The sequence below is a fragment of the Nelumbo nucifera genome, chromosome 2 (genome assembly GCF_055504915.1).
Source record: "Nelumbo nucifera cultivar China Antique chromosome 2, China Antique-T2T, whole genome shotgun sequence".
NCBI lineage: Eukaryota > Viridiplantae > Streptophyta > Magnoliopsida > Proteales > Nelumbonaceae > Nelumbo > Nelumbo nucifera.
Genome location: NC_142650.1, coordinates 41,849,375 through 41,993,553, shown reverse-complemented (window position 1 = coordinate 41,993,553; position 144,179 = coordinate 41,849,375). Strand labels below are relative to the sequence as shown.

General features: G+C 39.6%; 5 protein-coding genes and 1 pseudogene across 11 annotated transcripts; 2 read left to right on the top strand and 4 right to left on the bottom strand.

Annotated features, from left to right (window-relative positions):
* The first annotated feature begins 31,341 nt into the window (after positions 1-31,341).
* On the top strand, positions 31,342-33,854 carry LOC104599278 (uncharacterized). The gene is made up of 2 exons (XM_010261750.3): positions 31,342-31,556; positions 32,807-33,854. Exons 1-2 carry the CDS (start codon positions 31,521-31,523, stop codon positions 33,737-33,739), a joined length of 969 nt encoding a protein of 322 aa, XP_010260052.1. The 5' UTR covers positions 31,342-31,520; the 3' UTR covers positions 33,740-33,854.
* Positions 33,855-34,228: 374 nt separating this feature from the next.
* On the bottom strand, positions 34,229-37,435 carry LOC104599277 (receptor-like protein kinase THESEUS 1 pseudogene; annotated as a pseudogene). The gene has a single exon (XR_016083093.1). The product of XR_016083093.1 is annotated as a receptor-like protein kinase THESEUS 1 pseudogene (transcript).
* Positions 37,436-37,854: 419 nt separating this feature from the next.
* LOC104599276 (pentatricopeptide repeat-containing protein At5g42450, mitochondrial-like) lies at positions 37,855-39,729 on the top strand. The gene has a single exon (XM_010261748.3). The coding sequence runs from the start codon at positions 38,048-38,050 to the stop codon at positions 39,647-39,649; it is 1,602 nt and encodes a 533-aa protein (XP_010260050.1). The 5' UTR covers positions 37,855-38,047; the 3' UTR covers positions 39,650-39,729.
* A 3,591-nt stretch (positions 39,730-43,320) lies between these two features.
* On the bottom strand, positions 43,321-95,656 carry LOC104599275 (SAND family protein). Of its 5 annotated transcripts, none has more exons than XM_010261744.3 (15): positions 94,570-95,643; positions 94,381-94,470; positions 90,462-90,541; positions 90,278-90,349; positions 90,137-90,176; positions 73,642-73,752; positions 72,844-72,965; positions 71,471-71,603; positions 70,221-70,312; positions 65,525-65,606; positions 65,119-65,183; positions 46,742-47,044; positions 46,526-46,617; positions 45,985-46,049; positions 43,401-43,621 (listed from the first exon to the last, which is right to left on the bottom strand). In XM_010261744.3, exons 1-15 carry the CDS (start codon positions 95,413-95,415, stop codon positions 43,526-43,528), a joined length of 2,289 nt encoding a protein of 762 aa, XP_010260046.1. In that variant the 5' UTR covers positions 95,416-95,643; the 3' UTR covers positions 43,401-43,525. The 5 variants fall into 5 exon arrangements, with proteins under 5 accessions (XP_010260049.1, XP_010260046.1, XP_010260047.1 ...); XM_010261745.3 differs by having other exon boundaries at positions 73,651-73,752; XM_010261747.3 differs by lacking the exon at positions 94,381-94,470 and having other exon boundaries at positions 43,321-43,621; positions 73,651-73,752; positions 94,570-95,656.
* Positions 95,657-106,620: 10,964 nt separating this feature from the next.
* On the bottom strand, positions 106,621-128,565 carry LOC104599274 (ABC transporter B family member 20). Its single transcript, XM_010261743.3, has 11 exons — positions 127,633-128,565; positions 118,926-118,980; positions 118,639-118,814; positions 118,296-118,496; positions 115,414-115,673; positions 115,010-115,320; positions 114,651-114,874; positions 114,208-114,548; positions 113,229-114,022; positions 112,867-113,108; positions 106,621-108,336 (listed from the first exon to the last, which is right to left on the bottom strand). Exons 1-11 carry the CDS (start codon positions 128,002-128,004, stop codon positions 107,107-107,109), a joined length of 4,206 nt encoding a protein of 1,401 aa, XP_010260045.1. The 5' UTR covers positions 128,005-128,565; the 3' UTR covers positions 106,621-107,106.
* An 11,635-nt stretch (positions 128,566-140,200) lies between these two features.
* Positions 140,201-143,556, bottom strand: LOC104599273 (large ribosomal subunit protein uL23). Of its 2 annotated transcripts, none has more exons than XM_010261740.2 (4): positions 143,460-143,556; positions 142,682-142,740; positions 141,040-141,406; positions 140,201-140,513 (listed from the first exon to the last, which is right to left on the bottom strand). In XM_010261740.2, the coding sequence occupies exons 2-4, from the start codon at positions 142,698-142,700 to the stop codon at positions 140,429-140,431; spliced, it is 471 nt and encodes a 156-aa protein (XP_010260042.1). In that variant the 5' UTR covers positions 142,701-142,740; positions 143,460-143,556; the 3' UTR covers positions 140,201-140,428. The 2 variants fall into 2 exon arrangements, with proteins under 2 accessions (XP_010260042.1, XP_010260043.1); XM_010261741.3 differs by lacking the exon at positions 143,460-143,556 and adding an exon at positions 143,370-143,458.
* Positions 143,557-144,179: the final 623 nt, after the last annotated feature.

Genomic DNA, 144,179 nt, shown 5'->3' with positions numbered 1-144,179 from the left:
TCAGTACAAACAGTTCCCTGCCTAATAATGTCTATATCCCGAATATTATCTTAAAGGTCTGTTTGGTGGCTGGTGTGGTATAAGACGTCGAGAGAGAGCTTTCAATGAGAGTGAATACACTCACATGATTGCAAATTTGTTTTCAAAAAAAATGATGCAAATCTTGTTCAGTTTTGCATTGATTTTGATGGATACAAACATAAATCTCAAGGCTAGAAACAAACTTTTTATATTGTTCAATTTTGAGAAAGAAATTGCTTCCATTTTGAATGTAGAAGATGATTTACAAGCAAATTTATTTTAGGGAGAAGTACAAATCAGCCCAGCTCAGAATTTACTAGGCCTAAAGTACAGGGGGAATGCATCCTGACCGTGAATTGATGTCAAATTCACGGGCAGGATGTGGTTTATAAGGGGGGACAGGGCTAGTTGTAGGGGGGGGGGGCTGGAATTCAGAATTCTGCATCGTGTGTCTCCGTACTTTTCCCTTTATTTTATCTCCTATGAGAGGAGAGGTAAGGCTAGAGTTGAGGCTTACATGATGATCGAAGGATTGGGTGAGGATATAATGGCAAGGGCTATAGCTAGAAGTGATGTTGTCCGATCCATGGTGTTTCAAATTGAGGACACTGTCAAATGATTCTGCCGAGGTGGAAGGATGAAGCTGTACACCAAGATCTACAACCACAATAAGATTCAAAGCCCGAGGAGTTGTTCCTTGGGTAGGCACTCCGATGCTCAAGTTAGTAAGGTAATGGGATTGGTTGAAAGGAGCAAATCAGAGTGATGCTGGTTCTGAGCCAAGGAGGTGATGTGAAGGGGTACTGAATGAGTGGAGAGTCAAAAGTCCTTTACCTCGAGTGGGGAATACCTATTTATAGCCAAGCATTTGTGCCCTAGTTGGATTGGGCTTCCAAGGTTGTCGTGTTGAGGTTACCACCAAAGTCTTTGAAGGGTTCCCCTTTCCTCGGCAAAGTTAGTTTCCTTTGTTCATGTGAAACACTCCTTTTGATTGTGCTCTTCTGTCATGCGGTTTCAGATGACAATGCTGATGTGGTTCGAAGAAGACAACCACAAATCCACCACGTGGCATCCTCGGCCAGCTCGGATACCACCTAAACAAGAAGCATGAGGTTGAATTACTATGGTTCAGAGAGAGAGAGAGAGAGGTGCAGCTATAAGAGGTAATGGGGAAGATGACAAAGGGAAACTTTCTTGTCTCGGAGAGGCGGTTAAAATTCGTTAAACATAAAACAGATAAGTAGCTTAGGGTTTCGTCACGTGTCCATGAGAATCTCTTTGGGTTAGGAATTCCTGTCTTTAGAGTTCGCATATGAGTATGTTTGTAGCTACAACCCTTCATGGAAGCTCACCTATGGTCATGTGGGACAATACCTCTTATGGAAAACATCCAAGTATTTACACATGGCATCATAGTGAACCAATATCAGTGTTACATTAGGCATTGCTGTACTTCATGGCTTCATGCGATGTCGGATTAGGCAATGAAATGGATGTGACGGCGGATGAACTCTATTACAAACGTAGTATTGGATATCTTTTGTGATATCACATGATTCATTAATCACAATATAATGTTTATTGTTGTTATCACAGTGTCTCTTTTAGCAATCTTGTGTTTTGAATAACATCATTGCTAATGAAAGGATCAACATGATTTCACAAGTGTCATCACATGTTTTCTAGAGTTTTGGGAGTCATGTAGTTTTTCTATTTCGATTCCTAGTTATGTGATTTGCACCAATTGTGATGTTTATCTTTGCATCAATGTTTTAAAAAACAATTCGAAAACAGAACCATTATGGCCACCGGTTTGACTGTTCGGTTCTAATAGATGACCTGTTCAAACAAAACAAAAAAATAAAAAAATAAAAAATGGCCAAAAATAATTTAACGAATCAAATAGGTCAACAATTAGATCACTCTGGTCAATGGGTTGTTGACCGATTGAATAATTTTTTACCAAGGATTGGATTTGGGGTAAAACATAACCGGTTGCCTAGATGGTGCCTAGGCCAAATGGTCTAACCATTCGGGTCGAAAATATTGTTTTGCATCATTATGGTCTTTACTAGACTTGTTGATGTGCCGGACCGGGCTTTCACTCTGTATTAACAGATTTTTTTAAGGCCCGAGCTCGAGCCCGGCTCGACCATCGGGCCTACAACTTGGGCCCGAGCCCGAAATTTAGTCCATACTGTTACTATTACTACTACTGAAGCGACTGAATAAAGAGAGAGAGAGAGAGAGAGAGAGAGAGAGAGAGAGAGAAATTATAAAGAAAAGAATAAAATATATATATATATATATATATATTAAATTATAAATATATATTTTAATAAATATTATATTATTTATATAATATATAAAATACATATTATATATTTTATAAAATATATAATGTTGAGTCGGGCCGGGCCGGGCTCGGGCCAAGCTTTTTTGACAAATCCCAAGCCCGGCCCGAAACACAATCGGGCTTACTGTATTAGGCCCGAGGGCCTAATTACATGACCAAGCCCGACCGGGGTGCGGGCCGGGCCATCGGGCTACCCGGCCCATGAACAGGTCTAGTCTTTACCATAGGTTGTGTGATAATTGTTTACATGTACTTACATTTAAGTACGAAAATGCATTCTTACCGAACACAAATAAAACCAAAATGTGAACAAATTTGCTTCCATTTTCCATTTGCACCCTCATAAAACGCAGTTTTCCATCAACATTTTTATTTGTTTCCTATTATGAAACCAAACACGGCCTTACTTTCTTCTTGTCTTGTAAATTTGTAATTTGGGTGGATAGAGAGTGTGAGGCCCCAAGGCCCAAGCGGGCCCGTTTACTTCATTTTCAAATTGAGCCAGGTGCTACTTTGGATTTTGGATTCCCATATGTTCTGCCTGCGGTTGCTTTCTTTTCTTTGGAATACAAGGCTACCTTCGGCCTAAGGAGAGCCTAGCCCACTTCTCTCTGCAAGGACTGCAGCCATGTCAACCAGCTAAGGTTGCTTTCCATTTGGGTGATTGATGGCAACTATTCTTCATATCTGAATGAAGGAAGAAGCTACTTGTCTCTATCGCATTTACGGATCTCGGTAACACGAGCCCGAGACTCAACTATTCATTTATCATCACAAATATTAATGATTCACACCTGAGATCGGATTTTGTTTATACACAGTCCTCACAACACTGCAGTCATGCATCTGGAACATCTCCCGTATTTATGTTTTTATTCATAGAAAATAGAAAATGGGTGGAAGGCATATTTTTAAGTAATTTTTTTTTTCTTTTATTAATTTTTTGGGGGTGAAATTTACTTATAAAAAATAAAAAATACAGATATGACCAATGTAGATTTTTAATTTCCACTGCAGAGTTAAAAAAATCATGAGTGCACATATGTCTCTTCATAACTGCCACATTCACATGGATTGAATTGTTCTTTAGTGGTCAAATGACTCAAATCCAGCGCATGTGGCTTATCTTTCATTCTGTACTAGATAATGACCACCCCATTGGTAAGTACGTGATCACTATTCTAAACTATTTTCTTTTCAACACCCATTGTCATTTTGTAAATTTAAGTTAGATGAACGAATGTTTTTGGGTTTCTAAAAAAAGAAAGAAATGATTATTTTTGGGGAGAATGACGGATCAGCCCAAGGTCAGAATTTATAGGCTGAAAATACTGTCGGGGTAGGTGTCAGCTTAGAATTGATGTTAATTCACCGGAGGCGTTGATGTATAGAGTGTAGATTGTGGTCCTTTTGAATGTTTATATCTCTGCAGTGTAAATCAGAAATTTGCATTAGACAAATCCGTACTTCTCCTTTATTTTTGTTTGAGAGTGGAGGCAATTATCATTAATCTTTTTGAGGGTGGTGGTAAACTGGTAATCACTTTTGTGTAGAATTAGAACTTGAACGGATTCAACCTGAGCCTAACCTAACCTAACATAATGCAACTTTTTTTATAAATTGGGCCTGAGTTTTGGGAATTAAAATTGGGCTTGGGCCAGAAAATTTGAATTTGGCCTACACTCGAGATCGATTTGGATTGAGGTCTTAAATAGCCTAAACCCATATTAGAAAAAGCAGTGTTTTCAAAAGTGAACTAGACCGAAAAAATCGAAAACTATTTTACCCTAAAGCTGCTTTTTGGCCAAAAATTGTTGATTTAGTCAGCAAACCATTGACCCAGACAGTCAAGCTATTGACTCGAGCAATGGTTTTTGGCTATATTTTTTTTATTATTTTTATTATTTTTGTCAAAGTGGATCATCCGTTTGGACTGGATGACCGGACCATTCAACCTAAAAACCAGACCCAGAACGATTTCCTGTCTAATTCAATTTTCAAAACCTTGGGAAAAAAAAAAGAAATATGAGGGCTACACTTTAATATGCTAGAAAAATATTATATACATAGATACCCTAATTTTAAGATCCATTTTTTTTTTAAATGAGCTAAAAGTAGCTTGTTAGACCTGATCGACTGTAGTATCCCAGAAATATATATCTCGAATATAATTCTCAGCTTTAGTGAATTAGGGTTTTAACTAATCTTTAAGGAGTTGCTAGATAGTATCATTGTATGCTTTCTAAATGAAAACTTTATTTTATGTCAAATAGAACATATTAGCATTCGTCATTCTACACTTCGAAGTTCGAAGTCATTAAACGGGTCCAAACCACTTTTTTCTACGACGTTGTATCATGCGCTAAAACTTTGAATTCAAGTGCAATCGTGGTGGGTCAACAGATATACATCCAACGCCATGATTCTCCGGGTAAAACGTTATTTCATACAGTCATGTCTTAGCATTGGTTTCAAGGAAATTCTCAAAAATTCGTCATGAGTTTTCAGCATTTCTCTTAAATTCATCATAACTTTTTAAAATGTTTAAAACTCATCGTGTTATTAACTTGATGTTAAAGAGACTAAGGGCTGTTAATATATTATCATTTTAAACTTCATAGAAAAATATAAAATATATACATATATTTTAATATTTAGACATGAAAAAATGGAAAAGTTCAAAAAATATTTTCAAATATAAAATACATATAAAAACATAGATATTACAAAAAATATAAAAAATTATAGAAATTACACACAATAAAAAAATATTTTTAAATTATAGAAACTATAGAAATTGAAAAACAAAATCAGAAAATAAAAATTGTTGAAAAAACACAAAAAAAATTATAGAAAAAAACAGAAATTGCAAATAAATAACAAAAAAATACAGGAAATTTTATAGATGGTAGAAAATAGAAAAATGTAAAAAACAACAGAAATTATAAAAGCATTAGAAATTATAACAAAACACTAAAAATGTAAGAAAAATAACAATTGTTATTTATGCTGATGTGGACACCTCTGTTGAGAAACATTAACGGTGCACTAGCGGAAGGTGAGTTTTGGAAAATAAAAACTTACTGACATGGTGAAATTTAGACATTTTAAAACGTTGTGGTGAGTTTAAGAAAAATGCTGAAAATTCATGATGAGTTTTAGACAATTTTCCTTGTTTTTATTTCATGCATTACATAAACTTCATGTCTTCATACTTCATATAGATCGACCAGCATGGAAATTGGCGAGAAGGAGCTAGATTTCTTATTAATTTTACTTCCATCCCTTTCTTTGCTAAATTCAAAATTAACTTTATTTGTTTGATAAGGTTGCGCTTGTTTATTTGTAAAATTTTTATCATTGGTTTGGTATTGTTGGCGTTTGCTTATAGAATAAATCAAGATTGATGTAAAATGTCACCATGGGCTCAGAATTGTGTCCGGCTGGATTCCATTGCTGAATACTGCATATATGTACAGAATTGTGAACAACAACAGAGCCACAATCTTCCTCACCAGTCACCATTATCTATCCTTGCTGTGACCTTATGTATGATGTGCCATAGCAATTAAGGTCCACTGATTTCCACAACACGACAAATTCTTTTTCAGCAGTACTACAACCGTGGTCATAGCTCGCAATTGTGACCCTTAATGAAACATATATAGACATTTCAGCGGATCAGCCATCGAATAAAAAACAGATCGCTCTGGTTTTCAGCGCTGCGGGACTTGCACCGATTGAATCCATCTCTGCAAGGCTATGATCAGTGGATTTATTAGGATGGGAGCTGATGATGCGCAATCCAGTCGGTCTTAGTTGTCAACAACCTTGTCTCTGAACTGAGTAGCAGGGAACCTGAAACGGAGAAGATGAGGAAGCTCCGGGGGGTCTCCGGTGTAAAGGCTCCGAAGCTCAAGTTAGAATCCTTCAAAGGCAAGATAAAACCAGATAGCACAAAGTTTGCATACCCTCTTCTTTGGGGGTAGAGAGACTCTTATAACCACCTTGCATACTCACTCCTAGGCTTCTGTCAGGTCGGGTATGATTACTTCCGTGCTTCTGCCAGTTCGGGTGTCATCACCTCTGCTGGGGAAAAACTGCCACTGTTCTTTTTGTCGGAGCCATCTCTGTAACTGGAGATGGCGGTGGCAGGTGGCCGTTGAAGTGCGGCTGTCAAGCGTCAGATCCCAAGTCAGTCAGGTGCGCCGCCCCTGGATACGGACTCCTTCAGTGTCAGGTACGGTGTGGTTTGTCTAGTTCGATGTTCTGGAGGCGAAGTGCTGGAGCGGTGTGCGAGGCGAAGTCTTGAGTTCGGATAGGGGAGTGTCCCGAACTGCCATGAGGCGGGCTAGTTCGGGTCACTGCTTTGTGTGGCTCGGGGCCAAAGGGAGAGTTCGGGCTCCTCGTAGGGAGTTCGAGCTCTTAGTAGGGAGGTCGGGCTCCTCGTAGGGAGTTCGGGCTCCTCGAAGGGAGTTCGATCTCCTCGAGGGGAGTTCGGACTGCTGGTTTCTTCCCTTTGGTGTTTGCACCCTGGGTACGCTGCTTTAAGTGTCGAGCTACTTGTTTTTTGCCATGTGGCGTGATTGCGAGGTCGGACCAAATCTTCCTTCATCAATTGCCCCCCATTCCTCGCGCTAAGGATCTTGCCCTGGCGCAGGGAGTTCGCAAGGTGTCAGGTAGATTTGCCCTGATGAAGTGTGATTGGAAGTTGAGTAGAGCCTCTTTTACTTTTGCCAAGTATGCAATCATAGCGAGCTCGTGTGCTTCGTATTCGCCTGTAACTTGGTTGACCACGAACTGGGAATCATTGCAGATAACTACGTGCTTTGCTCCGACCTTGTGCGCTAGGTTCAGCCCGGCTATCAGTGCATCGTACTCCGCCTCGTTGTTGGATGCCGCGAACTCAAAGCGTAGAGCGTATTCCAATTTTGTTCCGCTCAGGCCGCGTAGCACTATTCCAGCCCCGCTGCCCTGCTGGTTCGAGGAGCCATCTACGTGAAGGATCCAGGGCTCCTCATCTCAGTTCGCGTTTGGCCTAACCAGGAGAGATGCTACACTGGTTGCTACTTCACGGGGTTCGGACTCTATTGGCTTGGGAGCTCCGAGCTCGCCCGAACTGGGGATCTCGAGCTCGACCGGCCCAGGGGTTTCGAGGCTAAACGTGCACTCGGCGATAAAATCAGCCAAGACTTGGGCCTTAATAGCAGTTCTTGGCTTGTACTGGAGGTCGTACTTGCTGAGTTCGATGGCCCATTTCGTCAGTCTACCGGAAACCTCGGGTTTGAATAAAACTTGCCTCAGAGGTTTGTCAGTCAGGATGATGACGGTGTGAGCCTAGAAGTACGGGCGGAGTTTCCGAGCTACTATCACCAGTGCGTATGCTAGCTTTTCTATCTGCGAGTACCTTGATTCTGCTCCCTGCAAAATTTTACTAACATAGTAGATGGGTCGCTGGACCTGGTCTGCTTCTTTTATTAATACCGAACTGACCACCTTGTCGCTTGCCGAGAGGTACAGTTCTAAGACCTCGCCCTCCTCGGGCCGGGCTAAGGTTGGCACACTAGCGAGGTAACTTTTTAGCTCGTCAAACGCGAGCTGGCAGTCTTGGGTCCATTCAAACCCTTTGCCTTTGATTGCTTTGAAGAAAGGTAGGCAGCGGTTTGCTGATTTGGACATGAAGCCGCTTAGAGCGGCTATGCGGCCGTTTAGCCTCTGGACTTCTTTTACTTTTCGGGGTGGTTTCATATCTAGGATGGCTTTTATCTTGTTTGGGTTGGCCTCAATACCGCACCGGTTGACAATGTACCCTAGGAACTTACCCGAGGTGACGCCGAAGACACATTTGTTAGGGTTCAACTTCATACTAAATTGACGCAGGATTTGGAAGACAGAATCTAAGTCTTGTATTAATTCCTGTGAAAACTGTCTTGACGACCATGTCGTCTACATAACATTTTATCTTCGTGCCAATCAAGGGCCGAAACAGCCTATTTACAAGTCTTTGGAAGGTTGCCCCGACATTTTTTAATCCGAAGGGCATGACCTTGTAGCAGTACAGGCCAAACTCGGTTATGAAGCTGGTTTTTTCCTCATCGGACTAGTCCATCCTGATTTGGTTGTAGCCCAAGTAGGAGCCTAGGAAGCTTAGCAACTCATGTCCCGAGGTCGCGTCCACTAGGCGATCGATTCTAGGGAGGGGGAAGCAATCTTTCGGGCAAGCTCGGTTTAGGTCGATGTAGTCGACGCACATGCGCCACTTGCCGTTTGCCTTTTTCAGTAGCACTGGGTTGGCCACCCAGCTCGGGTAATGGACTTCCCTTATGAAGTCTGCTACGAGGAGCTTCTCGACCTCCTCGTCGACCGCCCTCCAACGCTCTAGGGCTAAGTTGCGTTTCTTCTGTCTAACGGGTCTGACTACAGGGTCAGTATTAAGTTTGTGAGTTATCAGGCCGGGGCTAATACCAGGCATGTCGGCCGCGGACCAGACAAAAATATCTAAATTTTGAAGTAAAAAACTCACCAGTTCGGTTCGTAGGGGTTCCTCGACGGAAGCACCGATCTGTAGTGTGCGAGCTGGGTCTGTAGCCGAAGTCGGGACTGCGACCGTTTCCTCTGTGGGCGAGGCTCGTTCCTCGCCTTGCTCCGCAGGCCACTCCAGTTCAAGGTCGTCGGCCACCTTGGTTTTTCCCTTCAGGGTGGCAACATAACACTTGCGGGACTCGAGCTGGTCGCCCCGCGCTACCCCCACACCGAAGTCTGTAGGGAACTTCATGGCCAAATAGTAGGTGGAGACCACCGCCCGCAAGATATGCGTGATTGGCCGCCCTATTATGGCATTGTATGGGGAGGGGGTCGCGACCACCAGAAAATCATGGTTGAGTCTGACTGCACAAGGCCATGTGCCGACTTCCACAGGTACTATTATTTTTTCGAGGGGCCTGACTTCCTCTCCGCTGAAACCCACCAGAGGAGTGTTCGTGGGCTTCAGCTCGCTCCTCTGTAACTGTAGCTGGTCAAATGCTGATTTGAAGAGGATGTCCGCTGAGCTGCCCGAATCTACGAGTACGTGTCTGACCTCGAAGTCGTTGATCCTTAGTTTTATGACAAGCGCGTCGTCGTGGGGGTAGTGGACTCCTCGCGCGTCCTCTTCCTTGAAGAAGATTGGTTCTTCGGTCTTCGGTCTTTTTGGGGGGTTCCTTTTCTCGAGGGTCGCTTCGCGAACTGAAGTCCGGGCTGCTGCCGAGGTACACCTTGCTACCACCGAACCTCCCACAATTACATGGATGGTTCCCCGAACTGGCCTCTCTTCTGAAGGCTGTCGCTGCAATGGTTCGGCTAGTCTGCTACTAGATTCGGGGGCATCCTTTTCGTGCTCCCCTTGCCGACCTGCTGTACAAAATTTCTTAAGTATCCGCGACGGATGAGTCCCTCTATCTTGTCCCGGAGATTATTACACTGTTCGGTACTATGACTGTGGTCTCTATGGAAACTACAATACAAATTTTTGTTTCTCTCGTTCGGATTTCCCTTTAGGCGAGGTGACCGCTTTACGTATGCGGTGTCCTTGATCGTCATTAAGATCTCGGTCCACCTCGTGTTTAATGGCGTGTAATCCGTCCGAATTGCTAGGGGAGCTCGGAACGACTGGTTCGGCTTCGTCTCTCGGGCCGGGTTTTTTCTGTCGACTGGGTTGGAGGGCTCGCCTTCCCTCTTTCTTTTCTCGTTCCCGCTTTCGGTTCGTTGGTTGATTTCTTCCTCAGTCCTCATGAACTTGTCTGCAAGCTTGAGGAATTCGGCCACGGTTGCGGGCTGGTTAGCTACCATGTGCCATTTGAACTCTTTGTGCGTTACTCCTCTCTTGGCCGCCGCGAGCTGCACCGCGGTATCTGTAAGCATGCTTCATTGAATCGCTTGTTGCAGCCTCGGATGGATTCTCCTTCCCTCTGGACTACTCCGAAGATGCTTTCCTCTGTTCTGGGGCACCGTTTGCTGGTGACAAAGTGTGCGGTGAAGACCTGCACGAACTGGGCCCAGCACTTTATTGACCCGGGGGCCAGATTCCTGTACCAAGTGCGGGCTACCGCCCTGAAGGTGGTGGTGAAGGCCACGCACATGCACGATTCACTGGCCCTGGTGAGGTGCATTTGGGACTGGAAAGCGTCAACGTGGTCGTTGGGGTTAAAGGACCCATCATACTTGTCCAAAGGTGGGAGCTTGAAATCTCTGGGCAAGGGGACCGCCAGGAGTTCTGATGCGTGGGGGGAAGGAACTGAGAGAATCGGGGCAGCTCCTACCTCGTCCGAGCTCGTCTCTTCCTTGCCTCTGAGCTCTGATAGGACGCGGGTGGCTGTTTGATGACTTCGCCGACGCCTTCGTTGTTGAGTGGGCCTGGTACTGGCGCTGCTGGCCTCTGTGTTGCCGAGCTCGATGGGCCCGGAATGCTGGTAGTCTGCTGCCAGGATGCCGAATCGGTTTTCCGTGAGCGGGAACTCGGGCTTGGAGCACCGAGGTGCTGACCTTGCGGGCGAAGTTCCTGACCCGCCTGCAAGCTGCGAGGCGGGGATGATTTTTCTCTCTCTTCGGCCTGGGGACAAGGCCTGGCTGTTAGGGGGGTTCTGGGGCTGGGAGGCCTTTCCCTGGTGGGGGCGTCCATCCTATGGGGAGGCTTTAACCGGCCTCGGAGTAGGGTGGCGAGGTGGAAGTAGTGGTTGGTTCAGCAGCAGTTGGGGGAACTGCTGTTGATAGTGATACTGGGAGATGTTGTGCAGTACTTGGTGCTGATGAAGCTGGTGTTGCTGGAACTGTTGCATTTGGGCTTGCATTGCCCGCATGCACTGCATCAGGTCGTCCAACCGGTTTTGGCTGGCTGCCAGGGGGACGGCAGTTGGTTCTGTAAAGGTTGTCTCCATAGGGGGAGGAAAGGGGATGCTCATGGCAGGAAGGTTTATGGGCGCCACTGCTTGTGGCGCATTCAAGTTGGGGATTCCATCCACCGAAAGGGGGATGGTGAATTGTCCAACGCACACCACGGGGACTTGAAGTTGTTCCCCGGTGGTGTTTGTCTTCGTGCCACGTTCGGCGTTGCTGGAAGAAGCCATTAGTGTTGGGTTTTTTGAAGAAAAGAGGTTATGAGAGTTTGGAGGGAGGCTTTTTGAAGTGTTCCCACAAACGACGCCAATTGATGATGCGCAATTCGGCTGGTCTTAGCTGTCAACGACCTTGCCTCTGAACTGAGTAGCAGGGAACCTGAAACGGAGAAGATGAGGAAGCTCCGGGGGGACCCCGGTGTAAAGGCTCCGAAGCTCAAGTTAGAATCCTTCAAAGGCAAGATAAAACCAGATAGTGCAAAGTTTGCATACCCTCTTCTTTGGGGGGTAGAGAGCCTCTTATAACCACCTCGCGCACTCACTCCTAGGCTTCTGTCAGGTCGGGTATGATTACTTCCGTGCTTCTGCCAGTTCGGGTGTCATCACCTCTACTGGGGCAGAACCGCCACTGCTCTTTTTGTCGGAGCCGTCTCTGTAATTAGAGATGGCGGTGGCAAGTGACGGTGGCAGGTGGCCGTTGAAGTGCGACTGTCAAGCGTCAGATCCCAAGTCAGTCAGGTGCGCCGCCCCTGGATACGGACTCCTTCGGTGTTAGGTACGGTGTGGTTTGTCTAGTTCGGTGTTCTGGAGGCGAAGTGCTGGAGCGGTGTGCGAGGCGAAGTCTTGAGTTCGGATAGGGGAGTGTCCCGAACTGCCATGAGGCGGGCCAGTTCGGGTCACTGCTTTGTGTGGCTCGGGGCCAATGGGAGAGTTCGGGCTCCTTGTAGGGAGTTCGAGCTCTTAGTAGGGAGGTCGGGCTCCTCGAAGGGAGTTCGGTCTCCTCGAGGGGAGTTCGGACTGCTGGTTTCTTCCCTTTGGTGTTTGCACCCTGGGTACGCTGCTTTAAGTGCCGAGCTACTTGTTTTTTGCCACGTGGCGTGATTGCGAGGTCGGGCCAAATCTTTCTTCATCAGGAGCTATGAACATTAGAGGAGAAGTCGAGATGTAGTTATTTATTTGGTCCCATGGTAGCCGAGAGGATCTGCTGTTCCTTGGCTTCTTTAGATGAGGAATGAAGAAGAATGATCATGATCAACCGAGGCATCATCCGTACATAGACATAGAGCTTCCATAACCCCAGTATAATACAAGACTGTAGAAATTTAATGACAGCACTCTTATTACTTCTCTTCTTTGGCTTCATTATTATCAGTATTGGAACCCAAATCTGCGTCCAGATCTAGACCGATATGGGATGTCATCAAGAGTCTCTTCCACCTAGCAGAAAAAATGCTGGTTCTTGCAGCCGAATTTATGGGGAGTAAGCAGATGATGCGGTGGAGGATCTCGTCAAGTAAGGGGGTGTTCTGTAGTGTGGATGAGAAATTGGTGATTGTGAATTGTAAGGACCAATCTATACTATACCACAGTGCACAGTTGTTCTAAACTATAAATAGATTATGTAGATCGGACCAATCCACACCCACTCCACCAAGAACCACACTCTACGTGCTTCTTATAACATTTTCAAGCCTGCCCTTTTTGCATTCCTCTTAACCAGAATTAGATTTCTTAGATTCCTTGCCAAGGTAGAGTGTAATTTGGCTTGTCTGGGGGCTGTAGCTGTTTTCAGACGGTCCCAAATTGTTGAAACCAGGACTAGACACCCTCAGACCCTGAACTTCCACTCTTCTCAACCAGAACATCGGCTACCACCAAACATGGGCCTGAGAGCTCCTTCCCCCGGTTCCTAATCTTAGCTTCGTGAGGCCCAACCATACCTACATTTTCAAACTCAGCCGCCCAAGAAAAAAGCGGCCCATGGGCCCATGAAATTAGTGGAAGTACATATCGACCCAGGCCGTCACCCAGACGGAAGAGCCATGGAACGTTGAAAACTCTACCTTCGTCTTGAGAAACGTTCAATTGAAGGCTAACTCTGACTTTTACGAAAGAAGAAGAAGAGTACCTTTTGCTCTCCTCGATTAATTAGGGATGTGATGTGCCTCTTTAGATTAGTTAGTAACTCGACTCGCGACTGCTATACTAATATTAACTTCGTTAGTTCTCTACGAGTCTAGGACGACTGTGACTGTGAGAAAGAACTACGCGTTTCCCACATTAACTCACATTCACGTCATGTGGCAATTTCTGAATGCCTCTAGTTCAAATCTCCATCATTTTCTATCCTCAACATACTCCGATCGAACAGATGTGATTTCCAAGCTCTGGGGTCTCTGTTGAAGGATTCTGACTTTCATTTGTTAGCGAATTTTCGTTGACACCAATTGCAGAGGTCTTGCTTGATAACACTCTTGGTGCTCAGCTGTTCCAAATTGTTTTTTTTTTTTTTTTATGTTTGTGGTGGTGTCTAGTGGGAATTGATTTGTTTTGATTGCTTTTATAGGTTTGAGTCTCAAGTTCTTTGTTCTGTGTCTGTTTTCTTGTAAATGAAGAGTTGCCTTTTGGCGAAAAAAAAAACATATGTGATTTCCAAGCTTGAAAAGAAGTTCTCCTTCTCAAGGTTTTGTACGATTTAACTCTGTTTAAAATTTTGGAACTAAGTAATAAATCAGTAGTGTGATTAGTAGAGTGTGAAATGGATTGACGACCACGTCGTCCCTCCTCCGAATGGCAAAACTTGAGCGGCCAAAGATCATCACAAGAGGTAAGACGGGGGTCTAAAATTTCTCCTCCTCTCTGTTTGCAATTTGCATCCAACCATATACGATGGAGTTGCTTTCAAGACATGCGTCTTGATGCATGGCGAGATCAAAATTAGAGGGGGTTGACATGTCCTGCCCGTGCCGTCTATTTTTTAATTTTCTGGTTCCTCTCAATTCTCAAGAAATTAATTAAAGTTTATGGTAGAATATAAAAACTTCCCCTGAATTTTCTGACAATCATAAAAATTTTTCCTATAGTTTCATTTTAACAATTACCTCCCCTGAACTTTTCAGAAACTCAACAAAAATCTCTCTTCCGTCATCATCCTAGATGAAAAATGTTAGATTGATGCATCATTTTTTTTCTAAATACCTATTCTACCCTTTTATAAATTATTTTACATACAAAATTACTGAAATAATCTCATTTTAACTCAACAAAAATATATATTTCAATAATTTTGTATGTAAAATTACTGAGATGATCATTAAAGGAGGTTTTTGTTGAGTTAAAACTCAACAAAAAGCCAAAGGGAGAACCGAAAGGGGGGGGGCTTGAGATGTGTTTCTTTTTAAAGAGGGGGGTAGAATAGAGGGAAGGGAAACGGTCTTTTTAGGGGTTGAGTGCCCACCCAAATATCTTCTCAAAAAAGAATTGAGTTTCCAACTTTCCAGAGCAAGCATCATACTTTACAAACTTGAGGAATTTGGGGAGAATGCCAAAAATTTCCTTCCAAAGTACTTTGAGAAAAGCCCTTCAAGAGACCCCAACATCCCAACCTGATTCAGAATAGCCATGGATACTCTTCACCACTTCATGCCATAACCTCTCTCTCTCTCTCTCTCTCTCTCTCTCTCTCTCCAGGGGCCACCTCTAAAGCCACTTACCTAAAAGAGCTTCATTCTTACTTACTACATTCCCTAACCCTAGACCTTCTTTTTTGCTTCGACTTATTACCTCCTACCTAATTTAGTGATCTTTTTTCTCTTTTCCAGGCTCTTGTAAGAAATCCCTCATCAAATTTTCCAACCCCCTTGCCTCTCTTTTTGGAATTCTAAAGACTGATAGGAAGTAGATTGGCAAGTTGGCTAGAGTTGCCTTAATTAGAATTACTCTACACCCCAAGGATATATAGTTTCTCTTCCAAGATGCCAATCGTTTTTCAAAATTTTCCATCATAGGGTTCTAAAACTTATTTTCCTTTGGATTAGCACCTAGGGGAAGTCCTAAGTAGGATAAAGGCCATTGTGACCAAGTGCATTCTAAACAAGCTGCTATAGACTCCATCTCCCCTCTATTCAGATTTATCCCAACTACACAATTCTTCTCAAAATTTATTTTTAGATTTTAGGCCCTCTTGAAATGAATTGTTAAATCCTTTATATTTCTCACCTCCGTCAAATCACAACCCTCACAAAAGATTATATTATATCATCTACAAATTGAAGATGGGTAGTTGGAACTTTGTCTTACCTATTCTCCACCCTCTTAATAACCCAACCCTATCCACTTCTGATAGGAGTCTACTAAAAGCATCAACAATTAGAGTGAATAAGAAATGTGACAAGGGATCGCCTTGTCTTAGGCCCCTACTAGCTGGGAAAAAATCATTAACTATCTCATTGACTAAGATGGAATAATGGCAAGAGATTAGACAACCATTTATCCATTTGCACCATCTATCCCCGAACCCACACTTCCTTAGCATAAGTAACAAAAAACCCCAATCCACTAGATTGTAGGCCTTTTCAAGATCTAGATTACAGACAAAACCTTGATTACCCAATCTCCTCCTCACATTCATTTGCTATTAGAGTTTGATTAACTATCTGTCTCCCCTGAACAAAAAGCACCTTGGGCTTAGCTGATAAGGCATGGAAGCACCTTTTTGATCCTCAGAGAAAAGACATTAGCCACAATCTTATACACACTAGTCACCAAACTAATAGGTCTAAAATCCTTTGGGTGCGTGGCCTCTTTCTTCTTGGAAATCAAGACTAAAAAAGTAGCATTGACTCTGTGACTTATCACTAAATTATCCTCAAATTCTTTGAAAACTTCAAGCAAGTCTTCTTTGAATATGTTCCATCAATCTTGAAAGAAGGTCATAGTAAACCCATCCGACCCTAGTGCTTTAGATATGTTCATTGAGAAAACAAAATTTCTAATTTCCTCCTCAAAGTTCCTTTCCAACCAACTTTTACTCTCTTCTAGAAGCCTCTACCAAGTCACACCTTCCAATTCCGCTCTAGTTCCTAGGGGCCTCATCAAAATGATATGCTGTTATGATAGTATGCATGTTATGTGTACTAAGATAATCATGAGAGCCATAAGGAAGTTCCTTTTGGAAAGAATAATTATTCCCCCATCTTTAGACTTTCAAAGGAAGGACCACAAGAAGATCCAAGAAGAACATGGAATTTGATACAGAAAAGGATATGGAGGGATTATAAGATATACCTTTCTCAACTTTATTCACCCACCTAATTATATTCCTTGAATCCCATTCAATAGCAGTTGAAGAGATTTGGAGTGAAAAAGCAGCCCTTAGGGAAGTAGACCATTCAATTTGAAGTGAAGCTCAAAAAATATGGAGGGATGTTGTGAAAGGAACATTCAATGAGCTTTGTGCCTCTTTCTTTCTTTCTTTTTTTTTTATTCATAATATTCCTTTGCCTCTTTCTTTGAAAAGATGATAAGAGGGAAAACAATGACTTGTGGGGAAGTGAAGCTTGGGTGGACTTCCATTCTTTTAAGGGTGCTCTCATAGCTAGTGGTAATGTGGTATTGGACAATATCCTAACCAAGGATAAAATCAAAAGGTAGTAAAGGACAAAAAAGGGGGAGGCAAGACTCAAGATGGCAGGCAATTGTGTTTTTTTGTGGGGAGGCAGGGGAAAACATGTAAACTGTGTTTGGTTGTGTAAAAAATGCAGAAGAAATGAATGACTTCTTGGTTTAACCTGGAAACAAACTTGAATGGTTGAGAAATATATTGGTGCCACATGATATGAGCCAAGATGACCAATTTCTAAGGTTTCCAATTTTTGGAAAGATGTTTTCCATGACCATTTTTGTGCAACCATATGGATTGGATCAACATTAGTTACCAAATAAACCTAGAAATTATGTTACAATTTTTTGTTGTAAACAAGACAAATGGTATAACAAGTTTGAAGACAAATGATTCCCCCCACAAAAAAAAAAAAATCTGGTTAAGTAGCTATGAAATGGAAACAAAATAAACAAGAGTAACATACCTTCTTTGAGTTGTACCAGGTTGTTAGGTTGTTAATGGCGGATATGCAAAACAAGGCATTAGTGCAGCAAGTAAAATAAAAAATAAAGAAGAAGAAGAGGGGAAGCAAGAAGAAAGGAGAGGGGAGGAAGAACAAAGCTTTGTTAATACCGACTACTGGCGGTATTAGCAGCGGTAGTGGTGATAGAGAGGAGGAAGAGGGAGAGAAAGAATAGGGAGCGAAAGAAAGAGGAAGAGGGGAAAAAGAAAAAGAAAAAGAGGATGACTAGCTGACGGTCGGTCTTACCTTGCTGGAGGACTGCCTGTGAAATGGTGAAGATTTCCGAGATTATGACTATAGTTCAAAGTTCAAACATGTTTTTCTGGTAAAAAAAGGGAAAATTCCCTGTATTTTGAGCCTAGTGCCATTTTGGTCCCTGAACTTTAAAATGCGACAATTCAGTACCCAAACTTTTGAAATGTGACAATCTAGTACCTACTGTTAACTAGATGTTAATAAGCCGTTAAGTGGCATTTGAAAAAGACACAAATGTCCTTTGAGTGTCATCTAATTTTCTTTATCAACCATCCAAACGTTGACAAAAAATTAACAGTCCAAAATCCTTACCTTTTCCATTCAAGAAAGTTGGGGTGTTAATTTTTTGTCATATAATTTTCTTGAATGGAAGAGGCAAGGACTTAGAACTATTAATTATAGTAGAGACCGGATGGTGTTTTATAGACTTGGAAATCATCCGGCATTACATAGTCCGGATGGTTGCTTACAATTTTGAATCATTAATTATAGTTACAATAATTAATTACATAGGTGATCTAACACACTTAAATTCCTTTAAAACCAAACAAACCATTTGGTTGTATATGATTCTAATTGGTACACAAACCATCTGGTATGGGGAAGATTGGATAATGTACTAGGCTTAAAACCCATCCGAAATTGAAAATACTAGATGTTTGCTTGCAATTTTGGAACATCATTTATAACTGCAAACATCTATCCCCCAAATGATCTGGTTGTAGTTACACTATCAAATGCACCTAGGACCTAATAAACCACAAGGGTCTATATGATTTTCACAAGTGTATAGACCATCCGGTATAGTGGAAACTGGATGGTGTTTTACAAATTTACAAACCATCCCACATTACACAAGGTGGATGGTGTTTCCCAATATTAGTCTAGTGAGCGAGGAAGCTCTATCTTCCTCAATCGTTTGAGATGATTAGCGTGCGCCTTCACGAACTTATGAGGCGAAACATCCATCACCATTCTAGTAGCCTCTATGACTACAACATGTAGAGTTGTGAGACAATGATGGATTTCTAGGGTTTTTACTCTCTACGAAGTGTAGATGGCATTTTTGTAGGAGATTTTACTCTTAAATACTTGACAAATCTAGTGAAAATCAAGCTCATTTTTCTTCTTCGAAATAAATCAACTTCAAACTCAAGCCAACCACAATTCCAAATATTTGTGGTCTGACTACACAAATCTTATCTCCCCATTGTAAAGAGCTCAAGCCATGCTTTCTGCAAAGATAGATGCCTCCAACTTCATTTCAACATACAAGAAAAATAGAAAAGAAAATAGAGAAATAAATGGATGGCCTAACAAAGTGAGAAGAGGGAGACACAAAGAAAGAGAGATAAACACGAAATATGGAGACAATGAAAGAGTGAAAGTAAAGTTATAATGCCTAATGGGTGGGATTTTAGAAAGGGGCAATTTGGTTAAAAATAATAAGCTTTTTGTATAGTTCGTTGCTTTTGCATTTTTGTTTTTCAAAATGTATTTGATTTTGTCAATAGTTGTAACTTTACTAATTTTTATGCAAAAAGTCCTAAGTTTTAGGGGTTTTATTTGGGCTTTCAAATTGGGTAAGTCCAATATAATCATAAAATGGTCCGAAGTCTCCAAATTGTATTAGAAACCAATACACCAAACTATAATAATTAGGTTTGGTTTGGAAATTTCTCAAACGGTAATTTACTGGTTTGATTTGAGATACTCTCCGAACTGCACCAGGTGAGACCATGAACACCAAAATTGCCATTCCTCCGTATGGGGGAATCCCATTCTCCCTAGGATGGTTCCTAGGATCAGCCAAAGGGTTGGAATCATTCCAATTCCGACTCTAGGTGCCTATTCCTGTGAACCAAATGGATGGAGTGCAACTTTAGTGTCACATTCTGTATGCCTTAATTAGATTTCTATACTTTAGAAAAGCTATCTAATTATTCCTTCCATTTTAATGATGGGGATTCAAATGATTTTTTACCAGGCATCATATTCATGTGTCGTTGATGAAAACTTTAGTCTCACATTTTATTCTTTTATCAAGAATTTTTAATTAAAAAGTGTAACTATTGATACTAAATAGTTTAATGTAATGTTTTAATACACTGGGCCTAATCCCATCTAAGCCTGATTGACAAACTCAAGCCTAGCCCAGGCCTGGGCGCAACCTGATTTCAGTTCAAGCAGGCCCGGGTTAAATAGATTGGGCTTGACCTCAAGTTTGATATAGGCTTGTTTAAGTCCAATGATTAGGGTTGGGCCTGGATTGACCTTAAACCCGGTCCAGTCTCCCGAACCTTAACTCTAGTAGCAACATTGAAGGATAGCAATTTGAAATTGGACTAGGGTAATTGGTAAAAGCCAATCCACATTCATCAATCCCGAACAAAGCAATGGGATCTCCAGCAAATAAAAACTCTGTACACACTTTGAAATCACAATGTTTATTGATTAAACGTTTTAATGTTTTGTATTTGATTTATTTAAAAAATCGAAAAAATAACGATGAATCTATTTATTAACGCTTAGGTATCATTAGACACCACATCAACAAAACAGTAAATAAATAATATATATATATATATATATATATATATATATATATAAAGATCGACTTTTGTCAAAATTTTAATGAACCTAACCTAAATCTAAACCCAAAACAGTGAAAACTATTATATCAAGCCAATCCGACTTGTTTGGAAAAGATGTGCTTGACCTTTTGGTGACCAGAGGAATTCCTTTCCTACAATTATATTGGAAGACTAGACAGCTCTCCCATCACTACTATTATTAGGTCTGATGCTTTATTCAGCATCAGACTTAGTCATTCTGTGGTCTATCTAGTGGAGTCCAGAGAAAATCGTTCCTCTATATTCAGCAGACTTAGTCACACGAAGAACTCTTGTTCAAATTCGCTGCCACTCTGTGGTTTCTTGCTATGCAATAATTTAATGATGTTTTAATTTTCACACCTCAATCAATCAAACATGCAAAAGTTTTAATTTTCTTCGAGGTTTAGTCGACCTACCTCGATGACAAATGATATTCGACCAATCCTTGGGACTATCACGTCTATTCAAACTATTGATGGCCAAAGTTGGTAATGCTTTACACCAACAACTCTAGTTCCTAGCTACTTGCTTAATTATAGCTAGATTAGTCAAATCTCCATTGACACATTAAGTCTTCCTAAAGCCTAGCTAGCATTTCATATATTGTAGATGATAGATATCCGTAAAGGAACCCGGCCGGGTCAAATTTATCCATGTGAGACTTGAGTTGAGGCATCTGGTTGAGTGCCCGCTTGCGCTTGGGAGAAGCGCACAGACAACCTACAATTTATAATTTATGTTTGGTGAAAAATCTTAAGAGCCTAAATCGGTTCAATTGAAAGGCTAACTGTCTGTCCGCTTCAACATTGAACAGGTGGCGAGTTATAGAGGTTTAGACCCTATTAAGAATATATCTCACTGGAGATTAATGAAGTTTCATGTTTTTATTATTTTATTGATTGACTACACAGTCGGACTTCTACTTTTATTTCTCTTTCCTGATTGTAATAGCTCGAGGACTATTACCTGGTCTTCTCCTCCTGATTTCCTCACGCCTATATCGGATTGTGATCAGTTGAAATGATAATGCCTCTTAGCTTTTCAAAAAAAATGAAAAATTATGAAAATTCCAATTTCTCTTTATAATTCTTAGTTTCTTCTTTTTTTTTTTTCAAGTCTCACGTGGATAAATTATAGTACCTATCAAAAATAAATACGTGGATAAATTATAAGTATTATCTCTAGGTTTATTTATATAAGTTAACTTGTTTACATCTTTTTGGCACGACTCTGGACTCTTCTCACTTAATAAGTGTACAAAAGCTTTGATTGGGGGATTTCTAATGGAATGGGCCGGCTAGAAACAAAGTGGGCTAGGCAGCTGGCTTATCAAGAATGAACATTCCAGTGTTTGGAATGCATGCATGGCCTACAATGGGATCCACACTTTATGCGAAGTCTTGATTCCTTGCCTAACCCACTTAGTTTCTTATTCATACTGGGGTCTCAATTTTGTTTCCAAGTTTCAAACAGATGCATACAAGTCAATGTGCTCTTACATTCCAGCTTACATCTACACAGTAGACACAAAAATGAAATGCCCAACTAAAAATGATTTGGCTTTTGACAATCAATCTCCTATGATGTTGGAGATAAAAAGATGGCTTGGGCCCATTTGAGTACAAGTTCTCAAATTCCTCGAGTTTATATACCAGCATGAATGGAATGCCTTCTACAAGGACATTTTTTTTTCTGAACAAATTAATAGCAAGATAGGATTGGGAGTGAGTACAGTAGATAAAGAATGTTAAGCAGTTTGAAGATCGTGATATTTTAGCATGTGTTTTATTTCGTAGATATTTTGTGATAGGCGTTCATCAAAATTTTGTCATATATATCATCCTTAAATCAATATTTTTTCTCATTTTATTCATCAATATGAATTAATATTCATAAAAGTGGGTTTCGATTTATGTATATATTAACCATTAGAATAAGCTTTATATCTAGATATGCCTTTGTAGTCGTTTGGGTGATTGTCTTGCTACGATCATATGGTAAGATAATCATCTTGGTTGAATAAAGTAGTGATGAGGCCTATTTGTGGGGCCCAGTTTCAAGCTGACGCGTGTCTCTAAACAGAGAACTCATTGAATATTCATTGGTGACCTGGATCAGCCTGATCGATTGAGTGGACCAGTGGGTTTGCCCAAACAACTCTAGCAATGCGTCGAGACAAGTTCACCGATAAGCTTGGGCCAAGCGCGATATGGCGATGGTCATCTCCCAACAAGACAAACATAACGTTTCTCTTATAAATAGATAAGACGCGTTTGGAGAAAGGTACGTGCACCGTCCCCTCTTTTTGCCTTCACTTTGCTCCCTTTGCTTTCATTGTTGACCAACAACAAGCCTTCTCTGCTCGGTCCGACGACTTTTTGCCCACACTTAACCATCGGAGAATTCTCCTTGGTAACACACTTTGGGACTCTCTCTTGCCTAAAAAACAGTTCGGCTCGTCCAGTCACCTCGACTCGTCCGATTTTCAATTCTGTTGTATCCTTTCATTTGGCGTTCGATTTGAAACTGTAACACACATCTTTTTATATAAAAGTGTTTATGTATGTGATCGTCTAATCCCTTCAGTTGTTACGATAAACCAATGAAGACAAACTTATTCCCCACTTCGAATTATCTCTTAAAATAGGAAAGAGACAATAGGTAAAACAAACCCAAGTTTATTGACATGAATAATTGCAAAGTGCAGATAAATGATGAGATAAGATAGACAAACCAAGTGAATGTAATGTCTAATAATGCGTCAAATCCATTTCATCCATTTGGTAAAGAAATGAGATAATTAGGCCACCAACAAGGAATTGGGTTGCACTTAACTCATAATTCGAGATATGGTGTATTTGATGTATTTACTATTTAGAAGAGATACAAGAATTTAATTTTACATCCTGAAGGTCAAAAACGGCCACATTTACTTTACGGAGTTCACATCTCCGCCCCACAATTCCCCTACAGTATATTCCTGCCATCTATTGGGAATATCTCCCGATGATAGTACTAGTCTTAATGAATTAATCATCGGGAGATATTTTTAATACATGGTGGAGATGTGTTGTGGGGCGGAGATGTGATCTCTACTTTACCTGCTCAATGGTGCCAGGCTTGGATTGAATATATAAAACCACTTTGATGGGTGAATCGTGGGTAGGGCTGTCCATGTTTTTAATAGCCCAAAATCCAATAACTTTGGATGTGGATATCTTTGGAGTCTTGGTAGATCAAAAATGACTTTTTTTACCTATCATTCCTTTGCAGTTCTGCCCCAAATAATGTGCTTTTCTTCATGTTACATAAAAGAGATATAATGTGGTTTGGCCATATCAAATTAAATCACTCATGATTATTCACATCAAATTAATCCACAACTCCTCGTCCCAAAGGCTTAATTTGGAAAAAGTACTAATACAAAATACAAGATTTTGCACACTATATATTTGCATTTGTACTCACTCCTTCCAAACTGAGTAAAAAGAAAAAAGCCTTTTGGGCTGGCATATGAATACCCTAATTAATTAATAGTAATTCCTTTTAACATATGGAGCTTTGTTTGCAAAGAGTGCAAATACAAATATACACAATTCGTGCATAATCACCATTTGTATTTGCATTAAAGGCTCAGCTTGGAAGGAGAACAAATACAAATATATAGAGTGTAAAACTTTGTATTTTGCATGTGTTTATACTGTATATATTTGTATTTCGTACTCTTTCGAAACTGAACCAAAATATTCGTATTTGCACTCTTCTCAAATGGGGCATAATAAACTACCCCAAAGGTGGATTTATGTTTCAGGGCTGAATAATACTCCACCAGAATTTTACTAAATCCTCTTTCGCTAGCAAGTTGAGCAGCTTTGCACCAAACCCCTTTTCCATCACTAGAAAATGTACAAAAAGCTGATATTCATTGGATTCAATTTGTTTGCAGTGCAAATTTCATTTGGCCGTAAATGCACGGGAATCAAATAGTTAGGCTGAGTGTAAATTCTAATTTACTTTTGCTTGAGGTTTGATTGTGTTATTTATTTGTAAAAAATAAAATGATGTGATCCCCACCTTATACGAAGGAGAATGGAAGTAAGAAGAAAGTTATTTGTTTGGGAATGAAATATGGAACAATTTGATATGGTCCCACTTTATATAATAATGAATTAAAGTAAGAAGAAAGTGGTGCAAATTTTGCATCAGAGTGCAAATCATAATTACAAATATATGGATGCATAATTGAAGTGGGTGCAAAATTTATTTCCGGTTCAGATTTGCACTGCAAACAAACAGAGCCTTAATTGCAATAAAACCAGTCTAGATTAAATTAAAACAACCAAACGAAGCAAGAGAATTTGATTAGCTAGCCCCGCATCACAATGCACTAACTATATTTAAAGGAAAAATAAATAACATATTCTTTTGAGGCCAAAGCCAAATTCCATTAAGAATCAACAGCAAAGAAAGTTCGCAATACTCTCAGGGGAGTTGGGATCACATAGGCACAGACGGTGAGCATACTGAGTGAGCACTCAGCTTGCAATTTTTTAACACCTACCCTTGAAATTATTTAAATAGAATTCTAAGAAAACTGTCAAAAAATATTTAATATTTATTGTTTTTACAATATGATTGATTTTATTTTTAAATACAAAAAGAAGTGCTACGTCAGCAAAAATAAATATAATTTTGCTGATTTAGTAATTATTTTTGTTTTAAAAAACAAAAACAATCTAAGTGTCTGATAAGGGTATGTCCATTGAATCTGGTTTCGGAGGATCCGATTACCAAAAGATAAAAAAAGTAATAGAATCAAGTGAGAAACGAGCTTAGAATATGTGCTACCTACCATATTGGCATTCTGACGGAGTGCTCTATTCAGACGTCTTCCAACTGATTAGATAGGTTCCTGCACGAGTCAAGCATCATGTAAATACGCCAATGAGGATGAGTGGACCCATCCAACCGGAATCTTTGACCTATTTTGAAAAATCAACAAACTTCTTACATTCCAAACATGGTAAAACTTAGATTGGCAGCCACTGCAAAAAAAAAAAAAAAAAATTCTCTACTTCCACAACAATCCAAATAACGATTTATCACCTCCACTATAAAGTTATTCAACGAAAATGTCTGACCAACGGAACACCTTAATAAGGAGATTTACAAAGTAAAGAAACACGCATAAAGCATAACCAAAATGTATGTAGATAGATAGATAGATAGATCGATCTAGAATTATTAGCAGAAATCTCACATTCCCAATTATTACTTGGAGCTCTATATATGTTGAGCAAAGAGATGGTTCCCAAGAGGTAGCTAGAAGTGGTAATATAATTAAGAAGACCCACTTAATTTAGTGGAAAGAAAACTCTATAATTACATTTACACATCAGGTCATTATAATTATAAATCTAAGCATCATTAATCTATACAAGTTGTACACACTTGCCAACCTACATTGTTCCCAATCCAATTGACTGCCCCTGCAAAAATGCCATATTTATTTATTAAGTACTAAGCTCTTGTTGCCAAAGATTATTGGATAAGTTAAAAAAACCTCCAACATATACAGCTAAGAACAATAATTAATAAATAGTACGAGCTATTAAACCATTTCAGCTACTGCTTTCTGAATTCTGGTACATAGTCCGTGTGTCACTGTTTTCGTCGCAGGGAGCAATGTCGGCCATATTTGTGAGTATTTATGATGCAAGTCCAAAGAAAAAAAAGTTGGCTGTAGCTTCGTGGAGGGAGAGAAAACGGCTCCTTCTGACATCTGAGTTGTTACAATATGGACAACAAAAGCTAAGCCATGCATATAAACTCATATTTAAGATCTACAATCTAAAACATTTGTTTTGAGTGTAAGCCCCCCAATAATGTGGTGGTGAACATAAGACAAGACCTATTATTAGTGGTGAACATAGGATGGGGACGCATGAGGCCCATTAGTCATAAGTAAGTCCGCACAGCCTATAATTCCTTTATTCCGTAGGTCCAGTCCTTCATGCCTCCTTCCTACGAGGAAAGGGACTGAGCCTGTAAACTCTAAGTTTTTCCTTGCCTATCAAAATTTAAGTCCACATTTTGTTTTCCAACCATATTGACTCTGCCTTTTAAAGACCGACCTCTTCTATTTTCCTCTCTTCTACACACACCCCCCAAAAAAAATGAGAGTTTATGGTTAAGCCAACAAAGACTATAATCTTGGATTTGTACTCACACCATTCTTACATCCTCTTCATCCCTGCATTAAAAATATTTTTCATACTTTATGTTATTATTCAAAGGCCTGTGAGATTGAGATGGTAAGTACCAAATCTGATTTCCGCGTAATGATATATATATATTCTTTTAACTCGTTTCATGAAATTACACCCAAACCCATAAGAGCTAACTTGTTGCAGCGCATGGCTAAAACAGAAAATCATGACCTTTGGTTTATTGCAGTGGCCTCATCAAGAAATAGATCCATTTAATTCAAGGTGGGGCCATGACGGCAAATCAAAGGCTTTGGTTTTACTTGTTTGGGGATTTTGGGCTATGGCAATGTCATAACCAACGCCTTTGAATCGTTGTTGATTTGGACAGTTGGACCGTTTGGCCCGGGAATCGTTCATACAACCGGTTCTGTTTTACTCAAAACTCGGAATCTAGTAAAAAACTATTGAAAAAGTTAACAAATCGTTGATCTGGGCAATTAAACTATCGATCCATTCAATGATTTTTGACTTTTTTTAGTTTTTTTAATTTTATTGTTAGAACGAACCATCTATTCGAATCAGACGATCGGGTCATCAACCCAAAAACCAATGACAAGAACGGTTCCATTTCCAAATTGTTTTATAAAACGTTGTTCATTAAGAAATGTGGGTTGAACACTTGAACCCATAAATCCCCTAACACAAGTACAGGAGGGACTTGGGCGGAGGACTGATGAGGGCAGGTGAGCAGTGAGCGTAGAAATGAGAGAATGTGAATATTGTAATGTGCCTCAGGATGTTGCGGGGTTCGCGCGCCACACAGTGTCTTATAGTGAAGATCACGCATAGAACGTGATTGACTATTGAGACTCGGAGTGTGGAGACGTGTGAGTAATAGAATGACCGCTACCTAAACTCCCATGTGCATTGTGCAATGCGCGCTATAAGACAACCGCCCGGGCTGCTGCTGATACTTCCCATCTACACCACGACAAACTTCCTAAAACAAAAGTCTCAACTCTTTCTCACTCCGCTTCTTCTCCGTCTCTTAAGTCTTATCTCATGCAATAATAGGGACGCCTCATACTCCATGAATAAATAAAACATCCCATAACATAAATTTTCTTAATTGTTAGACCTGGTCTAGATTCCCTGGGTGGGAGGGACCCTGAGGGATGTATGCACTCGTGCCACCCCACCGCCCAATGACGACTCACAATTCATTATGATAAGATATTACGATTTTTTTTCTTCTCTTCTCTGTATTTGTTTTTAGTAATCAATTAATCATGGTCTTATTTACTTTTGTCTGTAATTTGTTTATCATCCAAATAATATGCTTACTCTTATGATTAGGTATTATGTATCTACTCAACTTATTTTAACTTTTTTGAGCAACATCGATCTTTGATCTTTCTATTGGATTTTGGAGTGAAGCGATCGAGAAGAGTTTCGCCTTTTCTGGACCATTTCTCTGTTTTGAAAAGGCGAACACAACGGGGTTGGGTTACTCCATTTCAAAATGTAGAATTTTTGTCTTGTGGTTGTGGGTGGACGGTATTTCTTGCTCTTTTTTTTTAAATCTTGATGATGATTAATGGGTCAAATCAGACAGAGAGATGATAGTGTCAAGGAGTCAGCTAACAGCTAAGGTCCTAATGAACAGTCAAATGCAATAATATTAGAGGCAGTGAGAGAATATAGACCCAATAATTAAAATTAGAGTTTCAATATCCACCAACCTTGCATGTCTGTTTCTCGTCCATGCATGGGACATACAACTTTGCAATTTTTCTTAATAATCATTAAATAGTAAATTAGTTGTTAACTAAGGAAAAACAAAATGGAAATACGAACGTTATGATATGAGGCAGTTGAGTGGGGAAGCCACTTGTCGGGGAATAAACAATTAAAGAAATATTCGATTGAGTTTCCTTGATCATCATCAGATTAGTTTTAATTTAATTTCTGCATCCATAGACTTGAATGATTTCTTTTTCTTCAGTTTTTCTTGTCGAGCAATGACACAGGCTTCATCCGGCATTATTCCTTTTAAAGGACACCTACAAACCTAGCTACAAATAATAGGAATGGAGAAAGTAACATTGAAGATAATTATGGGTCAAGCCTACAGGAATAAGGGTGGTGTGTCTCTGGTTAATTAGTTTTCTTGGGCAGTTCACTGGAAAACAATTAATATTAGAATCAAGATCAATTTCGACGTATTTAATTATTATGATATATGAAAGGAATACTTCTCCTAATTTAAGGAATCCTAATCCTAATCCTACTCTCGGGATTAGACATATAAATATAATTACTTAGTTAGGTCCATCATCAATTCACCCATTTGCTTGTCATCTAGTTATATTAGCTAGCTTTTGTATATAAGCTTATACAGAGTAGAGGGTTCATATACGTGGTTTGATTTGATGCTGCCAACTCTTCCATCAAAGGGTTGAGACAAATGCAACTTTGCCCAAGTGGCAAAATAATAAAACCTCCTTCATGGGTCCTCTTTTTATATGACAATTGGGATGTGTTGTTGGTGTTCAATTATGAATGTAGGGAAAATTAATGTTGGAGAAGATAGATGAAAGTCAAGTAAAACTAACATTATATCCTAAAATGATATATAATTAATATAAACTGAAATGCAAGTTTTAATCTTATAGGATGTGAAACTCTGAATTAACTTGTGTGAAAATCTAGGCAAATATTGGCATTATATAGTATTGATATAGATATAAATATAAATAAATATGAGACAACATCTATACTGCATTTATTGCATTGTACAATAAAAGATGTAATCGATTGAATGTGAATATAAACTAATGAAAAATATATATTAGTAAATATACGGTAGAAGTCTAGATATGGATATATATACATATTTTTGAGACCTGATCTGCTCCTCACACCTGGTGCCTCGCATACACATCCTGCCATGTATCGAGAACATCTCCTATACTTATTAATTATTATTTATGAAAAATGGTTCTAATTCACGGTGGATGTGCCTGTGAGACGCCCATTATGAGGAACTGATCTCGCTTCATATTTTCTTTCACCAAAGTGGCCGCAAATGGGTCGTACTATACTCCACTTTAGCCACATGGGCAACGCTAGTCCCTCTTGAATTTTGAATTCATTCTAGATTTTTCTAACTCGTACATGTTGGTCAATGAAAATGGAAAGGGACAGAAGAACAACATTAGCTAGGCTTTCTTATTGGCCAAAGTGCCCTTGCTCGTTTGATAGGTGCTACTAAGTCAACAACTGGACCAGCCCAGATTATAATTCAACAATAGAATCTAATTAATTCCAGCTTTGCTCTCAGCATTTCCCTCTTCAATGGTTCAGCATTCAAAAATCAAACAGGCTAGAAAAAGGTTGAATGAATTATTGTCCACTTACACATCCATATGCATGCTAATTAAACACCAAATAGTGAGCACACAAAAGATGATAAATCACATCATCACCCATGATTGAACGTTTTCATCAAACGGGTTACTGTAACACTGATGCACAATTCCACAATTATATTTTGGAGGGAAATGAAGCTGACAATGCGTCGGGCCTATAAGTTGCTTCTGGTTCTATGCTTTTGTCTCAATTAATTAATTGGTTCAGGACTATTTTTTTTTTTCTTTTTTGTTGTTTCGAACCAATGTAGATTCGAACTAATTATATTGGCCCTGTTTAGTACATGTTTCTGTGTGGATTGTCGGCTGCTTAAAAATTTGATAGTTTGCATTTTCGTCTTTTTCTATTTGGTTGGGAGAAGATTTAGCCACTAAAAGACTCTGTCCTAAAAAGATATGAAAAGCCCATTTCAGACTATTTTCGAGAAATTTCAAATAGAGCTTTTCCACTTTTTTCGTTTTATCTTTATATAAAAAGATGCACCTCTAACCAAATGATTTATGGACTGTCAAGATCTTTATATAAACATCTACTACGTCTTTTAAATGTTAGGCCTTTCAAAAAAGACCTCCAAATGACACAATTGTTAATAATATATAAAGGCCTCTAGAGATTATTTTTTGAAAATTTTGTTATAATTAATTGAGGTCTGAAAAGGTAAATTTAATGGATTATATGTAAGATAATTTGGTTAAAACACTTGTCTTATCAACATGATCATTTTTATTAAGAATGCATTATCTAAGTTTTAAATTGTTGTTATCACAATTAAATATAATTCGTAAGTATAATTGGGTCAGGCCTGATTGTCCCAATTAATAAATTGGACGATTTTGGGTCTGTCATATGAAATTGATTAATCAACTGATGATGAACAGTTCAGATCGGCTCCCCACACGCACATCTCAGTGTGCATTGGGAACATCAAGTACGGATATGTTCACAATATATGGTTGTAAAGTGCTGTGAGGCGCATTCAGTTGGGAGCCAACGCAAATTCGGAGACGAACAACCCTCTTGTGTAGCCCACTCTGGATCTGGGTGGAACTGATTAATAGTCGGTTCAGAATTGGTTCGACCTGTCCCAAACCAGAGCCGATTAGCCGATCCATTGACAGCTACAGAGGGAAATGCGTTGTGGAAACTTTTTGAAAAAGGGCAGTTTTAGAAACACATTTTTTAAGCAAAACGCGTTTACCTCTTCCATGCACACATAAGACATAAAAGGCAAGACGATGCCGGAAAGTATGAACATAAAATGGAAACCAACGGTTTTGTCCTGTATAAGGAAAATCTTAACTGGATTGCCGATGAGACACACAGTGAGAGAGAGAGAGAGAGAGAGAGAGAGAGAGATTTCTTCTCTCAAAATGACACACGCCCTGAAAGGGCGGAGGATTTTTTACTGACAATAAAAATGACTTCATTTTTCTTGTTTTGTATGATTGGAAGGTTTTACATTCCTAATTTTCTCTGATGTGGATTGGGTTTCTGGAAATTCGTCAAGTCGACAGCTCTCCCCCACATTATAAAAAGGCCTATTTTGTTCTATAAATAAATATACTCAGAACTCTTCTTCCACCATAATTACTACTTATACACAGAAAGGAGAGAACCAGAGAGCGAGCGAGCGAGAGATGGATGGAATTGCCTCTGTTTGGAATTATCAAGAGGTATGATTCATGCCATTTATCGTTTTGGGTCTTGCCTTTTGCTGGGTTTATCACTACGGATCTATCAAAGAAACATTTTGCTTATTAGCTCCCCTCTTATCCTTGTTCTTGCTTCATTTCATTTTGTTTCTCCTGCTGCTTATTTCCTCTTTCAGTTTTGACATGTTAAGTTAAAAGGTCCAATGTAGAATTTTCAAATTGAATTCACTTGAATTTATGGTGCTTTAAGAAGCATTCAAACCATTTAATTTCCAGATGAAAGATTTTATTTTAGACTTTTTCGAAACTGCATCTCCTTCTTTAAGTCTAACCGTTGGTAGTCATGGAAATCTTTGAGTTCTTCGCCGTTTAAGTTGCAAATTTAAATGTTTGGATGTAACAATTTTTTTTTCCACTCCAAGGTCTTTGTTTTCTTGCTTCTAGTGCGTCTGTTCTCTTTTGAGATACATGCAGAACAGAACCAAGAAACGCTGAGTGTGTGTCTCTCCTTGTTACTCAGCTTTGTCGTTCAGTCTAGCTGGGTTTAGTATCCTGGTCTAATAATTAGTTGTAGCTTGTCGATGATCATAGGATATTTTTTTTCTTCCTTTTTAATCACTTAAGAGGTTTTCTTCAACGTCCATTCAATGGAAAATAGAAAGCTCGTTCATATGGGTCCACTAATTGCATTTTGTTTACCTTCTTGCTTCAGAACGCATGCTCCAGTTGAATTTTGGAGATTGAACTTGTTGATATTGATGGGAAATTATGATAATTCTGGCATTTTCTGAGGATTTCAACATGCCCGTATTATTTCCGACTCAATCGGAGAATATATAGAAACTATTGTTTGACGAAAACGCTTTTTTGGATGTTTATGGCCCCATTTAGGCTTATTTCCATTTTTTATTAAATTCTGCTAAGACTTGTACTTTCTGCAACTTTGGTTTTCCTTGTAAATAATAAACTTCATTGTAGGAACATGACTGTATCAGTTACCCATTATAAGAACTTTGTTGCTAGCTGTATTTCCAGGAAGAGAAAAAAATGGTCCTGACTATTGATATATCATCATGTTCCTTTGTGGCTTGTGAACGAAAATTTCTTTCCATATTTTGTTTCATCTTTGATTTGGTGCATTTGGAAGTAAATGCATGCTCTGTTTGCACTCACTGTTTGATTAACAAATAACAACTGCCTCCCTTTTCTATGAATTTTCTGCCAATTAATTTGACACTTAATGTTATTACTAAAACGTTGCACCCCAACAGAGTATGGATGACCTCAAGCATAAGCTTCACTACACAACCATTGAACTAGAATCAACCAGGATGAATGCACAGGAGGTGATGAGAAAAAGCGAGGAGTATGTAAAGCAGTTGCTTGATCTCCTGAAGGTAGCTTGCCAGGAAAGAGATGAAGCAAAAGATCAGTTGCAGAGACTACTTAACAATGCCTTGCCATTAGGTCCAACTGAAATCTGCACTGTTTTCCCATGTGTTCAGCCTGAGAGTCCTCGTTTGCAACCAAAGATGGCAAATTCAAGCGTTACCGAGTCTGATAGTCTCTCTGAAACATTCAATCGCCACTCCCATGGTTCCTCCCCTGTTGATTCCTTCATTGATGCAATTTCATCATCTGAGCTCACAAACATGAACATTGCTGATTCAAGTAACACTGGCGTGCAACATCATCCCTTTGTCCAAGAATGTAATAAGTTAATCCCCATGGATATTTTATCTGCTGGAAATAGTGGTATCGTGTCTAAAGGTTCAACAGAGGTGGATCGGGCTTCTCTGGTAATTGATAATCTGGTTAAGGGAAAGCAGCTTCCCCAAAAGGGGAGACTCTTGCAGGCTGTAACAGAAGCAGGACCACTGCTTCAAACACTTATCGTGGCAGGTCCTCTACCTCAGTGGCGAAATCCTCCCCCTCTTCAGCCCTTAAATATCCCACCCGTTTCCATTAAAGGGTGTGATCCTGAAACAATTAATCGGGCTCCAGATGCCAATCCAAATTATAATGTTCAAACTTCTTTCAGTTCTTCATACATAGATGTGTCAGCTCAGATCTGCACTACCTCTACATTGAGTGTTCCAAGTGGTTCTGGTTCATGTCTTAACAAGGCGCAGCTATGCACTGGCATTGGTTGGGATTCCTTGCACAACAAAATCTTGTCTAACAAGCGCCAAAGATTCCAATGAAACCGATAAATGTTTTTTCCCTTTTTGTATACAGATTTAAACTCTCCATGGTGTAAATGGAACACTCTTTTGTTTTCTGGATTTAAATGAGATGATTTTGATGACTTCGGCACTACTTATTCTTCTTTCTAGATCTGTAGGGTGCGTTTTGTTCAAAAGAAAACAAGGCAGGGGAAGGATACTTGTCTGGTGTGTGGTTAAACAATGGAAAAAGGTAAGAAAAATTCCTGTTTGATCAAAGAGGAAAAATAAATGGGTTTTTTTTTTTTTTCTAAAAATACTCTTAGGTCTTATTTAACTTTGATGCTGCCAGCAATAACCCCGTGCAATGCATGAGAATAGATAGTGATTGATGACACACACGCACACATGCACACAAAACTTATGAGAACAAGTGCCCTGTATCAATAGCAGCTTAAAATTTAAAGAAATAGATTACATATATTAAAAATATCTGCAAGTAAACGATATAAATGGACACAGCAACTATATTGTCAATGAAATAGATAGCCTTAGCCTTATTGCATATGCGTTACAGAAAAAGAAAATAAACGATAGTATTGTCAAGCAATACAGGGGGATTGAGAATTTCCCCCTACGAATATGGTTTCATCAGTTGCAAACTTGCAATCATATTTTACTTGTCATGGCTGCTGTTTCATACATACATATAGTTCACTCATAAAATTGTTAACATCGAGATCGGGAAACTAACCCCTGAAAACTATCTACCCTTTGGGTTCATCAGCAGTGAAAACACTGCACTTGTAGTGGCTGCATCAGACCCTTGGTTACTGACAATGTCTGCATTTTCACAATCACTAGATTCAATTGGGGGAGTCCATTCTGGTATATCCGGAATATAATTTGTACTGCTCTCATCTGCAACAGTCTGAGCAGAAGCCTCCTGAAGCTGAAGAGCATACTCCAAATTCCATAGAACATCTCCCATTGTTGGCCTCTCAACACCATGGTCTGCCAAGCACTTCTGTGCTGTTTCACCAAACTTACGTAGAGAGTCAAGGTTAACAGATCCCATAAGATGGGGATCAATTATCTGCTCAAGGTGGCCTTTCTTTTGCCAGTTCATGGCCCACTCTGCTATGTTAACCTGTTCCCTAGGCAGGGCTGGATTAATTGCTGGCCTGGCACACAATACCTCCATTAACACCACTCCAAAGGAATACACATCAGATTTCTCTGTTAGTTGCTGCCTGCGGAAATATTCTGGATCAAGATACCCAAAGCTCCCCTTCACAGCTGTACTTACATGAGTCTGGTCTAGCGTGGGACCTAATTTCGACAAGCCAAAATCTGCCACCTTCGCAGTTAGGTTCTCATCGAGAAGAATGTTCGCTGTCTTGACATCACGATGGATGATACTCTCGGAAGCTCCAGTGTGAAGGTAGTGTAGACCTTTGGCAGCTCCAATGCAAATCTCAAGCCTCTGTTTCCATGTAAGAGGGGGAAGATCTGAACCATAAAGATGTTTCCGGAGGGAACCGCCAGCCATGAACTCGTATACAAGGATCATCTCATTGAGCTCCTCACAATAGCCTATAAGTGAAACTAGGTGCCGATGGCGAAGCTTGGAGAGCATCTCTATTTCTGTCCTGAACTCTACTAATCCTTGCTGGGATCTTGGGTTGCCACGTTTCACAGCAACCACAACTCCATTCTCCAACACACCTTTATAAACCTTGCCAAAGCCTCCTACACCCAGAACCAAGCTCTCATCGAAGTTTTTCGTTGCCTCACGTATTTCTGAAAAAGCTAGTACACGTCCTAGACCAAGGGAAGGCGATGTTGAGGCAAAACTACCAATTGAAACCTTGGTTTCTGAGTTCCCCACATGGGTGGGAAGTGGCAACCAGGCTAGTGGGTGCTGCTTTGGCTTCTTTGGGTGACGGAGATATAGGCACAAAACAACTGCTATGGTGATCAGTAAGAGTGTAATTCCTGCAAGACATGACAAAACGGTAAGCACAATAAAGTTCATCTTCATGGGGCCCTTGAAACCAGTAAAATCTGCATAGGAAGACCCATCAAGGCTGTTATTGTGGTTGCTAATTTTCATGATCTCCAAACCATTGAGGACTGCATTGGGCGGGAGATTCCTCAGATTGGAAGGACCAATTTGAATCAAAATCTGGTCTGAGCCCGTTGAAACATTCACAACAAAATCTACAAAGTAAGCGGATGATAGCTGCATTGTCTTGCTTGAGATATCGAAAGAATTCAAAGCGGATTGATTGTTAATGTAGACATTGAAGGCCAGAGTATTCAAAGCTTCACTGACAATGTCACAAAAATGCATCCTAATGAAATATGTGAAGCCACAATCGACTCTGAACGCCCATGAGATGTTAAATCTCTGATCACCAACATTTGCATCTGCCATTTCCTCTGCAGTAGCATAGACCCAGTTGGGCGCAATTTCAACCGATACTCCAGCAGGATATTTGACTGAACTGGGGTTTGTAGAAACATTACGGGCAGAAGCAAGACTGAGGAGGAAAGGCCGGTCGGGTTCCCAAATCCTCCATAAAGTGTCATTCCTAGGAGTCAAGAGCGGGCCTCCCATGTTTATCCTGAAAGCTGTCTCAAACGCTGCATTTGTTTGGATCTCAACCGCAGGACCCACTGGAATAGGGATAGCAGTTTCGGGGAACTGGTTGTCAGGAAGGGATATGACCTCGATCCCATTAAGGAATGCGATTGAACGGTTGGTCGGAGATAATGTTAACACCAATTTGTTCGAGCTCAAACCACCTACTTCAATGATGAATTCCTTAAGAAGTGATGACCGTTTGCCTGATATCGCGGCGAAAGAGAATTCGTGAAGCAGTGTGATTCCATTTGCAACGACAGAGAAGACTGCAGATTTCAAATTATAATCGGGGTTCTCAACCGGGTAAAAGTGTAACCGTAACCAGTGGCGACCAATTTTCTTAACAGTAAAGGTATAGGTGGAAGTTTCTGTAAAAACCCGACAAGTAGCGTATAAACCCAATGGGCCCGTTACATTCTTTGAAGCCACAATGTGGGAAGTTGGGGATAGAACCACGGTCGAATTCCCGGAATCAGGTTGAAAAGTTCGACCATCATCGAGCTTTCGTGTTTCATTTCCCCCACAGTCGATAAAAAAACAGTCTACAGGGACAAAGGAAGCTATGACGGATCGAGCCCAAAGGACACTCAAAACACAGAGGGAAAATAACCCAATACAACTAGCCATCTCGTCATTCACCAAGATTGAAATGAAAACAACGGAAGTAGTGAAAGAGGGGAAGTAATCATACCTGGAGTTAAAATTCTCTTCAGAGGAGGCGAAAGAAGTGAAGGGAAATCAGAGAGAGAGAGGGAGAGAAGAAGAGATGATATATTGAAGTTGGGAAAAGAAGATGAACTCTATCTGTGTGTCTGAGACTGAGAATGAGAGTAAACGACTTTTAACAGAGTCCCCACACCACTGAAAAAGCGAAAAAGAGAATTCCCCTGTTTGGAGATATGAACGATGGTGGTAGTGGTGGTGGTGTTGATGTTCCCAGTTCTCAGTTCCCAAGATCTGGTCATTCTGCTGAGCTGATTCCTACTTTTTAGTCTTTAAAGAGTTAAGACCGAGAGAGAACTGGCATTTAATTTTTATTTAAATTAGTCTGTTGTGGGTGGTGGCGGTTTTTACTCTCCATGCCTTCACACATTTTTTTTTTTTTAAATAAATAAAGAAAGAAAGAAAGAAATTGGCGGCAACCTTCTGGGCGTGGTCACAACTCTCAACTAAAAAACGACCACTCCCTCCAAAGAAACAACGGCCAGGCCCACTGCCAGATGGCCACGTCACCACAAATCCCACATTGGCTTGTACGTTTACTACGTGTTCTTTTAGAGCTATAACATCCACTGACATCCAAACCGTCCGATCAGACATGCCTTTGCTACCTAGCAGGTCGCTTCGTTGAAAAGACAAAACTGCCCTCCTTTTTTTTTTTTTTTTTAATCACCGTTACTTTCGTCATTAGTCATTACAAGGGTACCCCGTTGTCTTTCTGCTCCTCATTAAATAAAATACTTGGTTATATACTTGTATTAAATTAATAGCAATAATAATGATAGTCCTTCAGATTGGGGACAACGTTACGCTCCAGTTCATTATAGACCACGTGGTATGGTTTAGATTAGAACGAAGAAAAGAAAGGCTGTGGCTCAGGAGTCAGTGTTGGTGGTGTGGTGGCATGTTGCCCCGCTCCTTTTAGCAAGCGAGGAAAGGTGGGTGGGTGGTGGTGGTCTCTGACGCTAAGCTGCTCAATGTGCTTGGCGAGGCCCAGTAATATCTTGCCCTTCATTCGAAAATTACATAGACAGCGTGTCCACAATTTAGCTTTAATCCATATTGCCGCTGAGGCCCAGCAAGCTCACGCCCGTCTCCTCAAACTAGGAACTTCAAACCTTGTCGAGTCGGGCCTCGTTGCCACATATTGTGAATCCAAGGCATTTTCGTATGCTCGGCAGCTGTTCGACGAAACGTATCAATGGGACCTAATTTCAGCCACTTCTATAATTGGTAGCTTTGCTCGGCACAATCGTCATAAGGAGGCAATTGATATTTTCTCTCGCATGCTTGTCCTCAACATCAGACCCAATGGATTCACTTTCGGCACAGTCATTCATTCCTCTACTGTCACAGGGAATATCGCTACAGCCAAGCAGCTTCATGCTTGTGCGACAAAGGTGGGTCTGCATTCAGATGTCTTTGTGGGTAGTTCGCTCCTTGACAGCTATGCCAAATTGACTACAATCGAAGAAGTTCAAAGAGCCTTCCAAGATATCGACAACCCCAATGTGGTTTCTTATACAACTTTGATCTCTGCATACCTCAAGCATGAGAACTTCGAGGATGCTCTCCGATATTTCCGGGAGATGCCGGACAGAAATGTGGTGTCATGGAATGCGGTGATTGGCGGGTATAGCCAGATGGGCCACAGCGAAGAGGCCGTAAACCTTTTCGTTGAGATGATTAGAGAAGGCCTGAGTCCTAATGAATCGACTTTTCCTTGTGTCTTAAGTGCAGCTGCCAATATCGCTGCTCTTGGGATGGGCAAGAGCTTCCACGCCTGTGCTATCAAGTCTCTGGGTAAGCACGATGTGTTTGTGGGTAATTCTCTTATCAACTTCTACGCCAAATGTGGAAGCATGGAGGATAGTCTTTTAGCTTTCGACAGACTTGCTCAAAGAAGTATTATTTCTTGGAATTCTCTGATCTGTGGTTATGCACAAAATGGGAGAGGGAAAGAAGCAATAGACTGTTTCCGAAGGATGAAAGCTTCGGGGTTTAAACCCAACAGTGTCACCCTCCTGTGTCTTTTGTTGGCATGCAACCACGCAGGCCTTGTTGACGAAGGTTATTCGTATTTCAACTTGGTAAGGATGGAAGATCCTAGCCTTCTGAGACCAGAACACTATGCCTGTGTGGTTGATCTACTCTCCCGCTCTGGGCGTTTCCGCCAGGCAGAGAGGTTCCTTGAGGAACTTCCCTTCGACCCGGGAGTTGGGTTTTGGAAAGCATTGCTTGGCGGTTGCCAGACCCACTCTAATACAGAATTGGCTGAACTCGCAGCTCGTAAGATACTGGCCCTGGATCCTAAAGACGTCTCGTCGTATGTCATGCTGTCAAATGCTCATTCTGCCGCTGGTAGGTGGGAGAGTGTGTCCATGATCAGAAGGGAAATGAGAGAGAAACGAATGAAGAGAGTCCCTGGTAGTAGTTGGATTGAGATCAAGAACAAGATTCATATTTTTGTTAATGGAGACAAGAGACATATCCAAAGCGATGAGATCTATACGGTAGTGACGTCTTGTATTCAACATTTAAAGGATATCACAAGTGCTTGCTCTGTTGCAGGATATTAATCTTTGGTTTCGTCCATGGGGAATGACAACTATAGCAAGGCTTGCAAGCTTATATTTATTAATATCCCCATTAGACAGCTCATGAGATTTCATTCCATCATCTTCCTTCCGTTCGTTCACTTCACTTTCGTCTATAATTTTCAAACTCTTAACCTTAAGATTAAGATTGAGGTTCAAGTTAAACAACTTAGGATTGGATTGGCATTGAGCTCAACCTGACTTAACCTGGCCCCATGGATTAAAGCATTAATATGTATCCGCCAATACAAGCCAATGTGTATTTGAGAATACATGACCAAAACTCAATTTTATTTCACCCAAATCTACGGCATCAGCCAATACTCTGATGGAATAATTTAGGTAACAAATTAAATTCAAAGTTTTCTATTGACTTTCTCACACGCCATTAAATTTCCCTAACCCATAATATCTTTTTGGTATAAAATGTACAAGGAATTCAAGGCTTTTTTGTGGTATTACATATTACACATGACATAATATCTTTTTGGTATAAGTTTTTTTAGAACTGAGATATATACATGTATATTTTAGTTCTTCATTTTTCAATGTTTACCGAGTGCATCTTGATAATTTATACTTCATATAAACTATTAAAGTATGTGTATATAGCTACTTTGTGATCATCTAAAACTTATATTTGGTGTTAATTGTTATCGTTACATATTTTGTGATTATTTGAGTTTTTCTAAACATATCCATACATATCTTAATTTTTCCACCATAGGCATAAAATTTCTATAGTATATCACAATACATCTTTTAAAATTGTCTTTCTAATATTCTTTTAATTTTCCAATTTGATACTTTAAAATTTGTTAGGTCCAACTTGCATCCCTAATCTTGACCTGTCTCAAGTTCCCACATGGCCACCCCCACTGCTCAAGACCATCCACCCTAATACTTTTAAGGGGGTAGACAGGTCTAAGACCATCCACTCTGATCACTTCTGAAAAAAAAAAGAAAAAACAAAAACTAGAAAAAAGTTATAGGCTGTTGAAACATGTCGGCAGGTCTAAGCATGGTTTTCAAAACCGGACCGGACTGGACGTTGGACCAGAAAAACCGGGAACCGGTCAGGTGACCGATTTCGGTTTTCCCCAAAACCAGAAATTTGCCCAAAACCGTTGATTTTGATCAGCAAACCACTGACTTGGGCGGTTAACGCTCAAACGGTTTTGACCGTTTTTTGTTTTTTTTTTTAATTTTTTTTGTCAAAATGGGCCATCTGTTCGGTTTGAATGGTCAGACCATTCGACCTGATAACCAGACTCCTGACCGGTTCGGTCTCCGGGTCGTTTTTTAAAACCATGGGTCTAAGACCAACTCCTCTAACAACTATATATATATATATTTTAAAAGTTATAGGCTGTTGGATCACCCAGTACATGCCCCTGTTTGGATTGACTTTTGTAAAGTACTTTCGTACATTTGAAAGTTAAAAAGTAAAAAGTATAATATAGCATTTGCATTGTATACTTTATACTTCTGCTTTCATTCTTTTTAAAAGTATGAAAACCCTCAAAAGCATGAAGTTGGCTTTTCATATTTTGTGCTTTTGACAAAATAGTGCTTCTGTTTTTTGTGTGAACTGGTGATCATGTGAGACATCCTCCAATAAAACTCTCGGTCATAGCTCTGCTCGTTGCTGTTGGAGTTGGACCACTGTTGCTAATCTTAGGCCGCCAAACCACCGGAAACCATAAGCATGAACGGTTGTGCTTTTTAAAAGTACAATAATAAAAATCTATCCAAACGGTGGGTTCATGTGCATTTGGTGTATCCATACTTTGAATTTTGGCCACACCATCTCCAGAACTCGAACCATTTGAATCAGAAGTTAGAACCCACGTAAGATTTATCTAATGCTGCATTTGATTTGGTAGAAAATAAGAAACAGAAAGCTGAGGAAAAGTTCTTAACAAAATTTCGGAAATTCCTTAAGAACTTTCCCTTCAACTCTCTCTCTTATTTTCTATCAAATCAAACATAACCTTCGGTTGTGTTGTTTCTACCTAAAATGTTTGAGGTGATACTTCAAATTGGTATACAGTTGTTTATTCCATTTGACTAGGCACGATGAAAGGCATTTTGGTCTCCACATAATTCAAATTTGCAATGGGATGGTATTTCCTAATTTATGAAAATTTTCAAAAATAGTTTAACAGCATTTTATTAGTCCATGTAAAAACAAGTCTGTGCAAAGCACATGTGATAAGGGATATCTTAAACCTATTTCTAAAAAGCAAGGGAAGTTTCGGCCAAAATTTAGGGGGTTTAAATAATATTCTACCATCTGTAACTTTATTAGAAAGAGGAAAGAAGGGAGATGAGGTGTCCTCTAACCACAGAGCTTACGCTCTCCTACTCCTCTCATCTTTCACACGTGGTTATCTATTTTTAATTAAATTATATTATAAGCTACAATAAAAATCTCTCAAGTCTTAATTTTTTAATTAAATTATTGAAACATCCCCTGAACCTTCTGACATAGTTGCAAGTAAATCCCCTATGTTACAAGTAGACCCCCTTTGCTAAAATCCTCAAATAAAAGGTAGGTAAATGTCCAAAATACTCGTACAATTACTACCGAGACTGATTTCTACATGAAAATACAAACTTTATTAACAACAAAAAAAGAAGGAAGTATAAAGTTGTAGTTTTACATTTGAGTGATTGATATGGGAAGAGGTTTGGAATATATGAAGAAAAAATTTGAAAAATAAACATTTAGTCAAAAGTAACTGTATAGGTATTTTAGGCTTTTTTGTGCCTCTTGTTAGAGGATACTAAGAGGGGATCTACTTACAACTGTGTCAGAAAGTTCAGGGTGATTGCAATTACCAAACTTCAGGGAAGGTTTCAACAATTTACCTTTTTTTTTTTTTTTTTCCTGATAAGACCTACCGCTATTCTCTAATAAATCATTCTCAACTCCCTCCCCCAATAGTTAATGATTGTAAGTTTGTAACATTTCCCCTCTCCCAATAAATCCTTCTTTCCTCTTAAATCTCCATTGACCCCTTTTGACTCTTAACAACCCTGATAAGACCGACCGTTATTCTCTAATAAATCATTCTTAACTCCCTCCCCCAATAGTTAATGATTGTAAATTTGTAACATTTCCCCTCTCCCATTAAAACCCTTCTTTCCCCTTAAATCCCCATTGACACCTTTTGACTCTTAATAAAACAAGGGTTAAGAGCCAACCCAACCCTAATAGAACCTAGCTTGGACTCAAACTGATAAAAACCCAAATTTGCCAACACAAATCCAACTAAATTTCTATTCAACTTCGGCCTATGCATTTTCATGGGTTTACTTGCTAAAACTGATGGATCCCTCGAAATGTCAACGTCGAAATCCAGAAAACTAAAAAATTATAAGAATTATGAATTGTGTGACATTTCTACATCCGAAAGTAATAGATTTCCCGGAAATCAGGAAACTGAAGAATAAATAATTAAAAAAATAAACTGCTTGCGGGATAGGTGCCTCCGTGCCAGTTAAGGACTTAAGGGGAATCATCACCATACTTCCAGTCTCCAGCCGTGTATCTCCAGCACTAGCAGCAAATCAGGCGTTGCTTGTTCCACAAAATAGATATTGCAAAATGTTTAACACTTCAAAAATGTTATACCATATCAAAAAGTGGATAAAAGCTCAATCAGCTGACTTTAACAGAAGAATAAATTCTGTGTAACCATTTTTTTTTTCATTTTACCAATCAAGATGCAGGAACTGAAGAAATAAATATGTAATTTGAAAGTTTAATGCAAGACAATTATATACTCGGAGCTTTTATTAGAAAGACGGCACTAGCATACACTGTATATACATACTATTATTGATCAAAAATCACCATGAAAAAGGGCTTGCACCCAGCAAGAAAATCTCATTCTCCACATCTCTCACCCATTGACAAACTCGATTGCAAGTCTTTATAGCCAAAGCCTGCATTTCAATTCCATTCAAACATGTCAAACAATCTCCAATAAAAATCAGAAGAATGAACAAGTGCAATTTTCTGCTTTTTGGGCAGTTCCTTCTATGCGTGATAAAGATGGAAAAAGAGCATAACAACTGGAGGAGTGTCTAGGTTGTCCCATTAATTTAACGAGAGATATATCCACAAAGACCCTTTACATCAGATTATCTATAGGAGAGATGAATACAATGATGATCAGGTAAGGTCATGTTTGGATCAGTTTTATTCCAAAACAATAGCTACATGCCTACATATATTTTTATTAAAAGGAACTAGGGGAGTTGTACCTTTTCTGTACATCCAACATCATCATCATCATCATCATTTAAGGGGCTATAAGGGGCTAGCTACATAAATCCTGTTTGGGTCATTATTATTCCAACATATACATCCTATTTTCAAATTCTTCTTTACGATGCAAATAGAGACAGAAAAAAGAACAAGAAGAAGAGGGAAGTGAACTAGGAATGGGAAAATTGATAAGAACTCATTATTGGGAAAATGGTTGTGGAGATTCTTGTTGGATTCAAACAAACCATGGCACGCTTTGATCAAACCATCCATGGAATGTTGGCAAACGGTTGAGATGCTGTTTCAGCTGTTAGAGAATCTTTAGCCTTTCCCAAGGAAAGGCATTCAGCTGCCTTGTCTTCTTGTGACACAAGACATGACGTTCCTTTTGGGGATAGGACACGATGTTGGGAAGATTGGTGAGAGGAATGGCCTTTGGAGGATACATTTCCAAGTATTTACTTTCTTCCTACAAACGCAAATTTGTTTCTACCATGTCTCCATCTGAAATCTAGGGTGAAGTTGGGATTTCAATTTGAGAGGCATGGGTAGTTTGAAACCTTGGTGTCGTAAATTTGTTTAACTCTTTGGAAGGTGTTTCTTGATACCTCTCAACCTGACCATAGAATTTGGACTACTACCACCTCTAGTCTAGGTGCAAACCAAAGGGAAGAAATAGAAGCACCAAACCCCAACAATTGACACAAGACTGACAAGGCAACACCACACACACACCCCAAGAACAAACTCACCAAACCAAAAGAAATAGAAACATCAAACCCCAACAACCAACAAGACAACAGCAGACTCCAAGTTTAACACCTCATCAAGACTCTCGCTTACTCAGTATCACCAATAGCTGCTCTTAAGACACTTCTTTTGTTTTATTTGCCTTCTTATTAGGCCCAATCCCAAATAGCCCAATTTGAGCCCTTATAGGAGTGCTAATGTTTCAGCCCTCAGAGAGTTTCATTCACCAGATGCCCCACTGTGGCTGAGTAACATTTCCCCTCCAATTTCCAAGGATACATCCATCAAATTGAGCATCAATTTGCCCCTAGTTTGTTGTAAGTAAAATTAACCATTGTAGCACAGCCTCATAAATATGGAATCCATGAAAATACCCTTGAATTCCTGCATACTCATTAGCCTATGTTCTACCCTTACCATTATCAGCAAATGCTGATATTTCTGTGCACAGTATACATGATAGGTAAGAAAATCCCCAAGGACCCTAATGGAACCTTGTGGCATGTTTGTCATAAATCTGGGTCTTTAGGTGTTAGGATGCCCATAAATAGGACCAGAATTATGGCTCATATATTCTTGATCCAACATATACTGAGGGCATTCAATTGGAATAGAATCCATTGAAGAAAAGAAAATGCTTATTTAAGATGGAATAGGAATTATTGATTGGAGTAACTTTTCTTTCAATAAGATCCTTAAATATAGGGGTGCAACTAGGCCAGGCTGTGCTAAGCCTAGGTCCATCCCACAGGCCTAAAGAATGCAACCGAGGTGCCTTAGAATTTTTTACAAAGCCAGGACCCAACTCAAGCATTAACTCAGACATCAAGCCCATCCCATAAAAGATAATACATTAACATTTTTAGTTTTTTAAAGTTGCAAAATATGAAAACACCATTTATGGGCAATACTATTCAATCAAAATTATGGTTTCAATTTTACATCAACATTATGTTTAAATTCAAAATAAAATTTAGCAATCCCTAATAGTAATTATGGCCTGTTAGTCCCATCCATGGTCTACTGGCTGAAAATACAGCCCAATCCCAGCACATGGTGGGCTGGTATCAGGTGTCAATCAGGCACCCAGACTAACACATATGCTGTGTAGATGACTTGAGCATTTACATATATGCTATTGACCCAAATAACAAAACTTCTCAAAAACATAGACACAACTATCTTGTTCTCAGTCATTTCATACAATTTGGTCCACATCCAAACATGCTTCACCTGATATAATGTAAAAGAACAATAATTTGAGAGAGAGAGAGAGAGAGAGTCAAACCTTGTCTGCAAGTGGATCAAAAGCAGCATAAAGTTCAAAGTCCTGAGTGACCCAGCATAGCAGAACTGACCCAAAACAACATCATCAGCACTACATTTAAGTTGAGCTTGAACAAATGACGAGATATCAAAATAAGCAAATGAAACTAAGAAATAAACATTAACCAATAGAACTAAACCATATCACATCAATTATATGTATCTAAGAAGAAGAAAACATATGACTTCTATTTCATCAACTTCCTTAGTGATGCTCCTCGTACCTTTTGCTAAAAGAACAATTCACTCATCACAATACTGAACAGCAGTTTAAGGACCCTACTTTTTCCTATCCATGAGATTCAAAAAACAATCCTAAATTTAGGAATGGCAAAGTCCATTGTTCAAGAGAACCAGGTAATGCTATATTTCATGATACCCTTATCCCTCATTACAAAAAATCAATTTTAACATAAATAAGTCAAAAAGTTTGGTGTTAAATCATGTCTAGAAAACATATCATATAAAGAAATCTTTTACATATCAAAGAAAGGACATTATACCATAATTTTCATCTCTTCTGAACTGAGTTTTATGGGGCCCAGTTCCTTTATCATGCATGGAGACATAGAGCTTTTGGTAAGCTCTATATAACCTGCAACAAAAGAATTCTGTCATCCTACAAATACCATAGAACCAGAAAGTCTACAATGCTTAGCCCATTTATCAGAAGAAGAAAATGTCAAGAAGAGTTACTATGAAGATCCAAGCAGTTTTACCTCTTCTGTTGACTGGAATTGTTCAATGGTGATGAGAACTCTGAAGATACATATTGATCCAGGTAAATACTTCTATAAATGAAATGCCAAAGACCAGCAGGACCACCAATGCCTAGGCATGCCTCTTTGAATATCTCGGGGGATTCAGTTGTAAGTCTGTCCTGCCCCAAATGAGGAGACAAGGATCCAGGGCGTGGAGAGGGATCAACAGGCAGATCCTCAACACGGAGACCACCATCAAGCATAGACCTCTGAACTTCACTAAGCACATTTGACTTCAAAAGGACCATTTCTATACGAATCCTACAGAATTAAGTAATAGTTTTTTAATACATCAAATAAGAGATGCAAAAAGAAACAACTTTGTATGTTTGAAACTTGTGTTATGCCTGAATATTGAACTCTTGATTGTTTCATATTTGCCAACAAGGTGATGCCTCAGCAGGCATTTAGGTGACACCTAGGTGGTATAGCATTCTTTTATCGTCATATGATAATGAATTTCTTCAGGGTTGCCTTATGCATGCATACCAATTTTAAGTCTAGTACAGATAAACTATATCATATGTGTAAAAAGGTAAAATGGCATCACAAAAGACCAATTTTCAATTTAGAGAGAAATTAAATGGGTTTAGGACAAACTACAACAGCAATGCAAAGGTAATGTGTACTGCAATAGAGCTTCAAGCCTTCAACTAATAGTCTTCATCATTTATTCTTCAAAAGAGGCCTCTTCTACTTCTATCTCAATTTCCTTAAGCAAAACAAAGCATCAGCTTAGTTTATTTGCTTTCTTTTTCTAACTCATTTTATTCACTCCAACTTTCTAATTAAGACCAAAACAGGGACTCCACCTCTTCATTATTCGTAAGGGCAATCATAGGCTGGGCCAGGCCAGGCCTGGTTCCTATCCAGGACTATGACTTTAAATATATTAAATTACGTATACATGATATTGTATTATATGTTGTTTGATCAGTAACTCAGAAAGAAATTTATTAAAATTATGAGAAAACAGAACAACAAGAAGTGGAATAAACAAATAGGTTCGACAGAGTCAAAATCCCCCAGAGTTACAATTGAGCCCAAAACATAGATTGTCTCTGAACCCCTTGCTTAGCTAGTCCATCCGCCATGCTGTTAGCAGACCTTCTTACCCAATTAACTTGAATGAACATGTCCTTAGAAAGCCAATTGAACCGTCTGAGATCATTCCTTAGATGCCAAGACACTCCTTCCCCCTTCTTTAGCCAGTCCACAACTATTCGTTTATATGATATATAATATATGTATTTAATAAATATTATGCTTTATATAATATAAAATAAGACAAATATCTATATATAATAGAAACAGGAGTTCATGGAGCCCATGGGTCTCTCACACAGGTCTCACATGTAATCTTTAATGATTACACTGGAAAATTTTAGAGGCTAGGGAATAATAGCAGCTTCCTCTCTTCAGAAAGCAACCGTACAAGAGGAGTGGATTCCACCTAGAAATAACAATTTTAGGCTGAATTTTGATGGCAGCTCCTTTGGAAACCCAAGTCCATAGGATATAGGAGGAGTTCTCAGAGATGGTAGGAGTGCAGTTGTGCCACTTTTTTCTGGTCCAATCAGGGTTTCAGATTCTTTACTAGCAGAACTCTTTGCCCCTCTGCAAGGATTAAAGTTAGCAAAGCATTTGAGCTTGAGATTTTTAGAAGTGCGAAGTGATTCAGCATTGGTGATAGGTTGGTTGGCCAACAACAGGGACGGGCCTTGGCTCTACAGACAACAAATAAAGGAAGTAAGAAGGCTAGCAGGTGAGTTTGAGGCTAATTTTAAATGGATCAGCATGTCAGCAAATTCAGTGGCAGATGTTTTAGCTAAGGGGTGTACAGGGCATAGTTATTTTGGGCTAACCTAATTTCTTAATGAGGCTTGGCTTGGTTTAGGAGCCTTGTACTTGTCTATTTTGCATTTTTAATGATACTTATTGTTACCTATCAAAACACATCCCCTTATGTCTCCTCATAAAATTCTTTTTATGTCTTAATTTTCTCTATTAAAATTATCATTACTCTTCTCTAATAAAACTATTCTTAATTCTCTCCCCCTCTCTCTTCAATAGTCAATGTTTGTAATATTTCCCTTCCTCCCATTAAACCCCTTGTTTTGAATTAAATGTTTTTGAAACTCTTTCGACCCTCTCTGATAAGACATGGACATAAATTAGGTGGGTTGGGTGGGGTTAAGGGCCAACCCTAGACAAACGTCATGAACCTTGAATATTTTTTTTTATCAATAACAGAAATAATTTCATTAAATAAGAAGTTTAGTACAATGAAAAAGGAAAAAAAGGAAGGGGAAAACACTCTTAGCCCTCCCCAACATAAAATATAGTTACAACACAGCCCAAAATAAACTATTCCTTCCCACCCCTTGTTTAGCTAGTGTATCAGCAAAGGCATTTGAGTCTCTTCTGACCCAATTGCAATTCACCTCTATCCCTTGTAACAGTTTAATGGCTTTCCTCTTCTCATATATGTAGCACCACCATCTAGCCTCCTCTTCTTTTGGGAGCCAAACTTATTACAAGCTTTGATTCGCCTTCAATCAACAGCTTCCTTACATTCAGCTCCTCAGCCTTTTGAATCCCTTTCATAACAGCCATAATTTCAGCCCTTAAGGAGTCCCGATTCCAATTGGGCCTGAGTAGAATGCAATGGCATTTCCCTCCTCATTCCTAAACACTCCTATGCCAGACAGGCCCGGATTGCCTTCATTACTACCGTTGAAGTTGAGCTTAATAAAACCTCTAGGGGGTGGGAACCAAACAGGAGTGACCACCCCCATAAAAGGGGAAGAAATAGCTACCTCTCTCCAATTTCTCATCACCTCACCACCAGAGATATACATCCTTGAAAAGATTCATTGACTTCACCCAGTGGACCACCTTGATGGTAATAGCTTCAATGATAGCTTCTTTGCTTCTTTCCTTTTCAAGAAATATTCTCTGGTTCTTCTCTTTCCAAATTGTCCAACAAACCACTGCCCTTGTGCACCTCCAGAATATTCTTCCCCCCTTTGACCAACTTACGAAGGTAGGAGAAAATAAGCTTTGTACATTGGGAGAAGGCTTCCACCTACATCCAAACAAAGAAGAGAGTCATTCCCAAATTGAATAGGAAAAAGGATAGGAGATTAATAAGTGATAGAAATTCTCATCATTAACTTTGCAAAGGGTGCACCAATGGGGGGAAAGAAACCAATTAGGTCTTTTTCTTTACAGTAACCCACAAGTATTAATTCTTTCCAGATGCATTTCCCAGCACAAACTACCCACCCTAAGCAGGATACATTTACTCCAAATCTCTCTAAATGAGAAGGAAGACCCCTGACTTTCGCTCAGATGAATAAGGGATAAGAAAAAGGAACCACATGTGAAGATGCTTGAGGGTGACTGGGTCCAAATTCTCTTATCCCTTTTACCAACATCCAAACAAACCCCTTCCAAGCTTTGTAGTAGGTTTATGACACTATTGATTTCAAAATCATGAAGCCCTCTTCTGAAACCCAAATCCCAATTACACACAACATTATAATTAGTTGGATATAGGTTCCTCCCTATGGTTGGAAACGGCATAAAGGGAGGGGAATTGTGACTTTAATGATAGGTTGCCCACCCAAACATGATCCTAGAATTTGACAAGATTTCCAAATCTGGGACCATACCTGACATGTGGTAAGAGGAGAGGTAAGGTATCACAAATGGACTTCCCAAGGAAAAGCTCTTGTAGCCCTACTCTAAGTTACAGAGTCCCAACCATCAACTGTAAGTCCATAAATACTAACTATCACCTTAGCCCACAACTTGTCTCTATCCAATGGAAATCTCCACAACCACTTGCCCCACAGTGTCATGTTTCTCTCTTGGATGTTCCCAAGACCCAATCCTCCATATTTCTTACTTTTACACACCACCTCCCAACTTACCATGTGATCCTTCTTCTCCCAACTTACCATGCTTCCACTTATCCCAACCAGTCCTAAACACTGACAAGTAGTAAACAAGTAGATTGGCCAAAGTAGATTTGATTAACGTGATTCTTCTTCTTAGGGACAAATAATTGCTCTTCCACGAGGCCAACCTCTTAGTGAACCGTTCTACAACAAGGTCCCAAAAATTACTTCTTCTAGGATTATCTCCTAATGGTAAACCCAAATAGGTCATAGGCCACTGGGAACTGTACAACCCAAGATATTTGCACTTTTTGTTATCGCCCTTTCCTCCATATTCACTCCCAACAAGCAACTTTTATCCAATTAACTTTTAGATTGGACATTTTTTCAAAGGTTTGCACCACCATTCTTATATTCCTAACTCAAATAATCTCACCCTTCACGGAATAGAATAGCATCATCAACAAATTGTAGGTGAGTAATCAGTACTTGTTCTCTCCCCATCCTCCATCCCCTTATTAGGCTTCTAGAATATGCCCTTTCTATGAGTCTCAAAAAATTAGCAATCAATGTGAAGAGAAAGGGAATGGAGTTCGTGCAGGCAGGTCAGTGGAGGAGATCCTTGAAGATAGAAGCAAAAAATTTCCTGTTCGAAGAGATGAGAATCAAGGGGAAGGTAAGCCTGAAGGTAAGGGAAGCGAAAAAGGGTACAATATTGATGGAAGGATTAGAAGTGATCGAGTGGCTAAGAGAGTTCATAGCTGGAGCCTGTTCAAAAGGTAAGCAGATAAACTGGCAGGATTTTAGTACATTAGAAGGGAGAAGATATGTTGTTGAATGTAAGAGGAATAGAAAAGGCTTCTTCATAGCTTTGGCTGAAATTTTTGGTAAGGGACGAAGGCAACTGGTGTGTCTACCAGCAGGAAAACAGAGCCAAGGATGGGGGGAAGTTGACTGGTTGCTCAAAGAGTAGCAAATGATAAAAAAGCCTCCATAAGGGAGGAGAAGGCATATCTCAGCAACAGCAGGGTAGAACAAGGGCCAGTGCTCATGGCAAAAACAAAAGGCCAATGCAGAATGGTGGGAGGTCTAGAGAGAGAAGAGTGGGATAGTAAGTTTGTGATACAAGCCAAGGAAAAGGTTAATGATTGGAGGAGGGTAGCTGACTTACTGGCAACCAGGTTGAAGCTGAAGAGTGTCTTCATAGTAACCCCCTTCGATAGCTGTAAAGCCCTCCTAGATCCAGTAGAGAATGAATTGGAAATATCAGCTATCAATATTCAGGCTGATTTCGGATCATTCACAGTCTTTAAATGGAATCCAACATCCAACTCCAAGGATTTATTTGTCGAAGATGGTGTGGTGGTGCATGTAATAGGCTTGCCATTTCATCTGTGGAAACAAGAAGTAGCAGAGTCTATAGCAGTATTGTGTGGAGGAATCTTGAAAAGAGCTTTCTGGGGTGATCTTTATTCAGTAGCAATCCTGCTAAGTGGTGTGAAGCCAGAAGACATTCCACGAAAGGTAGAGGTACGAACAGAGGGGAGTTTTGTCTCTGTGTGGCTAGCATCCTCCATTGAAGCAGGGCTGTGGAAGGAGGCTCATATGGTAGGAGGGGAGGAAGAAGAAGAAGCATTACGTGGACTTGTGAGATTGGTTAATTCAAATGGGAAGGAATGTTTCACTAAAAAGGGCCAACAAATTCTGGGAAGCCAAAAAGCTTTGGGGCAGATGGAAGGTCAAACCTGTAGAAAGCAAGAAAAGGCTATGACAAATGGCAGATCTTTTGCGCAGGTGGTGTCAGGGGAAATAGAAAAAAATATACCAGTGTCTAAAGGGAGAGGGCTGAACCAGCAACCTCAGACAGGGAGGGTTGCTGGTTCGACCATTAAAACAGGGGGGCGTGACTTGTTAAGAGGTCACGTGGGAGGAAAAGACTTAGAAAATGGGCCCAGTCGAGTGAATCCCTTTTCTGGTGGGCCGGAGAAGGCAACTCAAGTAAAGGTTTTAAAGCTGGGTTCTTATATTACAAGTTTTGAGCCCAAGGCCCATTACAAGACAGATGGGCCAAGGGACCCTTTAAGTAAGCACGTGACTGGGAGGAGGGATGAGCTGATAGACGAGATTAAGCGTCTATCTTCTTCTACCCCGAATCCCCCCTTTCGGTCGAACAGTTCAGGCACAAAATCTCAAGACTCTCAGTCTCGAGGCTCTCTACAATGGGTCCCATCCAACCTGGCGAACCGTCTCTCACCAGATAGGCGCAACCCGAGATACTTGAAGCCTAGTGATTTGAACAGAACAGGGTTTGAAGATTGGTTGAGTGAACAAAACAACAGTGACGATTCTGATAGAGACGAAACTATAAGTTTGCGAAGTCTGTCTCCGAAAAGCAACAATGATTTACTTGAAATAGAAAGTTTGCATACAGAGCTGTTGTTTTTAGAGGAAGAGATTGAAGAGGCAGGTGGCGGGAAGACTAGAAATGGCGAAGAAAATGGTCCTAAAGCTGTGAAAACTCCTCTTCCCTTCGTCGAGGGAGCTGACCTTGAGTCTAATGAATTACAGGATGTTGGTGGAGAGGGACAAGAATCGGCTGAGGATGGATGTGGGTATTCCAGTGTCGGAAACACAGAGAAAGGATTTCCAAGTGGGTAGGTCGTCAGGAAGTGATTCTTTCACTATGTCTACTTCACAACTTTGTCCAAAAAGGGGAAAGGCCTTAAAACCATTTGTCGCCTATTAGCAACTAAATTCCATTGATTCTAGTCCTACCCCCGTCCTACCAGATATGGGTGTCAATTCTTTTTTAGGTACTGACTTGTGTGCTATGCCTGTAACAGATATGCCGGCTTCCCATCCAAGAGGTTCTGATGCAAGAGAGAGGGTGATAGTGGAAGGAGGAGAGAGGGTGATGGAAGGAAGTAGTAAGGGGGAGGCAGACAGAATTTGAGAGTTGATCTGTACAATGATGGAGGAACTTAAAAAAAAGGAAGGATTCTTAGAGAGATGTTGTAGCCAAAATAAGTGTGAGCAGGGCAAAATTCTTCCTCAGACATTGGCTGGAAAGGGTGGAGGAAAGAAAGAGGATCATTGTTGTATTAGGAAGGGGGGGGGGGGGGGGGGGGGGGGGGGGTGGAGGGGGAAAGGAACAAAGAAGAAAAAAAATATCTGAAGTGGAAAGGCTAATCTCAGACATTGAAGGAGATTTAGAATTTAGTGGTAGAGGGGATAGGAGGAAAGGGCATAAAATGATGAGATTATGGCCTTTTCATGGGTGTTTTTTCTATTTTGTCTCGATGAAAATTATTAGCTGGAATGTAAGAGGGTTAGGGAGTGCAAGAAAGAGAAGGGTGATCAAAGACCTACTCCGAAGGGAAAACCCCGATATTGTGCTGCTACAAGAATCCAAAATGATGGAATTAGATGGGAGATGGGTGAGGAGTTTTTGGAGGTCTAGAGGTTTAGGTTGGAGATCATCTCCTTCTTGGGGAGCCTCGGGGAGGATCTTAACACTGTGGAGGGAGGATGTGGTGGAAGTAGTGGAAGAATTGATAGGCAGATTCTCAGTTTCCATTAAGTGTAAGAATGTAGAGGATGGGTGTGTATGGGTCTTAACCAATGTTTATGGCCCTAATTCCTATAGAGAGAGGAATGAGATGTGGGAGGAACTATATGCAATCAAGGAGCTATGGGATGGCCCTTGGTGCCTGGGCAGGGATTTTAATGTCATTAGATTCTCTGATGAAACCAGTAATCCCCAACAGGTAATTACAACAAGCATGAGGAAATTTAATGGTTTTATTGAAGAATGTGAATTGAAGGAAATACCTCTGTTGCAAGCCAGTTACACTTGGTCCAACCTTCAGGAAACTCCTTTGTGTTCGAAGTTGGACAGGTTCTTATTTAACCTAGCCTGGGAGAATAGTTTGGAAAACTTGGTTGCTAGAGCATTACCCAGGGTCACCTCCGATCACTGTCCTATCTAGATAGGTACTGAGTTTTTTCCTATAGGACCCAAACCTTTTAGATTCGAAAATATGTGGCTTACCCATCCAAATTTTGTGAAGAAAGTGAAGGAATGGTGAGGTGAGAAGGAGAGGGGAGTAAGATGGAAGGGGATCAAGTTTCATAAGAAATTAAAAAGGTTGAGAGCCAAAATAAAAGAGTGGAATAGAGATAATTTTGGTAGAATTGAGCGAAAATTGTGCCTAATCTCTTGAATAGAAAACTTGGATGTAACGAAAATCTCAAAATGGGTTGACCGAGGACAAAGTGTTAAGGAGACAATTGAAAAAGGATTTGGAAGAGGTGTTACTGAGGGAAGAAATCAGTTTGAGACAAAAATCTAGACACAAGTGGATTAAGGAAGGCGTTGGGAACACTAGATTTTTCCATGATTTGGCAAATGGGAGACAAAGAAAGAATCTTGTGACCAAGCTAGAGATAGGAGAGGAGGTGATTACCAACCAGGATGACATAGCCAGGAAATTTGTGGACCACTTCAAATCGATTTATAGAAGACCTTTGAGTGAGAGAGCAGTCGTGGAAGGGGTGGAATGGCCAAGAATTGATGATGGAGTGGCAAGGTGGCTGGAAAGGGATTTCGAGGAAGAAGAGATTAAGAAAGTTGTCTTTCTAATGGATAGATCCAAGGCTCCAAGTCTAGATGGCTTTACAATGGGTTTTTATCAAGACTGTTGGGAGGTGTTGAAAGAGGATTTAGTTGAAGTCTTTAAGGAATTTGCAGACAATCACATTATAAGCCCTGGAATTAATACCACCTTTTTGGCCTTGATACCTAAGAAGAATGATGACAACCACCCAAAAAATTATAGGCCTATTAGTCTGGTGACAAGCATCTATAAAATTCTGGCTAAAGTGCTCTTGTTGAGGATCAAAACAGTCCTCCCTTCTATCATTAGCGAAACCCAGGGGGCTTTCATTCAAGGGCGACAAATAACAGATCAGATCTTAATTGTGAACGAGTGTGTGGAGGAAATGGAAAGGTCTAGGAAGAGAGGTTTCATTTGTAAATTGGATCTTGAAAAGGCCTATGATTTGGTGGATTGGGAGTTTCTATTAGAGGTTATGCAAAACCGTGGATTTGGGGACAAGTGGTGTAGTTGGATTTTTGGGTGTATCAATACTTGTCACTACTCTATTCTGGTAAATGGTATGGTGAGGGACTTTTTTCCAGCTTGCGGGGGTGTCAGGCAAGGGGATCCACTCTCACCCTTCCTTTTTACCTTAGTAGCTGATGTGACTAATAGGATCATTACTAAGGCTGACAGTGAAGATGCCATTAGGGGTTGGAGAATAGGGAGACACCAAGTCCCCATCACCCACCTTCAATTTGCAGATGACCTAATGATCTTTTGTGAAGGAGGTTTTAGCGAAAAGGTAGCAAACCTAAAGGAGCTAACCAAAGGATTTGAAATTATTTCTAATTTGAGAATAAATTTGGAAAAGAGATGCATAGCGGTATAAATTTGGAGGTAGGGGAGGTCAAGGCTATTGCGGAGTATCTTCAGTGTTCCACCTCTGCTTGGCCTATGTCATACTTAGGGCTTCCTTTAGGGGCAAATCCTAGAGAGAGTAGATTTTGGACCGCAGTGATAGAAAAGTTTGAGAAGAGATTAGCCTCATGGAAGAGGAATTATGTCTCTTAAAGAGGGAGAATTACCCTAATAAGAGCTACCTTGGCTAACTTACCTACCTATTTTTTGTCTGTTTTTACGATACCAGTTAGGGAAGATAGGAAACTGGAGAAGTTGACGAGAGATTTCTTATGGGAGCTGGGACAAGAAAAAAAGGATCACTTGGTTAATTGGGAAATTGTGTGCAGAAGTAAAGAAGAGGGAGGTTTGGGACTTGGGAGGGTAACTAGAAAAAATCAAGCTCTGTTAGGGAAATGGTTGTGGCAATGGCCATTGGAAAGAGAGAGATTGTGGCATGAGGTGGTGGGAAGCATTCATGGGAGGTCAGAGAATGAATGGGATGCTGGTGTATCAAGCAAGCTAACCTAGCAGCACCTTGGAAGGTGTTATGATTTGGCCTGCCTTGGAGTTCTATTTGTTTGAGATCAGTCACGTAGAGAGAGGTAGAAAGGTGGAAGAAAGAGAGAGAGAGAGAGAGAGAGAGAGAGAAAGGAGAAAGTCTGGTTCGAACTGGAAGTCAAAAAACCGAACTCCCATTCGGCCAGACATGTGCTTTTATTATTAAAATAAATGGAAAAGACATATGTGCCCTTATTTAAGTAAGGAGCACTAGTTCTAACATAATATTACAGATCAACAACCTTAATATAAGTATAAAGATAGAAATACCCCTTACGCTAACACTCCCCCTCAAGCTGGTGAGTATATATCATATAATCCCAGCTTGTTACATATGTAGTCCACTCTTCCCCGACTCAACCCTTTTGTAAATAAGTCTGCCCACTGGTTTCCTGTATTAACGTATGCAGTGTCTAGCTCTCCATTCAGCACCTTCTCCCTCACAAAGTGACAGTCAACCTCAATGTGCTTGGTTCTTTCATGAAACACCGGATTAGAAGAAATATGAAATGCAACCTGATTGTCACAATAGAGTTTCATTGGAGTATTGATGTTGTACCCTACTTCCTGTAGAAGGTTCCTTAGCCACACTAATTCACAAGCAGTATGCACCATAGCCCTATATTCTGCTTCTGCACTACTTCTTGCCACGACTGTCTGCTTCTTACTTTTCCATGTCACCAGGTTACCCCCCAGGAAAGTGCAATAGCCTGTGGTAGACCGCCTATCACATAGAACCGGCCCAGTCAACATCGGAATACCCTTCTATTTCAAGTTTTCTGCCACTTTCATATATCAAACCGTGACCCGGAGCCCCTTTTAAATACCTCACAATTCTCAGAACTGCATTCCAATGAGGAATCAGAGGTTTCTACATGAACTAACTTACCACACTAACCGCAAATGAGATGTCTGGCCTAGTAATGGTTAGGTAGTTCAGTTTACCTACAAGTCGTCGGTATCTGCCAGGGTCTTCAAACACTTCACCCATATCACTGCTTAGCCTAGTATTTGTGTCCATAGGTGTTTCAGTTGGTTTAGCACCCAATAAGCATGTTTCTTCCAGCAAATCAAGCACATATTTCCTCTGGCACAGATTAATACCATACTTAGATCTCGCTACCTCTATCCCCAAGAAATGTTTCAGTTTACCAAGATCCTTTGTCTAAAAATGATCCTGTAGATAAGTCTTCAGCCTGTCAATACCCATGTTATCATTCCCGGTAATAACAATATCATCTACATACACCACCAACAGTATTTTTCCTCCCGGAGAGTCATGACTGAATACAGAATGATCAACTTGGCACTGTTTCATACCAAACTTCTTTACCACCTCACTGAACCTACCAAACCATGCTCGAGGAGACTGTTTAAGCCCATATATAGCCTTCCTTAGTCTGCACACCTTACCATCCTCCCCCTGAGCAACAAACCCTGGAGGTTGCTCCATGTAGACCTCCTCGAGTAAGTCACCATGCAAAAAGGCATTCTTGATATCAAGCTGATATAGCGGCCAACCATACATAGCTGCAAGAGAGATCACAACATGAACTGACCCTATCTTAGAAACTGGTGAGAAGGTCTTTGTGTAGTCAATACCATAGGTTTGGGAGTACCCTTTTGCAACCAATCGCGCTTTCAGGCGTTCAACACTACCATCAGGCAGATACTTAACTGTATAAACCCATTTACAACCAACAGCTTGCTTCCCAGGAGAAAGAACGGTGATGTCCCAAGTATGATTATGATGAAGGGCTGAAAGTTCTTCTTCCATCGCACGGCACCGCCTTGGAGAGGCAAAGGCTTCCTGGACATCCTTAGGGACAACAACTGATGATAACAAGGTGACAAACTGGCGATGGGAGGCGGAAAGGTGAGTAAGTGAAACATAATTAGAAATAGGATGAAGGGTGCAAGTGCGTTTACCTTTTCGCAAGGCAATGGGAAGATCAAGATCAGATGCTAGGTTCGGGTCTGGAGCCGGATCTGTCGACGGTGATGTAGCCGGAGGAGTAGTAGCTGGTGTGCGTGGGCGATGTGTATACACTTGACGGATAGGTGGGCGTTCAATAGGTGGTGGCACTGGAGGCAAGGATTTGGTCACGGCTGGAACAAGGGAAAGAGGGTCGGCAACGGGAAGTGGAAGAGGAGAAGGTGACGAGGAGGAAGAAGTATCACTGGACCCCAAAAAGAATGGAGTAGACTCAAAAAAGGTGACATCAGCACACACAAAGGACCGTCGAGAACTAGGATGGTAACATTTATACCCTTTCTGGGTCCGAGAATAGCCAAGGAAGATGCACTTGAGAGAACGGGCATCGAACTTGTTGTTCTCGGGACCCAGATTATGGACGAAGCAGACACACCCAAATACCCTAGGAGTAAGAGGAAACGGAGACAAGGCAGGAAACAGGATCGTAAACGGAGAATGACCATCAAGGATGGACGTGGGCATCCGATTAATCAAAAAGCAAGAGGTAAGCACCGCATCACTCCAAAAGGGTTTGGGAACATTCATGTGATGCATGAGGGATCGTGCTGTTTCCAAGAGATGGTGATTCTTTCTCTCAGCCACCCCATTTTGTTGTGGAGTGTAGGTACATGAGGTCTGATGTATAATGCCGTGTTAGTCCAGGTATTCTTGAAATGATGAGGATAAATATTCACGGCCATTATCAGAACGGAAAACTTTAATGTGAATACCAAATTGATTACGAATCTCAACATAAAATTTTTGAAAGATGGTAAACAATTCACTTCTTTCTTTCATTAGATAGAGCCACGTCATCCTTGAAAAATCATCTACAAAAATGACAAAATATTATACCCATTATATGACATCACGTTATAAGGACCCCAAACATCGGAGTGAATCAAAGAAAAAGGACTCGACACACGGTTATCAACCCTAGAACTAAAGGGAACACGATGGTGTTTCCCAAACTGACACGACTCACAATCCAAAACAAAAAGTTGACTCAAAGACGGAACCAAAGACTTCAAAACTTTCAGCGACGGATGACCAAATCGACAGTGCCACTGGAGAGGAGAAAGGGATGACTGGAGAGTTGTTGAAGTTTTTCCACCACCGTCAAGGTAATACAATCCACCAGCTTCATGCCCTCCATCAATCTTCATCCCCGTCTTGAGATCCTGAAGAACACACATAGAAGGATAAAAAGTAATGGAGCAATTACGTGATTTGGTCAACTTACTAACAGACATAAGATTAAAAGGCAATTTAGGAACATGCAAAACTGAGGATAGGGATATAGGGTCTAGGTCAACATTACCAACACCACAAATTGAGGATGTGGAACCATTAGCAAGGGTGACAGATTGTGATGTTGAGCAATGAGATAGGGAAGAAAACACACCTGGAGTTCCAGTCATGTGATCGGAGGCTCCAGAGTCAATGATCCAGGGATTGGGTGTGGATGCCAAACAAGCCACACCTGAGTGAGCGAAAGTAGCCGTGTTCTGCTGTGATGTGGATTGGATAAACCTCTCATATTCATCACGGGGAACACTCACCATCTCCTTCACGGGACCGTCTGTGGATGTAGGAGGTATCTGATCAGATGAACGATTCTCCTGCCTAAAGCTGGAACTGGTGTCACTAGTCACAACATGATTGGCCCAGGTTGAGGGTGGACCATGTAGATCATAACAATAGTTAATGGTATGTCCATCCATACCACAACGAGTGCACCTCCTCAGGCCTGAGCCACGTCCTCTACCACGGGCTCCCCCTGAATCTCTGCCCCTAGTACAACCACCACCACGATTATAAGTAGGCCCACCATTGCCACTTCGGCCATACACCGGACCACTACTACCACCACGACCAGGCTGAGCTCCCCGAGCTCCACCTCTAGCACCACGACCTCTCGACACAGCAAAGGCAGATCTATCTGAGATATTAGAGTTCTCAGTAGATCCAATAGAAGTCCTCCGGAGTCGAGCAAATACCTCTTCTAAAGAAGGGAGAGCTGATTCTCCTAGTATCTGAGCCCGTACTGGTTCATATTCAGATTTCAATCCCACCAAAAATCGAGTCACATCAAGTTGTTCTCTTTGTTGTTGCTGAATTTTGACATCAGAAGTGAGAGGGTGATAGACATTCAGCTCATTACGTATGTTTCTCATACTGGCATAGTACTCCTCAAGACTCTGATTACCCTGTTGTAGATTAAAGTACTCATGATACAGCTGATACACTCTGGTTGTATTGTCCTGACCCGAATACAATTTCTTTGCATGGTCCCACACATCTTTGGCAGTGTCAAGAAACATGAAATTTACACTAATCATGGGTTCCATACTATTCCATAACCATGTGATGATCTGAGCATCCTCTTGCTCCTAGTCTTCATACTCGTGAGAGTCAGTGGAGGGTTTCTCCTCTCTTATGTGTTTTACTTTCTTCTTTGCCTTCAGAAAGACTTCGACGGATTTAGCCCAAGGCACATAATTCTCTCCATTTAGTTTAATGGAGGTCATCTGAACATTCAGGTAGTCTGTAGGCACCATCACATTAGATTTACAATCACTATTATCTCCCATTCTGTTATCACCGATTCTGCACACTTGCTGAATTCTATTATCACTGAATTCTGCACACTGCACACGACTAGATCACACTCGTCACACTGATTTCAGCACTTGTTGCTGAAAATTGTACTCTTTACACCACAAACCCTACTCCTACGGCTACCTGAAGTCTCACCACTATATGATCACAACTCTTCCTTCGAAATACACAAAAACAGCATAAACCCTAGCACGCTATTGTCTGAAACCCCAGCATATGATCTGAAACATACTTCCTATTTGATCCATAACAGAAATCATGCATAGAAATCTCTTACATTATCACTGAAGGAACCACACGAGCAGAAAATCAGTCCACACAAGACAGCCACTGCACCACACAGATCGACTCTCTTCTCTTCATCGATTAGGGGAGGGCTTCTTAGGAACCATAACAACCGACCACACAAGACACGACTGGAGGCATAGAAACCTCCAAGGGGAGAGGGCGATCACTCCTTTTCAGCCCTTTCCCTTATCTCCAGTTGAATGCAGGAAAATCAAGAGAAACCCTAGATTGGGTGCGCAGAGAATAGAAATCTAGGCAGATTCGAGTTGCTCTGATACCATGTTATGATTCGGCTTGCCTTGGAGTTCTATTTGTTTGAGATCAATCACGTAGAGAGAGGTAGAAAGGTGCAAGAAAGAGAGAGAGAGAGAAAAGGAGAAAGTCTGGTTCGAACTGGAAGTCAAAAACCTTTCTCCCATTCGGCCAAACATGTGCTTTTATTATTAAAATAAATGGAAAAGACATGTGCCCTTATTTAAGTAAGGAGCACTAGTTCTAAAATAATATTACAGATCAGCAACCTTAATATAAGTATAAAGACAGAAATACCCCTTATGCTAACAGAAGGCCATTCACAACACCCTTCCTCAATTCCTCAATTTTATCAGGTATGAAGTTTGTTCTAGCAACACTGTTCATTTCTGGGAGGATATTTGGGTAGGAGACACACCTTTAAAGGATCTGTTCCCTTCACTATTTTCTGTTTCTTTGTACAAAAAAGAGGTGGTCTCAAAATTTGTCTTACCTTTGGGAACACCCTTAGATCCTACTTGGGATTTTGGGTTTCGTAGAGGACTTAGGGATGATGAAATTGAATCTCTTTCTGTCTTGTTTGGTTGTCTTAATCAGGTTTGTTTGGATCCCTCCAAGCCAGATAAGAGGGTATGGACTCCTAGACCCAATGGAACCTTCACTTGTGCTTCTTTCTTCAAGTCCATCTCTCAACTTTTTACTCACCAACCCTTTCCGTCAAAAGAAATTTGATGCAGGCCAATTCCCCAAAAAATTATGGCATTTTGTTGGGAAGTATTCCATGGGAAAGTAAACACTCTAGATAACCTACAAAAGAGAAGACCTTTCCTCTGTATTTCTCCTAATTGGTGTATCCTCTGTAGAGTTCACAGTGAGGATTGTTACCACCTATTAATATCTTGTCCCTTTTCTGCAGACCTTTGGGCTTGGCTACTTTCATTGTTTGGGAGTAGTTGGAGTCTACCAGCAGAAGTTAGCATGCTCTTCAACCATTCTACCTTTTATTGGCGTACAAAAATAGGGAGAATTATGTGGAGATGTGCTTGTGCTGCCTTGATTTGGACTCTTTGGGAAGAAAGGAATGTTAGAACTTTTCAAGAAAAGGAAAGGAGCAGTCAGGAACTGAAAGACTATGTGTTAAATAGGGCAATACCTTGGCTGAAGACCTCGGAAATCTTTCATCAATTCTCCTTTACCTTTGGAGAAATTGGTCAACAGTAGCGAGGTGTTCATCCCTAAAGGACAAATCAATTACAAGCTGGTCTCCTCCATCCGAATGCTCACTAAAGTTGAATTTTGATGGAAGTAGCATAGGTAATCCAGGATTATCCGGAATGGGGGGCGCTTTGAGAAATGAGAAGGGAGAGATTTTGTTGCTCTACTCAGGTCCCTTGGGAATTGGGGACTCCATCAGGGCAGAACTTTTTGCTGTTGTACAAGGGGTGCAATTTGCAAACCAGCTGGGGGTACAACACCTAACAATCGAGGGGGATTCCAAAGTGGTGGTGGGTTGGTTGAAAAATCCTGAAGAGGCTATGTGGCGTTACAAGAATGAAATGAAGAAATTTAGTTGGTTGACAAGGAATATGTTGGTCACTGTACAGTGGGTGGGGAGATCAGCAAATACTTTGTCAGATGTGTTAGCTAAGCAAGGGGTAAATAGGGAAGAATTGTTTTGGGCTCAGTTGTGATTCCTGCTTTTCTTTCCTAGTTTACCTGTAAGATTCAAGGAGGGGCTGCAGCTTGCGCCTCTCCTTGGGATGTTGTATGAACTCACTCTAAATCTGCTTCTGAATTAATAAATTTATTATCATTCATCAAAAAATGTGAAGAGAAAGGGAGAAAGTGGGTCTCCTTGCCTAATTCCTTTGAGGGATGGAAAATGATCTACCACTATCCCATTGACCAGTATTTAATAATGACAAGTCTTAATACACCCCAAAATCCATCTACACCATTTGTCACCAAATCCAAAACTCGAACCTTGAACATTGACTTTGGCTTGGAAACAAATTTATGTCAAAACCTAAATTTGCCAACCCAACCCAAACTATCCAAATTTCTATTCAACCCCATGCATTTGCATGGATTTGCTTGCTAGTATTATATATTTGCAATATGTGGGCTGGGCCTAGGTCCCACTAGAAATTTCCGGGTTGGTATAGAAATGCTCACCCCTAATTTTTCCCTTTTCACTTCTCCTCTATATCTCTACCTAGGGGTGCAACGCCGGGCCTAACCCGAGCCTGCACTGATCCAGCCCATAGATTTACATGGATTGGGCTTGGATTTTCAGTCCTCATGATTGGCTTAGGCCCAGTCTGATTATATATATATATGTATATATGCATATTTTTTTATTAAACCATACATATATGCATACATGCATACATATACACATACATGTATATCAATTTTTATAGGCTATGTAATGATGTTTTGATTAGGGGCTATTACTTGGTGCAATGGTAAAATCTTGGTCTGTCAAGCATGAGAATGCAGGCTAGAGTCTATGAACAGCTACTTTATGCGAAAAAAAAAAAAAAAAAAAAAGCCAAAGGTTAGGACCATAGCCAGTCCACCCCTCCCAAGACCCTAGTAGCTGGGACCAACAATTGGTAATGGCCTTTTTATGTAATGATGTTTTGATTATTCCTTTAAGGTTCTATACTTTCATGTTGGAACATTTTTAATGCTTTGTAGTTGCTACACAAACTAGGGAAACGGGGAAGCAAGTTGCTACCCAGATCATTATATTAAAAAATGAAATCCAGGCAACACCTGAGTGGGGCACCTAATTGCAAGGAAACAAGATGCTCCCTGGTCTCACAGCCTTATTTGGTGTTTTGACAACTTGGATTGCTTTCCAACCATGAATATGCCATGCCATGAAAAACTTCTTCTGGACTAAGGTGGTGGAATATTTGCTGGGTTCTATTTTAGGATCTCAAATCCTAAAAACCTCAATGAATTTGAACAGTTAGTCATTCAAAAATCTCAGAATCATACGGAGTTTTCCCCATGTATGAACATTGGATTGTAATCCATCCAAGGGATGCCAAAATAGAACATTGGTTCAAATTTCCAAAGGGCACCAACACAGAATATATTGCACAGTAACATGAATCCTGCATTGAAGTGCTGGAGAGTGGATATCTGAATTTATATTTGACATACGCCCAATCAAGTATCAACTGTCCAGCAGAATTGTGCCTATAACACTACATAGTTTACCTGCAGTCTTTTAGATGATAGAAAGCATCAGAACTAGTTGTAAGCAACATCAAGTATGTATCTACCTGCCATGTAAACAGGAAAAATCTTAATATGGCATCTGAGATCAATGACCAGACAAATGATTATTTATATATTGTGTATACCTAATTACAAGATAAAAAGCGTAAATTTCATTTGAATTAAGTAAGGCTGTTATTTCAAAAAAAAGGAGAAAAACCAGAAATTGAAGAGACCCAAGCAAGGCTGTTATTTCTTTTTTTTCTCCTTGTACTTTTTTCTAATCCTTCAGATAAATGAATTTTATTGATATTGTTATTGATAAAAGAAAAAGATCAGTGCAGAAGATCCTTCAAGTGCCCAAAACAAAACCCCATTAAGTAACCAAAAGAAAAATCTCACTTACATCAAAATAATGGACATATGCATAAAGAAATGCCATGGGATTATATCTTGGTAAACAGATTGGAGAGAATGACTCAGACGTTCTGCGAAAAGCAAATAGAATACATCATAAGATAATAGGATAATAAAAAAGTACAAGCTCTCACTGAATAAAAGTCACTTCCCTACAGAAGGATAAAGAATACATCACTAATCTCATTATTTAATGATGCACCAGTTTTCCACATAAAATGCTATAAAACATAGTATCAACAACTACTAGGTCTTTACCATGGTCAAAACTGAAAGATAAATTCAACCATGTTGCTTCAAAGATCTCTTTTTTATCAGCAGAAAATATATTTCACTATATTTAATTAAAACAAGTTGGTACAACTTGGTGACAGGAGTGTCATTCACAAATTTCAACCCCAAGTTACATAGAAGCCCAAAATATTTGCTGCCTCATAGCCCCTTGTTTGGCAAGGGAATCAGTTAACCCATTTGCACTCCTTCCAACCCATGTTTTAGAGTCCAAGGAGTATGCCTGTTGTAACTTGCCCATGAAATGACTACTTTTGAGTCCCCTTCCACCTCTATCTGCCTGAATCCCAGCTGCTTTGCTAACCAGAGACCTTGTAGCAGAGAAAGTTCAGCATTCAAAGAATTTCCCATACCAATCAGCCCTGAAAACAATGCCAAAATCGTCCTTTCAGAATTTCTGATTAGTCCTATTCCTGCCAAATCCGGGTTACCAAGGGAGCTGGAGCTCCCATCAAAATTTAATTTGACTTTGTTGCCTTCTGGGAGTTTCCAATCCACTCTTACTGTCTTGCTCTCAATGGCTGCTACTTTGGTCCAAGCTCTTAATATATCAGTGACTGAGAAAATTTGGAAGCTATCCAAGGATTTTACCCAATGTACTACCTCTAATTATGCGCTGTCTATCAGATGTTGCTACATAGGTCTCTTATTCTCAAAGATTTCAAAGCATACAGTTAGTTACATACGCTTCTGTCCAAGTAGAAACACTTTAACCAATGAGTCAGATTATATTTCCCTGCTGAAGTAGTTTCTCATTGCAATTCCTTAGCATCTATTGGAGATTGCGTCTTGTCAACACCTTATTAAAAAAGCAAAGAAAAAGTTCCGGTATGATAAAATCTTAAGGACCAAATATGCATTATCAAAACCATCATCCTAGATGCTTATCATTTAGCTATAGAATGGAAATTCTGTCTTCGATATAAGAACAGGATTACAGGATTATATGGGCAAATGTACATCTGTACCAAAAGAGACTCTAGGACGAAGTGCACAACAATTGAAAGGTAAATATGATCACATTGGTGTGTTTGGTTACTTAATAATTCCCCCCTTTAATGAGACTCATCCTTGTATAGAACTTTATTGTTTTTTCTTTTTTTTGATGAATAACTGATTACTTCATTGAATTTAAAGGAAAGTGTACAAGAGAAAGTTTGAATTCTCCCAATTAACTTTAGTTATAATTACAATTACAATTACATTTGTGCCCAAAATGTTTGAATTCTCCCAACCCCTTGCTTGGCTAGCGCATCAGCCATTGAACTAGCTGTTCTTTTCACCCACTGTATTCTCAGTTCCATGTCCTTTGTGATCCATCTGAGTTTTTTCTTCTCATTATTGTATTTCCACATCCTACTTTCCTCATCCAGTAGCCAAGCCACTACCAGTTTAGAATCCCCTTCAATGATTAGCTTTCTAGCATTCATGGTTCTAGCCCTTTGCACCCCTTCCATAACTGCCATTACTTCCGCTCTTAGTGAGTCTCCTTCACCAGCTGGGCCTGAGAATAATGCACACAATTTACCCTCCTCATCCCTGAATACACCAATTCCTGACCTTCCTGGGTTTCCCATGCTACTGCCGTCAAAGTTAAGCTTTATAAATCCTCTTTCAGGAGGGGTCCAGATAGGAATAACAGGCTGCTTATTGACATTTGAGTCTGCCACTATCTTCCAGTTTCTAATGATATCATCAATGGATATATGTGAGAAGTTTCCTAAGGATTTCAGCCATTGAGCCACTCTAATCAGTATTGATTCAATCAAGGCCTCTTTTGTTGTCTCCTTTTCTCTAAAAATTCTTGCATTTCTTTCTTCCCACACTACCCAGATTATTGCCGCCCTAGCACTCTTCCACATGATGTTACCTATCTTCTTCGGCCATTGAGCCACTTTATTGTTGCAATTTAACATCTTATCTAAGAGTAGATTCCTGTTGAACTTGGTTCATAAGTTGCACAAATGATGTGGACGCTGGCAGCAGCAGCAGTAATTTAGTGTTCTCAGCAGCAGCAATTTAGTGTTCTCAGCCTATCTTATCTATTCAGTATTCTTGCCTTATCTACTTTCTGTAGTAGGGATTTCTAGGAGTCTTATCTATTCAGTGTTCTTATCTTATCAGATCAGTAGTATGGATTAGTAGGGAGTCTTATCTTATCTTATCAGTTAAGTAGGATAGATTAAGGGAGTCTTATCTTATCAGTTCAGTAGGATAGATTAAGGGAGTCTTATCTTATCTTATTTTATCAATTCAGTAGGATAGATTAGTAGGGAGTCTTCCTAATTAGCAAGAAGTCTTCCTAAAAGTAGGACTCTTATCTCTTGTAATCTCCTATTTAAGGAGCTGAGAATATTGAATAAGATCATTGAAAATTTCAGTCAAGAAAGAGAGCAAGGAGAGTTACGTGATCTCTTGGACAAATCACCATTAAGGCGCCAAGATAGGTTCATCAAGAGCAAGGAGGAACAAGGGAAAACAGGAGGTTTTCCCCGTGGACCAACCCGTGACGAGATCCTATTCGCGGTCCCATAACATTTGGTACCAGAGCGAGGCGTCATGGGTGACTTTGAGCAATTGACGTCTAGGGTTCATGATTTGGAGCACAAACTCGTGGAAAACAGCAAGGGGGTGCACGAGATCAAGGACGACGTCCGAGAATTAAGGCGCTTGATGGAGTTGTACTTTTCCAGCAAGGAAAGGAACCCGGAAGGAGCTGCAACCACAACCAGCCGCCGGCTAGACATGGCAGAATCATCTGGCAAGCAGCAGGTCGTTGCCCTAGAGCAGGTTAGCAACACCCAGAATGTTCCGATTAAGCAGGAATCCGGTGTCGTCGAGGATTCCATCGACGAGAGTTCAAAGAAGAATAAGAGCAACTACTCCAAGGTCGTCATCGCTGGTGAAGGAGCTTGTATGCCTCATGTTGCGGCTGCAAATGTTGCAAAAGAGTGTTTGTTAGCTGCAGTCAGATCAGATCCTAGGGCTGCACATATCTGGGTGAATCTTGCTAATGCATACTATTTGGCCAGTGATCATAGAAGTGTTGGAAAGTGCCTGGAGAAGGCAGCAAAGCTAGAGCCTAATTGCATGTCAACTTGATGTGTTGTTGTGCTTCATCGTATCAAGGATGCAGAAAGGTCTCAAGATCCCACTGAACAACTTTCATGGGCTGCGAATGAAATGGCTTCAATACTCAGAGAAGGGGACTCTACAACAATTGAGCTTCGGATAGCATGGGCAGGGCTTGCCATGGTTCACAAGGCTCAGCATGAAAATGCAGCAACGTTTGAAACTGGACATAATGATTTGACGGAAGTGGAAGAGCGAGCTCTGTACACACTAAAACAGGCAATAGAAGAGGATCCAGATGATGCAGTTCAGTGGCACTAGCCTGGCGTTCACAATCTTTGTACTCTACAGTTCAAGACATCTCAGAAGTACCTTAAGGTTGCAGTTGCCTGCGGCAAAGAATGCAGCTACACATGGTCAAATCTTGGTATCTCACTGCAGCTGTGTGAGGATGAACCCTCTTCATTGGAACCCGATCCAGGAGGGCAAAATCATTCCACCTATCCGGGATTCCTTTGACTATGTTTCAAGACACCCATCCTGAATTCGAGCTTGAGGACAAGCTCGTAGTCCAAAAGGGGAGTAATGATGTGGACGCTGGCAGCAGCAACAGTAATTTAGTGTAGCAACAACAGTAATTTAGTGTTCTCAGCAGCAGCAATTTAGTGTTCTCATCCTATCTTATCTATTCAGTATTCTTGCCTTATCTGCTTTCAGTAGTAGGGATTTCTAGGAGTCTTATCTATTCAATGTTCTTATCTTATCAGATCAGTAGTATGAATTAGTAGGGAGTCTTATCTCATCTTATCAGTTCAGTAGGATAGATTAAGGGAGTCTTGTCTTATCTTATCTTATCAGTTCAGTAGGATAGATTAGTAGGGAGTCTTCCTAAAAGTAGGACTCTTATCTCTTGTAATCTCCTATTTAAGGAGAGTTAGGTGATCTCTTGGACAAATCACCATTAAGGCGCCAAGATAGGTTCATCAAGAGAAGGGAGGAACAAGGGAAAACAGGAGGTTTTGCCTGTGGACCGACCTGTGACGAGATCCTATTCGCGGGCCCATAACAACAAACAACATGGGGACCTATCATAATATGTTTTTAGTAGTTGATAAGATCTCCATCTGTTGGATGAGGAATGATATTACTCTTCTTAAGGTTTGTAAATATGAAATCCACCTGGTTCAAAAGGTCACCACTTAGATGTGAAAATGACAAGGTGGATTACTTATTATAGTGTCACTCTTCTTAAAACCTATCACACTAGCATAAGCAATGCAAGATGACCAAAGAGTTCTCAAAGTAAATGTAAATATATGTACCTAAAGGATTCAGAAGACAGGACAAAATTGGAAAGTAGCAGCATATCATCAGGATGAAGGGATGCCTTTTGTGCACCAACAAGACTGACAACCTGCAATCATAGAATTTAATCGCATCATGCTCTAAATAGCAAACGTACCTAAAAATTAGAAAACCATTATCACTGAGAAAAATGCTGGGACAAAATTGATCATAGAATTCTTAAAAAAAAAAATCAACGAATTCAAGATATTATCAACAAACAAGAAATTTTACATAAAAAAGCATTATTATGAAAGGAAAAGAATGTCTAATAGTTTTTTAAAGCAGTACAGGTTTGTTCCCCTCAAGGTAAGAGTGGATGGGTACCAGCAACAACTTCGGAGTCATTCTTCACTATAAGATAATTAAATGCAAGAGATGCAAATAAGATAATATTCTGGAAAAGGTGGAGGATCTTAGCTTTGACAGGCTTACATATAGAAATTATTTTTACAGATACCATAACAACTATTGCATATAACATTCTTAAGGTGATGACTAATTCACTTGGCCTGTACTAACCATGTGCTAAATTAAGAATGCTAAGAGTTTGACACAGGTGACAGGTCAACTGGGGAACTCAAATAATTTTAGAGTCTATATTAAATATATATTTTACATGCTGAAATGCAATAGGGCTGCAAACGGATTGAATCAGATCTGATATAGGCAGATCCAAATATGACATTTATATTCGAATTCAAATTGGATCTTATCTATCAGATTTGTGTTGGATTCCGAATTGAAATTGGCTGGCAGTTGGATTTTATTTTAAAGCAAGAGAAAGATTGCAATCAGATATTGGATAATATAAATAAATTGAACTAAAATGATCAAAATATCATATAGTACTAATAAAGTGAACTGAAAATGACTTTGATATCATATTTTATGAACAAAATTAATTGAAAATTACTTATACGAAACTTGAACCTATGAAAGTTAAGTAAAAATACAACATTCAAATCCACTTCACTAATAGAGCCAATATAAACTTTAAGTACATGTTAGCATGTATATTTAAACTGAACCAAATCAGATTATATAGGATCGGATAGGAGTGGATCCATATTTGATCCAGCTATAAATGGATCAAATCCGAATCACATTCAATGGGATCACATTTGAATTTGAATAATCACACTTCTTGGACCTTAAAAAAAACTGATGCAAAATTATCTGTCATAGATTGGATTGATATTTTACACAGTGAAATATAATGACAGACCTTGTGCCTGCACATCAATATTGCAAACAAGACACCTGAATCAGCAACATCTTGCAATATGGCACCTGCAGCTTGCCTTGTTGGGTAAGCAAGAGGGAGGCAAGTGTATGCATGAAGCAATGTAGCAGGGTTCCTGGAAAACAAAGTCAAATGGAGCAAAAGTATAGTCAGTACTATTCAATTGTTGAGCATCAAGCTTACAAACTTTCACTGTCAACTCAACTGGGATCTGGATGCACAATATCTTCCAAATAAATACTGAATCAACAAAGTTTATGGCTCTAGAATTGGAAGTAAAGAACAGACATAATGATGGCTACAGCAAGTATAATGATTTTAACTAACAGACAACTTTTTTTATAGATAAACTAATAGATGACTTTGTCACTTGTGTAAAGCAAACTTTGTATATGTTTCCCTACCTTTTCCTTCAAACCAAACACAGCCTAAGGGAATAGGGATAGCCTAATTAATTCCAATTCTTCAAGGAAACTGATTATTCCTTAAGAGGGTCCAGGAATACTTCATCCAGGGTGTGAAGTAAATTAAGCATATTAGGCATGTCAGAATCCCTTAGTCCCCTTCTAAAACCCAAATCCCAACTGAAGCCATTATTAGAGTTCAAAAGAGCCAAGAAGTTGGAGATAGGAAGATTATGCTTAGAAGACCAAGCAAATAGCGAGGGGAATTTCCAACCCAAACATGTTCCCAAAATTTTATACGATCTCCAGAACAAAGGTCATACGTGAAATAGGGGAGGAAAGAAGGTAACACTGCATTGATAGCTGCCCAAGGAGATGCTCGAGTTTCCCTAGCCGACACTCCAGCATCCCACCCATTGTCCAAGAGCCCGTCAAATGCTGATAATCACTTTTCACCACAATTTATTCCTCTCTAGAGGCATCCTCCACAGCCACTTAACCAACAAAGTTAAGTTCCTTCTCAGTACATTCCCTAGCCCTAAGCCCCCTAAGGCTTTTCTTTTAACTACTTCCCAATTGACCCTATGGTCCCTTTTTTCTTCCCCTGACTCCCATAAAAAATCTCTCATCAATTTTTCTAGCCTTTGACCAACACCTTCTGGGAGCTTGAAGACTGACATGAAGTAAACTGGAAGGTTTGCTAAGGTCGACTTAATCAGTGAAATCCTTCCCCCTAGTGATAAGTACCCCTTTTTTTCCAAGAAGCAAGTCTCTTAGTAAACCTTTCCACGATGGGGTTCCAGAAGCTTGACTCCTTTGGGTTGGCTCCAAGGGGTAAACCCAATTTCTTTGTTTAATCAGTACTGGAAACAAAAATCCAACATTGTGCCTAGATGCATCTAGGTAACTTAGCTCAATAATAAATATTCAGTGAAGGAGAAAAGAACAAACCAACTGAAGGCATGAATCAGGGACGAGAAGACAACATCTGTCCCTCCAAGCAAAGGTGTCATATCATACTTTGGGTTCTTCTCAAAGCATCTGTTTACTGACTTTGTTAAAATAAGTATCATCTGCACCCATAACATTATAACCAAAATCAGCAAGTAAAAATGATAAACTGTTCCCCATATGGTTTTAAATTTCAAAGACATTTCACAATGATCATAAATGATTCAATTCTAGTCAGTAATTAGTTTTAATATCTCCAATTTTAGTCATGATTTCTGATTCACTACATTTATTAGGACCGGAAATTATACAAATTAGCTAATGAAATAATTTTTAAGTATTTAACCATGTCTTTAAGGATCCAAATTATAGAAAAATCTAAAAAACAATATCATATTTGAGTATTTCTAGGATTGAAGTTATCAACTACAATCAAAATTTTTTGCAACTTTTTTGTATATAATCAAATACTACTCATAAATTTAAAAAATAACACTTTCAATAAGGATTTAATATTTTAGTACAGAAGTCATTTTGGTATGCTTTGTCGTTTAATCCAAAAACAATATCCTTTTCCTTTTCTTTGATAAAATAACCACAACCTCAGTTTGTTTGTGTAAATCAACAGAAATGACTGTAACATTGATCTCTTTGAAACATGGCACTTAGTTGGGGAGTATCCATTCCAAAACATCAAAAAGTATTTTTATCACTTGGATAGGCAGACTCTAAAAAAGAAGTTATTACAGGTGCCTATATAGAAATGATAACTACAACAAAAGAAAACATGAGAAGAACCTGTGCTACCTGACCATAAATAAGCTCTAGCTGCCCCCTTAATGCCTCATATGATTCTTCAGTACAACTTATGCAAACAAGATAAATTGGTCCCTTTACAAGAAAAACCACCTGAGAATAATAAAACAGTCGACTGTCAAGTTACCATGAAAAAGATTGCCAATGATGTAGGCATCGCATGTTCTACAAAACATGAAAACAAATTATTCCACACTCAACTCTTCCCTTCAGTGATAGCTTTTTTATTTTAAACAAATTAATCCCAATTCTTTCCCTTGCCATGTCAAGCAAATTCTCATCTCTGGAGGTGACAAGAGAAGCAATAAGTTGAACTACTAGGACCAAATCAAGTTAGGTGATGACAAACCCAAGGAGATGTTCCTAAACATGACAGATCAGGATTTTTGGCCAAGAAAACTGCTCAACTCATAACCATATCATTTGTTTAACATTAACATCCATGGCCTTGTCCACATATACAAAATAACCAATATTCAAGATTATGCTTTTCATTACTCATCTGCTACCAGAATGCTTACAGAACATGGTTGTCTTAGGAGCTTTTTCCAAATCAGCAGCAACATCAAGTGTCCATCATCCTCGGAAACATACTTAGAAAATTTCAAGGATGTATATAGGCTAGTTATTTGAACACATGAGCAGCTACAGGAAGTGTACATCATTCTGTGATATACTCATAGGAAAGACTATACATCAAGGTCTATAAGCATGCAAATAAAATCATATAGTCATATTTATTTGCCAAGCACATTACATAAATGTGATGACATAGGAATATCTGAAAGATTATTGGGGTTATTATAGCCATGTACTCACTTCTATGGAGCAATAGGGCATGGGAACACCATCAGAGCTTAAGTTTTAGACTTGCTGCATGGAATAAGGCTTGGAAAAGCAGTTAACTACACAAATTTGGTGAAAGGTGACTCCAAGATTGCCATGTGGAAGCTGAATGGTAGTTTAGATATGTTGCACAGGAATTGAGAAGCCTAGCAAGGGGATTGATCATAAGTGCAGCCTGGGTACCTAGATCAGCCAACAGAATAGCTGATGCCTTGGCCAAGAGTGGGATGAACTACTTCTAGGGGCAGCTGCAAGAAAATGTACTATATAGCTTTGCTAACTTGAAATTGTGGACTGCTAGGCAGTTCCATTGTACATATACTCATTCTTCCAACCACGGTTAATAAAGTTTTTCAGTTACTCATATATTCATTCTTCACAAGTTATTAAGAAGTCACCTTTGCAAAAGCTCAACAATTCATACAACACTGAACACAAATCTCTACTTATATATTATCACTCACGGTGTATAATACATGCATATTTAACAAGAGATTCTGCTGGGAATCCAATGCCTAGGATAAACCTATGAGTTGTGAGTTGACTATAGGTGGATGTCATGCCAGAAATGAAATATATAGGTCCCTTTTCCATAGCAAGAAAATAATTTAAGAGATTCATGATGTAGGAAAATTGGAGATAAAAATATTTTATAAAGAAAAAAAAAAAAGCAAAGCTTCATTTTATCTTTAATAAGTTAGGATTTTCTCTTAAAGTCCCATAAAACTTCACAGGTTTCAAAGACCACAATAGAACATTGATTAGGGTCAAGTTTATATGATTAGTTAATGAACTGTATTGTAAGAATTTTATTTTCACTTTGATAAGATCCACACTGGCTAACCTCCCTGTTTATTTTATGTTTATCTTCAGGATGCCTCAAGCAGTTGTGAAAAGAGTGGAGAAACTGATGAGGGATTTTCTTTGGGAACCAGGAGATAGGAAAAAGGAGCATTTGGTGAGATGGGAGAAGGTGGTCAAAAGGAAGGAGGAGGGCAGTTTGGGTTTAGGAAATATCAGCTTGAAAATTTTGGCTCTATTAGGTAAGTGATTGTGGTGTTTCCCCTTGGAGAATGAAAGGTTGTGGCATAAAGTTGTCTCAAGTATTCATGGGCTGTCAAGGAATGGTTGGGATGCTAGTATTCTGCACAGAGCTAATCTTGCTGCACCGTGGAAAGCAGTGCATTGTATTCTCCCCCATTTTCTTGAGCATGTCAGGTATGATTTGGCTTCTAGTAACAAAATTAGATTTTGGGAAGATGTTTGGGTTGGGGAGCTTCCTCTGAATGTTGTGTATCCATCTTTGTTGGCTCTTTCAAGCTTTAAAGAAAAACTTGTGTCTGACTTCATTGGATCTCTCTCCTCTATTGGGTTAAGCTAGAACTTGGGGTTGGTGAGGAATCTTAGAGAGTCTGAGATGTCTTCAGTCTCTTGCTTGGTAAATATTTCGGATAACTTAGTCTTTGATGAATCTATGAGTGATAGTCAGGTTTGGTCTCTCAATATTTTTGGCTTGTTTACTTGTAGATCCTTCTTTTCCTCTCTTGTGGACTGGTGGCCTCTTCTTCATTTCCTATGAAAGAAGTTTGGAGTGTCCCTATCCCCCCAAAAATCAATGCGTTTTTGTTGGGAAGTTTACCGTGGTTGCATCAATATGTGCAACTTGTTGCAAAAGAAAAGACCCAATGGATGCTTCTTGTGTAAGTCGAATGGAGAGAATGCTTACCACCTCTTAGCCTCCTGCCCCTTTGTTTGCTAATATTTGGTAATGGTTTATCTCTCTTTTTGGTTGTAGGTGGATCCCTCCAATTAGTTTGGATACACTCTTTAGCCCATATTTCTTGAGGAGCACTAAGAAGAGGCAGAATATTGTGGAGATGCACAAGGGAAACAGTAATTTGGATATTTGGGAGGAGAGGAACTCAACAATCTTTTGGGAGAAAGAGAAATAAGGAGACAATTGTTGAGATTGTTACCCTAAGGGTAGCACACTAGGTGAAGACCTTGAAGATTTTTTCCGAATTTACTGTAGAATACTTCTTCAGAAGTTGGGGTTCAATTGCTGACTCATCTTCTAGGAAGCAAAAAATCCATGAGGTTTGGTCACCCCCAGATGAAGGATGGATGAAATTAAACTTTGATGGAAGTTGTTTGGGAAATCTGGGACCCTCTACAATTGGAGGAGTGATTTGGGATGAGGGGGGAACATATGTGGATTGCTTTCAGGGCCAATTGGACAAGGTGATTCAGTTAGGGCCGAGTTAACGGTCAAGGAAATGGGAAATGGGAATCACAAAGTTGATTGTGGAAGGGGATTCAAAAATATTAATCAGGTGGCTGAAGAAAGGAGAGGGGGTGATTTGGCAACACAAGAATGATATCAGGTGGTTCAAGATGCTGTCAAGAGCTCTGAATATTCAAGTTAGATGGGTAAGACGACCCGCTAATGGATTAGCTAAGCAAGGAGTACATATAAATCACTTGTATTGGGCTCAATTGTAATGGGATGATGGGGTTCTTTTGATGTAAAGGGAGTTCAGATGTAACAACTTGTTGTAACCTTTTTCTTAATTAGTTTAATAAAATTTTATTTGTTTTGTTTTTTGAAGGATCAAGAAAAAAAATTATTAAAAAGAAAAGAAATACATCAGAAAAGTGATAAGACATCACCAGAAGAAGGATAACAGCCTCAAGACCCTTAAACAGACCCACTAACAGCTAACCTCACACTTTACAAACATGAGGTTACCCCACCCATTCCAATCGAAGATCAAAGCAAAACCCCCCAAGGAAAGACACCCAAGAATACAGAGGCCCTTAACCCAACAACAAACCCGAATCAAAACCCCTCCTCGCTGCCAAACCAAGACTTCAGTCTTCATCTATGAATGAATCTTCCTGGTCTGAAAGTTCCTCATCCCATGACTTAGCTCCTTTCCAACAGTCTTTCTTCAACTTCTCTTATTTTTTCTTTCAAATTCCTCAGCAGCCCTTTTGACAAACTCCTTCCCTCCCCAAAAGCACAAACCCAAGATTTTACCAATAGTAACCTCTCTTTCCACTATTTTTTGGATATTCACTTCACCTAAATCCCCATTCTTTTCATCATTATTTTGCTGCAGACATTTCTTATCAGACTCGGGACCCGCAACACTGAAATTGTTTTCCTGTTGTTCCTTCTCTGAAAGGAAAACTGAAGGCTGAATTTGCATCAATGTCCCCCTACGATCAGAGACAGGTGTTCCTTTTCCACTCAAACTGAAAAAGCATTACAATGTGTTTTGAAACAAAGGAAAGTCAAAGCTAGCAAAATCACTTGTTCATTCTCTGGCCCATGAGAGAGTGGGGAGATGGATGCTGATGTGGGGTGAATACCTCTTAGGTGATGACCTAGTCTGAGTATTGAGTTCTCTAGGGTCATTCTGGAATTCTGTGGGAGCAGTATTGGGCTAGCTCCAATAAAGATTTTTTTTTTGTAAACTAAAATAAAAATTTCATTAAAATAAAAAGAAGATTACATAAGGTGATAAGATATCACCCGAGAGAAAACATGACTACTGACTCAGAAACTCCACCAATTACAAGACTTAAAAATAAAAAGAAGACTTCAACACGGTCATCAGCAACCCTATCGGAACCAAGGCCCTAATCTTCCCCTTCAAAAACCTCCTCCTGACTGTTGCCATCTTCATTCCATCTCCCACCTCTGTTTTTCTTCTCCTTCTGGGTTTCTTCTCTCTTCTTCCTCTCAAACTCTTCAAAGGCTTTCCTAGCAAATTCCTCTCCACCCCAGAAAAACAGACCCAAGCTTTTGCCAACCTCTACATCTTTTTTAGCCACTTCCTCAATGGAGATACTTTCTGAATTCGCCACCTTCCTCTCAAAGATTTTATCGCAATCTCTTACAGTGGAAGCAGAATTGTTCCCTATTGGTTCCCCCCACTGTTGAGTCCCCAATTGCCGGTCCTGGTTAGAACCAACCCAGAGATCCTTACCAGCAGCATCTCCGGTTGTCATCTTTGAAAGACTTCTGCTCCTTCTCTTGTAGACCTTGAATTTCTTGGTAGGTCCAGTCCCAATCAAACCACCTTTCAGCTGAGAGAAAATTTTTGTAACGTGAACGATGTGAGAGTATCTTACTCCCGGTGTTCCGCAGGAAATTTTGGTCTCAGCAACATCTGAAGTGTTCTTAGCCTCCCCCCTCCTACCCAAATCCACCCCTAAGTTACCAATCACTACCTCCTCGAAGTCACGAAAATCACCCACTGCACTCTCGGATTGGGGCAAGGCACAATGATTCTCGCCTACAGTTCCACTTCCTTCAACGCCAATATCAAGACAATCTCCTAAATCAGCAACAGTGGTATCTCTTAAAACCACTTCTTTTTCCTTCAGACCAATCTCAGCTTCAATAACACACTCATTTACGCCACTCAGAACTTCCTTTACCATGGGGTTAGAAAATGAAGGCACCTTACCACCAAGCAACTTTTGATTCACAGCATCCAACAATCCAACACCTCCACAGGATCGCACCTGTTCCAAACGCAGCTAACATGATCTTCCACACTATTGTTAGGATTTTGCTCCGCATCACGAGAAGCAGAGACCTTCACTACACTCATAATATCCTTCTTCTTCTTTCTCTTATATTCACTGATGAAATCTCATTCTTCTCCTACCTCTCTCCTCTTTCGGAGCTTGTCCCTTACTAATTTAATCAAACCCTTCCCACTTAACTTTTTTTGACCATTAAAATTTCACTGTGTTTTCTGTTTATCTCAAACCTGAGCAGGATGCAGCTCTTTTTTCTGTTTTTCGATGGAGACTCTGGATGGTGGACCCCAGCAGCATTTCCATTCTTTTTGCAAGAAACCCATTCTACGCATAACGGAAGAGACTTTTCAACTCCCTCATCAGAACCAATTCCTTTTACCTCTTGGTCTGCAATGTGTCCCTCATTCCCTCTCCTTTCTGAATTATTCATAAATACAGAGTCACGCATGTAACCCAAGGTTCAAAATATCGATACGCGTATTGGGCAGTATCGATAGCTTTTTTTTTATTTTTTTTAGTTTTTTTTTAATCTGGTTCAGAGAGGCTGGTTTAAGGTCCGCCCACCCCCTGAACCGGTCAAAACCCCGATACATCCTCTGTAGGGGCGTATCAGGAAGCTCTCGATACGATACGTATCAGCCAATACGGCCCGATACGTGTTGATACTTTGAACCTTGGTGTAACCCGCCCCAATCTTTTTTCTCGAATGGACCCCATAACTTTCTCCCTTTTTCAAAATCCCCATCTCTCCCCCCTCTTAACCTTCCCAAAGTCTCAAAAGTTGAAAAGACTCAGGTCGACCCTGATTCTAGGACCTAGGCGAGGCGCCTACCATGAAATGCACCTCACCTGTGTGCCTAGGCGCGCCTTTATAATCACTGGGTGGACGGACCTTAAATCGGGCCCCCTGAACCAGATTTGAAAAAAAAAAAAAACTAAAAAAAAAGCTATTGATACTACCCAATATGCCTCTACCGGCGTATCAGGCATATCAATATTTTGAACCTTGGGTCAACCCAACCATCACCACTTAATTTTTTATTCCCAAACTGCCCTCATCTTCGACCTCCTACCTTTCCTTTCCTACCAGCCCATTCGGCTTGCTTTTTGAACCAATTGAGTGCTGAGAACCTCTCCCCTCCTTCCCAAACAAAAATTCCCCAACCAGCCACCATGGTAACTTCCTTCTACCACCACTCTTAAAGAGTTCACCGCCAAAATGAAGCAGCAGAGAAACTGGAACAAGATGAATTTCCTTCACCTCAATTAAAATCCGCACACAAACTAAGTTCTTCCACTCAATAGTTCTTGAATCTACAAACCTAAATTTTCCACATGCATCTCCAACATCTCTGAATGTTTGGAAGCACCAGGCATGTAGGGGGATGCCAAAGACATTTATCCAAACAAAACTCAACGACCCCACATTTCTCAACACTCCGACTAGAGGGCTCCATCTCCCCAACCTCAAATCTGGAAACCTTAATTGGTCTTGCTCGCGGGCAAGAATGTCAAGAGCTTCCTTCTCCTTGCTGAAGATGAAAAGAAAGAACCCCACACTAAGTCTCCTCACCTGAAAGGAACTACTTGGAATCCACTCAGCCACTTCCCAAGCCCACACTTCTTCTACATCTGGTTCAGAATTAACAAAACAACCAACCAAGCATCTGTTTAACAGCTCAAGTCTACCAAGCGTTCCTCCAGTCAAGCTAACAACCACCTCTTTCATTGTTAACACTAGCTAACATTGTTGTGTATAGAGATTTAACATCTTTGTAAACTCATGCTGTATATTTTACTAATAAATAAACTTTTAACAATTTATCATCAAAAATATAAATAATGCCAAGCACCCCTAGTGAGAACCTTAGGCTAGCTTCATCTAACTAATACACTTAAGTCCTTTATCTTACACTTTCTATGAGTTTCAAGCAATACAATTGGCTTCTTTGAACTCCTTGATAAAGCTAAAGCACCAGCTTAACAATTAGCAGATCTATGAATCCAATTAAATCTTGTTCCCATCTGATTGGCAACCATATTACTTTTCTCGTTGTTAATGTCGACTGTGTAGGGGTATTTTAGTCTTTATGTTTATGTTTAAGTTGCTGATGTGTAATGTTCTATTAGTACTTGGGTCCCTCACTTAAGTAGGGGCAAAGGTGTCCTTTTCTGATTTAAAAGAAACATATAAATAGATCTGGCCGACTAGAGAGAGACTGATTTTTCTCTCTTGTTCGAACCAGACTTCTGTCCTTTATTTTCTTCTTTTCTTCTTCTTCCTCTTCTCATCTTTCTCTTATTTCTACAGTCACTATTCTAACAGAATTCGAAGGCAGATTGGATTATAATATGGTATCAGAGCTAGGTTGAGCAAATCGAATCTTCCCAGAATTCTGATCTTCACGCATCCAGCCTAGGGTTTTCTTCTTTTTTCTTCGCCATCAGTTTGGAGATAAGGGAAGGGGCTGAAAAGGAGTGATCACCCTCTTTCCTTGGAAGTTTCTATGCCTCCAATCGTGCAGTTCATGGGTTGTTTCTGTGGTTTGTAGGAAGCCCTCCCCTAATCGATGAAGAGAAGAGGGCTGATTCGAGTGATGCAGTGGGTGTCGAGTATAGTTTCATTTTCTGGTGATTAGGTAAGTGGTTTTTTATGCAGTTTTTATTGTGAATCAAATGGTGAATATGTTCCAGAACGTATGGTGGAAATTCAGGTTGTTGTGTGTTAGGGTTTATGCAGATTTCAGTGTGTTTTGAAGGGGGAGTGATCTTCGAGCAGTGTGGTGAGTTTTCAGGTAGTCGTGTGGTAGGGTTGTGGTGTAGAGAGTGCAGAATTCAGCAATAATAGGTGATGAGAACAGTGTGGTTTAGTGTGCAGTGTGCAGAATTCAGCAATGGGAGGCAACAATGACAGTAAAACTAGTGTGATGGTTCCAACTAACTACCTGAATGTTCAGATGACCTCTATCAAGTTGAATGGAGAAAATTATGTACCTTGGGCGAAATCTGTAGAAGTCTTTCTTAAAGCAAAGAAAAAAGTGAAACACATAAGGGAGGAAAAACCCTCTACTGACTCTCATGAGTATGGTGATTGGGAACAAGAAGATGCACAGATTATTACATGGTTATGGAATAGTATGGAACCCAAGATTAATATGAATTTCATGTTTCTTGATACTGCCAATGAAGTGTGGGACCATGCTAAGAAGCTGTATTCGGGTCAAGACAACACAACTAGAGTATATCAACTGTATCTGGAATACTTCAATTTGCAACAAGGTAATCAGAGTCTTGAGGAATACTATGCTAGCATGAGAAACCTTCGTAATGAGCTGAATGTGTATCACCCCCTCACCTCTGATGTTAAAATTCAGCAACAGCAAAGAGAACAACTAGATGTGACCAGATTTTTGGTGGGGCTTAAGTTTGAATGAACCAGTGCGGGCATAGATACTAGGAGGATCAGCTCTCCCTTCCTTAGAACAGGTGTTTGCTCGACTTAGGATGATTTCTATTGGATCTACCGAGAATTCTAGTGTTTCCGATAGACCAGCCTTTGCAGTATCAAGGGGCCATGGTGTTAGAGGTGGAGCTTGGGGAGCTCAATCTGGTCGTAGTGGTAGCAATGGACCAGTATATGGTCGTAGTGGTGGTGGTGGTCGTACTGGAGGTCGAGATTCAGGGGGAGTCTATGGTAGATGATGTAGTTCAGGTCCGAGAAGATGTACACATTGTGGTATGGATGGACATACCATCAATTATTGCTATGATTTGCATGGTCCACCTTCAACTTGGGCCAATCATGCCATGACCAGTGATAGCAGCTTTAGACAGGAGAGCCATTCAACTGTTCGGATGCCCCCCACATCCACAGATGTTCCCGGGAAGGAGATGATGAGTGCTCCCCGTGATGAGTATGAGAGGCTTGTTCAGGCCACATCTCAACAAAATACAGCCACTCTTGCACACTCAGGTATGGCTTGTTTGGCATCCACACCCAATCCCTGGATTATTGACTCTGGAGCCTCCGATCACATGACTGGAACTCCAGGTGTGTTTTCTTCCCTCTCTCCCTGCCCAACATCACAATCTGTTACCCATGCTAATGATTTCACATCCTCCATTTGTGGTGTTGGTAATGTTAACATGGACCCTTTATCTTTATCCTCAGTTTCGTATGTCCCCAAATTTCCTTTTAATCGTATGTCTGTCAGTAATTTGACCAAGTCTCTTAATTGCTCTATCACTTTTTACCCTTTTTCGTGTGTTTTTTAGGATTTCAAGACGGGGATGAAGATTGGTGGAGGGCATGAAGTTGGTGGATTGTATTACCTTGATGGTGGTGGAAGTACGTCAACAGCTCTCTAGACATCCCTTTCTCCTCTCCAATGGCACGGTCGATTTGGTCATCCGTCGCTGAAAGTTTTGAAGTCTCTTGTTCCTTCGTTGAATCATCTTTCTGTTTTGGATTGTGAGTCATGTCAGTTGGGAAAACATCATCGTGTTCCCTTTAGTCCTAGGGTTGATAAATGTATGTCAAGTCCTTTTTCTTTAGTTCATTCAGATGTTTGGGGTCCTAATAAAGTAACGTCATACAATGGTTATAGATACTTTGTTATTTTTGTTGATGATTATTCAAGGATGACGTGGCTTTATCTAATGAAAGAAATGAGTGAATTGTTTACCATTTTCCAAAAATGTTATGCTGAAATTCGCAACCAATTTGGTGTACACATTAGAACTCTTCGTTCTGATAATGGCCATGAATATTTTTATACACCATTTCAGGAATATTTGGAACAACATGGCTTTATCCATCAGACTTCATGTACCTACACCCCACAACAAAATGGGGTGGCTAAGAGAAAGAATCGTCACCTTTTGGAAGTTGTTCGATCCCTCATGCACTATATGAATGTACCCAAACCTTTTTGAAGTGATGTTGTGCTTACCTTTTGCTTCCTGATTAACTGGATGCCCACGTCCATCCTTGATGGTCATTCTCCTTTCACCACTTTGTTTCCTACCTTGTCTCCATTTCCCCTTTCTCCTTGGGATTTTGGGTGTGTATGTTTTGTTCATAATCTGGGACCAGGAAGGGACAAGTTAGATGCACGATCTATTAAGTGTATCTTTCTTGGCTATTCCCAGACCCAGAAAGGGTAAAAGTGTTATAATCCTAGTTGGCATTCCTTTGTGTGTGCTGATGTTACTTTCTTTGAGTTCACTCCGTTTTTCTCGGGGTCAGATGATGTTTCTTCCTTCTCACCACCTCCTCCTCTTCCACTTCCAGTTGCGGATCCCATTCCCCTTGTTCCAACTATGACCAAATCTTTGCCTCCGATGCCACCGCCTGTTGAGCGGCCACCTATTCGTCAAGTGTATACACATCGCCAACATGTACCGGCTCCTCCTCCAGCTCCATCATCGTCGACAGATCCGGCAATTGTTTCTCTCACTCACCTTTCTGCTTCCCATCTCTAGTTTATCTCCTTGTTATCCTCTGTTGTTGTCCCTACAAATGTCCAGGAAGCTCTTGCCTCTCCAGGGTGGCGCCATTCAATGGAAGAAGAACACTCAGCTCTAACTCATAATCATACATGGGACCTCACCACACTTCCTCATAATAAGTAGGTTGTCGGTTTTAAGTGGGTATACACTGTTAAGTACTTGCCTGATAGTAGTGTAGAGTGGTTGAAAGCTAGACAGGTTGCCAAAGGGTACTCCCAAACATATGGTATTGACTACACGGAGACCTTCTCCCTGGTTGCTAAGATTGGTTCAGTTTGTGTTGTGATTTCCCTAGCCACCATGTATGATTGGCCTCTTTTCAGATTGATATCAATAATGCTTTCTTACATGGTGATCTACTTGAGGAGGTTTATATGGAGCAACCACCGAGGTTTGTTGCTCAGGGGGAGGATGGTAAGGTGTTCCGACTAAAGAAGGCCATTTATGAACTTAAACAATCTCCTCGTGCGTGGTTTGGTAGGTTCAGTGAGGTGGTAAAGAAGTTTGGTATGAAACAGTGCCAGGTTGACCACTTAGTCTTCAGTCATGACTCTCAAGCTGGAAAGATCCTATTGGTGGTATATGTAGATGATATTGTTATTACTGGGAATGATAAAGTGGGAATTGATAGGTTGAAGATTTTTCTGTAGGAACACTTTCAAACAAAGGACCTTGGTAAACTAAAGTATTTCTTGGGGATAGAAATAGCAAGGTCTAAGCATGGTATTAATTTGTGTCAAAGGAAATATGTTCTTGATTTGTTGGAAGAAATAGGATTATTAGGTGCCAAACCAGCTAAAACACCTATGGAAGCAAATACTAAGCTGAGTAGTGATATGGGTGAAGAGTTTGAAGATCCTGGAAGATACCGGCGGTTGGTAGGTAAACTAAACTACCTAACCATTACTCGGCTAGACATTTTATTTGCGGCTAGTGTGGTAAGTCAGTTCATGCAGAAACCTCAGGTTCCACATTGGGATGCAGTTCTAAGGATTGTGAGGTATTTAAAGGGGGTTCCTAGTCGTGATTTGATATATAGAAGTGGAGGAAAGCTTGAAATAGAGGAATATACTGATGTTGATTGGGCTGGCTCTGTATCTGATAGGAGATCCAGTACAGGCTATTGTACTTTCCTTGGGGGTAATTTGGTGACATGGAAAAGTAAGAAACAAATCGTTGTGGCAAGAAGCAATGCAAAGGCAGAATATAGAGCTATGGCACATACTACTTGTGAATTAATGTGGCTGAGAAATCTTCTACAGGAGATGGGATACACTGTTGACACTCCAATGAAGCTCTACTGTGACAATCAAGTTGCAGTCTATATCTCTTCTAATCCGATGTTTCATGAGAGAACCAAGCATATAGAGGTTGACTATCACTTTGTAAAAGAGAATGTGCTAAGTGGAGTGACAGATACTGCATATGTTAACACAAGAAACCAATGGGCAGATTTGTTTACCAAAGGGTTGAGTCGGGGAAGAGTGGACTACATATGTAACAAGCTGGGACTATATGATATATACTCACCAGCTTGAGGGGGAGTGTTAATGTTGACTGTGTAAGGGTATTTTAGTCTTTATGTTTATGTTTAAGTAGCTGATGTGTAATGTTCTATTAGTACTTGTGTCCCTCACTTAAGTAGGGGCAAAGGTGTCCTTTTCTGATTTAATAGAAACATATAAATAGATCTGGCTGACTAGAGAGAGACTGATTTTTCTCTCTTGTTCGAACCAGACTTCTCTCCTTTATTTTCTTCTCTTCTTCTTCTTCCTCTTCTCATCTTTCTCTTATTTCTACAATCACTATTCTAACAGAATTCGAAGGCAGATTGGATTATAATACTCATAAATGTCTATACTGCAAAGACCCTAGGCTATCATTTGTTAACCATCCCACTGCTACCTTAGAGAATCTTACTACTAAATTCCTATAGTTAAGATAATTACCCACCATGCAATAAGGCTAGAATCTCTGCCCTAGTGGAATCACCAACTGATCCTGAAAAAGAGTCAAGATGAATCCACTATCATTTTGGAGACCAATCAATATAAATGATGTTTCTTGCCATGGATGAATTCATAATATTTGCCATCCTCTAATTGTGTCAACAATGGAGAAAGGGGCAAAGCTGCCCACAAAAACAAAGGAATATTACAAACTTATCCCAAGTCCAGGCATTCCCCATACAAGACCATCCTTATTACTTCTGTTTTAGCTAGGCCAAAGAATTTGCAGATGTAGGTATCCACCTGAATGAGCTATCCGCATTCCAGACTATGACCTAGAGTATGCACCTGTCTAATTAGTACCCTGTACCTCCCCAGAATATTCTCTTACAAATGACAAGTCAACATGTGAATCATGTTTATTATTTCAGCACAGAATCAAAGAGGATGTGATGCAATTCAAGAAAATTGGAAACATGCTTCAAAAGCAACCCCATTCCAGAATCACCTGAATCTTGGATCATATATGAATCACTGTCACTCCTAGGTTTTTCTGGGCACTAAGGCATGAATAAACTGTAGTAGACGTTAGGAACATTATTCCCAACTCAAAGCCTTTAGACAGTCAGAAAATTCATATTAGCATGATCGCATTCTTTCCATAAACATTTTCTATAACAGACCTCACCCGATTATCCCAGGCTAATAATAATTTATTCATACCAAAGCCCATCCAAAATCTGTCTTCTATAGACAAAGGCACCCTGTGAAGGTGAGACCATTTCTCACACTTTTTGTGTCACTCAAGATAGTCAGTACTGTATTTATGATTTTGTAGACACTTCCCACAAATCAATGAATCTATAATCTTTCAACTCCATGGCAAATACCTTCTTAGGTTAAAATTAGTTGTCAGGAAATAAGTCTAATACTTCAACTGAATCCTCCTTCATAATGACCCAAAATACATAGAAATGTTATTTTTTTCAAAATAAATAAATAAATCTTTTGTGCATCCCTTGCAAACCTTCCAGTGTACTACATGTCAGTGTTTACGATGCCCCAAGAGATAGTGAGGAAAATTGAAAAAATCATGAGGAATTTTCTCTCGAAGCCAGCGGAAAAAAAAAAAAAGAAGGCTCATCTGATTTGATAGGAAAAGGTAGTGAAATTAAAGGTAGAAGGGGGATTGGGAATTGGTAAAGTCAAGTTGAATTTGGCTTCGCTTAGCAAATGGCTGTGGAGGTTCCATAGTGAGAATGAGAAATTATGGCACAAAGTTGTTGCAAGTATTCAATTTATCAAAAAAACAAGAGTTGTTGCAAGTATTCATGGCATGTCAAGCATTGGATGGGGTGTTGGTTGTCTCCGTAGAGATACTTTGGCTGCTCCTTGGAAGGCCACCCACAAGATTCTTCCTACCTTTCTAAATCATATCAGGTATGATTTGGTTTCGGGTCAGAAAATTAGATTTTGGGAGGATGTGTGGATTGGGGATATCCCTCTGGGTGAGAGATTTCGTTCTCTTTTTGATCTTTCCAGGTTTAAGGGTAGACCTATTTTTGACTTCTTAGGCCAGCACCCTCATCCTTCAGGGCTGAATTGAAACTTTGGCTTTAATAGGAACCGTAGAGAATCTAAAATTCCTTGTGTCCAAGTTGTTAGGCTTGCTGAATTGAACGTTTCTGGGAGGTGGCTTGGATTCTAGGGTTTGGTGCCTTAATCCTAATGGATTGTTTTCTTGTAAATCTTTCTTTAATTCCTAGGTAGCCACCCCCCCCCCAAAAAAAAAAAAAAAAAAAAATCAGTGCTTTTTGTTGGGAAGTGTTTTATGGCTGTATTAATACATTTGACTTGCTTCAAAGAAAAAGACCAACTTGGTGTTTGTCCCCCAGCTGGTGTGTCCTGTGTAAGTTAAATGGTAAGACTGCATTTCATCTCCTAGTCTCTTGTCCTTTCATTAGCTTTATTTGGAATTGGTTTGCTTCCCTCTTTGGATGCAGATGATCTTCTCCTAACAGGTTGGAAGGATTGTTTAGCTCTACTGGCTTTAACTGCACTGAAAGGAGGAACAGGATCTTGGGGAAGTGTACCAGAGCAGCGGTGCTTTGGACAGTTTGGGGGAAAAGAAACTCAAGAATATTAGAAGAAAGAGAAAGAAACAAGGAATAACATGAATATCATTCGCAGGGAGGGTTAAGAGATTTTACCCTTTCCTCCTTTCTATTGTACTTTATGCTTTTATTTTATCATTAATAAAATTCTGTTAATTATCCAAAAAAAAACAAAAAGAAAAAGCAAGGAAGCCTTGGTAGAAATCATAACTCTAAGAGTGGCACACTGGGAAAAAAGTCTGAAACCATCTTCAAATTTTAAGGTTGAAGACTTTTTTAGGGCCTGGGGTGTTATTGCTGCCTCATCATCTAGAAGACATAAATCTGTTGAGAAGTGGTCACCTCCAATAGGTGGCTGGAAGAAACTGAATTTTGATGGGAGTTGTTTGGATAATCCAGGCCCCTTAGGCATAGGGGGGTCATTAGGGACGAAGAAGGAAACATCATAACCTTATACTTGGGACCTACTGAACATGGTGATGTGGCAAGATCAGAACTATTGGCTGCAGTATATGGGGTTGAGAAGGCAAAAGAGTTGGGCGTTGATAGGCTGATCATTGAGGGTGACTCAAAAACTGTTGTGAAATGGCTGAAGAAAGAGGAGGAGGTGACATGGCATTTGAGGAATGAATTCAGGCAATTTAAATGACTATCTAAGGACATGACAATCCAAGTTAAATGGATGAGGAGAACTGCCAACAGCTTGGAAGATGGTCTACATAAGCAATGGGTACAAAGAACTCATCTACATTGGGCTCAATTGTAAATTTGCAATTCTTGGGTTGGATCAGCTTTACTAAAGCTGTGTTCTTTCTTTTTTTCACAACCTCTTGTTGTAACCATGCTTTCTTTTTATTAATGAAATCATTTCTGTGTTGCTGATAAAAAATAAATAAATCTTTTGTGCACACTACAAGGTTTACAAGCATCTTGAGTTCATTTTTTGTTCATATCTTTTCATCCTTATCCTAAAAGAAGCCACTATAAGTTCCAGTTCTATTGTGCAAGGCATTACTATACAAAGTGCCCCACCAAAAGATAATACTATGATGAACTAATTGCTAATTATGCAGGCTCATTATATCAGTAAAAGAAATAAAGTTTAAATGCCGTTAAAGATGCAACGATTTGTTGTTTGCCATTAATGGTAATTTGCATATGCTAGAGTAGTGTAGCAACAAAAAAACTTTCATCACCTCAAAATTTGTTGCAAAAATGGTTGATAACAAATTCTTAAATGGTTGGGCAAAAGAAGGTAACAAGAAGAAAGCAAGCAGATATAGATTTTCTTTCATACTAACTTCCAAGTTTAATATGGGTTTTGGGTTGTAGTTCTCCTTTTTATATGCTTCTGAGTTCTGCTTGATGTACACATGCTTTGAAGGAAACTCTCCCTCTTTTTGAATACAATAACACTATTTACCAAAAAAAAAAAAGACAAAGACAAACTGAAAAAATTGGCCATCTGAAAAAGAAGAATCAAAGAGCATTCAAGAAGACCTGGTGTTTTCCAGCCCTTACAAATTTCACTTGATCTCCCCTGAAAAAGGATTTATGACAAAACATTATAAAATATTCCTTAGAATGTCGTCAAGAAAAATTTCTTTGGAATACCAATATAAGTTTCTCATAGTCATGTACCCATTCTCCACAAAGGAAATGATAGCTTGCAAGGTTGCTGAAAATCCCGCTAGCTTATATTCATCTCCATACCTTGAAGAAGATTAGAATGTACACACCTTAGTTTAAAGCAATACAAAACTAAAGATCCTCTATCATACTTAATACAAAATGTAGGTTTCCAATAATTAGCAGTTAAAACAACCTGGAGTATATCGGTTTTCCGGAGTTGCTCAATACAAAAAAATGTTTCTTCCTTTTTCGCCAAGAAATTGATGCATCGTCCTGTACTTCATTTATAAATTACACAATATTAGGGGACAATGCTTGATGCTTTATGTGGAATCATACAAAAGAACAAGTAACAATTGTTTAGGAAAGACAAATGACATCAGAAAAACCCCAATATTTTGCCCCTTACAAAGTCCACAACAGATTATGAGTGGAAAAGACATTTATTATCCTTGCATACTACCCTACAGATCATACATTTTTTCTATTAATAGCTAAAGGCCATGAATGATACCAATCTAGCCCACCAACTGGATGGGAAATACTCCCAAAGAGCAAAACAAAAGCAATTTGGGCGCTCAAAAAATTGCTTTCTGTAGATAAGCTTTGCTTGTCCTCTTAGGTCTGCAAATTTTGGTTCTAAACTACAAGGATGACATGGGAATAGGCAACTCATTAAGGACAGAATACAAATTTCCAATGTGAAGCATACAATGCTATCCTTAAAAGGTAGGGAACTTCTCATGTGTGTTGAGGGCATCATGATGGTTTATGTTCTCAATGGGTCAACCCAAGAAAGCCTTATCCCGACCATTCGGGGCTACCCTTGGGCCCCAAATCCAAAAGGATGGTGCTGCTCCCACCTTCAATTCACAATCAAAGAAAAATGGCCCAGAAAATGTAATCAGCAAATATCAGAGAATGTTTTATATTAGAATTTTTCTGGAAGTGTGTATAGGCTTATATCTGCAACACTAACTTTCTACTTAAACTCAATCAACATCAGTGTGCACCCTCTCTTCCAGTGGAATCTCCATATTTCTCTCTTTTACAAAGATACTAAAATATTTATAAGTTACCATATACATGTGTGTGAAGCACTCTCTACATGGTCTCAAATCCTAAATTTTTTCAACTATGGCATTCACGTTTTTGCTCCCACTCTACGCTTTCATCACTTAGCTTGCCACAAATGAACATGTTTCTAATTCTCTCCTTAAAACATTGCCACTGTCACAGTTTTCAAGGCATCAAGGCAAGGCTGGGCAATCCAGGCTGGGGGGGAGGCGCCTTGTCACCTAGGCAATGGGACTTTTTTGACTAAAAACCATGAATCCTAGGGAAATTCCTTAGGTTCTATAGCATGTAGCAACCATCCTTCACCAATGTTTTAAAAACTGACCTGAAGTTTGAACTGTTTTTGCCTCTGGGTCGTAGGTCACCGGTTCAACCATCCAAGCATAAAATAATTATAATTATTTTTACATATAATATATGTATATATAAGTATTATTTTATGTTTAATTTATATTTTTAATTCAGTTTTTAATTTTTATTTGTAAAAAAAAATGCTATAAATTGCAGTATGAGGTCAAAATTTTTTTTGGCAAAAATACTGGGGCTTGGTGCCTTGGGATGCACAGATCCCAAAAAGTTACCCAAAATCAAAAAAAAATCACCTCAATCAGAAAACCGAGCACAAAGTTATGGCCTCTGAAAGTTTGTACATACATGGAGTGTGCAACCCGTGACCCGGTGACCAGGTCAATGTTTTGACCGGCTGTTTTTTTTTTATCAGCAACACAAAAATTGATTCTTTAGATTAGAAAACAGAGATACAACAAGGAGTTGTGGGCAAAAACAAAGCCCAAACAGAAACTATTCACTATTTACAGAACTGCCCAGAACATAGATTGTCTTTGAGTTCCTTGCTTTGCTAGACCATCAGCCAAACTGCTTGCAGATCTCCTTATCCACCTTATTTGGATCATCATGTCTTTAGAAATCTGCTTGAATCTCCTGAATTCATTCCTTAACTTCCATATGATTCCTTCCCCCTTTTTCAGCCAGACCACAACTACTTTTGAATCACCTTCAATAATCAGCTTTTTAATCCTCATTTCTTTAGCTTTCTCTACTCCATAGACTGCTGCCAATAATTCTGATCTCACTACATCTCCATGTTGAATAGGCCCTGACTACAAAGCTATTATTCCATGTTTCCATTTTTCTTCCCTAATTACCCCACCAATACCCAATGGTCCAGGATTGCCCATACAGCTACCATCAAAGTTTAATTTCTTCCACCCAACGCATGGAGGACACCAGGCCTCACGTACTATCTGTCTTCTGAACGAAGAACCTGCAATTATTCCCCACAATATGAAGAAGTCTTCTACCTTAAAGTCAGCAAAAAGCTTTAAGGTTCTCACACAATGCGCTACTCTTAAGGTAATCACCTCAATCACAGCTTCCTTACTTCTTTCCTTGTCTTCAAAGACTCTTAGGTTCTTTTGACTGGCTGGTTTTAGGAGAACTGGACCTGGAATCAAGGTCAGGTGATGGTTCAAATGGTTCAACCGGTCAACTCAACGATGGGTTGAAAACACTGTGTTTCACTGTTAATTGTCTATAATCTTCATAAAAAAATGTATGAAGTTCATTTAAACATAGAAAATCAACATATTCAAGAAAAAATAGAAAAAAGAAAAGAAACTTCAGAAAATAGAGGGGCTGAGCCTCTATTTTTATACTAGGAGAAGAAGAAACATTGCTATTTACAAAGTAGAAACTCTTGTAAGCTGTGAAGTTTGAAAGAATTTCATATCCTTGATGTTCAAAACCAACAAAGCAGAAGAAAAGAATAAAGCAGTTCAAATAAGGGGAATTTTTTATGAGTAAGAAGGAATTGGGGCAAAGTCAAGTCAATAAGGGAGATGTAGTTTGGCTATGGCTGGGATAGGGGGTGTTTTCAGGAACTCAGAAGAATTGGTGGTGGTCTTGTACTCAAGACCATTGGAACACAGGGATGCACTGACAGAAGAAATGGTTAGCTTATTGCAGGGCTTAAAACTTGCAAAACAATTTGGCTTCCATAATCTAGAAGTGGAAGGGGACTCCCAGGTGGTTATTTCTTGGACAAGAGCAAATGCCCAATCCCTTGGGCTTTCCAGCAAATATATAGGGAGATTGAGTACTTATAAGGAAACTAAATGTCTCCTTCAAATGGGTGACAAGAACAGCAAATGGAATGGCAGACACTCTACCTAAACAAGGGCATTAAGACATCAATTATTCTGAGCAGTTCTGTGAAATCTTGTACTTTTGGGGTGGATTTAAAACAAATCTAAATGTAATCTCTGAAATACATTAATATAATTTCTTTTACTGATCAAAAAAATTTTAAAAAAATAAAGGAGATGCAGTTGAATCTAGTTTAGAAGTTCTGGAGGAGCAAGAGGCTGAGACAGATGCTGTTGTAGATCAAGTTAATTTGGCTAATGAGAAGAGGTTTGAGTTGGAGAAGGTTGCCGAGGTGGCAGTTCAAGTCAGTAAGTCATTGGGTCTTTTTTTCTGGTGGGGAGGAGTTTGCAAGAAGAGCTTTTATGGAGTTGGAAACTAGAACAAAAAAGAAAAGGATTCAAGAGATTTAGAGGAGGAATCAGAGGAAGAAAGTGAATGTAAGGAGCTTGAGGGTGTAGGCATTATTGAAGGCATTGATTTTCAAAGAGTGGTCGTCTTCTTCGGATCATGAGTGCTTGTTTGATTAGGTTGTAGGTTTCAAAGAGTTGGTCATACTTCCACATACTGCACATCTCAGTAGTTGAAATATCATAAAGAATGACTTAGATTTGTAGATTGGAGACCTTCAGCCGCTATGACATTTCCACAGGAAATCAACGAATCTTGGAAACTGGATGAATTAATAATTTATTGTCTAAGGAATGCTTGAGAGAAGCCACCAAAAATTTTCTAATGTTGTCTGTCTACCATAATTCCATGCACTTCACATCCCATATTCCCATGATTAAGTATAGACAACTAATCGGAAAATGATTTAAGTACAGAAAAATCAACTTAAATTTCTGCAACATATTAATGGACATAGCTACCTTATTCCCTAAACACCTGCAGATTGTGAACCAATTGAGTGAATTATGTTCAGAATTAGGGCATTTGTCCTTGCATGGGTAAACAAGTGTCTGCAGAATTACAAACCGCATACGCTTCACCGATCCGCAAACCAGGTAGGTACGTTTGTGTAATAAGATGAGTTAAGACAACGCACCAAAACCTCTTACCTCATTGATATGCCGTTTTCCAGGAACCCATGAAGGTGAATCCGAAACCGCATCCACAGAATGATCTGCCGGAATTACTGCTTCGTCAATATCGTCCCCATTAACCTCCTCAATCCCAGATGCACTGCTGTCACTGCTGCTGCCCCTTTCTCCAGCGTATCCACTGCTGCTAGGACTCGATGGGGCATCGACTTCAAGCTCGGAATTGACTCTGTGGACAACAACAGAGGAAGAAATCTCTCGAACCACTTCACCAACTTCGGGCACTGCAGCCATCGCCGCTGGACCGCTTGAAGAAGACTGTTCTTCGATCTCAGGTTCACCTTCTCCTCTAGCATGCTCAGCCACTAACTGTCCATTTACGTCCTCGCCCACAACTGGTTCTTCGATCTCATGTTCACCTTCTCCTCTATCATGCTCCGCCACTAATTGTCCATTTACGCCCTCGCCCACAACTTGTTCTTCGATCTCTGGTTCACCTTCTCCTCTATCATGCTCAGCCACTAATTGTCCATTTACGCCCTCGCCCACAACTGGTTCTTCGATCTCAGGTTCACCTTCTCCTCTATCATGATCAGCCACTAATTGTCCATTTACACCCTCGCCCGCAACTGGTTCTTCAGTCTCAAGTTCACATTCTCCTCTATCATGCTCAACCACTAATTGCCCATTTACGCCCTCGCCCACAACTGGTTGATTCAAAGCTAATTCACCATCGACGACATTCTCAGATTCATTCAATGTCAGAAATTTCAATCCATCCTGGGATGTTTCAGGAGGGCTAGCTTTAGGGTTTTGGTAGGCGAAATCATCGGTTGAGGTTAAAGAGTCCGAATCAGACGCCATTGCAACTGTGGTCAATGCAATTTTTTACAATTCGTCTTGATTTTTTGGTGAAAGAAGAAATGAGAAACGGATTTGTGTAGTGAAGGTGAGAGAGAGGGAGACTTATAGGTGGTGCAGGTGCCTCTTCTACCTGTCCAGGCTCTGCAAGGAACTGAGGTAGTACAACCTTGACTGGTAGACGGAGAGCTGATGCTATGTCTTGCAAAGACACAGACGATTGAGAGAGTCGTGCTTGAATGTAGGTTTGGAATATAACCAACTCATCATTTTCCTCGATTATTACCACGGGGATGATACCGAACCCCGGGCCTCATATGGGCCTGATATGGGCCCGGACCAGGCAGGTCCAGGCTTTGGGACTATTACCTTAAATATAAGTTATAATTTATGTAATACAAAATATTATATGTGATATATATTTATATGTCAATTATAAATACTTATATTTAAACTGCAAAATAAATATATTGTAAGCCAAGTCCAAACCTACAAAATTTTGGGCCGGAACACAGAATTTGGGCCTAAGCCTAAGAAATTATCACCGTTATTACCTCTGCACTCGTCTGATAAAAAGAGGTATTTGGAACTATGGTGTTGCATTTTTCCTTAAGGCTGCATTTGAAACCCGTGTAAAATGTCATCAATGGAAAAATATATTAATAATGTTTTATATTAAACCGTTATTCAGTGATTGTTATATTTTTGAAAAGCGTAATTGGTGTAAAGTTAATATGTACATCAAATTTTATGTTTGATAAGGTTTTACATTGATTCATGACGTAAAACTCTACTCCATTTAAATGCACGCAAATCTGAAACAGAATAAAGTTTTACATCGATCATGATTATATACTCTTCCAAACGCTGATAAAATTGAACCAACATAAACTTTTACATAATCCTTGATTTATACCGATTCCAAACGCAGCCTAAAAGTGTATGAAAGTCGTATATGTGTTTTGATTTATAATGCCAAAAGCATGTTTGTTTGCTGAGGTAGATTTTACTTCCTTCTTAATAAAAAATACCTTTTACTTGGTACACTTGTACCACCATTTGCATTAGGTTACGTATATAGGGGTATTGAAGTTTTCCCTAACACGGTCCTTCTACTATTGTTGTCTTATGGAGTGCCTAGTGACATTTGTTAAATGTTGAGAACCACAATAAGCTTGTGCATTAAGTTATATGTCAAAATGCGTAATTTTTATTATTTATGCAATATTATTTTTTTTTTTATTTTGTGAGATGGATGCACTTGAGGTCCACTAACCTTACTATAGAATGCCTGCAGTCACACGGGTTTGATCTCACGCCTCGATAGGTGGAGGGACACCAAATAATCATCTCAACTACTAGGTCATTTGATGACCATTATTAACGCCAATTCATATATTCAGGTACAAACATTGAGACTTGAAATATCTGTGCAAGTAATTCTAGTAAATAAAAAGCCATGCAATTCTTAAAAGTCTTCCCACATTCATAACAGGACTTGCAATAAAGATAGACAACATTTCACCCAAACAAAAAAAGAAGAAAAAAAAAGTTTTGTGAATAGATTCTAAGTGAAAAGTCATAAAATACTGTCTAATGATGATTTTAAAGCATTTAAGTAATTATGAGATATTATTACATTACAGACCAAAAATAATTATGAGGCACAAACAGTGAAATAAATGATAATACATACCAGACACCGGTAAATGTGCATGTGATTTGCATGTAGCAATAGCAATTTTAGATGATGATGATGATGATGAAAATAGGTTTCTCAATACTTTAGACTTTTTTATATGTCTATATCTATAAAATTATACCTATATATCACATTTATTTTTGTTTAGTACGATGAATATATGATATTAAAGATGTGCCTAAATGTTTTTTACAATTTTTTTGTATTTTCATAAATTTTTCGTATTTTTATCTTTTTATTATTCTATGGATAAATTACAATGACCCATGTACAATGGGTCTAATGACAAATACCCCCTATACTTTCATTTATGACAAAGACCCCCTTGATTGTTAAGTCACTGGAAGGAAAACACTAAATTATCAAAATTCCCCCTTTGTAATTCAAGGGGCATGAAAATGAACGTTTCAAAATGACCAAAGCCATTCCTTCCTTTGTCTAATCCTCACCTTCTCCTAAACCCTAACGACCTGACCTACAAAAACATATTGTAGGAGAACCGTCAAAAGTTGTTGACACTATCTCTCCAACAAAAGTTATCCAGCACACCATCGCCGGATACAGAAGAATCTTTGGTGATACTAAAAAAAAATCATTCGCATTTTTTTTATGGCATTAATTGCTAGATAAGAAGGTATTTTTATCGCCATTGGCAAAGAAGAATCTATGTACATGTATACCACACTAGCATTTTTAGCCTTATGAAAACCAATACTTTCAGGAATTGTTGGATTAATAAAGTATAAATGAAAGGGTAAAATTGTTTGAGAAAATAATTAAAGAGTAGTTTTAGGATTTAAAAAGCTTTAAACAGCCTAATGAGAATCTTTTCCGAAGTTAACTAATGAAATGCTAATGGAAGGGGCCTGAAAAAGTTAAGGGGGTCTTTGTCGCAAATGAAAATATAAGGGGTAGTCATTAACCCCATAGTACATGGGTCATTGTGATTTACCCTTTTAATTTTATTATTTAATTATGACATCAAGGATTGACACATCTGACCCAAAAAGTTGAATTATTGACCTACCACCAAATAGGAATACAATTTTATTTCGGTTTCACAATTTAGTGATATCCAATTTCATCATAAAATTAAAATAAAAGATTAAAAGCATGAAAAGTTTTAAAAATGAACAACTTACCTAATCCCATCCAAACACACCAGTCCATGCCATTTAGTGTTGGGTTTGGATTATCCCTTAACCAAACCTAACCTCTCCAATTTACACCCTTACTTCAATAGATAAATCAAGAGGGTTTCAAAGAGATTTAAAAGGAGAGACAAAGGAATTTAATAGATTGAGGAGACATTACAAATATTGACTATCGTGAGGAAAAGAGTTAAGAAGAATTTTATCACACACACAGTTCTGTTATGACGTATATTTTAAGAGAGGAGTAAGTACATGTGAGCATTGAGGTGAGAAGATCCCCTAGCTTCCTTTATCTATAATATTATAAACTAATGCCATGAATAAGACAATCTTGTTGATTTTGTTTCTTTTGGTAAATGAAGCTTCATTCATATTCACCACTTTATAAATACATTGTCGCTCACATAAGCATGAACAAACATGTGTATGAGAGCATATCCATGCATGCGAGCCATTTGATTGTTGTATGCCTGATTTACATTCAAAGCATTAACAATTTGTAAGCGATCTACAACATCAAATCAAAAGAAGAAAAAAAGCACTCTAAATATTTGATCTTTACATACTCCATCGTCCCTTTTGTTTAACTACTACTTATACATCTTATTGTTCATTAGAACATATTATCATTTCATATATAATTTTATATCACATGCTACAAATTTTTGTGATACCTTTGAATAGGCTATTGAGTTTCCCTCCTCATGTGGAGGTGGAACCCACCTATGTGTTGTAGTTTCTTGCCCAACACGTGAGTAACATGAGAAAGATAAAATGAAGTTTGCAACTCTTGGTATTTTCTCATTAATTAGAAAGAAATAAGTTGTCTTGTCTTGTTTCCATGTTAATGGATAGTGGGATTTATTCTTTACTATCCTTTGGTTTTCTCTACAAGTCTTATTTATCATGGTGTGAAGAATCTCTTGGCATTTTGGACACATTCACGTTGGTATTTTTTACAAGAGAAGTAAAAGAGATTTAACCTTCTTGCTATGTGAACAAAAACACCTTCAATCAACTATTTTGGCTACTATGTTGTGCTTTTCCACATCAAGCTTTGGATGGGTTTTCTTGACTCTTTAATAGTGATTTTCAAAAGGACTTTGGCAGCCTTATTTTGTGAAATCTTTCTCATATTTTGTTGGTTATATACATCTTGTTTGATGTTTTTTTTATTTATTTAAAAAACTTTATTGTCTCTTGAATTTGTTTTTCTCTAGTAAGTTGTAACCACATTATTCTTGTTGATAGTAGAAGTTTTTTGGGCTGGTTCCTCATGATTTTCCTCTTCACATTGGAGAGGTTTTCCACGTTAAAAATTCTAATGTGGCTTTGTCTCATTGGACATTGCTTATTAGTCTTTTCCTTTGCAATTTACATTGCTGATGTATACACTGTTAAAAAAGAGTTCTAATCCCAACATAGGCATGTTCTTCTACTTCTTTTGATCCACTACCCAAACATCCCCTACCCATTGTTACAATCATCGAACCTTGTTTATTAAAAATTGTATATCCAATCCCCACATTGCTTTTTGTAGGTCATGTGATCCATCCACAAGCAATTAAATTATATCTTTGAATTGTTCAATTGTTATTCTACTAAATAGTTTTTTGGAAAATCAGATCCAAGCTAGGGCACCCAAGATAAGTCTAGGTAAACATATTTCAGTTGAACAAATTGAAATTTCATTTTTACCTTTTTTCAGTTCGATTATTTTGGTCATTGGTTTGGTTTTGGTACTTTTTCATTTTGGTTTTAAGGTATTTTAGTTATTGATTTCAGTTCTTAGATTTGAAATTTTTATTAACAGAAAAAACCAATTTCAAAAACGACATCGTTTTGAGACCTTTCCCCATTCTTTTAAAATGGAAAAGGATGGTGTCATTTCGAGACCTTTATGTTGATTTAGGTTTATGTGTTTGTACTAAGATATGCTTGAAATGTGTTTATGTATTTTTATAGATATTGATAACACTTTTTGAAATAGGTCAAATAGCCATTTGCCAACTTCTCACAATGAAATTTGGTTTTAACTAATAACCAAATAAGGAATTCAGTTGGTCACTGTGGTGTTTCCTTAATTTGATTCGGTTCGATTTTTTTCTTAAAATTTTGGTTAATTTGATTTTGGTCTATTCGATTCAGTTCAACCGAATGCACACCCTTGGGCTCTAGATGGGCCACCCAACTCAATCCAAAATAAAACAGAGGTTTAGGAGTAGGTGTGGCAACGAGACGAGCTTTTCATGAGTTATTTGAGCTCGGCTTGCCTCGGTTTTAACCGAGTTCAAGCTCAAGCTCAAGCTCAATTTATTGGCTCGATTATTAAACGAGCTGAATTCGAGCATACTAGAGCTCGGCTCGTGAGGCTCGCGAGCCGACTCGAAAATATATATATATTTAATATTTACTATATATATAATATAATAAAATTATAGAAAATAATATATATAATAAAAATATTATAATTCTTAATTTTTTAAATATCAAATAAAAAATATTTTTATATATAATTTTTTTTATAAAATATTTTTCTCAAAATCGTGCTCGAGCTTATGAATTTTTTACTCGAGTTGAGCTCGAGCCTGGTACTATTCGGCTCGGCTCGGCTCGGCTCGAATCCACCCCTATTCAAGAATTGTGCACAATTGAGTAATTGCACACCACTCCCCAACTCACAACTCCCATTCAACTTTCTTCTAAGGCCTCGTTCGTTTTTTGGGAAATGGGGGTAAGTAAGCCGATAGGTCCCACTAAGAAGAAATGAACTGACGTTCATTTTTTGGAATTAGTGGGTCCCACAGAAAATAATGATTTTCAAACACTAATTTACCTAGGAAAGTATCGGCCTTGGGTAAATTACTTATTCATGCATGCCAAAAATTTACAATATGTGATGGGACAATATTGTCCCTTGAATAATGTCACATTTTTGGATAAATTGGTCATTGTACACATTTACCTTGAGAATAAAAGAACATTGGTAAGTATTCTTATTCGGATAAGTGTTTCCCAAGAAACACTTGCTAAGTGCATTTGCCCAAGTAAGTCATTTACCAGATATGAACAAGGCCTAAAAGAAGAAAGTCGACAAAATCTTTTGTCGTCATTCTCTCATTCCATTTCTCACACTTGAATAAGGAAGAAGGCTCTTCTCTCTCTCTCTCTCTCCAATTAATGAAAATACATTTGGGGGTGGAAAAGAGTGTTTTGCCTTAGGAAGCTAGGATAAATTTTAGATTACTATCTTGTACTTTGGGTAGAGGTGTAAAGTGGGCCGTGTCGGGCCAACACAGCACGGCCCGTGGGTGGCCCACCCTAAAGGTGGGCCGTGTTGTGCTAGCCCGCGGGCCGCCACGGGCCGGGCCGGGCTGGGCCATAGGGCGGGCCTTGGTCCTGGGCCGAACCAGGCTACACTTTTTTTTTTCATTTTTTTTGTTTTGTTTAAAATTTTTGATTTATTTTCCAAGTAAAATTGTAAAACTAAAATATTGAACTTTCCTATGAACTTTGGGAATTGAGAACTATTTAAAAAATTAGGAAATGAGAAACCAAATTTATTTAATACATAAATTAAAAAAATACTTAACCAAATTGAAATAAGAATGATGGAATAACGAATTGGAAGAAAAATAGGAATTTTATTTCATTTAAATTTGAATGGTACAATTAATGAATTACAAATACAATGACTGGATCATTGCGTACTTGGATGAATAAAATATAAAAATGGAATAATTTAATAAAATATAAAAAATACAATATGGTTACAAATTGAAAATACAAAATTACATTGTTAAAAAATTAAAATATATATATATCAAATAAATTAAATATAATTAAAAAAATTATAATAATTTGAAAAAATGAAAACAACCCAAACGTAGATTGGAAGAGGGACTAGTTTTGGTACTTTTAGATATTCACAAGAAAAAATGAGACAAAAACTTGCTAAGTATATTGTATATGCAGAACAACCATTTATATTAGCTGAAAATCCAAAACTAAAAAAATGGTTGCATAGTTCTGTAAACCCATAGTATAAAAAAGTTTCTAGGAATACTATAAAAACTGATGCTTTAAAAATTTTTTATTCATATAAACAAAATTTAATTTCTTTGTTAGCAAATCTTAATTCTAAAGTTGCAATTACTTTGGATGTTTGGACATCCAAATTTAATATTAGTTATATTTGTGTTATCGGTCATTTCATTTATGAAAATTGGCTTTTGAATAAAAGAATTTTATGTTTCACTAAGCTTGAATGGCCACATAGTGGCCCAGCTATTGCTGCAAGTATTTTAAATACTTTGCATGCTTATTAGTTTTGATAATGCTAGCAATAGAGATTCTATAATAAATATTTTAAAATTTCAATTAAAACCATGCTTAAATGGTAAATTATTTCATATTAGATGTGCATGTCACATCTTAAATTTATGTATTCAAGATGCCTTGAATATATTTTAAATCATATTTCAAAAATTATAAATTATATTATATTATATATATATATATATATATATAAAGTTCAGAGACAAGAAAACAATAATTTAAATATTTATGCCAAAATTATGGTTTAAAATATAAACATTTTATATTAGATGTAAAGCATAGGTGGAATTCTACCTATGCTATGTTAGAAAGTTGTATATCTCATAAACAAATTCTTTCTAATTTTTATAATTTAAAATGCCTAATGATATGATATTTGAGGAAAACTGGGAAATGGCTATCTGTATAAGAGATTTTTTATAACATTTTTATGATGCAACAAATGAATTATCTAGAATTTATTATCTAACTAGTTGTAATTTACCATATCAATTAATGGTAATTAGTGATTGTTTTGCTAAATATAGAAATAATCCACAATTTCAATATATTGTTGAAATTATGGAAAATAAATTTAAAAAATATTGAGAGAACATTTTTCCCCTTTATTGTTTAGCTACAATATTAGACCCTAGGATTAGGAAAGATGGTTTAGATATTTTACTTGTGAAAATATGAATATTGATATAGGAAATAAAAAAAGAAGAAATTAATAATTTATTATTTGAAATGTACAGTTTGTATGAATCTGAAGTTGTTCATCATCTTCTTCTTCTACTTCTGACCTTGATCCTAGTAGTAGAATAGAAAAACTTTTTTATTTAATAAGTAGAAGGCAGAAATCTGCTAGTTCTACAAGTTCATTTACTGAACTTAATTTTTATTTACAAACAAATTTTTTTAATTTAGGTGAAGTATCAAATAATTTTGACATTTTATCCTGGTGGAGTGAACACTCAAAAAATTATCCGATTCTCGTCACCATAGCACGTGATCTACAAACCCCTCTAGTGTCTACAGTTTCCATCGGAGTCTTGTTTTAGTGCAGGTATCAGGGTGTTGGATGACAAAAGAAGCTGCATAAACGATGAGAGCATAGAGATGTGCATCTGTTTCAAGGATTGGCTAGATGCAGAAAATAGATTACAAGACAAGGGAAGGCATGATACAACACTAGACATTTCACCCAAAGTAGATGATGAAAGTCATGAATGATGATTCATGAATTTTGACTCCCTTCATCTTCCTCTCACTCATGTGTGAGCAGATGTCTGCTCAAGTTACCCGTACCACCCTTGCTACAATAACTAAAGTCTTTCCTACATTTTTGGCAAACGATCATTTTCCCCTTCTCATCAATATCCTCTACTTTGAAAACTTTCCAAACCGGGCTATGTTGGGAATCGGTTTTCAGAAGAGCCAACCATTTTTTTTAATTCTAAAAAGATAAAAGTTAATCTAATTTGACTTACTCAGATTGCTGGTCCAAAATCTCAACTTGATTTCAACGGTTGAAGCCTTTTAACATCCAAGCCTCCTGAATTGAGATACTTGAGCTGGTTGAGCAAACCTTCTTCTTGTTGAAATTTGAAACTTCAATAAAGTTGAGGCTTGAGAATGAAAAATATAGAATCAGACAATCAGTTAATCAGAATTTCTTAGGTTGCAGATAATTGAGAATGTATGAGTATGAGAGAGAGAAGAGATTAAGAGAATTGTTGAATTAGTGTGATGAGAATGGTGGAGGATAGGGCTATTTATAGGAATTGAACATAATTCAATTGCCCAAAATACCCAAAAAACTATCTGTTACTTAGTTGTTGGGAGGGGTATTTTGGTCATTGTAAAGTTACTTATTACTTTACCCAAAATGCCCCTAAACTAGTATAGCTGTTGGGGGGCACTTATGTCATTTTTTCAACCCCTCATAAGCAAAATACACAAATACCCCATAATATGGTTGTTTATAGCTGTTGGGGGGTATTTCTATAAACCCCCCCCCCCCAAAAAAAAGCTAAAACTAGCCGTTGGGCCCCTTTGGGGGGGGTGGGGGGGCAATGGCTATATTCCCGGGCGGGCTGTGTCATGCTTCGTGCCGTGCCGCGGGTAGCACCGCACGTGCTATCGTGCCATGCCATGCCAACCCATGGGCCTCGAACCCCTGACCCAACACGGCACGGACCTCTGTGCCGAGCCTGGCACGGCCCATGGGCCTTCGTGCTAGGCCGGTCCAAAATCGTGTCGGGTCGTGCCAGGCTGCAGGCAACCCGACCCGATTTACACCTCTAACTTTGAGGCATGTTTCACTTTAATTACCTAAGCTTTAAAACACGCTAGATAGCATATGAAAAGACAAAAATACCCTTTGAATTTTAAATAAACAAGAAAAAGCATTATTTTGAAATAGACAAAATAGTCATGTTTAAATCCATTTTTACTGCGACTGGGCACCACTATTAACTTTATGCCCTAGCCTCTCTACCAAAGAACTAATGTTTCCCTCCAGAGAAGCGACATGGAAAAATGTTGTTGGAGAAGACGACGTTGTTGCCGGAGAAGAGGGATTTAGGCCACCATCATTGTAATCCCTTTTTTCAGTTATTTAGTTCATAACAAAGAGGGGTTTAGATTACCGTTGTTGTCGGAGAAAACGAGTAATTCTTGTTGTCGTCAGGGAAGACAATCAGATAAAATGGACTAAAAAATATTAAAAATGATAGTTTTGATGGTTTTAAGAAAATTTAAATCCGACATATTGTCACATGATACAAATAAGTGGACTGCTAATGACAAATATTAAATTGATAGTTATTGGGAATTCAGATACTAGTGGCACATTTTTATAAATACAAATATGTTCAGTACAAATACATACAAATGAGATTTTGCACTCTACATATTTATATTTGTACTCCTTCTAAATTGAGTCTAAAGTGAGTGAGACTAGTTCCAAAGTACATGATACTAATCTACAATTTACCCTTTTTCCTTAATGTGATTATATGCTGACTATCAGAATCGTTGCAGAGTACATGACTCAACCTTGATCTTGGGATTTTTTGTTTAACCTTAAAGAAATAATTTATACTTCTTTCAGAGTTAAGTCCAGCCGTCCCGGTAATTGATCTATTGGATTAAAATCTGCACATTTGAGTATATTGAGAATGTGTGAGTATTGGCCGGTACATGTCAATAGGGATACATCTACCAATGCTAATTCCATCCGTCCACGGTGCACAATGCGCAGCTCTCAGGAATATTTGAAACTTAAAAGCCTGTATCAGCGGATATATATACCAACACGTAAACCTTGATGGATGCAAGAGGTCTAAGAACCTTGAAGGAGGCTGTCCAGCTGTCCAAGGACTGTAACTTTCTAAGAATTGATACCCAAGAGTACGAGTCCAGTTGATAACGGCCGGAGTAACTGAAAGACTTACAAGCTTGTCTCCAGTAGATAAGTAACAATCTCCTTGATAACAACTAAACTCCAACTTCATCCATTGAGGAACTCACGATCTCCTTGAGAACTTATTCACAAAAAGACAAGGCAACGTCATTCAATCCAGCCTCTCCAGCTGTTATCAAACTAGACATGTAGCATACAAGGACTCATGGCGTTTGAAGGACGCAAGGACAACATGACTGAGGAAATAACAAGGACTCATGGCGCTTGATTTGCTACGGATAATTTTGACTTCTATTGATATCAACTGATCAGTGGAAAAATAAAATAGCATGTTTTGTAATAACAAATACTCTGGGCATAGCATCTAGCCGCACATTGAGAATATCAGCCGTAGACGTAGGGTATGTGCAGAGGTTTTTGTTTGCAGGAGGGAATCCCGTCACCTTGATTGCATATCCAACTAATGAATACCTTCACCCCTGTATAGTATTTTCAGTCTCTCTTATGAGGGTCCAGATCATCACGAGATCCCTATTCCCTAAAGAAAAGAGTGCGTAGGAAGAGAAGAGATCCAAGAAAAAAAAAAGACAACCCAGTGCACAAGGCTTAGAAGCTGTTTCCACGAATTAAACCCATGGCCACCCATCAAATGAGAGGGTCAAAATAATGAATTACAGCGTTCTCAATTAACACCCGGATTAGATTACAAGATATTACAACCCTCTTTTGATTAATTAACAAATTAATATACCAAGGAAGCACCATTGCGCACCAAAGGCGAGTGCCTCCAAAAGAATATGCACCACAACTCTACCCCGACACCTCAAGCGTTCTCCTTCCATCTCCGTAATCGCCAAGTCCCAGTCTTCATTCCTAACTTAGAGCAATGTTAATTATGCTTCAACACAACCTGAATAAGAATTGTTAAAACCCTACCCTCTCTCTTCACCCATATTGCAGTGTTGTAGAGGTCCACCAACAGATCATTCCATGAACCTGGCAAGTCTGGACATCTCCGGTATTAGAATTGGGTTGAATGAGAACTTTACTGATGAAGCAACCATAAAGTACATCAATAAACAAAACCCTGCCTAGATAAACCGATGCTGCCGCAAACCCTTCCCAAAGTGCGGCTGCATCAACCGGACATATAATCCATTCTTGGCAACCAGTGTATCATGTGTCCCTTGCTCCACGATTTGCCCACCATTCAGAACTACAATGTTATCTACATGCCTCATCATTGCTGCTCTGTGGGCAATAAGAATGGTCGTCTTGTTCCCCATTATCAGTGTATCTAGAGCTTCCTGCACAACTCGGCTTGACTCGGATTCAATAGAAGAGCTGGCCTCATCTAATAACAAGATTGGAGCATTCTTCAGCACTACCCGGGCAATGGCAATTCTCTGCTTCTGTCCTGGTGTAAGATCCACACCTCTCATGCCCACATGCGTGTCGTAACCATGGGGCAAACTACTGATGAAGTGGTGAGCATTAGCTATTCTTGCTGCCTCTTTCATCTCAGCCTCAGTTGCATTGTGCCTTGCATATATGATATTCTCCCGTATGGTGGTTGAGAAGATTATGGGTTCCTGCTGAACAAGACCTAGGTGGTTCCTCAACCATCTCAGATTAAACAGCTTCAAATCTCGACCATCCAGTAAAACTTGGCCAGCAACTGGATCATAGAATCTCTCTATTAAGGAAATTATAGTGCTCTTTCCAGAACCTGAAACTCCCACAATGGCCACGGTTTGTCCTCCATTCACTTTGAGACTAAAATTGCTCAGTATCATCACCTCCGGACGAGTTGGATAACAGAAATCAACATGTTTCAGTTCAATGCTTCCATATACATTAGGGGGTCTCAGTCCTGAATTATCGTCTGGGTCAATCTTAGGCACACGATCTATGATTTCAAATACTGAAGTCAGAGAGTTGCGCCGCTTGAGTATATACGGAGCCAGGCCAAATGGCTCCACCAATGCAAAGGTTGCGAAGGAGAAGACCATGTACTCTTTGAGAGCTGTTGGCAGATTCAAATAGCCATTTCTAACAGAGATTGCGGTATACCATAGAAGGAGAGCATTACAAGCAAAAAGCAAAAACTGTGAAAAACCAAAGGCAAAACCAATGGCCATTCCATGGAGGAAACTCTGCTTAAATATTTTCCTCAGCTGAAATCTGTAGAGTTCCATCACCTTGTTACCTGCACAGAATGCAACAACAGTGTATATATTTCTAACTGCATCTTCAAGGACCAAGGAGGCCTTCCTGTGCATCTCCTGTATGCCTCTAGAGAACCCAGCAAGCCACAATTTCTGCAAAAGCACAAAGTCACTTCAGAATTTGGAACAGAGGACAAGTTTGCATAAACACGGTGCTTTTTATCAACTTGAACCAGGATAGAAGAAAGTGTAACACCATAAATAGAACCTTCCCACTAAACAGTATGCAGCTCAGTAAAGAAATCATGAGAAACAAGTCTCATGATTACCTCTTTGGCATTTGTCACACCAACCCCAAAACCAATCCACTCCAATTCTAGGCTGGATCACATTCAAGGGTGGGGAGAATAATAGAGACCCACCTTGAGCTCCAAGCTTAGTTGCCACATGGAAGATTTATCATCATCATCATCATCATCATCATCATCCAAGCCTTTTTTTACCATATCCATTGTTAAATTATTGGCGCTTAAATCATTTCTTACTACTAGACTACTAGTCAGTAGTCACTAAACATTGTGACCACTGACCAGAAAACCATTATACATGTACATATACATATATCTAAGGAGCATGTGCTGTGAAATATGATGTTTTTGATGTTTAATTGTCTAAATTGTTTGAACCTTGTTTTTTATTTCAATAATGAAAAAGAAAATTCATTAAAGGAGAAACTGATCAACATATTTATTTCACTAATACACACGTAATGAAATTGAGGGTACTACTACTGTCAATGAAGATGGACATGTAGTGACCTCCTAAGTAGTTTGATACCTTCATGGTCTGGCGGGTTGTCAAGCCTGTGAAAACCTGGAGAGAAATATCAGGGGTCTCTACAATTTGGACCCATTCCTAGTCTCCTGAGTCAGGCCGAATCCTTTTGTTTTTTATCAGCAGAGTCGGGCCAAATCTCTTATCATTCTCTGCTGGTTCAAGCATTTCTTCACAGTTGTAGTAGAGACCCTTTTCTCCGTGAGCTTGCATTTAATCGCCTAAGTGGAAGGGTATGGGTGGAGGATGGCATATTGGGCTTTCCTAGAAGGCAATTGCAGAGGCTATAATGGGGAAACTCCAAGTATTCTCTGGAGTTTCAGTGTTTGCTTTTGATAACAGATGAGCTATTCTGGATACAGGGTTGAAGACGGTAAACTTATAGCTGTGGAGACTGAACTGGTGATTTTATTAGAAACTCAGTCGCTCTCTTGCAATAAGGAGGAGGGAGAAGCTGGAGCTTTTGAGATAAAGTTGATCAGCTTACCTTTCACTCTGTGGAAGAAAATTTCCGTTGAAAGAATTGTTCAAGCTCTGGGGGGTGTTCTTCTAGAGCTCAATTTAGCTGATTTAGGAGCAGCGAAGATAAAGATCCCCAGACTTAAGTCTTCTTCTAGCCCAATGGAGATTTGAGTGTGGTTCAGACTTTGATCAATGGTTTTGTTGACAACAGGAAGACTAATCGGTTTAGGAAAGGTAAAGCGGACAAGAGAACATTTTTAGGTTCTAAATGACCAAAATTTAAAAGGTGTGGGATGTTTGGATGGTGTGTATCATCTGAGGTTATAAACAGAAAGGAGGAGAGGTGGGTCTGGATGATTGACGAGTATGATAAGAGTGGTAAGAAGAGGATTGTTGGAGGATCAGGGACCAAACTTGTTGACCAACAGGCTCCATCTATGGATGGCGATGTTGGTTTCTGTTCTCAGGCTATTTGCGATCCTACGGCGGTTTGCATCTCTTCTGAGCCTTGGGTTGTAGATGCAGCATTTCAAGAAATTGGGTATGATCCCAAAATTCCAGCTTTGTTGGTCTCTGAGGAGGCTGTCTCTACGGGGTCTGTGAGGTTGGAAGAGGGGGAGGAAGAAGATAAGAAAGGATGTTCCAATGCTGGTGCTAAATTTGAGGACAGGAACGAGATTGGAGGACAGAGGGCTATAGTTGTCAAAGGAAATGTTGGTGGTAAGGATGAGAGTCATGTTGACGAGTATTTTTGTTTTAAGGAGGTGAAGGTTGGAAGGTTGGGTTGACTTGGGTCGAAGAAGTAAATTTAAGAAGGAGACGTCTAATGGGATATTTGTATGAAAATGCGTAGATCAAGAAACTATAATGTGCATGTAACAAAATTTTTTTCTAGGCTAAAGCGTCTGGCTAGCGCAGGCCCTACAAAAAACTATAAATGGGTTTATAAGAGAAAAGGTGCAAGAGGTAATGTGACAACTGGAATTGATCAGAGGGGGTCAACAATGTAGATTCAACCGTCGGTTCCCATTTGGGGATGGAGCAACAAGACAACAAAGTGAATGATGATGGGCCTGATCCTAGTGTGAATTTGTTGTGACAAAGTAACGACGATAAGGATGGCGTTTCAGGATGTGTGTCTCTTCAGAAAACAGTGGAAAGAGAGGTCACAATATAGAAGTCCAGTCTTGTTTTTCTAGGGGGGGTGAGGAATTTGCTAGAAGGGCCTTTGAGGAGTTCGAAGGGAGAAGAGACGCTGAAGCCCCAATTGCAAGAAGGAAGAATAGCATGGATAGACTTCCAAGGAGAAGCTCTTGAAGTCCCAGTCGCAACCCTAGTATCCCAACCATTAGTCGCAAGCCCATGAATACTGGTGATAACCTTTACCCACAACTTATCCTCGTCAATTGCCAATCTCCAAAGCCATTTACCAAGCAATGTTGTATTACTTCTTACTTCTTCTAACCATGACCCAACTTACTCTATGGTCCCTCTTTTCCTTCCTTGGCTCCTACAACAAATTCCTCATAAGTTTTTCTAGTCTTTTGCTAACCCCTTCTAGAATTCTAAAAGCTAACAGAAAATACACTGGCAAGTTGGCAAGAGTGGACCTGATTAGAATAATCCTTCCCCCAAAAGACAGATAATTTTTCTTTCAAGAAGCCAATCTGCTAGTAAACGTCTCAATTACCGGATTCCAAAAATTACTACTCCTAGGATTACTCTCAAAGGTAACCCAAATAGTTCAACGGCCATTGAGCAACCTTGCACTCCAAGAATTCTCCTCTCCCCTCAACTTCTCTCTCCCCCACGTTCACACCCACAAACAACTTTTGTCCCAATTAACCATCAAATTCGACATTTTTTCTTTTTTTTTTTGATAAATCAAAATCGACATTTTTTCAAATATGAGAACAATCATATTCAAGTTATGCACCCACCCAAGGTCAGCCCCATCACAAAAAAGAATTGTATCATCCACAAACTGTAGGTGGGTGATAGGAATCTCCCCTCTATCAACTCTAATCCCTTTATCAAAATTTTGGCATCCGCTCTAGAGATCAATCTCCCAAACATATCAGCTATCAAAGTAAACAAGAATGGGGAGAGAAGATCCCCTTGCCTTATTCTCCTAATGGCTAGAAAATGATCCACCACAATACCATTCACCAAAATCGAGAAATGACAAGTCCTAACACATCCTAAGATCCATTTACGCCATCTATTACCAAAACCAAATTTTTTCATAACCTTCAACAAAAAGCTCTAGTCAACCAAAACATAGGCCTTTTCTAAGTCCAGCTTACAAACCAAACCCTTCCTCTTAGATCTCTTCATCTCATCAACACTTTCATTAGCAAGGCTCAGCATTATGGATCTTCAACAAGGTTCAACACTATGGGTCTTCGCCAAGGTTCAGCACTTAGCCCTTATCCATTTGCACTGATTGTAGATGAATTGACTAAACACAATCAAGAGGAAGTTCCATGGTGCATGTTGTTTGTGGATGACATTGTTTTAATTGATGAAACTAATGAGGATTAAATGAAAAATTAACCTTATGGACAAATGGCTTAGAAACAAGAGGTTTCAAAATAAGTAGGACTAAAATAGAGTATATGACATGTAAGTTTAGTAATAATAGGAGTGTAAATCAAGATACACTTAGGATAGGAAACCAAGAGATAACTCAATGTGGCCATTCCCAGCAGCTTGGTTCAATAGTTCATAACAAGGGAGAGATTAAGGAGGATGTCACCCAAAGAATTAGAGTAGGATGGGAAAAAATGGAGTGTTGCAGCTGGACTTTTATGTAATAGGCAAATACCACTTAGATTAAAAGGAAAATTCTATAAAACAGTTGTAGGCCACCTATGTCGTATGGAGCAGTGTTGGGCAGTCAAGAAACAACATGTCCAAAAAATGAATGTGGCAGAAATGCTAATGCTAAGATGGATGAGTGGAAAATTAGAAAAGATAGGATTAGAAATGAAATTATTTATCAAAAAAAAATATTTGTAGGAACCTAGGAACAACTTCAGTGGTGATAAAATGAGAGAGTATACTAAGATGGTTTGGGCATGTATATGGAAGACCACACCAACTACGCCAGTTAGAAGAAGTGATTTGTTACACATTGATGAGACTAGAAGAGCTTGGGCTAAACCAAAAAGGACATGGATAGTAGTAAGAAATGATTTAAGCACTAATAATTTAACAATGGATATGGCTTTAAATAGAATGGATTGGCGAAATAGGATTCATGTAACCAACCGCATATAGTTGGGATAAGGCATGGATGATGATGATGATGTATACAATACATGTATAATATGCACCCTTGCTATCTATGGGTATGAAAATATGCTATCCAGGGTAAGCACTAACCTGCGCAATAGCAGAGACAGTTAGTATTGGTAGAGTTGCCAAAGCCACAAGTGCTAATCGCCATTGCAGCAGCATACCAATAAGAACAGCCACAACAACGGCAGTAGTATCCTGTATAAAAATAGAAAGTCGATTGCTGAAAACAGCACGTACAAACGTAGCATCATTTGCCAATCTCATGGATAATGTGTCAGCATTGTTCTCCTCATCATCAAACCATCCCACTTCATTGCGCAGCATTGCTGCAGAGCAATAACCTTGGGTTAGCCCACAATGAATTTCCACATCATGGAAGAAGCACAACAAGATTAACACTTCAAGCCTCATGAACATGCTTAAAGAATTTTGAACATATTATTTACCTGAGAACATCATTCTCCTAACCCTTTCAGTCATTTTCTCCCCCATTATACCAAAATAGAAATGCTGCAAAAAATTCGCAACCACTGTTACAACACCCATGCATGCAATGATCAAGCACCATTTGTCCACTTCATGATGTAGGTGATGACCTTCATCCACTGTATAATATGCTTCCACTATTAGTGCAATAACATATGCAAGAAGTGGATTAAAAGAACCAAAGATAGCAGCACCGGTGCTCCCCAGAACAGCATAAAGCCATTCTGCAAAACTGAGCTCTGCAAGCCTCCAGAAGGATGGAGGTTTCTGATGTTGCATGTCCTTTGATTCCTTGTGCTTCAAATGCACATTATCAAATTGACTAAGGGGACGACTGAAAGTCTTTGAGTGAGAACGCTCATTCTTTGGATCAGATGTCAATAATGGTGAAATGGGCGATTCAGGGTCTGAAGCATTTGATGTCTGTCGGTGTGCACTATGAACATCAATTTTGGGCAGCTCTGGTAATCTCATTTCAAAACTATCCTGCCTTTTTATGGATGGTGCCTTATCTTCTGTCTCCAAGGGCACCCCATTTTCCCCCATTTGCTCTGATGGTGGGCTCTGAACCTTTGGTGATCCTTGTGAATTAATAGTGCCATCTGAGGGCCGGAATGCATGGAGTCCATGTACTCTCTGAAGAGAATGTGATTTGACCATCTTGGGAGAAGATGATTCTTGGAAGCTGTGATTTGCTGTCAAGTCCTTTTCAATTTGTAAAGTTGTGGTTTCCTTGTAGTTCCTTATTGGTGTCCTGCCAAAAACAAAAAAAAAAAAAAACACAGAAATCATCAATAAAAGATGTCCTTTCTCACGAAAACTATTTTGAAGTAAGATATAAAGCCTCTATTTGAATGTTTCATTGAGCTCTAAAGCTAATATGCCACAAAACCACATAAAATGTCTCACCATGTTGAGCAAAAGCACAAGTTTTATTACCTCTTAGGAAGCTTTGCTGCTTCTTCACATCTAAGAAGCTCTGCATATAACCCATCCAGATTTATTAATTCATCATGTGTACCCATTTCAACAAGTTGGCCTTCCTCCATTACAGCTATATAGTCGGCATTCCTTATAAGACCAAGCCTTCGAGCTATCATAATGGTCGATCGACCCAGCATGAGAATATCTAGAGCCTCCTGAACAGCCCTTTCTGCTTCAAAATCAAGGCCACCAGTAACCTCATCAAGTAGAAGAATAGATGGATTTGAAAGAACTGCCCTGGCAATGGAAAGCTTTATCTTCTGCTCTTCTGTTAATGGTAAACCAGCCCTACCCACCTAGAATGTATAAAATTGTAAGAACAAAGAAGAAATGGTTAATAAACTATTCATGATAACTTAATGCCTAAAGTTGATATTCCATGTCTTCTACAGTTCTACCTGTGTTTCATATCCTTTCTCAAGTGAACTGATAAATGCATGTGCATGTGCTATTTTAGCAGCTTCTTCAATTTGATCAATGGTTGCACTTGATCGTCCATAAGCAATGTTATCTCTAATGCTCAGACTTAGCAAGGCAGGTTCTTGGGTGACAAGTCCTATTTGACTTCTTAACCATTCGAGCTTCAGGCTTTTAATATTCACTCCATCCAGAAGGACTTCTCCTGCCAAACAAAAGAAACAGATTCTTCAGAAGAAACCACTAGGGATTCCAGTAAAAAGAAACAAAGAAAAGGTAAAGAAGATTGACAGGCAATGGTAAAAAAAAAAAAAAAAAAAAAATTGATGGTAAAAAATACCTAATGTAGGATCATAAAACCTCTCCATGAGAGGAATTATACTGCTTTTCCCTGAACCATTCCTTCCAACAAGAGCTACAGTTTTTCTAGCAGGTACAGTGAGGTAAAACCCACTTAAAATAGGTATTTCAGGACGAGAAAGGTAACTAAAATACACATTCCGGAATTCTATGTTTCCTTGCACAGAAAGTAAGGTGTTTCCATCCTGATTGACAGAAGAGGTTGAGCGGCTTATCATCTCATAAAGCCTATAAGCTGCAATACGCCCTTGCTCAAATGAGTAGAAGTTTGTTGCTGCTTGGTTCAATCCACTACAAAAGGCAAGAGAACCCAGTTAAGATAAATCATACAAAAGAAAAGCATCAAAATGATAGCATGGAAGGGCATGAGAATGAGACGCTTACAGGCCACTCAAAATTACAGCAAAGAGAGCTATAATAATTTCACCACCATGGGCTTTTCTATGTGTAACTAACAGCCTTCCAACCCAAAGCTGCAAAGCACACGAACATATTGCAAGTCCATATGTAAATCCAAGTCCAAGGCCTTGAACAAGACTTATCAATATTCCATATCTCAGTGTTGCTTGAAGTGAATTTGCATAAGAATGCTTTGCCAATGGCTCATTTGTAAATGCATATAAGGTCCTAATGTAGGAGACTGCCTGCATAATTAACAAAGTTATGTTCATAATAATAGCCACTTAACAGTCAAATCATTAAATCACATCTTATCCAAGTTTCCAGCAATCACTCAGGTTAAAAGGAAAAATGCTTTACCTTTTCTTAAAAAAAAAAAAAAAAACACACAAAGAAATGTTGTATTGTATGGAGCAGAAAGTTGGGCATCCAAAAAATGAGTGGCAGAAATGCATATGCTGAGACGGATGAATGGAAAAATCAGAAAGTATAGGGTCAGAAATGAAGTCATTCATTCAAAAGGTATGCTGAGATGGATGAATGGAAAAATTAAAAAGGATAGGGTCAGAAATAAAGTCATTCATTCGAAGGAACCCAAGAGTAGATCCAATAGGTGATATAATGGGAAAAAGTAGATTAAGATGGTTTGGTCACATCCACAGAAGACCATCTACAGCACCTGTAAGAAGGAGCAATCTACTGCATGATAAAAGGGCTAGAAGGGCTAGGGACAGACAAAAAGGGGGCACAGGTTGAAGTAGTAAGAAATGACAAAGCGTCATAATTTAACAATAATTATGGAACTAAACAGAACAGAATGGTGAAACAGGATTCATGTAGCCAACCCCGTATAGTTGGGATAAACCATAGAAGAAGAAGAAGATGATGATGCAAGTTTCCAGCAAATGAAGATCAGCATAAAATAATTCAAGCTAATTCTTACACTGCACTGCTCTACCTTGAGATCATTCAAGGTAGAGCAGTGCAGTGTCCAAGATTTAGAACTCTTTTTGACTGGGAAATTCGGGAATGTGCAGAAGAACTACTTGCAAAGCTACAGTCGGCCAAAGCACAAGTGGAAAGGAAGGATTCAAGGTGGTGGAAAGAATCTTGAAATGAACTGTTTTTGGTCAAATCCTTCTACAAAGCTCTGTCAAGGAATAATGGAGAAAGTTCAGAATTAAAAGGGATTTGGGGAACCCTATTCCACCAAGGGTGGAAGCCTTTTTCTTGGCTAGTGGCGTTGGATAGTATTCTGACCTTAAATCATATTCAAAGCAGAGGTTTCCACTGGGCTAGCAGGTGTTACTTATGTGAGAATACAGAAGAGAATGTATATTATTTGTTTATTGAGTGCCCCACTCTAAATTCATCTGGGGCTTCTTCTTTGGACTCGTCAAGGCTAGTTGGAGTGACTCTTGCACCACAGAAGAGTTATTCTCTAGGTGGCCAGCTGTGAGGGGAAATATCAAAGTATAAGATTGTTTGGAGCTGCATTCCTTTTGTTGTTTGTTGGGGTGTTTAGGAAGAAAGAAATATGAGAATCTTTGAAGATGAATTTCGATCAAGGGACCATGTCACTCTTCTTTGCGGTAAAAGGATCATGGATTGGGTTCTTATTCTCCCAGAGTTGAGGGGGTTTCAAAAGAAGATCTTGGTGCTAGTTTTTGGAATATTCTTGAGTTGGTTTAGAAGCATTGTTCTTTCTTGGCTATTGTTGTTCCATTTTCTTTTTTGGTTTCCTACCTTTTGTAATGTTTTGTAGTTCCGGTGATCTCTCCTCACCCTCAGTTGTACCTTCTTCTATTAATAAATTTTATTTTTATTTATTACCAAAAAAAATAAGAGCTGTTCTTCAAAATAGAGGGAGTGCAGGTGACATCCAACCCTAATGAGAAGGTTAACTTTGTAAAAATTTGTTCTAAATAGTAAATACTGATTGATTGTATTGTAGGTGACTCAATGTTGGTCATTGGCTGGCTTTAAAAGGAAGAGAATGGATTCTGGAAGTTTTCAAATGAGAAAAAGATGTATAAAAGGCTAACCTTCAAATGGAAATTAAGCTTCAGTGGATTAAGAGAAGTGCAAACTCCTCTGCGGATGCACTTTCAAAACGAAGGGTGGGAAGAGCTAATATTTTTTGGGCAATATTTTAATATAAGTTTTATTCTTGGGGAGGGTTCCCCTTGCTCGATTGTAAGTGCTCCTCTTTAATTTTTTAATAAAATTTCAGTTATTTATCCAAAAAAATGACCTGTTGTGTAGCCCCTTAAAAAATATATAATGACCTGCACTTAATGCAACCCCTCAATGAAGAACACCAAAAAAAAGAAAATAGGGGACAAAACCAATTTTTCACCCCATTTTATTCATTAGGCTGTGTTTGGTTGTAGTGCAGATTTATCTGTACTAGTACAAATGCATTTGAGTGCAAATGAAAAGAATGCAAATTCTGGTTTAACTTTGTTTTGATTTTTACTTTATTCCACTTCTCGTCTTATTTTACTTCATTTGTACTGCAACCAAACAAAACAAGGTAGAATTTGAAACAAAAATAAATCAGAATTTGCACTCAAATCATTTGCACTACCATACTTTTGCATCAGTGTAAATAAATTTGTACTTCAACCAAACACAGCCTTAAAGACAAAATAACTACTGCAAAAATCACAGTTATATATAGCAAATCATTCTTGTATAACTTTTAACTATTTTAGCATAACCATCCAAAAGAATATAATTAAACCACAAAAAAAAAATCTAACAAATAAAAGAAAATTTACAAGGTTAAAACTCGTCTAATTTCAGGCTCAGAAGCTTTGAAAACTAATAATAAGAAGTAAATAAAGTATAAAAAGAAAATTGACCTGTTCAGCAATGCTTGCTGCCTCAGCATATGCATCTTGAATGTTTTCAGCAAGCCTGTGAAGAAATATGTTAGATATTCCTCCTGCAGCAACAATAAATGGACCAGTAGCTAGCGTAATGAGTGCAATCTGCCAACAATTGGCCAATCCAATGACAAGACCACTGAAAAAAGTAGCCATGTTATGAATGTAATTTCCAACCTGTCAAACCAGATGTCCATTAATTAGAGATATATCCAATGTGACTAGATATTTGCATGGAACTAAGGAAAATAAATTATCGTTTTTTAGGTGAAATAGTAACCCTTCAATGGCAGAGGCAACATTTTAAGTATCAAAATACCTTCTCACTAAGAGCAGATTGAATGAGCAGTACATCACTCAATACTTGGCTCACAATATCCCCATTGTTTCCATATGTGTCAAAGAAACTCATGTCCTGGTTGAGTAATACTTGGACATACTTAGACCTGATGACTGCAGTCTGCCTTTCGCCAGTAAGAATCCAGCAAGAGACCTCTATCATACAAATAGAATTAATATCACATGCTTAAGGATGTCTCCTATAGAAGACTAAAAAGAAATGCAAGTGTCACAACAAAAAGTGATAATGATTACATTTGATCTTACCAATCCAACCAGCAGCAAAAACAGCAGCAGCAATATAAACAATGTACAGAGCATGCTGTAGAATGAACAAGAGAAAGGTTAAATACAGATATATTCACATCTGCAACTTCTAGTACACGAGTTCAAATTTGGTCAGAAAGGTCTTGCAATAAATAGAAGAACAAATAAGCCTCAAAACTCAGCACCACCTCCAACCTAAGTAATTGTTCTCATTTTTTATCAAAGGTAAGGCATTTAGCTCCGAGTCCACCAGCTGTGAGAGAGAATTATGTCGATATACATGTTGATATAACAGAGGTCATCAACCATCTGTCTCACCCTAACCTTAAATCAAGCACAACAGAACCTCTATTTAAGGGCCTAGAGAGAAAGCAAGAAATAGATAATATAAAAATTTCACTCGCTAGAATGGTCGTTTCCTATTAGCTGGTGAATCCCTTAAGAAGCCAAAGAACACTCGTACCATCAAAAAAGTTATGCAAGGCAAAGGACCAACAATCTTAAGGTATGGCACCCGCTTGACCACACTAGCAAACCATATTCCATTTGCGGGCAAAACAGGACAATCTACTCCTTGTCCCACATTTCAAGTGATAATACTAAATATTTTAAAGCATACAGGCAAGGCACATTTTATGCACCTAACTTGAACCAAGGTGCAACCCATTTCAAAAGGCATGTGCCTAGTTCCATTGCACCTCATCCCAGGTGTGAATCTATTTTAAATGTCTTTTTTCATTAGTTTTTTTTGTAGGTTTTTATGTTTTACACTTATGTAATTGTTTATCAATTTCTAAATTACTTTTTGTCTGTTTGTACACTAGAAATGGTTTATTAAGGAGAAAAGAAGTTACACTGAAAATGAGAAAAAGTTACACTGAAAAACAATCTCTGGGGAGAGAAAAAGGTGAAATAACAGGGACAGCAATATATAAGCCAAGGATATAGAGGGGCGAGACACGCGGCTGGTCGTACACTGAAGCAGTGACCAGTGGACTTCAATGTGGGAAGCAACCCCAAGTTCAAAATTCAAAAGCAGGGGTGACTCAGCCGGCTGGGACATCAGACCTGAACCGGACTCAGTCAGATGGGTCAAATTCTAAAAGCCCATCATGTGGCATTTTAAGTGACCATGTGAGAGGTAATAAGGAAATCGGACCTGAACTTTTAATGCTTGGGCCTAGCCACTCGTTTTGTCCCTTGGGCCCAACCAGTGGGCTTAAAAAGGCCGAAGCAAATGACATTTTTAAAGGGCACGTGAGCACTAAGGCAAGCCCGATGATGCAAGCACATGACATTTTTATGGGGTGTGTTATGACCAGGGTTATACATTGGTTGCAAACATTGGACCTCTTCAAATATTTCTCTTTTGATGATATCTGGAGGTATTGGAGCTTCATAGCCTTTAGTGCAGTACAGAAAATTAAAGCAAGGCTGGTTTGAATCCTCCTATTGAAGATTGGCTGCAACTAAACTTTGATGGGAGCAGCCAAAGGCAACCTAGGTCCGTCTGGCATAGGAGGGCTGTAAGAGACAAGGAAGGAAATTTAAAAGCCATCTTTTCAGGACCAATGGGACATGGAGACTCTTTAAAGGCAGAACTATATGCAGCCCTACAAGGCATTCAAATTGCAAAAGATTTAGGAGTGGAGAAATTGATGATAGAAGGGGACTCCAAGGTGGTGGTGGGTTGGCTAAAGAACCCAGATTCTGTGATTTGGTGTTACAGAAATGAAATGAAGAAGTTCAAATGGCTCACACAACAGATGATTTTAACTATACAGTGGGTGGAAAGGGAGGCCAATGAACTGGCTGATTCTCTAGCTAAGCAAGGGGTAACTAGGGATCAGATGTACTGGGCCCATTTGTAAATCAGCTATATATTTTTGTTAAAAAGTGAGGCTGCACCTCGTGCCTCACACTGGGATGCTTGTAACAGATGTAATCCTTTGGTTCTAATAAAATTTAATGAAGCCTTAGTTCTTGCAAATAGGATCTCAAATAGCAAAATTTCCACTAAACAAGCAACAACAATAGAACTAGTATGTGATCCACAGTCCTAAAATAGAATGGACTGTAACTAAATCACAAAACCAACCCTTTATAAATGCAGGTCAAAAATTTAAGTCAGTGGTGCTGCTGAGTGCTGCCCCAAACCCCCACATGGACTTGTTTGGTCTTGCCCTAAGGGGCCTTTACAGTGGAAATGTGCCAGTCTCCGGGGATTAGGAATGCAAGATGTTAAACATCACACTAGCAACTTGAAGTAATACAATCATGAGATAAGTAAACAGATTAGAAGTTTCACATGCTTGAATTGTTGTGCTTGAAACACTTTGGTGCAACCATAGTTGTCAAGGCATCTAGACTATTCTTGACAATAGTAGGGCACCAAGGGATCACTAGCCGATAAGAATTTTATAGAATAAAAAGAAAAAAAAAAACTAATTTTTTGTTAGATGACTAGTTTTTTATACAATTCATCATGGATACTAATTGAAATAATAGCAATTCTCTCTATTAAGAACATTATATTTCCTCTCAAAAAATTGTATATCATTATATGTAAGAAAATAGTATTTTAAATATATGAATTTCAATGTTTTAAAAAGTAATACTAATATAATAAGTATTTAATAGAGCAATTTCATATCAAATAAGCAACTAAAGAAAGCTACAATTTTATGTTATAAAAGTTTATGATAGACAGTAAGCAAAGGGGGAAAAACAAGGGTGGAATTGGGGAGCTGTGGTAAACTGTTCAGATGCTAAAGTCGAGCCTAATCTAGCCTGGGTTCCCCCAGAAGAAGGGCTCCTAAAACTAAACTTTGATGCAGTAGTCTCGACAATCCAAGGCGTGTGCCTTGCGCCTCAGCCCAGGTGTGCACCTTTTGCTTTTTTGGAGCCTAATGGCTGGGCCGGGGCCCGGGGTCTCCACCCCCGGATCCCCATGCCTCTTCCCTCAAGGCAAGCCCAAACAAGTCCATGTGAGGGTCCTAAATTTTTAGTTTCACACAAAAAATAAGGATAGATTTTATAATTTTAATTGTTTTTTAAGAAGATATTTTTCTCGCTCACCAAAGCTCCAAGAACCCCTATTTGGTAATGTTGTTCATTCATTCATCCTATTAAAATATCTTCTTAAAAAGCAATTAAAATTATAAAATCATTATTTTCTGTGTGAGAACTAAGAATTTAGGACCCTCACATGGACTTGTTTGGGCTTACCTTGAGGGGCTTGGCACAAAGGTAGCTTGTAGAATCAGGAATATAATATGTTTTACATCACATTAGCTACTTTAAGTAATGTAATTGAGGAAAAAAAGAGATTGTGGGTTTTACATGCTTGAAAATGTTTTATATGTTTGATTTTATTTTTAAATTCACATTTGAATATGCTTTACATGTTATGTTTATGTATTTTAATTTTAGATAATAGGTTTTTTAAAACATTTATTTTAAAATTTAAAGTTTATGTTTTAATTAATATTATGTTTAATATTTTTTGGCATTTTTTTATTTTTCTGACAATTTTTTATTTTTAGCACTTTTTTTATTTTGCGCCTTGCTTCAAGAACACATTCGCCTCAGGCACAAATTGACCCCTGCGCCTTGCGCTTTTAAAACACTGAGGCAAAGTATAGTATATTGTATTAATCACTTATCAAGGCCCTTTGTACAAAGAGAAACTGTACAAGACAACCCACTATGGACCCCCAAAAAGATCCACCCTCCAAAAAGAAGATGAAAAGTATCATTTCTAAATACATTATGGACAGACAACCAACTCTTTAAGAAACCCACTACTGCATTAATCACCACTGCTTCTGAATCTAGCTTTTGCTCAAAAATTCTGCTATTGTCTTAAGGTGGTCTGTGGATCTTGAAGTTGGAAAGACAAATTGCATTAAAGATGAGAAGAGCTATGGTTTGGGAGGATCAAAAAAGTGGTAAGTCTCAAGGAGAATGGCTAAGGGAAGAGAATCCCTTCTTTAGACTCCTGGTTCCCTATTTATATAATTGGGGAACCAGGCTACATGTATGAGATGTATATTCCAGAACCTTCTTCGCTTTAACAAATACATGTACAATAAATCCCGTTTATTTCTCCCCCATAAGCACGTGTCTTGGGGACAACAAGGCCATTAGGCCACATTCCTGGAAGCCACTCTGAGCATGACACATGTCCGCATAAACATCAAGTACAGCCAATCGTGGTTTCCTTGAAGTGGTCACATGTCTTACCCCAAGCACACTCCCAAGACCATAGTGAGGACTGAAGCGCATGGCTTGACTTAGACTCTGTGAGTTTAACATGATCGCAAGGTTCTGCCTATACGGGGATTTCTTCAAGGCGGATCTTGCATACTAGCAAGATTGCCTTGTTATCGAGCTCGCCTCGTCATATTACACTCACGGGTTAGACACATATGTTATTTCTCTCTTACAAGATCCACTTTTTCTGTGAGGTCCTCGGTCCTCCACTACTACCAAACCTCGCTTGGTTTGGCGACTTCACATTTTTGCCAACTCAATGCCACAAGATTATCTTCAACTAGCTTTTCTTCTCGCACCGAGTCTTTAAATATATATCCACAATCCCACACGAGGTTTCCCTGCAACCCAGAGGGGTGCAGATTGCTGATTAATTCTGCCACCAAGAAGTGGAGCATGTTAATAACCTATTCCTTCACTGCCAGTCAGCCTATAGAAGCTGGGAGCACTTCATTGATGCTGCAAAATTGACCTGGGTAATGCCAGGTACTTATTGGAGCTTCTAAGGGCCTGGAACAACATAGGGACAGTGCCAAAGGAAAAGTTATTTGCCAACTTCCCCGAAGCTATCATCTGGACTACTTGGTCTAAAAGAAATAGAAGAGTGTTCTCCCAAAAATCAAGACGTGGAGGATCTGATTAAGGTTGTGATTCGCAAAATCGGGTGTACCATTTGTTGTGGAATATTCGAAGTTTCTATTTGGCGGGCCTGCCTAGTAGTCAGCAACCTTTCCTGTTTGTTATACCATTTGACTCCTTTTTAATAAAATTTTACTTTACCTTTTTACAAAAACAATGGCAATGTTGGTGTCTCTTTCCATCTCTTCTTTCTGCTTAGCAATTATCAAGTTTACAATGTCCCACATCCACAGAAATTACAATTCCATCAAATTTTGGAATTTTCCACCAATGAGGTATGATCTTCACTTGCTGAATACTGAGACTATGGCAAGGAGCTCCTTGTTGTAGGTGGAGAGAGCTTGTGGTGCTCTTGTAGAGCTCAACTATAGAAAGCTAAAGGCTTACCCTCCTATGATATTATGACCCCAATTCCAATATTATTTGCATCATCCTCGATGATGAAGGGCTTGTGGAAGTCTGGCTGGCCCAAGGTAGGGGCCTCTGTCATAGCCTTCTTCAAACATTGAAATGTCATCTCTGCTTATTCATCCCATCCCCAACCTCCCTTCTTAAGGAGTTAGGTGAGTGGCTGAGCTATGTCATAATCTTTCACAAATTTCCTGTAGTAACCCGCCAACCCATGGAAGCCTCTTAGAGATGAGATTGGCAGGGGTTGAGGCCAACTGATCATGTTATGTATATTGTCAGGGTCAACCTCACTCCTTCCTTTTTTTTTTTTTTTGATCAATAACAGTGAAACCTCACTCCTTCCTTTGAAAAATATTTCCCAAGTACTGAATTCTATGGACTGCAAAAATACATTTGCTCTTATTTGCTTAGAGTTTTGTGCTCTTGTAGGTTTTGAGTACTGTCTTCAGGTGCTTAGCATGGTCATGGAAATTCTGAATGTAAATTAAGATGTTGTTGAAGAAAACTAAAAGAAACTTTGTGCAAATATTCTTTGAAGAGACTGTTCATCAAGGACTGGAAGGTGGTTGTGTGTTCGTGAACCCATAGGGCATCACAAGCAATTCATAATAGCCTCCATGAGTCCAACAAAACTGCAGTGAAGAAATAGGTGGTTTTTTTATTCCCTACAACTATTGCATAAACTGTATTCCTGAGTGTCCACTGTATAACCTCTCTTTAACAGATTATTAATTGTAAAGCATTTATCCAATGCAGCTAAACACAACAAAAAGCAGATTTTTGATGGTATCATCTTGCACCACGCACCTCACAGACTACCGTAGCCTAGTTTTTGTGTTATAGCAGAAGATTAATACTCCCATCCAACAGAAACTACTCGGAAAATTGTTGGGGTATGACTTTGAAGTAAAATACAAAAGAGAAAGGGAGAACTTTGTCAGAGATGCCCTATCTCAAAGAGGTGAATCCGAGTTCATGGCCCTCTCTAGCCCGATTCTAACATGGGTACAAGGGGTGTGAACTGAGACAGCTAACAACCCTTCCTTATAGAAGATAATAGCTACAAGCCAGGTAGGGACAGACTCAGTTCAAACTTGTAACAATGGACTATTGCGGCTAAAGGGGCAGATTGTTCTGGGTCCAAATTCAGTTTATCAGCAAAAGATATTTGATGAGCTACACTCATCACCTTTAGAAGGCCATTCTTGATAATATTAACACCATGCATAGGATCCAGACAGTTTGCTGTTGGAAGGGGTATGAGGAGGTCAACATTGGAATTGGATTAAAGAATGTGAAGTATGCCAATGTAATAAAGTGGAAAATATCGCACTTCAGGCCTGCTGCAACCCTTGCAAACTCCTAATCAGGTCTAGTGAGAAATTTCCATGTATTCCATTGATGGATTACCCACCTCTAATCGAAGGTCTTCAATCCTTGTATTGGTTGATAGGCACTCAAAGTATGGCCACTTCCTGGCCTTGAGTCATCCTTATACCATCATAGATGTTGCTCAAGCTTCATGGGTGATATTTTTCAGTTCCACAAGATGCCAACCACCCTTACCAGTGATTGAGATTCTGTATTCGCCAATCAATTTTGGTGAGAGTTGTTTTGCCTCCAGTAGACACAACTAGGCATGAGTTTGACATACCATCCTAGACCAAATGACCAGACAGAGGTACTGAACCAAACTCTCAAAACATACCCCTGGTGCTTCACTAGTATGCAACCCCATTCTTGGAGCAAACGGTTCCCACTAGCAAAATGGTGATATAATACCACCTACCAGTTTGTGGCCACGATGATCCATTCAAAGCTGTATACAAGGTCCCACCTTCCACACTTCTATCTTACATCTTGGGGATGCCAATTGCCAAGGTCCAAGCAATTGAGGATGAACTGAAGGAACATGAAGCTGTCCTAAGAAAAAGTTGAAATCCAATCTGACAATGGCTAAGGAGTGTATGAAACGCAATGAAGACAAACAGAGAATAAAATAGGAGTTCCAAGTGGGTGATGAAGTCTATCTCCATCTCCAACCTTACAGGCAAACTTTGTTCACTCCTCACCATTCATAGAAGCTGTCAGCTCCATTCTATCACGTACAACTACCTAATGGGCATTAACTACACCTGTTTCATGCATCTTGACTTAAGGCAAAGGTTGGGAAACACTGGTACTCTAGTCCCACCTTACCTACCCTAACAGCTGAAGGGACCATCCATCCATACCCAAAGGTGACATTGAGCCGATGGATCACTAAAAACAAGGTAACTGGGTGACCACTGAATTGTTGATTCAATGGAAGGTACCCCACCAACTGACACCACCTGGGAGAAGTGGGAAGATCTGGTTAAGCATTTCCCGAATGCAAGCTTTGAGGAAGAAGCAGATTCCAAGGGGAATGGGAAGATACAGCACTCAGAGAATGAAGGACACATATCCATCTTTCACAGTAGTTATATATCCTTGCAAGAAAAGGCCACCACGTCAGTAGGGCCATGCACCACCCAACCATTATGAAACAGCTCACCCATGATTGTAAAACCACTGGCAATCATTGCTGTGATTCCCTTTTTCAGAATCTGTTATAGCAACCCCAAGTATCTTCTATGAATGTAATTTCATTTCTCTTAATGAAATATTGAGTTATCATCGTGTAATGTTCAGGAGAGGCTGCACCTCGCGCCTCTCCAAGGGATGCATGTAATAGCTTATCTTCTTTGATTAATGAAATTATCTTTCAATTATCAAAAAATATTATATTGAGTTATCATTGTTTTCCTCTACATTTGCTCTCTGACTATCTCTTGACCTCCATCAGCCGTGCCCCCTGGCACCATAGCTCAAGGTAACTAGAAACTCTCGTCCCAGCAACGGGAAGAGATCACTAGCATTTTGCAAGCTAAGTCCTACTCTTTTAAGTTATTTTGAGAGTAGTGCTGTATGGTTTGACCTCTTGTTGTCAATGATATTCACTGTTGTTGACCGAAAAAAAAAATGCATTACCACGTTAATAAAAAGGGCATCAACCTCAAGGATAAAACAATAGATTTCATATTGGAGAAAACCCAAATCAATCCTCTAAAGTTCTCATATAACGATTCTAAGGTGAACGAGCAAACTCGTTTTCCTGATCTAAGTAATAGAACAGTAATTGCAACTCCAAACACCAAAAGCACACAACTGAAGCCTATGCTCCAAAAAGAAATTCAAAGCATTCGCGACAATTTTAACATTTCTATCAAAAAGCATGCGTATACTCTAAGCAGGTGGGCTGCAAAAAAGTTAAGATATGGTCCAAATTATACCCACAGAAAAAAGAAAATGGTATTTTAGCAGAACAAATGAGAAACAAAATGGAGTTTATAAGACCGACCTGTGTGAACTTATGAAACAGCACCTCCTTAGGACTCTCTTCCAAGCTCAGCAACTGAATAACCTTGCCGAAGAAATGCAAGTAAACCACAAGTGCTGTCCCATGAGCAGCAGCAGCCAATGATCCAACAACCATCAGAACCCAATCGAACCTATCCGCACAAGCAAATAACCTTGAGAAAGGAACAGCTGCTGGCGGTGGCTCGATTTCCTCGGGCTCCTCAATTCCAACTTCATCTTCCACAGGCACAGCTTCAGTGTTCGAATCCAAGTACGGGGACGGCGACTCCGGCGGCTCCGACACCTCCGAAACCGGCGTTAACGGCTGTATATGCGGGGGAGACCACCCAAAAAGACCTCTTGATATCATCATCTTCTCCACAACCTCGTAAACCCTAAACCCTAATTCATCAAACACCTAAAACGCTTGAAGCCTGAAAAACAGACAACATTGAGCGGATCTAGGGCTAAATTTGGAAAGAAAATGATAAAAGACAAAACCAACGCTCGCAGTGCCACTCTAGGGTTTTCTAACTTCTTTTCTTCATTGAGTAATGATTAAATCCGGGCCAAGAATCCGTCACGAATCGCCTAATCGGTCAAACACGATGGATAGAAGAAATAAAGGAAGAAGACTCTCGCATACGGAACTTCATTTTCTTCCTAAACTCCGCCTTTTTCTTTTCTGTTCTTTTTATGTACTCGCGAGTAAACGGTTGTTATGCCGGCAAATTTTCTTTCCCGGTCATCGCTTTTTTACTTTCTTCGTCACTTGTCACCGCCGGCGTTAAAAGCAAAGAGGAAGGCGTTCCTTTTTTTCGGAGACTATCCATGACTCATTCGCAGACATCATTACAGTTTACCTTTTTTGCCAGTCCATCTTCTCTGTTCCTTCTGTTTCTCTCTGTCTCTCTCCTTTCTTTCACACGAATTCGTGTTTGTTTGTTGATTACTTTATTTATTTGTTGGTTTTAGTTTTTCTACAAAATGGAGCTTTAATATTCACACTGAATGACCGAAAGCGTTTGCTATCAACGAGGAAGAAGAATTTCTGTATTGAGACTCTGAGAGACTTGAAGAGTTTAGAGGGGCAGTAGTTTATATCCTCGTTGACCAGAGATAAAATGAAATTCCAACGGCCGTGTGAGCGAATAATGTAAGGGATAAGAGAGACATAACTTGAAAAGTAAAGGATATCCGGTGAAATCGAAAGAAAGGAGAAATGGTGTATTATTTATGGGGAGGAATGGGTCAACCAACGAAAATTTTTGAGGGTGGCCTACGATAACATTACAATAAAAATCGATGTGGAGAGGGGCATTTTGGGAAAAAAAGTATGAGTACGGACATTATCACGCACAGTATGATGGGTGCATTTTTCATTGGGATAAAGTATACTGCACTCCACCTCAGAATTCAGACCTACAATAATTTAAAATTTTAAAAATCTTCACCTATACACCCTCATGTATTTCCATTAATTTCGAGCTGGCCCAATTATACGGTGGAATTAAGATTTGTGGGGGTGGTTTTTCATTTTGATGGTAGTCATGGGTTGGAAAAGAATAGTAATGAAAAGGACGAGACGGGTATCTTTAAAGCTGTTTATAAGCCCGGAATGTTCAAGCTCGACAGAAGATATGATTCAATGGGACCAAACAGACTCTGACAACCGTCAGATGAGAATAATTATGTTGGCCGTGGGACCCATGAAATTTAATGACGTGTGATATATATCATCCATACACAAGGGATATACATAGTGGGTCAGGGGGAACTATGGTATATGGTGGGTTTCTGTTTTTTTGAAAGTTCTCTCTTTCATCCTCGTCACTTTATTATTGGTTGCTAACTTGCTACATATACTTTAATACTTTAAGCTGTTGGCCGTGTTGGTTGAAGAGCTTGGTTAAAGTTAGTTGGGGACCATTTTTTGGGGGGTGGTGGTAGATTTATAACAACGGACGGGACCTTTTTTTGGATTATACTAAATCATGGTTTTTAAAAAGGACCGGACCGCACCGAAAAACTGGGAACCGGCTAGGTAATTCATAATTGGTTTCATTTTACCCTAAAATCTTTTTTGGTTAAAATTCATTGATTTGATCAATAATTGGTTGATCCGTCAATCTAGTTAGAATGAATTATTCATTCAAATAAGATGGTTGGACCATTCAAATTAGGAACCCGATCCTTGAAATGGTTTCCTGTCTGATTCGATTTTAAAAACTTTATTCTAATCCATTGACCTTAATAAGCTACGAAGAACATTCAAGTCAGGTCATGAGGGGGACGGTCAATTAAGACTATTACTCCATCGGATCAAGATCAGTCCAAGCTAATCGTTATTTTTCCTTGAAATTACTTAAGTTGGGGGACCGGAGCCTTTACATACTCCGGTCTTCCAACGGCATAATCGATGATCTAGTTAGACATTTTTTTTTTCAATGGAGAGAAACAGACATCTCCGAATGCTTATCATAAAGTATTTGATAGCTTCAGAAATATTATGATTTGTGAAAGATTCTCACTTTAGTCTGAATGGAACAGTTGGGCATCATGTGATTGACACCTTGGGCTGCTTCATAATAACATCCATCTGTTTGTTTTCAAACTTGTGCTGTCCCCACCCCCTGAGTTATATTCTATGTATAATGTATGTACTATAAAATTTAAAGGGTGAAAAAAAAGGAAATTCTTTGCTTGGAATTGCAGAGGCCCAAGCAAAATATCCTATCTTATTGTTGAAAGTGGAGAAATAATGGAGGATTTCTTTATTGGTACTTTTTTTTTCAACAAAACTCGTGCTACACCTCCGTCATAATGGAGGAATTTGGGGCAAAGTGTCACAACCCTAATTTCTAGTTATACTCGTTTCCGCATTTTGGTAAATAATTTCCCTTTTTGGGTTTTCTTTTCAGGTTCTTCTTCACTCTAAGGACTTAGCCAAAGTCAAACCAGATTTAATGGAAATCCTGGAAAATATTCTCTTCTGATGTCTTCCTGCCAAACAAATTGAGCCTTAAAAACATCATCAATATCTAATTTTGTCCATCAGCATAGCCAAAACTCGTTAGTACAGAGCTTATCAATATGAAAGTAACTTAAGAAGCTTTCAACAATAAATGTTTTCGTATCTCCTTGTTAGCCACAACAAGCAGGAACTTCAGTACCGCAACTATCCAGTAGTCCGTTGACACAACATATAAAGAAGTTGAGATAATATAACCCTATGTTTGGTTTGAAGGAAAATGCAGGGAAAAGAAGGAAAAGAAAGAGAAATCTTTACAAACATTGTATAGGTTTTCCTGTCTTTCCCTTCCTTTCCCAACCTTTTCTTTCAAACCAAACAAAACTAAGTGAAAAAACAGGCTACCATACACTTGAGCAAAACCAGAGTCATCTGGATATAAGCAAACCGGCCGTGTTGATGAAAAAATCCTGGCCCAACTCACCATTATACATGTAAGGTAACACTTGCTTCTTCTCGTAAAAAGGGGAAAAAAAAATTATTTATGTGGCTGGTGGGTCGTTCAAAAGCCCGTTCTATGCATTGGTTTTGGGATAAAATGGACAAGTCATTTGGAAAGGAAAATAAGGTAGCGTCCAGACACTGCAGCTGTGTTGTGTTGTAGAGTTCCCCCAAAGCTAAGTCTTCGTTTCCTGCATCAGTTCTCGCTTTTCTTTTCTGCAAAACTTTACCCCCAATCCATCGCACATAGTTTCTGAGGGCTTCTTCTCAGGTTCCCTCTCGGTCTAGTCTCACTTCCATTTTCAGTCGAATATTCGTTGCATTCATTTCTCTATAATTCAATTACATATGTTTAGTTAAATAGTTACCCATTCTGCATTATGATATCAATGTGACAATGTCTCAGCTTGGGCTATGAAAGAATATGCCGCCTTCCCTTGCACTAGACAAGGCGTCAATCTGTCAATCCTTTTCTCTTTCGGGCATATTGAAGGCCAGCAGCCTCGGTTGATAGGGTCTGGTTCCACAAACTTTAGATCTGGGCATAATTGGGATTAAGGGTGCAACATTTTTGGATTTGGATTGAGAATTTATCAAATTTTCAATGGGCTGAAACCCAATCTCAAAACAGTGTAAACTATTAACTTGGACCAACCCGACTTGCAGCCCTAAATGGAATCAACTGGGGCCTATGGATATAAAGCCCTTAAACATTTAATCATAATAATCAAGTCCAACCCAATGTTTTAAAAGCTGACCCGTATCGAGACCGAACCATTTCTTGTATCCGGGTCATGGGTCACCAGCTGGTATAAATAATGGGGCAAGACGCAAGGTGACCAGCTGGATCAACGACAGCTTGAAAACACTGGTCCAACCCCATGATAATAATCTCTTTTTAAATGTACTATACCTTTTGAGATGAGAAATTTATAGTAAGAAAGTTGGGAAATAATTTTTTTATCCTTTCTCATGCATGCCATAGAAATTAGACCTCCTCCGGTTGACACCCTTACTAGTAAGGAAGCGAACTGCAATTGCTTCACTAAAACTTATTTGATCTTCATTGATTTCATTGCTTTGTTTTGAATGAAGCCACTAGTACCAACAATGATGAACACATTAGTTCCCATTTCTTCTATATCCATGTCAGGATGCATGAGGTAAGGAAAAACAAAAACACAAAGAGCAATTTATCATTCTGAATGAAGCAGGCGAACAAAATGAAGAACAAGTGACAGAATTAGTGTTGCTCCCCACAAACATAAAAGAAGCAGATGGAGACCTTCCTGGTCTGTGTTCAAACTCAAAACTGCTAAAAATTAAAGAAAAGAAATCCTGACAGTAGCTTTTCTTTTCTACTTTAGCTTGTCTCTTTTTCTTTTTTTTTGTTTTGGACCTTCTCTTTATCATTAGGGAAATGGGACGCAGATAAATTATACTTCTAGACAATAGGAGCCAACAAAAGGCGGGAAAAGACGAATCGAAAGATAAATTGCATACTGTTGTCGATTCCTACAAAATCTTCAATGTTTATGGTGGTTATATTCCAAAATCAGACTGGATCATGATCCATTGTTTCAATTACAGCTTTAATACCAAGCAAGTTCTGTAGATAAAAAATCAACCGAAGTTGCTGTTATCTATTTTGTAATCAAGCTGTCAGAAATTTGAAAAAAGGAGAGGACATGCTCTTGCCAATTTACTTGGGTTATTGAGGAATCGTTGATGAAGAATTAATTGTTCAGTTAGGCCATATCTGGTTCAATTCTCATTCAATCATTCTTTCTTATTTTCCCCAAGATGAAATTCTAAAATGAACAAGGGTAAAAGTAGGCAGAATGAGAAAATATTGCTATAAACCAAATGTTTTTTTCTTAAAAATAAATTTTTTCAGACTGATAAGTGTCCTATGTAAAAGTGCTTTGATAAAAATATTTTTATAAAAGTACTTTTCATAAAGAGTGTTTTTATAAAAAATGATTTTATAAAAGTACTTTTGTAAAAGTTATTTCGTAAAAGCACTTTTATAAAAGTGCTTTCGTAAAAGTACCTCCACGGTGGTCCACTAGTAAACATCTATGGCATCAATTTTGTAAACAGAGTTTCCTCAAAGAATGAAAATGAGCAAGATGAGGCATGATTATTTTTCATGCTAGGCTAATTCAACTTTTGTGCTATGGGATGATTTTTCATTCTAAATAGAATGTGGGTAATGGCAATTGATGAGGCGCGATCCGGTCTGTCCTAGCTGCCGGTTACCTCGCTTCTAACAAGATCAGAGGAGCCTAAAACAAGGAAGAAAGTGGAGGCTTCCGGGGAGGAACCCGATTGGAACACTCCGAAGCTCAAGTTAATGTTCTTCAGAAGGCAAGGGAAATAGGGAATTCTAAGACCAGAAAACGCAAGAATCACATACCCTTTTCTTTGTGAGATGGGGGCCTTTTATAATCACCCTGTGCACTCACTTCCATGCCTCTGCCAGTTCGGGCATCATTGCCTCTGCCAGATCGGGTCACTTCCTTCTGTCAATTGCCAGTTCGGGTGTCATAACCTCCACTGCCAGTTGCCAGGGCCGCCTCTATCCGTGTGGGATGGCGGTGGCAGGTGGCCGTTGGATGGCGACTTTCATATGTCAATCCTCTGATCGGTTAGGTGCGCTGCCTCCGTGTACGGTCTCTTGGGCGTCAGGTACGGTTGCTCAGTTAGGCAATTTGGAGCCGAAGCAGTCTTTTAATGTGAAGTCTCGAATTCGGATAAGAGAGTGGCTCGAACCGCCCCTAGGTGGGTAGTTCGGGTTTTCGGCCTTTGGTGCTCTTTGTAAGGCTCAGGACCTCGAAGGGAGAGCTCGGGACTCTTTAGTTCAGAGCTCGGTTTATAGGTTCCTTTGAGGGAGCTCGGCTCTCTTTATTTCGGAGCTCGAGTTGCAGGTTCCTTCGAGGGAGCTCGACTCTCTTTAGTTCGGAGCTCGGGTTGTGGGCCTGTTGCCGTGTCGAGCTGGCGTTTCCGCCAGGTCACTCTCGGTTGCTTCCACGTGTCACATGGCCGAAGGGTCGGGTCAAATCTTCCTCCATCAATTGCCCCCCACTCCCCGTGCTCAGGGTCTTGACCCGGCACGGGGAGTTCACGGGATGACAGGTGGATTTGCCTCGGCACACTTTGGCCTTGATCAGGAACTTTTCTGGTCCGGTCTGCTTGTGTTCTCGGCTCAACCGGGGTTGGCTTGGCTTGACCAGGGGTCAGTTCCGGGCTGCGTGTGGCTCACGCGCGCCAACGATTTTCAAATTTTTGAACGTGCGTGCCAAACAATTTCGAATTTCCGAATGTGCGCGCCAAAGTGTCTTTTCGTCGAGGAGTGCGCAGTTGACTTTGCAGGGAGCCTTTGGATGGTTTCGATCTTGGCCGTTGATGCGCGGGTATAGTGGCTTTAAATAGTGGGGGGACCCCCAGTCACTTTCCTCTGTTATCCTTCAGCGTTTGTTCCTTGAGCTCGCGTCACTCGTCCGTAGTTCGGTAGCTTTTCCTGGTGAGTCCTCAGTCTTCTTTATTTTCGATGTTTAGTTTTAGTAGCACTGGTAGCCCTCTAGGGGGGTCAGACGCTGGTTCTACGAACCGAGCTGCTGCCCCCGACGGCCTTAGTGAGTCCAAGGGGGGCCCGAGGTAGAGGTCGAGGAAGAGCTCGAGTTTGAGCCCGTAGGCCGAGTCACCTTGGGTAGTTTGGCATCCACCTCTCGTCGAGGTCGGGTGCCAGACAAGTTCGAACTCTCTACTATGACGTTCGAAGGTCTTTGGTCCCTTATCGTCCAGTAAAACCTGCCCGGGGAGTATACTTACTTTTTACCCTCGGGCGACTTTCCTTGGGAGCACGGTCCGGATGAGATCGTGATATTCCAGGAGTAGCTTGTTGTCGGGCTGCGCCTTCCCTTCCATCCTCTAATTGACAAGGTTATGAACCACTTCGGTGTCACTATAGATTATCTTCACCCGAACTCTATCCGCAACCTTGCCGGGACCATCTCCCTTTGCTGTGAGCACTGCCTTCCTTTGGACTTAAAAATTTTTTCCGCTATTCTCATGCTTAAGAAACAAGCGGGTCCCCTGCCCAGGCGTAGGAGGTTATACTACTTGTCACCTCGCCCGAGCTTCAAGCTCTAACACGATCTCCCAAACAACGTCCCAGCGTGGAAGCGGGACTACTTCGTGGTTCAAAGTGCTACAGGGTGGCCGTTTCCTACTGAGTGGGGTTTGGCCGCTCCTGACCCCGGTGTTGTTTTAGATGAAGATACAGTGAAGGGCCTCCGGGACTGGGCCCGACAAGAGCTAAAATGCGAAGCCTATCTGACGGAGGATAAACTCATTTAGGCCGGTCTGAGTTCGGGTAGGTTTCTTGCTCAGATAAAGATACTTTTGTTTCTGCTTTTATTCCCGTCTTCTAACGCCGAGCTCCTTTTTGCAGGTGTTATGGAGGCAGACAAGACTCGAGGTGCGAACTTGTTTGCTGGCATGAAGCGGAAGAAGCGAGCTGTTAAGCGAGTTCGCGCCGATCCTTCCCGGGTGGCGGAGCCCGAGGTACCGAGGACGGAGCCTCCTGGGGAGCCCGAGGTGCCCCCTTCAGTTCCGGAGGCGGCAGGGGCTCCTTATGCCCGGGCTGCGCCTTCGGGCTCGGGGAGCCATGGTGGGATTGGGAGTGTGCTGATGTCGAGCTACACTCTCCGAAAAGGCAAGGCCGCCACTTGTCCTGAGGAGGTCGTGCAGTGGGCCGATCTCCCTACCAATCTCATAGGTGCTCGGGCTGCAACTCACGCCATGGTGGCAAGTCGGAGTGGTTTTTTTTTTTTTGTCGAGCTTATTTGTCCTCATTCTGGCAGGTGAACTCCTCTATCCATGCCTTGGCAATTTAGGTGGAGAGACGCTTGAGACGGGCAGAAGTGCCGAGGCTGGGCTATCGAGGTCTTAGAGAGACAAAGAGGCCTTAGGTATGGTGGTGAGGCATATGGTCGATCTGAAGTTGGACCTGGAGCACCAGGTCGAGTACCTTCAGGAAGACATTAGGGAGAAGACGCAGATCTTTTCTCAGGCTATTGACAAGGCGAAGGCAAAAGCCGTTGAGGATTATATTGCCTCGCCACGCTTTGACGACATGATGGTGGGCTCGTACAAACGGGGTTTCAAGTTGAGCCGATGGATGATAAGGAACATGTACCCCGACCTCGATATCAGCGCCATAACCACCTCGCGCATCATTGAGGAGATGGCTACCGCAGTTGATGTCGATGCGGATTCCGAAGACGAAGTGGGTCCTTCGGGTGTTGTCAAAGTCCCTTCTGAAGGCGAGGAAGATTGACCTCTGGGCATGTGAGCTCGTTTGTGTCTCCTTTTTTTTTTAAACACTGTAAAGCAAACATTTAGCAATGAAGTATTTTTTCTGTTCAAATATGTTGTGCAAATTTTCTCCATTTGTCGAAGTGACTATACCCGAGCTGCTAGACTTGTGCTCCGAGGCGAGTTAACATAGTAAGGCTATGTGCCCGAATTGTTCTCTGCCCCAGATTGCTTTCGTCGATAATGTGCCGAGGTCATCTTTAGCTCGGTATTCTGCCCCTTTTGGTGTCGAGGTCCTTGTTAGCTCGGCATTCTGGGCCTTAGGGTGCCAAGGTTTTTGCTAGCTCGGCAGTGGCTCATGGCCTGCTTAGTTTGTTAACTTATAAGTAAAATCGTCTTAAGTTGACGATGTTCCATGCCCAGGGTATCTATTTACCCTCCAGGGTCTCGAGCTCGTATGCTCCCCCGAGTACTCTCTTTACTCGGTAGGGTCCTTCCCAATTCGGCCCGAGTTTGCCAACGCCAGGCTCAGGTACCATGACCTTGTGGAGAACCAGGTCGCCGACGCGGAAGTTTCGTTTCTTAACTCTGGCGTTGTAGTATCGAGCTACCCTTTGCTGGTACGCCGCGGTTCTGATGTACGCGAGGTCCCTCACCTCGTCAAGTAGGTCGAGGTTGGTACGTAGCTCGTCGTTATTAGTATTGTCATTTTATGCTTCCAATCGAAGTGAAAGGATTTCGATTTCAGTTGGGATGACTGCCTCCGTGCCATAGGTGAGGTTGAAGGGAGTTTCTCCGATGGCGGTCTTTTCTGCAGTTCGGTATGCCCATAGGACGCTGGGCAGTTCATCTGCCCATAACCCCTTAGCTCAGTCTAGCCTGGCTTTCAGTCCGCGGAGGATAGCTTCGTTCGTGACTTCTACCTGACCGTTTGCTTGTGGGTGCGTAACCGACGTGAAGTTTTGCCGAATCCTCATGCCTTGGCACCACTCTTGGAATTTGATGTCTTCGAACTGCTTTCCGTTATCGGAGATCAGCACCCGAGGTAGCCCGAAGCGGCACACTATGTTCTTCCAGAAGAAGTTCTGGACGTTTCGAGCTATGATGGTTACGAGAGTCTCAACTTCAACCCACTTGGTGAAGTAGTCTACTGCCACTAGTAGGAACTTCCTTCCTCCTGTTGCTGGCGGGAATGGTCCGAGTAGGTCGATACCCCATTGTGTGAAGGGCCATGGGCTGGTGAGGTACTTGAGGTCGGCGGCGGGCTGATGGTGAATATTGGCGTGCTTCTAGCACTTCTCGCACTTCCTGATTAGCCTGACGGCGTCTGCTTTCATTATTGGCCAATAGTACCCCTGTCGTAGTGCCTTCTGAGCGACGGCCTTGTCCCCTAAGTGTCCACCACATAGGCCTTCATGAATGTCGCGGAGTACGAGCTCGGCTTCGAGAGGTCACAAGCAGCGCAGGTAGAGGAGCATGTAGGATTTTCGGTACAACCGTCCGTCTATCATGACGTACTTGGCTGCCTGACGCTCTACCCTCTTGGCAGCGTTGCGTTCCGCAGGGAGGGTTCCATGTAGCAGGAAGCTCGCGAGTGGATCAATCCAGCTCGGTTCTGCTTGGGCGACCTCCTCTGCCCCCCGGAGAATGCTAGGCCGAGGTAACTCCTCTATGTACACAGTTCTCATGGTATTGTCACTGGTGTTGGCTAGCCAGGACAGAGCGTCGGCCTCAGTGTTCTCTGACCCCAGGATTTGCTTGATGAAATGTGAATGGAAGCTAAGCATTGCCTCTCTTACCTTTGCCAAGTAGGCGATCATAGCCGGCTCGCGGGCTTCGTATTCCCCTGTAACTTGGTTGACCACGAGCTGGGAATCGTTGCAGATAACTATGTGTTTTGCCTTCACCTCTTGCGCCAGAGCTAGCCTTGCTATCAACGCCTTGTATTTCGCCTCATTGTTGGATGCCGCGAACTCAAAGCATAGTGCGTACTCCAATTTCGTGCCACTCGGCTCTCTTTAGTTCGGAGCTTGGGTTGTGGGCCTGCTGTCGTGCCGAGCTGGCGTTTCTGCCAGGTCACTCTCGGTTGCTTCCACGTGTCGCATGGCCGAGGGGTCGGGTCAAATCTTCCTCCATCAGCAATATTTTTGTCAAAGTTCAAAATATCGATACGCCCGATACACCGATATGGGCATATCAAGCAAATCGATACTATTTCTTTTAGTATTTTTTTTCCTGATACTAGTTTAGGAGGCCGGTTTAGGTCTCCTCCATCCCCTGAACCGGTTAGACCCCCAATACACCCACTATAGGGGCGTATTGGTGGAGTCCCGGAACGATACATATCGGCCAATAAGTGGCGACCGATACATGTCGATACTTTGGACCTTGATTTTTGTAACCAAACATTCTAATGTTATACATTCTTGCTCATTCTTATCCATAATGAACAAGAATTAAAAGAATGAAACCCATAGCAATAAACCAAACATGGCCTTAGTTGCTTGAAACTTCAGTTATAAATATTAGGTGAAAAATAAGTGCTTAAAAACAATTCTAATAAGCACTTATAAATATTTGGTGAAAAAGCACTTAGCATGGGTATTTTTAAAATGACATGAGAGGCCAAGATAGGCCAAAAATGAAATAATCACTTATTGAATAGCACTTAAATAAGTGTTTATTTAATTGCTTATTGGTGTGGCCCAGCTAAAATTTACTTATTCAAATAAACAGTTAATTGAACAATAGAAACAGTAGCTGATGGGTCAACATGAATACGATTACAACTGGTCATGATCATAAATTCATAATGTTCCAACTCTTGACCTCTAACAAGATTGGTGAAGAGGAAAACTCATTAACGTCCGATGGGTCAACATACTGTATATCAAGTGGGTAGGGCATTCTGGAGTCCAAGCGAGGTTAAACGGCTTTTAGCATCTAGGAATTGCAACTTGAAACCATTACTTTTTCTTCTTAAGGCTTACAAATACAAATATCTACAACAAAGTTCAAAGTATCGATCGTATCAGCTATGTATCATTTTGGGACCCCTCCGAAACCGGTTGCAAAAGAAAATAAAAAATAAGACCTAAAATACTGTATCAATTCGCCCAATACTCCCATACCAACGTATTGAGCATATCGATATTTCGATATTTTAAACCTTAATCTACAGTAAATCTATACAAACCAATACAAGATATAAGATTTTGCTCTTTACATATTTGTATTTGTACTCCTTCCAAATGGAGCCTAAACAACTTAATTTGACTGTCCTAATTGTGCAAGCCCGCTAAAAAACTCAGTTTGGAAGGATTACAGTGCAAAACCTGATACTTTTAAGCTCAATTTAAAAAGAGTATAATTGTATTTTGCATTATTTCGTATGTCTTTACACTCTATATTTTTGTATATATACATTTTTACATAGATAATCAATTAAGCAAATAGGTTGCAAAATATAGACACGTGCAAATATAAGGGGCTTTTAATAAATGACCCTTTTTTACGGTTATGATAGTAAGTACCAAATTTACAAATTATCCGATTGAACCATTTTTCATGGTCTACTTGAATACATTGAAATGTTAAATAGAGTTTATTAGTTAGTTTATCACCAAATACCTACCACTGACATGAGACATCTGGGGCCTTGAAAGTCTAAATCGGATCGAACACCTATCAAAGTAACCACTTCAACAGAATTCCCCACCTAGGGCTGGCAAACGGTATATGGTGGCATACGGCATACCGAAGTCCAAACCGAAAATCGTAGTAAGAGTGTCCGGCTTGCTCAAGTCTTACTAAGATCATAAAAATTGTGTGACACAAAGTAATAACATAAAGAAATAAACCTAAGAGAGATTACCAAAAAAACCTAAGAGGTGTAGAATAGAAATGTAATTCCATCTGTATACTAGGCGGTTCCAACAAAACTGCTCTCAAATGGCTAGGATTTCATGAATCACAACAAATAGGCAAGGAAAGATGGACATAGTTAGATTATGCCGATCTTGTTTGCCACATCCAGTGCATCATAATCTGGTGTCAACCTCACGTATGCCTTCTTAGTCCCATCAGGCCTGAAACCACAAGAATAATAGATCTCATTCAGAATATACATCCACCAATTTGCCGGGGAAAAGAAATACCACATATCACAACTGCACTAAGAAATATTTGCACATACTTGGATGAACGTGCCCGGTAAAAATCATATCATAACAAAATGAATAAAACAAACATTAGGTTGGAAGAATTTGGTCGTAAGTAAATTGATCATGTATAAAATTGTAAATGTCAAATATCAGCAAAGCCAACATAAGGCTCAAGTTTGGAAGGAACCTTGGAAGGAGTACAAATACAAATCTGTATTGTACACATTTGTATTTGTACTCTTTCAAACTGAACCTTGGAAGGAGTACAAATACAAATTTGTAGAGTACAAAACCTTGTATTTTGTATTATTTTATATGTATTTGCACTGTACATATTTGCATTTGTGCTCTTTCCAAACTAGGCCTTAAAGTTTATGCACATATTCATCAATACAAAAATTACAAGTGAGGGGGCAGAAAAACAGAGTACATTGTAAAAATGAAGGCTCACCTGATCAAGGTATTAACTTTCTTTGTCTGAATGTCATACATTTTCTTCACTGCAGCCTTTATCTTCTTCTTATCTGCACGGATATCAACAATGAAAACCAGTGTGTTGTTGTCTTCAATTTTCTTCATTGCAGACTCTGTCGTGAGGGGATATTTGAGTATCTGATAATGGTCAAGCTTGTTCCTTGGTGGTGCACTAATGCGAGGGTACTTAGGGCTCCTATCCTTCTTCAATGTCTTCGGCCGATGAAATGTAACTGATGTTCGGATCTTCTTTGTTTTCTTTTTTATGGATGAAGCACCCGATTTCACAGCCTTGGCAGCCTTCAAGGCCTGTGCCTTGGGATCAGTCTTCTTGGCAGTGGCAGCTGTATAAGATGCAAAGTCTTAACTCTAGGTTGCAAAAAAGAGAAAAAATACATAGCTAGCGCTGACTTGGTATGATTAAATAAAAAGGATATCAGAAGATGAATAATTTCTATATCAGAAGATGAATAATTGCTGATTGCCAAGTCCTTCCCCAAGGATTTAATTTGACTAAGGCCATACTTCAAACCTGTCGGCCTAAAAGTAGAAGGAAAAAACAGTTGGTACTTTGGTCTTTGGGGGATTGAGCCTCCAGACTACCCCATAAGAGAAATCTTAGAATCCTCAATCCCCTCTGCACATACTTCGAGTATTTGACATCATTGCAGGTTTTAAATTATCAATTTGACAACAAAATTTCTTGACATTTCAAGACTTGCGCCTCACCTAGGTCCAAGCACAGCTCCTTTAGAAAGGGGTGTGCCCATGCACATGGGACGGAGTCATGATTATTTGGAAGTTAACATTAAACATTTTATGGGATTTGGAAGTTATCATAAATCCCTCATTATTTCTCTAGAGTTCATAAGAAGGGGAAAACTGAAATGATGAATGATCCAGGGAAAAAAAAAACCAACATAATATCAATACAAGATAGATTCAACCCTGAAGGAAAAAACAGTTGGTACTTTGGTCTTTGGGGGATTGAGCCTCCAGACTACCCCATAAGAGAAATCTTAGAATCCTCAATCCCCTCTGCACATACTTCGAGTATTCGACATCATTGCAGGTTTTAAATTATCAATTTGACAACAAAAGTTCTTGACCTTTCAAGACCTGCGCCTCACCTAGGTCCAAGCACAGCTCCTTTAGAAAGGGGTGTGCCCATGCACATGGGACGGAGTCATGATTATTTGGAAGTTAACATTAAACATTTTATGGGATTTGGAAGTTATCATAAATCCCTCATTATTTCTCTAGAGTTCATAAGGGGAAAACTGAAATGATGAATGATCCAGGGAAAAAAAAAACCCAACATAATATCAATACAAGATAGAGAATAATTTCCATGCAGTATCCATAAAATGGCAAGTTAAGATAATACTACATGGAATAAAGCAGTCGGATGGGATGGAAAGGCATCTAAAAACTATCACCAAGTTTCCTATTCAGAAAGCCATAACGACTTTTAAAACCAAAATGAATTCATAACAAACACGTAAGATATTCTAGGCAAGTACTGATATGAATGAAGACCACAACACCAACGATACAATAAATATCAGCTAGTCCATCCATCCTATTATATCAACAATATAAAAAAGGAAAGCCCCTACCTTTAGCGGGAGGAGCCATTGGTCACTAAAGCAACTCTCTCCACTCTAATTAATCAAACCTGTCAAAACAGCGCCAGTATCAAACTATGAAACTTCTAAAAGGAAACTCAATTATGCATTATGTGATAAACTGGTGGAAGCTCAAAAATCCATATAAGAGAAAGAACGATATAGTGGCGCATGTTTCTTTATTTACTTAAAAATGCATATAACTTTCGGGATCTCAGACTAATTGTATAGGAAACTATAACAGGAAAAAAATGAACAATCAAAAGATACAGACACTTTACCAGTACTACGAGTGATTTCAAACACTAGTTGCCAAATGAATGTATCCATCGTCCATTGAACTAAGCGTACTTCAACATATTTCATGAAATGTCACGTTTGCGGTGTTACCCTAATTTCACGATAACTAACTCTACCTTTCTTAACACCTGAAATTCTAACCTCGGAAATGTTTCGGACAAATGCTCAATCAATTCGAGCGAGGCAAGCATTCATACTGATGCGAAAGCAATAAGAGGCAAGATTAAGATGAATACTAGGGAAAGGAACAGTAAAAGGATTAAAGATTTAGATGGACACTCACACAGTGAAGCCCTAACTAACCAAAACAACATAAATTGTCTAGACTAGTATCGATGTTGAATCAGGTTTTATACAGAACTTATAAAAAGATACATACATGGATGTAATTTCAAATGAATTTGAGCATTTCTCTGTAAACGTGCAAATAGAAATTCAAGGATGCCATCGGAAGGATAGAGAGAGAAACCTGGACGAGAGGGGGGCGTCTGCTGCGGCGGTTCGAGCTTCTAGGGTTTTAGACGTCGAGGATGAACATATATGATAGATTTAGGGGCTTAAATTACCAAACTACCCTTAACGAGGAACTATTGAGCAAAGAAGCTGGATAGAGGGAGACCGGATCTACTTCTCAGAGAGCACAGCTCACACTGACCTCACAGGTATCCCACAATGGAGTTCAGATCTGCGCCCAAGAACGTCACACGGCACATCCCCGCCGTGTAGATGTTCCCAGTACACGGCGGAGATGTGCTGTGAGACGTGGGGCACCTCTTCGTGGGGCACAGATGTGAATTCCCCACAATGTATATTATTCATGGAGATGTTCTCAATGCACAGTAGAATGTGCCTGGTGCCTCACAAGCGCCTCACATGTACATTCTATCATGCATTGGGAACATCTCCCGTACTTATTAGTTATTATTCATGGGAGATATTCTCAATGCACGGTGAATGTGCCTATGAGACGCCCATTTTTGAAGAAGATATCCCCTTTATGATCGTTGTGAAGAGTGCTGAGTGAGGAGCAAGTATGATATCTTGAAAGAGGGAACATGATCTACTCCTCACACTTGGGCGCCTCACATGCACATCCACCGTGCATTGGGAACATTTTTCGTGAAAAATAACTTATAAGTACGGAAGATGTTTCCAATGCATGGTAAGATGTGCGTGAGGCGTGTGTGAG

What these genes read in the sequence shown, in the direction of transcription:
- LOC104599278 (XM_010261750.3), top strand. Translation starts at nt 31,521, where the DNA reads ATGGATGGAATTGCCTCTGTTTGGAATTATCAAGAG. An exon ending in CTGTTTGGAATTATCAAGAG is followed by an intron (nt 31,557 to 32,806) that starts GTATGATTCATG and finishes GCACCCCAACAG; the next exon opens with AGTATGGATGACCTCAAGCA.
- LOC104599276 (XM_010261748.3), top strand. Translation starts at nt 38,048, where the DNA reads ATGTGCTTGGCGAGGCCCAGTAATATCTTGCCCTTCATTCGAAAATTA.
- LOC104599275 (XM_010261744.3), bottom strand. Translation starts at nt 95,415, where the DNA reads ATGGCGTCTGATTCGGACTCTTTAACCTCAACCGATGATTTCGCCTAC. An exon ending in TTTATGGTCAGGTAGCACAG is followed by an intron (nt 72,966 to 73,641) that starts GTTCTTCTCATG and finishes TTATGGGTGCAG; the next exon opens with ATGATACTTATTTTAACAAA. An exon ending in CAGAAGAGATGAAAATTATG is followed by an intron (nt 46,050 to 46,525) that starts GTATAATGTCCT and finishes GTTTTGGGTCAG; the next exon opens with TTCTGCTATGCTGGGTCACT.
- LOC104599274 (XM_010261743.3), bottom strand. Translation starts at nt 128,004, where the DNA reads ATGATGATATCAAGAGGTCTTTTTGGGTGGTCTCCCCCGCATATACAG. An exon ending in TTTTGCTGCTGGTTGGATTG is followed by an intron (nt 118,815 to 118,925) that starts GTAAGATCAAAT and finishes TTTGTATGATAG; the next exon opens with AGGTCTCTTGCTGGATTCTT. An exon ending in TAGGAGAATGATGTTCTCAG is followed by an intron (nt 113,109 to 113,228) that starts GTAAATAATATG and finishes ATTGCTCTGCAG; the next exon opens with CAATGCTGCGCAATGAAGTG.
- LOC104599273 (XM_010261740.2), bottom strand. An exon ending in AAAGTTAATACCTTGATCAG is followed by an intron (nt 140,514 to 141,039) that starts GTGAGCCTTCAT and finishes TTGTGGTTTCAG; the next exon opens with GCCTGATGGGACTAAGAAGG.